This window comes from Pan troglodytes, chromosome 4 (assembly GCF_028858775.2).
Source record: "Pan troglodytes isolate AG18354 chromosome 4, NHGRI_mPanTro3-v2.0_pri, whole genome shotgun sequence".
NCBI lineage: Eukaryota > Metazoa > Chordata > Mammalia > Primates > Hominidae > Pan > Pan troglodytes.
In genome coordinates, this window is record NC_072402.2 from 157,918,454 (window position 1) to 158,034,984 (window position 116,531).

General features: G+C 47.1%; 3 protein-coding genes, 1 long non-coding RNA gene and 1 pseudogene across 7 annotated transcripts; 4 read left to right on the plus strand and 1 right to left on the minus strand.

The window, feature by feature from the left end:
• Positions 1 to 4,053: 4,053 nt before the first annotated feature.
• FABP6 (fatty acid binding protein 6) lies at positions 4,054 to 13,744 on the plus strand. The gene is made up of 4 exons (XM_016954146.3): positions 4,054 to 4,194; positions 6,643 to 6,818; positions 9,368 to 9,457; positions 13,449 to 13,744. The coding sequence occupies exons 1-4, from the start codon at positions 4,128 to 4,130 to the stop codon at positions 13,500 to 13,502; spliced, it is 387 nt and encodes a 128-aa protein (XP_016809635.3). The 5' UTR covers positions 4,054 to 4,127; the 3' UTR covers positions 13,503 to 13,744.
• Positions 13,745 to 26,464: 12,720 nt separating this feature from the next.
• CCNJL (cyclin J like) lies at positions 26,465 to 87,378 on the minus strand. 3 transcript variants are annotated; one of them, XM_001142051.6, is made up of 6 exons: positions 87,150 to 87,378; positions 86,644 to 86,758; positions 55,398 to 55,611; positions 34,311 to 34,613; positions 30,365 to 30,524; positions 26,465 to 28,602 (listed from the first exon to the last, which is right to left on the minus strand). In XM_001142051.6, exons 2-6 carry the CDS (start codon positions 86,707 to 86,709, stop codon positions 28,182 to 28,184), a joined length of 1,164 nt encoding a protein of 387 aa, XP_001142051.2. In that variant the 5' UTR covers positions 86,710 to 86,758; positions 87,150 to 87,378; the 3' UTR covers positions 26,465 to 28,181. The 3 variants fall into 3 exon arrangements, with proteins under 3 accessions (XP_001142051.2, XP_063667722.1, XP_009448351.1); XM_063811652.1 differs by lacking the exons at positions 86,644 to 86,758; positions 87,150 to 87,378 and adding an exon at positions 55,726 to 56,430; XM_009450076.5 differs by lacking the exons at positions 55,398 to 55,611; positions 86,644 to 86,758; positions 87,150 to 87,378 and adding an exon at positions 35,923 to 38,182.
• Positions 33,089 to 33,531, plus strand: LOC107974919 (cytochrome b-c1 complex subunit 7-like). The gene has a single exon (XM_054685263.2). It carries the CDS (start codon positions 33,097 to 33,099, stop codon positions 33,430 to 33,432), a length of 336 nt encoding a protein of 111 aa, XP_054541238.1. The 5' UTR covers positions 33,089 to 33,096; the 3' UTR covers positions 33,433 to 33,531.
• Positions 38,392 to 48,518, plus strand: LOC107971467 (uncharacterized). Of its 2 annotated transcripts, none has more exons than XR_008548298.2 (4): positions 38,392 to 38,537; positions 42,930 to 43,193; positions 43,717 to 43,910; positions 45,607 to 48,518. It is a non-coding gene; the product is annotated as an uncharacterized LOC107971467 (long non-coding RNA). The 2 variants fall into 2 exon arrangements; XR_010157398.1 differs by having other exon boundaries at positions 38,424 to 38,537; positions 43,759 to 43,910.
• Positions 87,379 to 101,495: 14,117 nt separating the features above from the next.
• Positions 101,496 to 101,785, plus strand: LOC107974575 (small nuclear ribonucleoprotein E-like; annotated as a pseudogene).
• Positions 101,786 to 116,531: the final 14,746 nt, after the last annotated feature.

Consider the following 116,531-nt stretch of genomic DNA (forward strand, 5'->3'; position numbering starts at 1 on the left):
ATCTCGGCTCACTGCAACTTTTGCCTCCTGGGTTCAAGCGATTCTCCTGCCTCAGCCTCCCAAGTAGCTGGGATTACAGGCACCTGCTACCATGTCCGGCTAATTTTTTTGTATTTTTAGTAGAGATGGGTTTCACCGTTTAGCCAGGATGGTCTCGATCTCCTGATTTTGTGATCCACCTGCCTCAGCCTCCCAAAGTGCTGGGATTACAGGTATGAGCCACTGCACCTGGCCCAACCTGACAGCTTTTCAGAAACATGGGACCGTGTTTACAAACTAATGCTGGGTGAAGAAAAATAGAATACAATATTGTATTTATGTGGCGTGTGGTTATTGTATATCTGTTACAGTTGATAAGAAAGAAAACAATAATGAGGGAGAAGGAGAGAAATAGCAAAAGAGGGAGGAAGAGAGTAGAAAATATAAGGCCGGGCAGGGTGGCTCACACCTGTAATACCCGCATTTTGGGAGGCCGAGGCGAGTGGATCACTTGAGGTCAGGAGTTCGAAACCAGCCTGGCCAACATGGCAAAATCCTGTCTCTATTAAAAACAGAAAAATTAGCCGGGCGTGGTGGTAGGCGCCTATAATCCCAGCTACTTGGGAGGCTGAGGCAGGAGAATGGCTTGAACCTGGGAGGCAGAGGGTGCAGTGAGTTGAGATGTGACACTGCACTCCAGCCTGGGCGATAGAGTGAAACTGTCTCAAATAAATAAATAAATTAATTAATTAATAAAAGCAGTTTGCTTGTATTAGGGTTATGGGATTATAGGGATTTTTTGAAAAAAAGACGTTGAAAGCTATTTTAAGAGTAAATATAGGCCGAGCGCTGTGGCTCATGCCTGTAGTTCCAGCACTTTGGGAGGCCGAGGCGGGCAGATCACGAGGTCAGGAGTTCGAGACCAGCCTGGCCAACATGGAGAAACCCCGTCTCTACTAAAGATACAGAAAATTAGCCGGGCATGATGGTGGGCACCTGTAATCCCAGCTACTCAGGAGGCTGAGGCAGGAGAATTGCTTGAACCTGGGAGGCGGAGGTTGCAGTGAGCCGAGATCGCCCCACGAGACTGTCTCAAAAAAAAAAAAAAAAAAAGTAAATATAAACTATACACCGGGGCTCTGTGACTTTGGCAAGGTATACTTTGTCAAGGTAACACTTCACTGAACCTCTGTTTGCTCCTAGGTGAAATGGGGGCAATAACAGTACATACTTCATAGAGCTGTTCTGAAGATTAAATAAGATCATTCATGTAAAACACTCAGCTGAGTGCCAAATGCATAATAAAGATCCAATAAATGTGAGCTATTCTTGCCATTGTTATTATTATCAGTCATTGTTGTATCATCATTATTATTATCAGTGAGGGGAAATTCTCACATGCTCTAGGCGGGAGTGTAAACTGCTATAGCTTTTCTGAAAGGCAGTAAAGTAATAGATATACAAATTTTAAATACTACAATCCTTTGTTCCAGGAATTTCATGTCTGGGAATTCATCCTTAGCAAGCAATCTTAGCAAATAATCTGACATGTACAGTGAAAGGTGTGAACAAGAATATTTTTATCACTGTTATTTATAATAGGAAAAGATTGGAAACAACCTAAAAATCCAGCAATAGCTAAGTAAGTTATGAGACATACATATGATAGAATACTCTGGAGCTGTTGAACAGGATATGATATACCTTTTTGTAATGATATAGACATGTGCCCATATCATTACATAAACAGGAGGTAACAGAGCAATATAGTCTCATTTATACCAGAAAATAAATATGTGCATTTAAAAGCCTAAAAGGGCTGGGTGTGGTGGCTCAGGCCTCTAATCTCAGCACTTTGGGAGGCCGAGGTGGGCGGATCATCCAAGTTCAGGAGTTTGAGACCAGCCTGGCCAACACAGTGAAACCTTGTCTCTACTAAAAATTAGCTGAGTGTGGTGGCAAGCACCTGTAGTCCCAGCTACTAGGGAGGCTGAGGCAGGAGAATCGCTTAAACCTGGGAGCGGAGGTTGCAGTGAGCCAAGATTGCACCACTGCACTTTGGCCTGGGCAACGGAGGGAGACTTCACTTCAAAAAAAAAAAAAAAAAAAAAAAAAAAAAAAAAAAAAAGGCATGGTGGCATGTACTTGTAGTCCCAGCTGTTTGGGAGGCTGATTTGGGAGGATCACTGGAGCCTGGGAGGTTAAGGCTGCAGTGAGCTGAGATCACACACTGCACTCCAGCCTGGGCGACAAAGAGAGACCCTGTCTCAGGAAAAAAGAAAAGGAAAGAAAAAGCCTAGAAGGAGAGGTACCAAACTACTATCACAGGCCACCTCTGACAGGACTCTTACTTGCTCTGAATTATGTGAAATTTTTATATATATAACTTAAAAAAATCCATGACGTGTGTGTGTGTGTGTGTGTGTGTGTGTGTGTGTGTCTGTCTGTCTGTCTGCCTGTTAGACTAAAGTAAGAGTCCTGGCTGGAGTTAGAAATTCCAAGATTGGAGATTAAAGCCTGGTAAAATGTGGCAGAGTTGGTTTTTCATCAGTTCAGAGACCGCTTAGTCCCAGGTCTGGGAGTCAGCAACTGTATTGAATTCAGCTTTAGATGGAAATGAAGGAGATTCATGGAGAGCAAGCCTGGGAAAAGGAAATAGACGTGCAGAGGTTTCCTGAATTAATAATAATAATCGGCCGGGTGTGGTGGCTCACGTCTGTAATCCCAGCACTTTGGGAGGCTGAGGCAGGTGGATCACTTGAGGTTGGGAGTTTGAGACCAGCCTAAGCAACGTGGAGAAACCCCATCTCTACTAAAAATACAAAATTAGCTGGGTGTGGTGGTGCATGCCTGTAATCCCAGCTACTCTGGAGGCTGAGGCAGGAGAATTGCTTGAACCCGGGAGGCGGAGGTTGCAGTGAGCCCAGATCACACCTTTGCACTCCAGCCTGGGAAACAAGAGTGAAACTCCATCTCAAAAATAAATAAATACATAATAATCACGAGAGCCTTTGCAGAGTGTTTTATACTTTGCACTGTCAATTTTGCCCAATGCAGAGGACATTCTCACAAGATAGGTAGGCTGGAGTGATCACGGAAGAGATAGAGTCCCTGCATGTGAAGTGGTACTGAGAGACACAGCAGGAAATGGAAGTCAAGATTCTGAACCCCTAACCCCTTCCAGCTCTGAAGCTTGAACAAAATAAAACTCATCCAGCTCCCAGCCCAGTGCCTGGTGCACAGGCATCTTCAAGGCACCTGGCACCTTCTCCTCCAGGTGCGCTGCCTAGGCCCATGGGTGGCTGCTTTACTCTGGTTGCATTATCTGCACCCTTAGGAGCATCTGTTCTCCTTCAAGTTTGCTTTGCTCCAGCTAAACTCATTGTTTCCTTTCATCATGGCCCTTTCCATCTTCATCACACTGTTCCCTCGTCCTAGAATATCGTCTCCCTTTGTTCTCAGCCTCCTCCAACCTTCCTGCTTCTCTACACATCCAAGTCCTATTGGTCCTCCAAGACGGGTGCCAAATGCCACCTCCTCCCCAAACATGCACTAGCCCTGCGCTGGACACCATTGCTCCTTCCCCATGCTCCAGGTCAGCCATCTGCTTTTCTCCTGGGGCACATCACATCCTGCTTACACAAGAACTCTCTGCAGGTGTGTGCTTGTCTCTGGACTAAACCAAAGGCTCTTTTGGGAAAGGTGTGTGTCTCGTTCATCTGTGTTTCTTCAGTGCTGGCCCTGCATGCAGCAAGTGCTCAAGTGCTTTGGTTGCAGAGTTAGAGGGTGCAAGAGTGATGAGAGATGGTGAGAGCATGGGTTGAGGGCAGGGCATGCGGGAACAGAGGGAGAGATGGGCAGAGAGGTGATGACTCCTCAAACCCGTTGCCATCCTGACCCTGCTGGCAATGGCAATGGGGTCACAGCACTTCCCCAGGGTGAATAACCTCGGGGCTCTGTCCCTCCAGGTCCTGCCCACATCATAAAACAGCAAGTGCTTCCTCTTCAGGACAGGAGGGAGAAGAAGTGGGGTGACTTAGGGGCTGAGCCTCAGCAACTGGGAGAGTTTATAAGCTGGGATAGCAGACCCCTCAGCACCACCCATTCTCCTCATCCCTCTGCTCTCTGGCCTCCAGCCTCCCAGCAGCATGGCTTTCACCGGCAAGTTCGAGATGGAGAGTGAGAAGAATTATGATGAGTTCATGAAGCTCCTTGGTGAGTGAGCTCCTGGGTATCCCTTCTTCGGGGTTGGTTTGTCACAGCCAGCTCTGGGCCAGGAACCCAAACCCCTAAGGTAGAATGGGACAGGATTTCATCCATTCATTCACTCACTCGCTCATTCATTCATTCACACATTTGTTGAGCAACTGCTTTCTCCCAGGCTCTGAGGATAATAAGAACTAAGACACTCTTTAACTTTATTTTATTTTATTTTATTTATTTTATTTTTGAGACAGAGTCTCACTCTGTCTCCCAGGCTGGAGTGCAGTGGCACCATCTCGGCTCACTGCAACCTTCGGCTCCCAGGTTCAAGCAATTCTCCTGCCTCAGCCTCCCGAGTAGCTGGGATTACAGGTGTGCACCACCACGCCTGGCTAATTTTTTTTTTTTTTTTTTGTATTTTTTTTAGTAAAGATGGGGTTTTACCATGTTGGCCAGGCTGGTCTTGAACTCCTGACCTCAGGTGATCCACCCAGCTTGACCTCCCAAAGTGCTGGAATTACAGGCGTGATCTGCCGCACCCAGCCTAGACACTCTTTGACTTTAAAACACACATAGAATATATTAGTATTTCCACTTTACTGATGGAAAACTTGAGGCCCAGGGAATTAACTAGTCCAAAGTCACACAGCTAGTAATTGGTAAAGTGGAGACTTGGTTGGTGAAGTAGAGATTTGATGTTTATTTAGTCAAACATGTATTTATTTTTATTCATTTATTTTTGAGATGGAGTCTTGCTCTGTCTCCCAGGCTGAAGTGTAGTGGCATGATCTCAGCTCACTGCAACCTCCGTCTCCTGGGTTCCAGCAATTCTCCTACCTCAGCCTCTCGAGTAGCGGGAACTACAGGCATGTGCCACCACATCTGGCTAATTTTTTGTATTTTCAGTAGAGACGGGGTATCACCCTGTTGCTTAGGCTGGTCTTGAACTCCTAACCTCAGGTGATCCACCCACCTCGGCCTCCCAAAATGCTGGGATTACAGACGTGAGCCACTGAGCCCAGCCCATCAAACATTTATTGAACACCAGCTATATGCAAGGCTATCTCAGTGCTACCAATGGGGACTCAGCGTGACTTGCCCAAGTCAGTGGCAGAGGCCATTGGCACCCAGGACCCTGTGATGAGTGGTGTCACCACGTCCTGCCTAGGAGAGGAAACCAAAGGGTTAGCATGGAGACCAGGTTTGACAAGTCACTTCTTCACACAGTCATTCAGCAAACACAGGCCTCTTACTGTGCCAAACACTGTGGGCAGAGAGACCAGTGATTTCATTCCTTCTCTCACTGCTTGACTTGTAACACCAGTCTGTTGTGAGGAACCAATGAGACAGTGGATCCGACAATCTTGTGGAAATCTCAGTATCTCACTATCTAAAAAGTCTCAGGCAGTGTAACTCTCAAGGTTCAGAGGACAGCTCAAGGGGACCCGTGCCCTCCCTCTTGGTGGCCACTTCTTGCCTGCCAGCTGGCTCAGAGCAACCCTGAGACCAGGGCCCTTGTGCCTTGGGGCCTTGAGGAGTCGAGAGTCCCTCTGAGTCATGTATTGGCAGTGGCCCTGAAGGAGCAATGACTTGGCTTCACCTATAACAGCCTCGTGTTGTGGGATGGGAAGTGAGCCCACTTCGGTTCTAGACCTGATTCGGTCATTAAATTTCAGTGAAATACTGGGAAGTCCCTTTCCCATTCTGGGTGCTCACTTCCTTATCTGTAAAATAAAAGTATTAGAAGACACAGTCTTTTTTTGGCAGGGAGGAGGGGACGGAGTCCTGCTCTGTAGCCCAGGCGGAACTGCAGTGGCGCGATCCCAGCTCACTGCAACCTCTGCCTCCAGGGTTTAAGTGATTCTTTTGCCTCAGCCTCTCAAGTAGCCGGTATTACAGGCACCTGCCACCACGTCCAGATAATTTTTTTGTATTTTTAGTAGAGACAGGGTTTTACCATGTTAGCCAGGCTGGTCTCAAACTTCTGACCTTAAACGATCTGCCTGCCTTGGGCTCTCAAGGTGCTGGGATTACAGGCATGAACCACCACACCTGGTCTTGAAAGTCTCATTCATTCCAGAACTTCGCGAGCTTGGCAAGATTCAGTTATATTTATATTACTATCAGAAGCTTGGTTATTATTGATGAGCACCCACTATGAGCCAGGAGCTTCACAAACACACTCACATTGAATATAATTCTTGTAACAGCCTTTTGGGATGGGCCTTATTATCTCCATATTGTGGATGAATAGACTGAAGCTCAGAGAGATAGTGACTTTCCCCAGCCACATGGCTCACAGCACGTATTAGCTGTCTCAGGCACTGTGCTCTTAACCTTCAGGCTAGCCTATCATGCACAAGGGGGTAGGGCGGTGGGGGTGGGCAGGAAAGCTCTTTTCCCAAACCACAGGGTTAAAAGCAGCTCTTATATGGCTACTCTGCTTGTCCCCGGGTCCAGGGATCTCCAGCGATGTAATCGAAAAGGCCCGCAACTTCAAGATCGTCACGGAGGTGCAGCAGGATGGGCAGGACTTCACTTGGTCCCAGCACTACTCCGGGGGCCACACCATGACCAACAAGTTCACTGTTGGCAAGGAAAGCAACATACAGACAATGGGGGGCAAGACGTTCAAGGTGAGAGGCCACTGGCTGTCCCCCTCCTTCCCCAGGCCTCCATCTGACTTCTCCTTCTCAAACATGGCCTCCCCGCTCCCGAGCTGAGGCTTCTTTCTCCAGTTTGGCCTCCAGCATTAGGAGCTTGAGTTACTTGGCAATTTAATGCTCCTGATTTTTAATGGTCAAACATGGGCACTAAAACAATAAGAAAAATAGCTAATACTTGCTGGACACTTATTATAAGCTAGACACTTGCCGAATAGTTTTTCCATCTTAATACAGTTAATCCTATGAAATTGCTACAATTACTCTCTCCAGATTGAGCGGGGAGGCTAAATCATGAGATTAAAAAGCTTGCTGGCCAGGCACAGTGGCTCATGCCTGTAATCCCAGCACTTTGGGAGGCCGAGGTGGGTGGATGGCTCGAGGCCAGGATTTTGAGATTAGCCTGGCCAACATGGTGAAACCCCATCTCTACCAAAAATACAAAAATTAGCTGGACATAGTGGTGCATGCCTGTAATCCTGGCTACTCAGGAGGCTGAGGCAGGGGAATCGCTTGAATCCAGTAGGCAGAGGTTGCAGTGAGCTGAGATCATGCCACTGCACTCCAGCCTGGGCGACAGAGTGAGAGTCCATCACAAAAATAAATAAATAAATAAATAAAAATAAAAAAAACCTTGCCTTAGTTACACAACAGGGGCAGGCCTTTACACCGGGCACTAAAGAGCAAAAGTTTTTTTTTTTTTTTATTCGAGACTCACTCTGTCACCCAGGCTGGAGTGCAGTGGCATGATCTCGGCTCACTGCAACCTCTGCCTCCTGGGTTCAAGTGATTCTCCTGCCTCAGCCTCCTGAGTAGCTGGGATTACAGGCATGCACCACCACATCTGGCTAATTTTTGTATTTTTAGCTGAGATAGGATTTCATCATGTTGACCAGGCTGGTCTCAAACTCCTGACCTTGTGATCCGCCCATCTTGACCTCCTAAAGTGCTGGGATTACAGGTGTGAGCCAACGTGCCCAGCCATAAGTGCTTTTTTTATGCTGCCTCTCTGTGTAGCACAGAGATAAAGACGCTAGGCCCTGGAGTGAGACTTGGCTGGATTTGAAACCATGATTTCCCACCAGCAATTGTAGGGCCTTGGGCAAGTCATTTCACTCCCCTGAGCCTCATATCTCTAGTATGCAAAAGGAGACTACATACAATCTCTGGCTCCAAGAGCTGTGGTGAAGATTAAACAAGACAGTGCATGAAAGCACCTGGCATGTTGCCTGCCACATAGTGAATGCTAGAAGAAAAAATGCAGTCATTTGCTTTTGTTTTAGAAGTGAAGAAACTGGCCAGGCACGGTGGCTCATGCCTGTAATCCCAGCGCTTTGGGAAGCCAAGGCAGGCAGATCACGAGGTTGGGAGTTCAAGACCAGACTGGCCAATATGGTGAAATCCTCTCTCTATGAAAAATACAAAAATTGGCCGGGCGTGGTGGCCGGCGCTTGTAATCCCAGCTTCTCGGGAGGCTGAGGCAGGAGAATCGCTTGAACCCGGGAGGCGGAGGTTACAGTGAGCCGAGATCACACCATTGCACTCCAGCCTGGGCAACAGGGCGAGGCTCCGTCTCAAAAAAAAAAAAAAAAAAAGAAGTGAAGAAACCGAGGCTCAGGGAGACCAAGTAATGTGTGTAAGTCCTTGCCGTTAGAACATGGTGGGACCAGGGATTTGAACCCCAGCTATTTGCCTCTATCATTAGGCCTCTGGTGACCCATGTGGAGTTCTAATTATAGAAAAGGAGTCAGGTTGGCGGCAGCAGGGGAAAGCAAAAAAGGAGAGCAGATAAGCTGTAAGTCTGCCTTTCTTCATGGTCCAGAACACATAGCCCTCCTGTGCAAATAACTCACAATCTTCCTGTGCCCAGCTATCATCACCTCCACTGATAGAAAAATGTAAGTTATCTCACCATAACCTTTGCTTTGTCAGTACTGCACAAAACCCGCTTCAGCACACAGCATAAGCAACAGTCTATAAACTCTCCAGCAAGACTTTGTCTCCTTGCAGTCAGCTCCTCTCTTGCTGTCCTGCCCAGTGCACCCTTGCAACATATTTTCATACTTTCTCTAAGAAATCTGACTTTTTTTTTTTTTTTTTTTTACCTACAACTGTCTTGGTAAATTCTTTTTTTTTTTTTTTTTTTTGAGACAGAGTCTTGCTCTGTTGCCCAGGCTGGAGCACAGTGGCACGATCTCTGCTCACTGCAGCCTCTGCTTCCCGGGTTCAAGTGATTCTTGTGCCTCAGCCTCCCAAGTAGCTGGGATTACAGGCATGAGCCACCACACCGGGCTACTTTTTGTATTTTTAGTAGAGACGGGGTTTCACCACGTTGGCCAGGCTGGTCTCGAACTCCTGACCTCAAGTGATCCGCCTGCCTCAGTCTCCCAAAGTGCTGGGATTATAGGCATAAGCCACCATGCCTGGCCTTGGTAAATTCTTCTTACTGCCCGCGCCACCAGCCCCAGATAGTTGCCAATCACCTGCAACAACCCAGGCTTAATGTTGTGCTTCCATTCCAGGCCACCGTGCAGATGGAGGGCGGGAAGCTGGTGGTGAATTTCCCCAACTATCACCAGACCTCAGAGATCGTGGGTGACAAGCTGGTGGAGGTGAGTGTCCTGCTGGTTCCTGGGATGATTATTGGACATTTGTCTGCCTCCTGGCCACAGCCCCTCAGAAGCAGGCCTCTGGGCAGCTGGCTTTACCAGCACTTCCCTTGTACCAGGCTCTATGCTGAGTGCTGGATGCACATGATGTCATTTGGTCTTCAAAATAACCCTGTTAGGTGGGGATTTTTATCTCCATTTTAGGAGGAGACTGAGGCACAGGGATAAGTGAGGGAGCACACAGCTTTGACGACAGAGCTGGGATTTGATGCTAAGTAGCCTGACTGCAGCACTCACACTCAGCCACTTCTGGGACACAAGACTGGAAGCCCAGAAGATCCTTCCCAGAATATAAATAAAGGAGGTGGTCCAGGTGGGCTCCTCAAAGGACAGCCACCGCTCCATTCCTTTTCCATGAGGGACATCAGGCCCCTTCCACCAGATCTTCTGATTTATCAAGAGAAGTTGGAAATTTGCACTTCCATGTGAAATCTCCACACTATTAAATATTGGCAACTAATTTAAAAAATTCTGTAAATATTGGCAGGTCCAACACACACATCTGTGGACCCACTCCTCCTACACTGGAGGTGGTGCCCTGGGAGGCCCTTCCTCTCACTTCTGTTGCTTTCCTGTGGGTCTCCAAGTTTTCCCCAGGTGAAAGAAATGAACGTGAGGTTAAAAGGGAAAAGAAGGCATTTCCATACTTCATTCCCTCACTGTGAGCCTGTGACCTGGGCCAGAGACCCTCTGGGGTCCCGTGTAGGTCTAGAAAGGGCCCTTCCCTCCTCCCTGAAGCTCTCCAGCAGGGAAGACATGATGAGGGAGGCAGTGTTTGTGTGACCCCCTTGCTTCTCCTTCTTTGATCCTTCTCTCTCTCTCTCTCATTCTCGCTTTCTTGTGCCCACATCTCAAGCCCTGTCAAGAGGAAAGGAGCACACTGCCTCTCTCAGATACTGTGGTGTAAATGATTTACACCACAGACACTTATTTCACACAGCTCTGGAAGCTGGAAAATACAAGATCAGGGTGCCAGCATGGTCAGGGGCTTATGAGGGCCCCCGTCCTGGTTTCTTCACATGGCAGGGAGACGTCACCTCTCTCGTGTCTGTTTTTTTTTTTTTTTTGAAACAGAGTCTTGCTCTGTTGTCCAGGCTGGAGTTCAGTGGCACGATCTTGGCTCACTGCAACCTCCGCCCTCAGGTTCAAGCAATTCTCCTTCCTCAGCCTCCCCAAGTAGCTGGGATTACAGGTGCCCACCATCACACCTGGCTAATTTTTGTATTTTTAGTAGAGACAGGGTTTCACCATGTTGGCCAGGCTGGTCTCGAACTCCTGACCCCATGATCCATCCCCTCTCAGCCTCCCAAAGTGCTGGGATTACAAGGGTGAGCCACTGTGCCTGGCCCTTTTTTTTTTTTGAGATGGAATTTCACTGTGTTGCCCAGGCTGGAGTACAGAGGCACAATCTCAGCTCACTGAAACCTCCACTTCCCCCATTCAAGTGATTCTCATGCCTCAGCCTCCTAAGTAGCTGGGATTACAGGCATGTGCCATCATGACCAGCTAATTTTTGTAATTTTAGTAGAGACAGGGTTTCACCATGTTGGTCAGGCTGGTCTTGAACTCCTGACCTCAAGTGATCTGCCCACCCTGGTCTCCCAAAGTGCTGGGATTACAGGTGTGAGCCACTGCACCAGGCCTTGTGTCTGTTGTTATGAGGGCACTAATCCTTCATGGGGACTCCACTCTCATAACTTAATTACCCCCTAAAGGTCCTATCTCCAAATACCATCACACTGGGGCTTTGACTTTTATCATGTGGGTTTGGTGGGTGGACACACGTGCAGTCCATAAGATGGCCCAAGAGGTTCCGTGCCCTCCCATTATACTTATTTTACAGAGCAGCATTACAAGGCTCAGAGACAGCAAGGGACTTGGCCGTGGCCACACAACTAGTACATGCAGAGGCAGATCTCATCTGCTGACTTCTAGACTAGGCCCCCTGCCTCTTCTGCCCAGGCCCACGAGTCTTTTTATCCCCCTTTAACATTTTTGTTTAAAGAATCTAAAAATTATCTGGGTGTGGTGGCTCAAGCTTCTAATCCCAGCACTTTGGGACGCTGAGGCAAGTGGATCACCTGAGGTCAGAAGTTCAAGACCAACCCGGCCAACATGGTGAAACCTGGTATCTACTAAAAATACAAAAAAAAAAAAAATTAGCCAGGTGTGGTGGCGCACACCTGTAATCCCAGCTACTTAGGAGGCTGAGGCAGGAGAATCGCTTCAATCCAGGAGGCGGAGGTTGCAGTGAGCAAAGAATGAGCCCCCTCCAGCCTGGGCAACAAGAGCAAAACTCTGTCTCAAAAAAAAAAAAAAAAAAAAAAATCTAAAAACTAATAGATATACAGTGTTGAAAAACTGTAAAAAGAACAAAAGTGACTATATCCCTCTTCTCCTGGGTGAAAACTGACATTTTGAAGGATCTGATGAAAGGGCTTTTGACGCATTTTTACATGAAATGTCAGTCAGTAACTCCCAGAAGAAGCAAAGCTCCCCAGCCTGTGAGGTGTGCAGGAAGAGCATAGGGCAGGAGAACTGGAAGCAGGTTTGGGCCTGACAAGAGAATTGATCTTCCCAAGCTGAGCGAACCTGCTTGTCAATTCCCAGAGATTCCTCATCATGGAGCCCATGTGGTGTGGGCAGTGACCAGAGTTCAGGGTCATCATGCACACACACACATGACACAGCCAGGAACACACACATGTATGCACATAGACCCAGGCACGTGCACACTTAAACAAAGTTGCATGACTAGACCCCGAGAGGAGCTGTCTTGATTGCAAATCTCCCATCTCTAGAGGCCCAGAATCATCCTGGCACCTCCCCACTTCTCCACCAATAGACAGTGCATTTTGTAAGCATCCCTCCTGCCTTCCGCCACCAGCACCCCTGCCATGTTCTCATCACCTCTCCCCTACACCAAGCCCCAGCCTCCTCTGATTCCACCTCTCCCCCACCTTCCATCCATCCCATATGCAAATCACACATCACCTCCCACTGCTGCCCTTTGTTATGAATCAGGACCAAACTCCTCCGCTTGACCTTCCACGGCCTTACTGCCCAATTCTACAGGTATGCTCTGCCCAGCCCCTCTGGACCAGCTACTGCTCCTGAGCTGGACAGAGCCATTCCTATCTCCCCTTCTGTGCCATGTGGTTCCTCTGCTCTGAATTCCCTTTCTCCTGTTTGCTTTTCCAAATCCAATTCTTCAGGATTCTGTCCAACAGCCAATTCCCCCTCCTGTTATCTAGTCAGTGGCTCCCTGCCTCTTCTGGTCTCTCCCACAGCTCTCTGTTTGCTACCCGCCCTTTTCATGGAAATGCTGCTTTCTTCTGCTGGGTGTCAGAACCAGCTGATGACACGTGCACATCCAATGGCAGCACAGCTCCACAGCATGGAGCCTGGGGCACCGCACACTGTGGGCCTTCAAAGAACAGCATCCCCCCCGCCTGCCTCTCCCACTAAACCTTAGGCTTCTCGAGAGTAGGGACTGTATCTTCCCATCACCGAGCATGTGACAGGTGCTCACAAACACTGCATGGCGCAGCCATGGCTTGTGGCCTTGGAAGGATTACTTGACTTTTCTAAACTTCAATTTTCTCATCTGTACAATGGGAACAACCTCACAGGGCTGTTGGGAGGATTAAATGGAATCATGCAGGGTAACAGCCTGACCTGGGTAATGGAGAGGAAAAGAGGTGCAGGGTTCCACACCCAGAGCCACATCACCCCTCACAGTTGGTTACCATTCATCACAGGGAGTCTTCACACTGACTCCTGGAACAAATTGGGAAACTGAAGCCCAAAGAAGTGGTGCGCCTGACTCTTATCTACTCAAGGCTGGGATTGGAGGCTCATCTTCCTTCAGCGGTGCCTCCTGGCTACCTTGGGGTGGGGCACTGACTCCCTCTGTCCTGGCTGCTTCTTTCAGGTCTCCACCATCGGAGGCGTGACCTATGAGCGCGTGAGCAAGAGACTGGCCTAAGCAGCCAGGCCCGGCCCAGGGAGCTACAAACCCACCAATAAAACTGATATAAGGACAGACGCTGCTCGCTCCAGAACCTCTTTGTTTTTCTTTTCTGGTGTCTTGGGATGGCCTCTGGCTGGGTGAGGGTGGGAAAGCCCCCAAGGGTGGCCACATGGGCCACACATTGACCCTGAGATCCCTGTGGGATTCATGTCATGGCGGAGGAAGACATGAATGTGGATGACTGCAATGCTCCTGCCCCTGGGTGAGGCTGAAGGTGGCGCACAGGAAGCATGGTGGGCACACTTCTGTGGCCCCTTGCCCCACTCTGCCACCCACTACTCTGTGCTGCTTGAAGCCTCCTTTATGGAGACAAAGTCAGCTGGGAAGGGTAATGCACTGATTCTCGGATGGGCCACAGGCCAGGCATATCAGGACTTGGGGGTTGTGGGGTGGGAGCTGTACCTCTAGGAAGGGCCCCGGCTGCTGGGCTCCAAGGCTCAAAGTGGGGATGGACCAGAGCTCGCCCAGGGAAGCTGTTTCAGCTTGGCCGGGGCTCTGCTGTTATTCACTGTGGAGTCATCCCTTTGGTCCTCAGTTTACCCACTGAGGGGTACAAAGGGGGTCCAGGAGGACCAATGACGGGCTGAGGGGAATCAGTGGTCTATGAGATGGCAAAGGGGCAATGGGGGTGATAGGAGGGACAGGAGGGACTGGAGTGTCCTGGTTTTGACTCATAGGGTTTGGGCGGGGTGCCTGGGAAGAACTTTGAGAGGCTATGGGGGGCTGGGTCACCCAGACATCTGGTGCCTGGTGTCCTGGGTTGAGAAGCATTCTGAGGCAGCATTTGGGTTTGGCAGCTGTCCTGGGACAATCTCTAATCCAGAGTCCTGAAGGGGACTTTTTTCATCCTCCTCTCTCCTTGGAAATGTTACCACATCTGGGTACCACCTTGACTTCTTTTTTACCCAATATTTTTCTTTTTTTTGAGACGGAGTTTTGCCCTTGTTACCCAGGCTGGAGTGCAATGGCACAATCTTGGCTCACTGCAACCTCCGCCTCCTGGGCTCAAGCTATTCTCCTGCCTCAGCCTCCCAAGTAGCTGGGATTACAGGCATGCGCCACCACGCCTGGCTAATTTTGTATTTTTAGTAGAGACAGGGTTTCTCCATGTTGGTCAGCCTGGTCTCAAACTTCTGACCTCAGGTGATCCATCTGCCTCGGCCTCCCAAAGTGTTAGGATTACAGACGTGAGCCACCACGCCCGGCTACCCTATATTTTTCTATAGGACAATTCACTTATTTTTACTATAATGGAAAATCACGTCACTTCCATACATAGACAACCACTGTTATTTGCCATAAGTAGACTAAAACTATTTAAAAAGTCATAGCTGAACAATGTTGACTTCTAGCTAGATTCTGTTGCATGCCCAAGGACCTGGGCCTAAGGCTTCCTTTTGTGAAAAGGGTGAGAGAGGTAAAAGACATAGTGGTATCAAATGGGAAAATTTATCCTTAACTCATCAAAATTCCTGAGAGACTACTGAAAGGAGAATGTACTCACTATAAGAATTGAATTACCGAAGGCAGGTAGTACTTACATTTTTTCGAATGTACAAGTCCCATACGTGACACATAAGGAATAAGGTTTGTCCAGAGCTTTGCACAGGGTATGGCACACAGAAGGGGCCTAATAAGTGCTACCTGACCTAAGGTCCTTCCAGCTCTGTGCAATTTGCAGCCTTTCACTCTTGTGGGCCAGCCTCAACCTGGACAGATGTCACAGCCCAGGTCACAGGCAGCCTTCTCTTGCCTCCTCCCACATTCTGCTCTGAAACCTTGTTTATCTTTCTAAGAACAATACACAGCCTCTCCCCACCCACCCATCCAGCAAGGACCCATGAATTCCACCGTTTTGCCAAGACTTATTACTAATTTAGTGAACTAGGTAAGCATTAAATTAAACTAGCAGTGTTGCTGTTTCCCCTCCAGAATGAATAATTACTCATAATGAGCTTGGATAATAAGCCTCTAAATAACAGAGTTAACTATAATTAGGCTGAAAATTGAGACAAGGGGAGAGAGAGAAAGAGGAAGGAAGAGGAGAGAGAGAGAGAGATGGAGGGAGGGAGAGACAGAAGAGATAAGAGAGAATTTTCACTCCTGTAATTGATTCAAGGACAAATTCAAATTGTTGGCAGGGGAGAAATTCTTTTTTTTTTTTTTTTTTTTTTGAGACAGAGTCTTGTTCTGTCACCAGGCTGGAGTGCAGTAACATGATCTCGGGTCACTGCAACCTCTGACTCCCTGGTTCAAGCGATTCTCCCGCCTCAGCCCCATGAGTACAGGCACGCGCCACCACGCCCAGCTAATTTTTTGTATTTTTAGTAGAGACGGGGTTTCACCATGTTGGTGAGGATGGTCTTGATCTCCTGACCTCGTGATCCCCATGTCTAGGCCTCCCAAAGTGTTGGGATTACAGGCATAAGCCACAGCCCCCAGCCAGGGGAGAAATTCTTAAGCCTGTATTCTTATAAACTCACAGATTCATAGACTATGGAAAAGCAGGACCTCAGCTCTCCACTAGTTTAAACTCTGTATTTCACAGACGTGGAAACTGAGGCTCAGAGAGGAAAAGAAATTCATCCAAAGTCACGCAGCAGAGAGTGAGTGAGTCTCTGAGAGTAGTAATGCAGGTGTGGGCTTCACTCACTGATGGAGCTACAGTTTCTCAGTGTGGGTAAATGGAGTAAGGTGAGCTGGAGAAAAGCACCTACGTCACTGGCATCTTGGCAGGGAGGATTCCTCAGCCAGAAGAGCCGGTGGTTAAGAGCTTTGACTCTGGGCTGGGTGTGGTGGCTCCCACCTGTAATCCCAGTACTTTTGGAGGCCGAGACAGGAGGATCGTTTGAGCCCAGGAGTTCGAGAACATAAGGAGACTTCATCTCTACAAAAAAATTAAAACATTAGTTGGGCATGGTGGCACATGCCTGTGGTCCCAGCTACTTGGGGGGCTGTGGTGGGAGGATAGAATGGGCCTGGGAAAGTCAAGGCTGCAGTGAGACATGATTGCACCACTGCATTCCAGCCTGGGCGACAGAGAGAGACCCGGTCTCAAAAAAAAGAGCTCTGGGGCCAGGCACGGTGGCTCACACCTGTAATCCCAGCACTTTGGGATGCTGAGGCAGGTGGATCACCTGAGGTCAGGAGTTCGAGACCAGCCTGGCCAACACAGTGAAACCCCATCTCTACTAAAAATACAAAAATTAGCCACGTGTGGTAGCGTGTGCCTGTAATCTCAACTACTTGGGAGGCTGAGGCAGGAGAATCACTTGAACCCAGGAGGTGGAGGCTGCAGTGAGCCAAAATGTGCCATCACACTCCAGCCTGGGTGACAGAACGAGACTCCGTCTCAAAAAAAAAAAAAAAAAAAAAAATAGAGCTTTGGTTTTGGAGTCACATTACCAGGATTTGAATCTTTTCTTTATCACCTAGTAGCTGTGTCACCTTGGGGTAAGTTCATCCATTTCTCTGAGCCTCAGTTTCCTCACCTGTAAATGGGAATAACAACTGTACTTACCTAATGGACTTGCTACAAAGTCACTCAATGTTAGCTTCTACCATCACCTCCATCATCACAACCATCACTCTCAGGTGAGTGCAATCAAAGGGTTAGGAGTGCCTCTGTCACTAACTTGTGAGTCACTGGACCTCTCTGAGCCTCATCTTGGTCATGTGTAAAATGAATTAGTAAGACCTTCCCTTCCTTGGTCACAGAGGAGTTACAAGGATAAAGGGTAAAAATCCCTGCTTTGGGAGGCCAAGGCAGGCAGACCATTGAGCCAGAAGTTCAAGACCAGCCTGGGCAACATGGTGAAACCCCATCTCTACAAAAAATACAAAAGTTAGCCGGGCGTGGTAGCACATGCCTTTAGTCCCAGCTACTTGGGAGGATGAGGTGGGACAATCACCTGAGCCCGAGGAGGTCGAGGCTGCAGTGGCCATCATTACACCACTGCATTGTTGCCTGGGTGACAGAGTGAAATCCCGTTTCAAAAACAAATTTTTTTTTTAATTTATCCATGCTCATGACTCCCAGAAAGTTAGACTGGCTTCATTATTTGCTGCACTGTGCAAGATGCTGGAAAGACTCCCCATTCCACAGACCTGGTTCAGGTGCCCTTTACCACAGGCTCTCCATGACCTTCACCCTGACATTTGGGAGTCATCTTTCCCACTGTGCCAGGGCACCTGCCTCCCTCCTGGCAAGCTCCTTTAGTGAACTTGGGAGCTACTCATAGCATCTTTAAAGATCACCACTAGGGCTGGGCGCAGTGGCTTATGCTTGTAATCCAAGCACTTTGGGAGACTGAGGTGGGCAGATCGCTTGAGCTCAGGAGTTTGAGACCAGCCTGGACAACATGGTGAAACCCTGTCTCTACAAAACATGCAAAAAATTTAGCTGGGCTTGGTGGTGGGCATCTTTAGTCCCAGCCACTTGGGAGGCTGAGGTGGGAGGATGGCTTGAGCCCAGGAGGCAGAGGTTGCAGTGTGCTGAGATCGTGCCACTGCACACTCCACTGCACTCCAGCCTGGGGGACAGAGTCAGACAATGTCTTTAAATAAATAAATAAATAAATAAATAAATAAATAAAAGATCACCATTAGGTGGCACTCTGCCACCTGCCTGTCATTCCTTGGATACCTGATGTGTTTGGGGGGAAGGAGCAGTGAAATCTTGAGTGATTGGGCCTTTGTGTGGCTGTGTGTCACCCAGGGTGACATGGCATGGCGAGATCTTCAGCCTCCATGATCCTCAGTATCGTCATCTAGGCAATGGTGATAATCCAACTAGCTCACGGTGGCGTTGTGAGGACAAAAGAGGAGTAAGGATAAGAGCATGAGGAAAGTGCCAAAGACAGGGCCTGCCACATAGTAAGCGTGTACAAAGGAGCTATTAAGGGCTCTTCTTCTTCTTTTTTTTTTTTTTTTTGAGACGGAGATTTGCTGTGTCGCCCAGGCTGGAGTGCAGTGGCACAATCTCGGCTCACTGCAAGCTCCGCCTCCCGGGTTCACGCCATTCTGCTGCCTCAGCCTCCAGCTGGGACAACAGGTGCCCGCCACCACGCCCGGCTTTTATTTTACTTTTTGTATTTTTAGTACAGACAGGGTTTCACCGTGTTAGCCAGGATGGTCTTGATCTCCTGACCTTGTGATCCGTCCGCCTTGGCCTCCCAAAGTGCTGGGATTACAGGCGTGAGCCACTGCGCCCGGCCAGGGCTCTTCTTGAAACGTCTACTGGTGAGAACTGGCACATACAGGGTAGGGCTTCAGAGCAGGGAGCAGTGTCCAAGCCTGGCTGTGCACGAGCCTCTCCTGGGAAACCTCCCATATCAGACCTGCTGGACCTGACTCTAGGTAAGAAGACCATGGACTGCCACTGGGATGTGCTCCCCTGCCAGGTATGACCTGGGAGACCATTCCAGTCCCACCCTCTCATTTACAGATGGAGAAACTGAGCTCTAGAAAAGAGAAATGACCTGCCTAAGTCCACACAGTTGGGAGCAGCAGAAGGCCTGACTTCCCAGATGTCCTGCCTGTGTGTCTCTGATAAGGGCAGGGGCCTAGAACCAGCCAGAGCTGGCCCAACAGAAGCCTGGCCACTTGAATTCTTCCTTTGAAGTGGGAGCTGGGTTGGGGAGAGGTGGAGCTGTCTCACCTGTGCCCTAAAGAAGGGGGGGTCCACTTATTTCCGGTGTTCCTTGTGGAATTCACTGCTGAATGATAATACCATGTGTTCCAGGCTTCCTTACCATACACCTGAACCACAGACTAGGTTGGCACCCTTCCCTTTAAAATGAGGAGACAGAGGTTCAGAATGGAGGGATGGCTATCGTCAAGACCAGACACACTCAGACCTCTCACCTCTCAGGCCCTGCATTCTTGTCTAGATTGCACTTCTTCTTTTTTTTTTTTTTTTTAGATGGAGTTTCACTCTTATTACCCAGGCTGGAGTGCAGTGGCGCCATCTCCACTCACTGCAACCTCTGCCTCCCTGGTTCAAGTGATTCTCCTGCCTCAGCCTCCCAAGTAGCTGGGATTACAGGTGCCTGCCACCATGCCTGGCTAATTTTTTGTATTTTTAGTAGAGAGATGGTTTCATGTTGGCCAGGCTGGTCTCGAACTCCTGATCTCAGGTGATCCACCTGCCTCGGCCTCTCAAAGTGCTGGGATTACAGGTGTGAGCCACTGCACCCAGCCTAGATTCCACTCTAACTTAAAATGTTTTATTGACTTTCTATTTGTTAAAATGTTTTAAATTTAATTTAAAAAATTTTTAAAAATTAATTTCCTAGAAAGCACAGATTCCCAGTTTCTCTGGAAACATGGAGCTTACATCTCTGAAAGATAATACCAGGTAGGGGCTGGGTGTGGTGGCTCACACCTGTAATCCCAGCACTTTGGGAAGCCGAGGCAGGCGGATCACGAGGTCAGGAGATTGAGACCATCCTGGCTAACAAGGTGAAACCCTGTCACTACTAAAATTACAAAAAAATTAGCAGGGCGTGGCAGCCTGCACCTGTAGTCCCAGCTTCTGGGGAGCCTGAGGCAGGAGAATGGCGTGAACCCAGGAGGCGGAGCTTGCAGTGGGCCGAGATTGCGCCGCTGCATTCCAGCCTGGGTGACAGAGCAAGACTCCGTCTCAAAAAAAACAAAAGAAAAAAAAAAAAGAAAGATAATACCAGGTAGGAGCTGAATAGACATCATATCCTTTAGGGAAACACTGGCTTTATAGCTCAACACAGTCCCCACCACCTCGCACTGTCAGTCATCCAGCTGTATTTGCACACTTATGGTACCTACCTGGCCCTGGCGGGCATTTGGACCTGAGACACCTACCAAATGCTTTGGTGTCTTCTGCTGAAATTCGGTTCACAAGGGTCTACTCTGAGGAACAGATCCTGGTTCATGAGGGCTGCTAAGATTCTCTTCCAGGCACCTGGTGCCAGGGATTGCCTCAGAAATACAAGGATGCTGATTGCTGGCAAGGAGGAGGGCAGCTCCTTGGGCTGCTTGACAAGCTGGATGGTGCCTGGAACTGGTCTGAGCCAGCACTGAGGCAGGTCCCCTCCTGGGGGAAGCTCTGGGGAGGCCCCAAGCCTGGTCCCACGTCTTCACCTTCACAGATGGGGCTGGGAGCTCAGGGAGCCCCTCCCAGATCTGAGCATGTTAGAAGCAGACAGATGGAGCCGCAAATCTTGTTAGCCAGTGGCAGATGTGCAAGGAGCTACGGTTCTGTCTCTGCTGGTGAGCATGCTCTGAGAACCCCGGCCATGAATCAGGAGTGTGAACGCCAGGCAACTCTTTGCTTTTATGAACCCACGTCCATTGTTCTGTCCTAGTGGGGTGTTCCCTACCAGGTGAGTGGATGGCCAGCTGGGCCAGCCACGGAGACTTTACCTCTTGCACTCCGAAGCCACTGGGTCAGGAGCACAGGATGCTGGGGCGTGGGGTTGAACTGTGGCTCCTTCACTGCCGCTGCTGTCCTTAGGCAAATAACCTCTCTGTGCCCTTATTTTCTGATCTGTAAAACACAGCTAATAATACTTCCTATTTTGTAGGGTTACTAGGATGGCTGTAAGAAATAATATGAGCAGATGCCTGAAACACAGTAAGTACTTAATAAATGTTAGCTGTGATGACTACTGCCACCACCACCAGGAGCTATTATTATATGGGGTGGTGGGAGGGGAGGTAGTTTAGGCACAGCCATCAAATCAGGTAAACAAATTAATTCGGTCATTTCAGATGGTTTGAATACCATGAAGAAAATCAACAGCTAATGAGAGAATGACTAGGGTTGTTACAGAGGCCTGTTCGGGAGGTAGCACGTGAGCTGAGACCTACGGCAGGGTTTCTTAGCCTCAGCACTATTGCCATTTGGAGCTGGACAGTTTTTTGCCATGAGGGGCTCTCTTGTGCAGTGTAGGATGGTTAGCAACATCCTGGACCTCTACTCGCTATATGCTGGTAGTAGCCCCCCTCAGTTACAACAACCAAATGGGTGTCCAGACATTGCCAAATGTCCCCTGGGGGGCAAAATGACCCCTGTTGAGAATCACTGATATAAAGGGTGAGCAGCAGGCCAGGCACTGTGGCTCACGCCCGTAATCCTAGCACTTTGAAAGGCCAAGGCAGGCGGATCGCCTGAGGTCAGGAGTGTGAGACCAGCCTGGCCAGCATGGTGAAACCTTGTCTCTACTAAAAATACAAAAATTAGTCTGGCATGGCGGCGCTTGCCTGTAATCTCAGCTACCCCAGAGGGTGAGGCAGGATAATTACTTGAACCCAGGAGGTGGAGGCTGCCGTGAGCTGAGATGGTGCCACTGCATTCCAGCCTGGGTGACAGAGCAACTGTGTCTCAGAAAAAAAATAATAATAATAATAATAATAAGGGTGAGGAGCCAGTCCCACAAGGACTAAGGGGAAGAGCAGAAACAGCTTTGGAGAGATGGGCTTTGAACCTGGAGGGCAGAAGGAACTGGAACCCTGACTCTAAGCCAAATCCAGGCATTTAGTCTGCAGTGTTAGTTTGGAAAGAAGCAGATTCTTCTTGGAAAAGAAGTCTGGGTGTCCTAGCCCTTCACTCAGCTAAGCCAGAGAAATGCTGCATAGAACAAAGAAATAATAAGTATAGAACAAAGTTGAGGTCTAGGACTCAAATGGTTGACATTCAGACAGGGATGCTACTTCCTTACTCTCATTTGAGTTTGGGAACCAGTTCCTGCACAGTTAATCCTTCAATGTTTCTTCAAAGAAATCACACAGGCAATCTCTGGGTACCTTTGTGCACGTAAAGATGGGAGAGCAGGTGCCTAAGTCGGTGCTGTTTGTGTGTCTGGGTAACATCTGTTGGTCACCCACTGCAGAAGCAGTTTTCAGATCAAAACATTTCAAAGTCCTGCGTGCAGTGGCTCATGCCTGTAATCCCAGTACTTTGGGAGGCCAAGGCGGGCAGATCACCTGAGGTTAGGAGTTTGAGATCAGCCTGACCAATATGATGAAACCCCGTCTCTACTAAAAATACAAAAATTAGCTGGGCATGGTGGCATATACCTGTAATCCAGCTAAGCGGGAGGCTGAGGCAGGAGAATCGGTTGAACCCGGGAGGTGGAGGTTGCACTGAGTCAAGATTGCGCCACTGCACTCCAGCCTGGGCGACAGAGCGAGACTCTGGCTCAAAAAAAAAAAAAAAAAAAACATTTCAGAGAATTGGAGGGTAGACAGTGTGGTGATGTCTGGGTACGAGATAGGGAATCCCCTGACTACCGAGGGCACAGCTGCATGAAGAGACACAACATTCCCATGAGCCACATTGCCCAGCAGAGATAGGAATAGAAAAAGCAATGAAGTTAAAAACTGCAAAGCTAAAATTGAACTACTTGGGAGCTGTGATCACAAAACCAACTTACTAATGCAGATCCCTATTATGGAAATGGCTGCCTTTTGAGACGGTTTACCAGCAGCGTGTCAGGTGCTGCAGAACGTTCTTGCAGGAAGCCCACCAAGGCTGCTCTGTACCCTGCTGCGGCCAACCTGACTAGACCCCAGCCTTCCGCTCTGCATCTCTCAGTGGGCAAGCTAACCCAGCTCTTTCTTCACTGACTGTTTCTTACCTTAAAAAATAATTGCAGATGGAAATCAGTTGTGTTTGGCAGAAGAATAAAAATAATTGATTCAGACAGTTTCTGGGGTATATTAAGTGTTCTTAGATTAGCTGAACCTCTCACTTTGCCCCAGTTACAAAAATAGTGGAACAAATGACATAAAACAACAAAATAAAACACAGTGGAGTAAAACCTCCCTTGAAGGCCCAGGTCAACACCTAACCCACTAAGACTTAATCGGGTCTGCCTCTTCAGTGGGTTTGATGATGGCTGGATGGAGGACAGGCGCCCTCTGCTCCCTGCACTACCTCCATCTTTTTGCCCTAGGGCTTTTTATAGAGTGACAATAGCCCCGCCCATAGGAGCTCACAGTCCAGAATCGTTTTAATTCACACACACCCACAGTGCACACTTGTATATTTAAAAGATAGGGAAGAGGCTGGGCGGGTGGCTTATGCCTGTAATCCCAGCATTTTGGGAGGCCGAGGCGGGTGGATCACTTGAGGCCAGGAGTTTGAGACCAGCCTGGCCAACAAGGTGAAACCCTGTCTCTGCTAAAAATACAAAAATTAGCTGGGCATGGTGGCACGCACCAGTACTCCCAGCTACCTGAGAAGTTGAGGCAGGAGAATTGCTTGAACCTGGGAAGCAGAGGTTGCAGTGAGCCGAGATCGGACCACTGTACTCCAGCCTGGGCGACAGAGTGAGATCCTGTCTCAAAATTAAAAAGAAAAAGGAAGAAATAAAAGATCTGGAATCAGTCTTTAGCAACTTTAATACTTCTTGATTTTTTGCCTAGTGTATTTCATGAGGAGGTCAGCTGATTTGCTCCCATTTGAACCATGCTGCCTCTGAAACTTAATTACATCCAGAAAGGACACTTGTATGCTAGTTTATCTATGGTCAGTTGTGGAATAGATCTGTTTCTATATGCACATGTAACCCAAATGTCAAATATAAATTGGGTTAGGTGGGAAAAATAATTTTAAAAGGTGGAAAAAGTTCTATTATGTTGACATGCTTAAATATTGGTATATTAAGTATTCTTTCATCAGCATTTCATATTTACTGGCAAATACAGGTAATTTCTGTGTACTTTGAGATAATTCTGTTAAATTCATATAGATGTCAGAAAATACTTTTCAAAACAAACTGGACCAGGCGTAGTGGCTTATACTTGTAATCTCAGCACTTTGGGAGGCCGAGGCAGTCAGATTGCTTGAGCTCAGGAGTCTGAGACCAGCCTGGACAACATGGTGAAACCTCATCTCTACAAAAAATACCAAAATTAGCTGGGTATGGTGACAGGTGCCTGTAGTCCCAGCTACTCAGGAGGCTGAGGTGGGAGGATCACTTGAGCCCAGAAGGTTGAAGCTGCAGTGAGCTGTGACTGTGCCACTGCACTCTAGCCTGGGCCACAGAGTGAGACCCTGTCTCAAAAAAAAAAAAAAATTAAAAATTTAAAAAATCAAAATAAACTGGGGAGTTATAAAAATACAACTGAAATAGAAAAAACAAACAAAGAAATCATATGCCTGAATGACCAAGAAGCTGGCTGAAGTGCAGATTCCAGGTCCCCACCCCTCCTAGAGAAGGCTCCAGGTCATTCTGCAGCTTGCTCAGGCTTGAAAACCTCTGAGTTTAACCTGATGCCAGCCCTGGGAGGAACTTTAAGACTATCTTTGTGCTTTTTAAAGCTTTCATAGCTGAACTCCAGCATGGGAATTAACACAATCTTACATGGGAGTGCCCAAGGGTGGAAGAAATACAAGTGGATCCCTCTGGCTGAAGGCCACAGAGGTCACAGCCTCTGTGGCACAGTCTCCCCCCACCCCAAGAGCTTAGAACCATCCACCAACTTGACCATCTCCATACTAACAGATGGAGAAATGGAAGCCCAAAGAGGGAGGGATTTGTCCAAAGTGAGGTGGGTGCTCTTGGTAAACCCAAGACTTGCCTTGTCTCTGAATCCCCAAAACTTAGAGCTTCCTGCCTCGCCTAGCCTTGCACACAGCGGGTGGTGAGCACTGCCCTCAGCCCCGCCCTTGGCGGTGTCAAACACACTCCTGGGTCTGGGCTGCAGCCTCAGGCCCTGAGCTCATCTTCCCATTCCTCCCCCAATTGTCTAATTGAAGGCATCTGCACTTAGCAAATGTCTCAGCCCCACAGTGACACCGGCTCTCTGGGGTGGTTCTCCTGCTGGAAGCTGGGTAGATAGAGGGCAAGACAGAAGTCTTGAGTGAGACTCCCTTCAAGGAGGAGTACGAATCTGACATTTTTCATAACAGCTGATGCTATATCTCATCAATTCTACATATACATATTTTGACATGTAACGCTTCTGAAATCAGAATGCAACATATAATCAATGGTATCTTGAAAACTGCCTCATGATTTAGTTTTCTAAAAAGTCTTATTAGTGCATAAAATAATAGTGCATCTTACAAAAAGCTGATCTTATGCTTGAAGAAATATAATAATTATCTCCTTTTTTGGAGGTACTGGCCTTGATGTACATTATGTTATTTAATCCTCTTAAGAACCCTGTGAGGCAAGGTCTGTTATCACTCCCATTTTAACAGGTGACAAGATGGAGGTTCAGAGAGAGGTTGGGTCAACTGCCTTCCAACAGCTGGTAAGTGGTGTGATCATTAAGTTTATGTGGCAGCTTGGCTAGGCTACAGTGCCTGTTATCTGGCTAGGTACTAGTCTAGATGTTGCTGTCAAGGTATTTTTAGATGTGATTAACATTTACAATCAGTTGACTTTAAGAAAAGCCTCCATAATGTGGGTGGGCCTCATCCAATTGGTAAAAGGTCGTAAGAGCAAAGATTGAGGTTTCCTGGAGAATAAATTTTGCCTCAAGACTGCTAACACAGAAATCATGCCTGAGTTTCCAGCCTGTGGGCCTGCCCTACAGATTTTGAACTCTACTGCAACATCAGCTCTTACCTGAATTTCCAGCCTGCTGACATGCCCCACAAATTTTAGACCACAGCCTCTGCAATCACATGAGCCAATTCCTTAAAATAAATCTCTCTCCATATATATCCTACTGGTTTCTTTGGAAAAACCCTGAGACGGTGATGGAGCTGGGGTGTCAAGCCTTACACACCCCTCCGCTGGCCTCTATGTGCCCAGGGAGGCCCAGCTCCCACTCAGAGGGCAGGACTCAGCTCCCGAGGTCTTGCTGCTGCCCCCAATATTCCACCCTCTACCATAGGGAGATGCTCACCAGGGCTGATTTGAGAGAGGGAAGGAGGGGCCGGCCCAAGAGGGGATGCCTAGGACAAGAGGCGAGAGACCAAGAGCAGGTGACGTGTTTATTGTGGGACGCCTCTTTCTGGGGGTCGTGCTGGCTGTGAGGGAACCCTCACAATCCCCAGGTCCCAGAACAGACAGATACAAAAACTTGAATCCAAACTGCTTGCACATAAATAGAACAGAGGTTGGCAAAGGAAAAAAAAAAAAAACAACAACAAATGAACGTGCAGCCTCCTATGCTAGTGTGACACGGTGGCAGAGTCTTATCCACACCCCGTCTCTTTTCTTACTGTCTCCACGCTGAGATTTTCAGCTGCTCTGGAAATTCACCACCTTCGGATCTGACTCAGCAGCAGACAGCTGCCTTCCTGGCGGCCCCTGCCACAGTCTCCAGGACTGGCAAGGGGCTAAGGAATCCAAGACAGGTATTCCTCAAACAAAACAAAAATTGCTTCCACGGTCCTTTGCACCTCCCAGTTCTGATGGGTGAACAATGTGTCCCCCAACCCCAAACTAAACCAAAGAACATGCTGAGCACGAGCTGCGAGTCAGAAAAAAAACATATTGCACATGGTTACAAGAGTCTTCCTGAGGGCCCTCTCGCTGCAGATCCCTAAATACTGGCTTTTGATCCAACCAGTCGCTTGCCTATCAATGGTGGTATCAAATGCCCATGTACATCCCACTCCCCAAATACAGGTGGGACTAAGCAAATTTTCCACATTGCTATCCTTCGCTATCAGCCACACTCAAAGCCTAGACTGGGTTAAACTCATGCCCTGTAAGTATGTGGTGGAGAGAGGTGGGAATTGTTTAAATCTTTGTCTTCCTTTCAACGAGCTTCTCCCTCCCTGGGTAGTTATTAAAGTTCTAGTGGTGAAAACAGCCTCCAAGACGTGGAATCTTCCGGAACCGAGAGCTGGGAAAATGGTTCTCTCCAACCATATGCTTTCAAAAAGGAAGCTCTGTGGTTACCTGCAGGTCCATCACAAGTTGGGTTCAAACTTGGGTTCCACCTTAACAGCCCTCATGTGGGACAGGCAGTGTGGCAATTAAATTTGTTTTTTTCTCCAAAGGAATTTTCAAGTATCACCAAATCCCTGATACAGTGTGTAAACAAGACATCTTACGAAACAGAAAGCGAGACCACTTCGGGAAGCAGCAGCACATGACATATCTAAAAGGCTGAAAATGGTTTTAGGTTCGAAAACAAAGGCAAGACAGCCACCCACTGTGCCTCACAAGGCAAACACTCAGGCATACACACCAACTCAGGCCCCTCTGCACAGAGCCAGGGAAAGAAAAGCACCCAATATGGGATCCTCCGGGGGTCCTGAGAACACACCAGGCTGCCCCTCCTTTTTCAGTGGTGTAGCTGCCATCAGCAAAGAATAGAGAAGTCTTTAATGCTAAAAACTGGACATGCTTGAGATCAGTGGTCTGTGTCCAGTTCCCACTCTCCTGGCCTCTTATCAAGTCTTTCTCGATTCACTGGGCCCCTGCGTGGGGGGACGGCCACCAAGCCATCCTCTTGTACCCTAGTCACACGTGGCAGACGTTTCTCAGAGGAATGCTCTCGGGTGAGGTATGTTATTGAATGTTTTGCTCTGGGTCAGTTTTATTTAAAAGGAGCACAGACCCTCCACGTTCCAAGGCTCTTCAGGGATGGCCTCCTGCTGCCTCACTTGGCTGAGCTCTCCTCTTCAGTGTCCTCTTCCTCTGCCCACATCTCCAAGGCTTCCTCGTGAGGTCCGGAGGTGGCCTATCTGTCAAAGCAGCCGGTGGGGAACATGTGGCTCCCACTGAAGTAGCTGCTTCCATAGGTGGTGGCGAGGCAGTGCCTGGGCTCAGCTGCAATGGCCATATGCATGCTAAGGGATGCAGGGACGGGCACGGGACACATATCCAGGGGCTGCAGCGGGGGGTACGGGGTGTGGAGGGATGAGCCTGTACTCCCCGAGAGCAGGCTCCCTGAACGGTGGGCCTGCAAGGAGTCCCGATAGGCCAAGCATAGGTCCTGCACGGGGGTCTGGAACTGTGCCAGGGTGGTCGCTGGCTGGCCGAGGGACGGGTAGGCTGGTGGCTGGAACAGCACTTGAGTGGGGGTGGGGGGTGTGCCAGGCACCATTGCCAAGGCCTGGCTCTTGACGGCTACGGCATCCTTGAGGACATTGTCATACACTCTGAAACGAGAAGACCTGGGTGAGAACTGGAGGCCAAAAGCCACCAGATGCCTGTGTGTGTCTCTACCTGTCTTGCTAAGTGGGACTGGAAGAGATGTGTGTGCCCTGTGTCCACCAGGCCTTACCTGGCTGTGCTCACCGTGTGTGGCACCGCTCCAGCTGTTCACCAACTAGATTCAGGCCTTGGCTCTCAGCTTGGATCTGCTTCCTACAGAAAATTTCTTCTGGCCCCTCCAGACTAGGCTGGCTATCCCCACAGCCCCATGCTGCCCTATCTCCACAGTCAATACCCCAGAGAGTAACCTGCTCCAGAGGGTAACTTCTAGTTACCTGGCTTCCAGGAGGATGGTGCCTGCTTGTGCTCACCAATGCCTTCCCATCCCCTGGCACTGGAGTGTTCCTGGGGCCTGAATGAGCCCAAGCTCTGCTTTCCAGGCAATTCTGGGCCAGCTCCATCCCCAACGGGGTCACTCCTTAGCTAGCTGATATCAACCAAATTGACCCCTGGGGCCTAGGATTTTTCATCTGAAAAGGGGGCTGGAACAGAGATTTTTGCCATCTCAAAAAAAGCTTCCCATATAGCTTTTTGGGAAAACAAAACAATTAGAGGCTTATGTAAGGCATGCACCGACACTCAGACCAGGCTTTGGGGACCTTCTCAAAAACACAAATTTTAAAATAAGGCCTACGGAGTAGGACTGACTTTTCAGAGGAATGAGATAAAGACAGCTGCCAGCAAAGCTTCCCACATCGGGGAGGGCTCTCTTCACGGGTCTAAGGGCTTCCGCTTTGCCCACACAGCCCACCAGTCAGTCAGGCCAGCACCCAGGATACGCGGTGCCTGGCAGGTGGAAGGGGAACTGGACAGTGTGAGCCTACTGGGAATGGCTCTGTCCTGTCTGCCTTGCTCCCTGCAGTAACGATGGGGCACATTTACCTCCAGTGTCAGTTTCAGGGTGTTTGGCTCACGATGCCTTTAAGGATCTTCTCTGACACACTGAACATTTCCTCCCCAAGATTCCCAGGGACCCTTGCAGAGGCTGTGGCGCTTAGGGGAGCTTACTGGCTAAGAGGTCAGCTTTGTGACCATGTCTGAGAAAAGTAGCTTATAATGGAAGTCCTTCAATGCGATTATCTATAAGATTACACTGGGACTTAGATCAAATAGCCTAGACATTTAAAGGTGCAAACAGCCCTCTTCTCCCTTGCTGCCTGACTTTAAAGATGTAAACCCGGCCGGGCGCAGTGGCTCACACCTGTAATCCCAGCACTTTGGGAAGCTGAGGTGGGTGGATCATGAGGTCAGGAGTTCAAGACCAGCCTGACCAACATGGTGAAACCCCGTCTCTACTAAAAATACAAAAATCAGCCAAGCGTGGTGGCGCACACCTGTAATCTCAGCTACTTAGGAGGCTGAGGCAAGAGAATCGCTATAACCCGGGAGGCGGAGGTTGCAGTGAGCCGAGATCATGCCATTGCACTCCAGCCTGGGTGACAGAGCGAGACTCTGTCTCAAAAAAAAAAAAAAAAAAAAAATGAAATAAAATAAAAAGCAAACCTGAAGCTATTCAAAATAGGAAGAACTGGTTCTCGAAACCCCACTTCTACCAGGAGTCACCATGGCCCACTTTCCCTGAGACCCTGTAGCTGGAAGAACCACCACAAGTTCCAGACTCCGGAAACTGCCCGTGGCCTGAGGCAGGCCTCAAGGCAAGAGGAACCTCACCATTTCAGAAACACAGGATTCAGGGGAGAAACTTACACCAGCAGGATTTCAATACACGTGCTGAGGTGCTCCAGGGAATAGCTTGAGATCCTCTGCAGGTCTCTGGTCCAGTAGGGAGAAAGCTGCAGGCAAATCCTGGAGGCCCCAACACAGGCCGCAGCGACCACAGAAGGCTGGAATTTGTAGAATATGTGATCTGAAAGAAAGCCACGGAGGGAGTCAGCATTCAAATCCTCCCCTTGGAATCCCAGGCCCACCCTGAGAATGGATGGACAAATGAATCGCTTTCAAGGCTTTTCATTGCTGCCCTACAAATAGGATGGAAAATTAGAAACTGTGAAGTTCCATTTTTGAATCTTAACCTTGGCTCTTGGTCTAGGATTTATTTTTTGTTGAGACAGGGTCTTGCTCTGTTGCCCAGGCTGGAGTGCAGTGGTGAGATCACAGCTCACTGCAGCCTCAACTTCCCAGGCCCAAGAGATCCTACTACCTCAGCCTCTTGAGTAGCTGGGACTATAGGCATGTACAAACACATCTGGCTAATTTTCGTATTTTTTTGAGAGATAGGATTTCAGCATGTAATTCAGGCTGGTATCGAACTCCTGAGCTCAAGCAATCCTCCTGCCTCAGCCTCCCAAAGTGCTGGGATTACAGGTGTGAGCCACCACACTAAGACCAGTCTGAGATTTCTGATAGCAGCCTAGAACAGTGTTTTCAAAATACTGTCCACGGCTCCCAGGGAGCAGCAAGCAGCTTGCTGATGTTCTACAAACAGAACTGCAAAACATTTGTCCTTTCTTTGGTTATTATAAGAGAATGACACACTATTTCAAAGGCTTCCGTTTTGGGGTATGACTAAAAGCTACTTATTAATTGTAACAATGCCTGGCCCATAGTAGGCACTCAGTGAAAATCTACTGAATGAGTGGTTGTAAGACTTTGATATTTATAACTAAAATTGGCACTTAGGTTGACTGAGGAATCTTAATGTCCAACTAAGATATCTGGCCACAAGGAAAAGCTGGTGCTAAATATGTGCAAAGGCAAACAGTTGAAATTTCTGCAGTTTTCCTGAATGCCACTGGATTTTCAGTTTATTACTCTGTTGTCTTAAATTGTTCATGATTTTTGCTGGGCGCAGTGGCTCACATCTGTAATCCCAGCACTTTGGGAGGCCAAGGCAGGTGGATCACGAGGTCAGGAGTTCGAGACCAGCCTGGCTAACATGTGAAACCCCCATCTCTACTAAAGATACAAAAAATTAGCCACGCGTGGTGGCGGGCGCCTGTAATCCCAGCTACTTTGGAGGCTGAGGCAGGAGAATCGCTTGAACCCGGGAGGCGGAGGTTGCAGTGAGCTGAGATCGAGCCATTGCACTCCAGCCTGGGCGACAGGGCAAGACTTCATCTCAAAAAAAAAAAAAATTTTTTTTTCATGATTTTCAATTACTTCCACTTTTGCCTTTTAAAGATCAGTTCATAGGGCAGCTAAACAACAACAACAAATTTAAAAAATAAAGTATCAGTCAGGGTGGTAATAGGGTGATACAAACGATCATTCAGTCAGACTCCCAAGGTTCAAATCCTAGCAATGAGCAGGGCATGGTAGCTCTCACCTGTAATCCCAGGAGTTTGAGACGAGCCTGAGCAACATGGCGAGACCCCATCTCTAAAAAAATTTAAAAAATTGGCCGGGCGCAGTGGTTCACACCTGTAATCCCAGCACTTTGGGAGGCCGAGAGGGGCAGATCACGAGGTCAGGAGATCGAGACCATCCTGGCTGACACGGTGAAACCCCAACTCTACTAAAAATACAAAAAATTAGCCAGGCATGGTGGCGGGCACCTGTAATCCCAGCTACTCGGGAGGCTGAGGCAGGAGAATCGCTTGAACCTGGGAGGCGGAGCTTGCAGTGAGCCAAGATCGTGCCACTGCACTCCAGCCTGGGTGACAGAGCAAGACTCCGTCTCAAAAAATAAAAATAAAAAATAAAATAAAATCCTAGCAATAACCTTGGGTAAGTTACAGCTGGGCATGGTGGCTCACGCCTGTAATCCCAGCTCTCAGGGAGGTAGAGGCGGGAGGATAGCTTGAGCCCAGGAGTTCGAGACCTACCTGGGCAATATAGCGAGACCCCGTTCTCCACAAAAAGGAAAAAAAAATAAGCGCAACCTTGGGTAAGTTACAGCATCATTTTCCTCTTTTGTAAAATATGATTAATGGAGGTGATTTTGGTGTGGGGTTGCTGTGAGGTTCACATGAGATAATGGATGCAAAGCACTGAAGCGAGACACTTGGCATGCAGTAAATGCTCAGTTAATGCTTGGGATCACAATCACTGATTTTTTTTTTTTTTTTTTTTTTTTTTTTTTTTTTTTTAGATGGAGTCTTGTTCTTGTTGCCCAAGCTGGAGCTCAATGGCACGATCTCGGCTCACTGCAACCTCTGCCTCCCAGGTTCAAGCAATTCTCCTGCCTCAGCCTCCCAACTAGCTGAGACTATAGATGCCCACCACCACACCTGGCTAATTTTCCTATTTTAGTAGAGATGGGGTTTCACTATGTTGGCCAGGCTGGTCTTGAACTCCTGACCTCAGGTGATCTGCCCACCTCAGCCTCCCAAAGTGCTGGAATTATAAGCATAAGCCACCACACCCAGTCCAATCATTGATCTGGATACTCATGCCCATTTTAGTTTGTGGTAGGTTATGGGATGGTTGTATCAACAGTATTTTTTTTTTTTTTTTAAGACGGAGTCTCGCTGGTCAAAATGGCTGGCAAGAAGGCTGTTGCAGCATCAGGCAAGTGGCTGGATGGTATTCGAAAATGGTATTACAATGCCTCAGGATTCAATAAACTGGGGTTAATGAGAGATAATACAATATATGAGAATGAAGATGTGAAAGAAGCCATAAGAAGGCTTCCTGAGAACCTTTATAATAACAGGATGTTTCACATGAAGAGGGCACTGGACCTGTCCATGAAGCATCAGATCTTGCCTAAAGAGCAGTGGACCAAATATGAAGAGGAAAATTTCTACCTTGAACCGTATCTGAAAGAGGTTATTCGGGAAAGAAAAGGAAGAGAAGAATGGGCAAAGAGGTAATCATGTAGTTGAAGTCTGTGGATGCAGCTGTTACGAAGATGGTTAAACCTGAAACAAACAATCTTACGAATTATTTGGTCTGCAGCTGTTTTACTTTAAATAAATATCTATTGTAAAAAACAAACAAAAAAAAAGACAGAGTCTCGCTCTGTCGCCAGGCTGGAGTGCAGTGGCGCAATCTCCGCTCACTGCAATCTCCGCCACCTGAGTTCAAGCAATTCCCCTGCCTCAGCCTCCCATATAGCTGGGACTACAGGCATGCACCACCACACCCGGTTAATTTTTTGTATTTTAGTAGAGACAGGGTTTCCCCATGTTTGCCAGGATGGTCTCGATCTCCTGACCTCGTGATCTGTCTGCCTTGGCCTCCCATTACAGGCGTGAGCTATCGCGCCCGCCCGTATCAGCAGTATTTTTGACCCAGTTAACATCTAGATTTTAAAACACTGGGAAGACTGAGTTTCAAGTAAGTTTCAAGTAACAGGGTAACTTTTATTGCTAAAACAGATGTAAACATAATTCCCTCTCCCTATACTATCTGTATGATGGCAGCTATTTGAGAATAACCGATCTGCAAATCTGTGCTATTTAATTCATTTGCAATGTTTCAGGTTACTGTAAGAAAAATTACCAGTTGATCTGTAAGTTTCTAGGTTTCCGGCTGCCTGCATATAAGTTGCTATTTCTCTTTTACATGTTACTGGGCAAATCCTTGCCCTTTCTTTGCTTACTGCCTGCAAAGTTAAGAGTGATCTGGGTGCACAGGCCCCAGTGAGAAAGCCTGATCTGGATGGACATGCCTTTTAGAGCCGCCTGACCCCGACCCCTGGGTGGTGGGGAAGGGGTGGGAGGTCCTGCCATCGGGTCCCAGCTGTCACCTTGCAGGGTGACCTCTAGGAAGTAATGGGCATACTCCTTGAGGCACTCTTTGGTCTTGCGGGGGCAGGTGGTGGGCCACGTGTGGCAGTGGTGGTCCTTCTGGCTGACGGAGGCCAAGAGGTAGTAGTCCAGGAAGTGGGCAGGCGTGGGCAGGCAGAGGTTCCAGCTGAAGGCCTCCAGGAGCAGCAGCTCTGTGCTCAGCAGCTCCTTCTTGGTGAGGGTGAAGTTCTGGCTGCTCAGGATCCTCGTGCTGTTTATTTGCTCCAACTTGGGGACGTGGTCTTCCCGATCCTCGAACTTACCTGTCGGGGAGCAGGGGAAGCAGGGGTTACTGGAAGACATTTACCTGAACCCAGGAAGCTAACGGCCCACCTTACAGTGACTGGACATTGCTGGCAAAGAAGACAGAAAGCAGACAGGCCAGACTGCGGAGGAATAGGAGCACACATTCCAGATCTGTCAAACCTAGGCTTGAATCCACAAGCCATCACTTCCCACTGGGGGATCATGGCTAGGTGTCTCAACCTCTCTGTGACTCAGTTTCCTTATCTGTAAGATGGAACCTATACTTCATAAGGCTTTTGTTAGAGTCAATGGGAAAATGCAAACCAAATGCTCAGACCAGCCTCTGGAACACAAAGCAGCCGATAGCGGTCAGCAGCAGCAGCCAGGGGCTGGGGAATAAGGTGCCCTCCCTACTCTCCATCTCGCCCTAACCAATCCAACCTCCTGGCTAGAGTCAGCATGGCCACGCAAACCTGGCCCTGTCCCTCCATGTGTAGAAAAGCTCTTCAATGGCTTCCCGCTATCCTGGCTATTGAGTTCAAACTGTGTAAACGGGGTCTTAGTGTGGGTTCCCTCTGGTTTCCAGGTCTTGGAAGGTAAGCCCAGGAAAGATCGGTAGGTGGGGGACGAGAACAGGAAAGGGAAGAAAGCCCAAAAGGACACAAGCGAGTCACCACTGTGGACAACCCGAGCTTAATCCTACCGAGGAATTCTGAGAAACAGCCTAAGACAGGCCTCAGGTTATCCTACCCACGGGTTAAAGAGCAGAGGCATTTACACAGCAACCCCGGCAGTCATCAGTTGTGGATGCTCTCAGGGAACAATGGGAGGTCCTTGTGCCCTGAGGGTCAAGAGTCAGGGGCTGGTGGGGGGGCATGACAGCTTCCACTGCGTGAGGCTCTGCAGACTGTGGGCCTCTCCAGCCTCACTGTTCCTCACTCTGGGAAAACCACCCCACAGGTGGCTGTGGACCCTGTCCTTGGCAGTTCTTGCCTATAAGCCTTCATTGACACAGCCCCCTAGGCCTGGAGCACCCTTCCCCATCCCCTCCTCACTCAGCCAACCCTGACATGTCCTTCACCTGGAGTCCCTGCCTCTCAGAAGTCGCCCTCCACACCAGCCCCCTGTACTGTACGACTCCCACATCAGGTGGTGAGGCCTTCAAGGGCCTGGCCTCGGTCTATTCACCCGTGACCCCAAGGCCAGCCTCATGGGGTGTGGAGCTGCCACTAAGTAAATGCCAAAAGAGGCAGTGGGGCGGCCCAGCTGACCTCAAAGCACACATCAGTGCTCACGAAGGGAAGGGCAAACAATACATGCACGCACCTGCTCCCAGCTGCAAGTGCCTCTGACCCAGTTCCCATCTCTCATGCTGCTTAGGGGAGATAAGGAAGTAACCACCACAGGCTGCTCCACAGTAGATACAACACATTCCTGAGGACGGCTCAAAAGACGTCACTGCAGAATGAATCAACCACGTCTCAGCAAGCCAGGGTTGCTCTCTTCTCGGCAAGCCTTGCAGCAGCCCACTTGGTGGGTAACGACGACCTGACACAGAGCTCTGTTCTTTGATGCAGAGGAGTCTAGTGATTGGAAATGTACAAGACAGTGAAGGGCAGAGGCACTACCAGCCCCGCACCATGCAGTTTACAGCAAGCACACATTCCATCCCTTTCCGGAGCCCAGTCGCTCAGCCTGCAACGGTGCTGTGTCTGAAGTACACACTTTCTTGTCTTGCACACAAGAACAACTCAGGCAGGCCAACGCGAGGTCAAAGCTGCCCAAAGAGGAAGAGCCTCCTGCATGGCTGGAAATCCCAGGGTTGAGGCTCTGGCCGACTGGCTCTATTGGCTTTGGCAGCTCCCCCCATACTCCCCGCAACACTCCCTCTTCAAGCACAGGATCCAGCCACGTGGGACTCCAACCCCTCCCCGGGCTGGGAATGCTCTTCCCCTCACGCCCCTTATCGGTGTCCTCCAGAGCTCAGTTTAGAGACCTCCAGATATTAAACGGACTTCCTACACTTAGATTACTTGCTTAACATCAAGTATTAATATTAATGGCTGGCATCTGACTCTAAGCCTTGTAAGAATAGGAACTGAGTCCAACCCATTCGCTGCTGTGCCACCAGTTCCCAGCACATGCCTGGCACATAGTAGGTACCCAATAAATATTTGTTAAATGAAAGAATAGTCCTCTCAGGAAACAGATATTTTAGGCCATTTGAATTTTTCATTCCCCAGTTTTTTCTCCAATGATCATGTATTCTTTGTGCAGTTTTTAAAAGGAAGAATTTTATTTATTTATTTTTTCCAAAGTTGCCCCGGCTCCCCTGAATCTTGTGCTGAGCCAGCCTTGGTTGCATGCACTCAGCAGAAACGAGCTCTCTTTCCCTCCCCAGAGCAGGAGGTGGCGAGGTGAAGGTGCACTGTACTGGGGTGGCACTAAGACCCTTGCACAGCACTGCTGGCAGCCAGCAATCTCTTAGAACTGGCAGATGTGCTCAATCAGATTAGTTTCCTCCTCCCCTCCTCGCTTTTCAAACCTTTCAGAGCTCTGCTACCAGGCCCAAGAGGATTATCCTCCAATGGAAGGCACCAGGGATTACTGCGGAATCTGATTTCACCTGCTCCCTCCGCTTCCTGGGAACGCACACGGCAGGCCACAGCCAGGCAGTGCTGGGTCTGAATCCTCAGGAGTTTGCCCTGGACCTACGAGCACTAAACCCTACAGGCTGTTTATTTGCTTATGATGTAGGACCATGTCCCACGTGAAGATAAAATGGTGTGCAGAATGGAAAGTGCTTCACAAGCCCCCAGCACACAGAATGGGCTGTGCTTCGAGCTGGTCATGCACTTGCTTGTGGCAGGAACCTTCTAGGTAGGTTCTTTACAGTCCTCAGAGGCTCAGAGAAAAAGCTGATGGGAGAACTCAGCTTCTACACCCAGAAGCAGACTTCAGAGTTAACCTGGGCTTGGCCTGGCCAGCAGTTAAAAAGCAGCCAGAAAAGATTTTATGAGTTTCCTGATGCTGCACGTGCCTGGCAGACATTTCCTCCCTTCCTCCTGGGACTGTGAGTGGGGCTGGCCCCTTGTCCCCAGCGCTGCCACCACCAAGCACCGTTACTCAGCTGCTTCCTCCTTATCGACAAACTGCACAGGCAACAGATGCCTAGAAGACTTTAGGCGAGTCCCCTGGGAGAGGCTGGGAACAGAATTCTGAGTCCTTCCAAGCCAGACAATAGCCATGGAATCTCCGACTTCTTTGATGCACTTTTGATTTCGAAAATTTTCAAATCAGAGAAAAGATGAAAGACAACAATGAACACATAGGACCCTTCACCAGATTCTGCCCTTGCTGACCCTGATCCATGTGTGCTCTGTCTAGGTGTATTCTGTCTGTAAATACTGGTTTTGTTGGACCATTTCTAGTCAAGTTGCAGACGTGACATGCCACCCCGAACACTTCAGCATCCGTTCCTGAGGTCATTTTCCTACAAATTGTAATGTTATTAGCATTTCTAAGACATGAACATTAATGCAATCACATTTTCTAATATTCAGTCCACATCTGACTTTCTCCAGGGGTCCTAAAAATGCCTTTTATAACCTTTGTTTTGTGTTTTTGGATCCAGAATCCAAACTAGGTTCACACACGGAGTCTATTACCGCTGAAGTCCCCTTGTTTCGTTTGCTTTTCATGACACTGACTCTGGGAGAATCTAGGCCAGTTGTCTTGTAAAATGCTCCACATTCTGGATCTGCCTGATTGTTTCCTCACAATTAGATGCAGGTCAAACAGTACAGGCAAGCAAATGACAGAAGCTGTTCTGTCCTTCTCACCCACTGGACCATAGCAGGAGTCCTAGGCAACGTCACTTTGTCCTGGCCTATGTTAGATCACTTGATTAAGGTGGTGACACGAGACTGCTCCAGTTCAAGGTACCAGCTTCCCTGGGAAATTAATAAGTAATCTGGGAGGGCACACTTTGTGAATATCCTGTTTCTCAACAACCTTTAGCTCAATGGCTTTGCATCCATGGATGATCCTTTTCTGAATAAATTATTATACTGGGGGTTGAAAAGGAAGTTTTAAAAATCATATCATTCCAACTACATTTTTCTTTTTTGATGTTCACATTGTCCTAAATTGGAACAGCAGGAGCCCTATCAACCTCTTCTTTTTTTTTTTTTTTTTTTTTTTTTTTGAGATAGGGTCTCACTCCTGTCGCACAAGCTGGAGTGCAAGTAGCTCAATCTCGGCTCACCATATCTTCAACTTCCTGGGTTCAGGTGACCCTCCCACCTCAGCCTCCTGAGTACCTAGGTATATAGGCACACGCCACCACACCTGGCTAATTTTTGTAATTTTAGTAGAGCCCAGGCTGGTCGAAATCCTGGGCTCAAGTGATTTGCCCGCCCCGGCCTCCCAAAGTGTTGGGATTACAGGCATTAGCCACTGTGCCTAGTCACTATCAACATATTTCTAAGATTAAAAAGCATTCTAAACCTAGTGAAGCACTTCTCTGGCTCTCGGAGGCCAGGCAGACGCACGTGTACCCCTAGTGTTGGTGGTGACGGTGGTGCCTGTAAGTGATACCTCTTATGCGCCCTCCTTTCTGCATGTGGCTGGCTGATCCCTAACACCACTTCCTGAGGCTGGCACACAGAGCTCCTGGGCAATTCGTGGCAGGTGAGGATGACCATGCATCCATCCATGTGGCCTACATGCTTAACCACAGATGAGGCCGTGGTGGCAAGATGCTGTGGATCCAGCTTACAGACTGGCTTTTTTTTTTTTTTTAATTAGAAAAAACTTACGACAACACATAATATAAAGTTTATCATTTTTCACTGTACAGTTCAGTGACATTATATGGACACTCACAATGACAGGCAGCCATCACCACCATCCCTCTCCAGAACTCTTTTCATCCTGCTGAAACTCTGTCCCCATTAAACAATAATTCCTAGGTCCCCCCTCTCCCGAGTCCTTGGCAAGCACATTCTACTTTCTTTCTCTATGAAGGTGACCACTCTGAAGACTGGCTTATCTTCTACCTACTGTCCTGGCAATCAAGCCTCAAGGCAGACCAAACAGGATTCCTGACTCTTCTGAATTAGTGCCAAGAGGAGCAGTTATTTTTAATTGCTTAAAAAGCCATTTCATTTTAGAAAATTTTAAATATACGAAAAGAGAGAGAGAAATGTTACTATAATGAACTCCCTTGAATGTTATTACCCAGTGCCAACAGTCATCAGCATTTACACTGCCTTTAAAAAAGCCCGAAAACTTAAAACAAAAAGGTAACCAGCACAGAACAAGGTTCTGTACAAATTCAGCATTGCCTCATTCCTGTTGCCCAGGCTTGAGCGCGGCCCACCCCCAACTAGACAGACCGTGTTCTGCACTGTGCCCCATGAATGCCCCCAAAAGTCCTTCACGCGTGGGAAGATGCCTACTGACGGACCCATTCAGGGCTACCTGCTGCTCTTTCAGGTGCTTAACCCAGGCTCAGAGATGAGGCCAAACTTTCCTGGCTAAAGAGAAACAGGTTTTAAAGCCACAGCTGGCTACTTTTCTTCCCTAAAGAAATGCAATGCCGGCCAGGCGTGGTGGCTCACGCCTGTAATCCCAGCACTTCGGGAGACTGAAGCGGGCGGATCACGAGGTCAGAAGTTCAAGACCAGCCTGTCCAATATAGTGAAACCCTGTCTCTACCAAAAAAATTAAAAAATTACCCAGGTGTGGTAGTGTGCGCCTGTAGTCCCAGCTACTCGGGAGGCTAAGGCAGAATCGCTTGAACCTGGGCAGTGAAGGTTGCAGTGAGCCAAGACCACGCTACTGCACTCCATCCTGGGAAACAGAGTGAGACTCCATCTCAAAAAAAAAAAAAAGGAAATGCAATGCCCCAGCCTGGCCAACATGGTGAAGCCCTGTCTCTACTAAAATACAAAAATCAGCTGGGTGTGGTGGTGCATGCCTGTAATCCCAGCTACTCAGGAGGCTGAGGCAGAATTGCTTGAACCCCAGAGGCAGAGGTTGCCATGAGCCAAGATCGCGGCACTGCACTCTAGCCTGGGCGACAGAGCGAGACTCCGTCTCCAGGGGAAAAAAAAAAAAAAAAGAAATGCAATGCCTTTAAAAACAAGCAAAGCTATTCTTCCACAGGAATGGCCGCTCTCCTATTAAAAAATATCTTCCTCATTTTATCTGAGAATGAGAACCAGACTTTTATCAGAAGTTGAGACCCCATAGCTATCCCCATGCCCCTCCAGCAGCCACCAGCCTACCCTGCAGGTGCTGATGATACAGGAAAGATGGGGCTGGCGGGTCAGAGAGATCAAGGACCGCCCAGTGGTACCCAGGCCTTGCCTTTTCCCAGGTGGGGCCTGACATCTATCTTCCCAGGTGCATGTGGGCAGTGCTATGCAGTCAGGTGGCAGGGACAGAAGAGGAAAGAGAAAGCTCTGGCTGAAAGGGCTTTTTCCCAGCTTTGCAGCCTTTGCTGGCAAGGGAGGCCAGCGTCCCAGGGGTGGAAGCCCACGCAGGGCCAGGCTCAATAGAGACCTTTCTGATGCTAATGCTTTTTTCCCCTCAGATTCTTCCTTCCTGGAGTGGAGAAAAGTAGCCCCAGAAAAGGCAGAACTTCTACCAGCTTTATTTATGGCCTTGGAGCCGGTGTGACCAGGGACAGCCAGGATTCTGGGGGAGGTCCCCACCAGAAACAGGCAGGAATGTCCTGGAGCAGGGGCAGGGCAGGGGCTCAAGTGCCAGTTTCCCATCCTCACTCCTGGTATCATTTGTGTGATCTTGGGCAATCACCTGGAAACCCACACCTCATAGGGCAGTAGGGAGGGTGCAAGGAGTGTCCCAGGTAACATGACGGGCATGTGGGAGGTGCTCTATAAATGGTAGCAGCTGCTGTATTATTTATTGAACACGGTATTCTTTGCACTCCAGACCCAGGATCTTCTCAAGTCCTGTTAGCTAGAAATATTTTCTTACAGGTTCTGAAAAAGGGGCTGAAAAAGGCCCAACAAAAGGCTCCCCTACCCTTACCCGACTCCACAGTCCACGCTGTGCTGGAATGCATGGAGTGGACTGGAGTCGTTACAGCTTCCTTTCCTCAGGACTGTGACCTTGAACTCTGACCTCCTGCTGGTGATTTCAAGGCTCACAGTCAGGGAGGAAGAAAGGGGAGTGAGTGTTGCGTCCAAGGCCTTTCCCAGATGTCCCCCTCCCCCAGGGTGAGACTTTTCCCAGGTAACCCAGTTGGGTTGCAAGAGGCAGAGAATCCACTGGGTAGCAAGAGGCAGAGAATCCACACACCAGGATGTGAGCTCCGGGAGGGCGGGGAGCTTCGTTTGGCATTTGGTTCTCTGCTGCATCCCGAGGCCCAACGCACAGCAGGCATCAAATGTGCTGGCAGACCCTGGACCACACATCTATTTACTGCAGGGTTGGGTGGGCTAGGGGGTCTGTGAACTGTGCTTGCTGTGCCCTTAACAGATGCTCTCAGCTGATTCTGGCAACGACCCTGGGAGGTTGGGGGTGTTTCCCACATGGAAACAGAAGCTCAGAAAGGTTGAGTTACCCCGATCTCCCAGCTGATATAAGGGACAAAGCAGCATTTAAAAGTCTGTCTGCTCCATGAGGGTGGGGAACAAATCTGTCTTGCAGAACACCACAGATCCTGTTCACCTAGCACAGCCTCTAGCATAAAATTAATAATAGCTTTTGTGTATTTTAAAAAATGAATGAATAAATGATTCCAAAGTCCCGAGCTTTTTACATCAAAAGCAGGAAACCTTATATACAGTCACAAGGCCCCCTGCAATCCTGTAAGCTCCATAATAAGTGTATCTATCTGGGTGGAGGAACTTCTATGGATGTGTCAGGCTAGTTTCAGCTTCACCCCATCTAACCACCCTGTTCTCCACAAATACTCTTAATTTTGAAAAATTTTTAAAAAATTGTTTACTTGTTGAAGAGATAGTGTCTCACTATGTTGCCCAGGCTGGTCCTGAACTCCTGGGCTCAAGTGATCTTCCTGCTTCAGCTTCCCAAAGTGCTGGGATTACAGGCATGCACCACCATGCTTGGCCCTTCCACAAATTCTCTTGACTTCAACCTCTCCTTTGCTTATGCTACTTAGCAATTTAATTCCAGAGCCTTTCCACTAAAGAGCTATATGATCAACAGGACTTAGTTTTTTCTTCCAATGATAGCATTTAAGTCAAAGGAGTGGCTAACAGGAAACTTTTTGTACTAAAGGTGCTCCCCAGCCTGACTTTTTTTAAAAAACAGAAACTCTCTTTGACTTCTTGCAGTTATTGAAGGCAAGAAAGGTGCTTCCTACTCTTTGCAAAAAAAGGCACTGCTCATACGCCCAGCAGACAAGCGTCTTTCTGAGGAACCAGGGGAGACAGATTTTGAGCAATTGATGGAGAGGGTGTGAAACTACTCTGAGGGCACCATGCTCTGGCAGGCTGTTTTTACTGTGTAAGGCAGTGCAGCGGGCAGTGCCCACACTCTGATGATGACTGTCCCGGATTCTACGGAGTGGCAGCCACTTACTAGCCATGTGGTCTGGGGTAAGTCACAACTTCTTGGACCTGTGTTTCCTCATCTGTGAAATGGGAAGAAGACAAGTAGATAGAATTGTGGTGAGGGTGACATGATGGCTTAGTGTGCTTAGAACAGCGCCCTTTGTAAACTTGTGCTCAATTCAGAGCCAGCCCTGTAATGACAGTCATAGCTACAATGACAGTGGTTTGGTTTCTGGATGAGATTTGGTGTGGGGGAGAGAGAAAGCCAGGGACAAAGCAAGAAAACCCTTCATCTGTAAGAGGGTGCTTCAGTGGTGCTCAAGGAAGGGAGAAAGCTGAGAGGACCACAGGGGTTGGAGGCCAGGTAGCCTCCCCTTAAGTCCCCTTAAGGACCTGCTGTAGCTGCCTCCAAGATCTCTGGCCCATTTCTGATCCTGTAGTTAGGAAACATCCTGGAGAAACAGGCCTCCAACACCAGCCATTCCTGGGCTTCCAAAGTCCACTGGGTAGACCTGGTGTGAAGGTGGATCTGGGTACCCTGCCTGGCTGAGCTTCCTTTCTCCCTCAGGAAATCAAGAAAAAGCTCTCTTCTTCTCCTTCCTCTCTCAAGAGCAGGGCTGCATCTCCAGTCTCTGGCACAGAGTAGGCCTTGATAAATAATCAACGAATGGATGGAAGGATGGATGGATGAAAGAATGAAAGCAAGCCCATTTCTGACAGGCTGAATCAATTCCTGAGCCCAGTTTTAAAAAGAGACCAGAGGTGAGGTTGTGGGTGGTTGTTTTCTTCAGGAGGAAATTGTGAAAATGCCTTCTAGGTCAGAGGTGGCATTCGGCCAGCTGGGTCACCCACGGGCTTCCCTTCTTGCTGGGAGGACTTCCCTGTGTCAGGAAGGAGAAACTGCTGTGATGACATCACACCGCGGCCTCAGGCAATCCCTGGTTCCTTTGTGCTCCGCTTTACACGTGACCCAAATAAGTGTCACTGACTGAAAGCAGGGCCTGCGGGGTGGGGGCCATTTGTCACCCGAATAGCTGGCATCTGGGGCCTGCATCCCACAAGTGCTTCTGTCCTCGTACGGAGGATAGGAGTTATCTCCTGTCACGAAAGAAGGTTTTGGTGTCACTGCTTTAAAGAAAGCTCACTCCTAACTCACCAGGGGCTGCCTCTGGCCCAGGTCTGATGGGGCTGCTGCGCTGAATGTGTGGGCACTGGGGACCCTGATCCTTTGTTCCGACCCGTGCGGGGAACAGGGAGAAGGAAAAGGAGAGGCCATCTTGGGTACCGCCCTTGTGGTTCAGAGGGGAGATGCTTCCAGATACAAGAGCTGGTCCTAAGGGCTGATGTTTTCATCGGGGTCAGCACAAATGCTGCTCTGCTGGCTCAGAAGGAAGTGTGCCCAGGAGTCTCCCAGCAATCTCTCCGTGTTCTGACCTGAGTCTTCCTGGCACAGCCAAGGAAGGACGTGGTCTGGCTGTACAACTAGGGCCATAGTTGTACAGTGGCTGAGAACCACTGAGTCAACCCCAAGGTGACAACCTGTGTCCCCATTACTAGGCACATCCTAGCTGTATGCTTTTAGGGAAGTGTCCTAACTTACTGGGCCTCGGATTCTTCCTCTGATACTTGCGGAAAATACAACTACAGCCTACCTTATAGAATTGTTTTGAGGATTAAATTAGTAAATCTGTGTAAAAAATTCAGAACACTGTGTGACATATAGGCTGGGCACAGTGACTCATGCCTATAATCCCAGCACTTTGGGAGGCCGAGGCTGGTGGACCGCTTGAGCACACAAGTTAGAGACCAGCCTGGGCAACATGGCAAAACCTTGTCTCTACCGAAAAAAAAAAAAAAAAAAAAAAGTCTGGGCGCAGTGGCTCACGCCTGTAATCCCAGCACTTTGGGAGGCCAGGGCGGGCAGATCACTTGAGGCCAGGAGTTCAAGACCAGCCTGACCAATATGGTGAAACCCTGTCTCTACTAAAAATACAAAAATTAGCTGGGTGAGGTGGTGGGCACCTGTAATCTCAGCTACTCAGGAGGCTGTGGCAGGAGAATCATTTGAACCTGGGAGGCGGAGGTTGCGGTGAGCCGAAATTGCACCACTGCACACCAGCCTGGGTGACAGAGCAAAATGGTGTCTCGAAAAAAAAAAAAAATTAGCAGGGCCTGGTGGTGTGGACGCACCTGTGGTCCCAGGTACTGGGAGGCTGAGGTGCAGGGAGGGGTGATCATGCTACTGTACTCCAGCCTGAGTGACAGAGTGAGATCCTGCCTCAAAAAGATAAATAAAAATAAATAAACACTCAATAAACATTAACGATCCCATCACCACTGAGGCTAGGATTTACCCTCCACCCCCAGGTTCCGATTATAGAAAAGAGAAATGTAGTGAGATTACGAGTGATTTTTATTTTGTTATTTTTATTTTTTCCCATCTTCTGGTTTTCTACAGGAACAAATATTACTCTCCTGCTGATAAAAAACACTTTAAACTCCTCAGAAGGCAAGACCCTGCTGCTGGGAATCTAGAAGCCAGAGCTAGCAGAATAACTGCCAGAGAACATTCCAGAACGTAGGTCTGCTCCAGTCCAAGAATATCTCGGCATGAACCTGTTTTACAAGTACCTACAAGTCGGGAGGCATCAGACTTTCCTAGAAAAGTCCCAGAAACCTCACTATGTCGGTGACAAAGAGAGACTTTTCCTGTCTAGACACCACAATGCTTGTAATTAAAATTAAGATTTAGGAGGTGGAGGGAGGCAACACACACTCCTTGAAGACAATCTCAAAAATCCAGGTAAATGCTCCACACATAAAAATAATCTCTAATCTTGGCACCAAGGGATAGAATAGGCCAACATACCTCCTTCGAGTCTGAAATGGATTTCAAAATCAACCAAAGCTGCCCTGCCAGTGCTAGCTAACACAACCGACAATACTGACAGGTAAGTGCCTGGGTGGTGAGAGGTGGGCTGCTGCGATCAGGGGCTCCTGAACACCGCATGTTCAATTAATTCGTGCAGCTTGAAATACAACCCCCACTCCCGGAAAACAAAAATAAAATTAAAATTAAAAAAAAACCATGCAGAGCCCAGAAAGTTAGGCCCTGGACAAACAGGTCTGGGTGTTAAACTTGCTAAGGCAAATTGAACAATTTAAGAGCTTCCGGCCCAGCCAGCTGTCTGACAGGCAGTTTACACAAAATCCCTCCCCTGAAACAGCTCTAAGCCTGCCAGTCTGCAGAGATGGGAACAGGAAATGGAAAATCACCATGTCCTCTGCTCACTGTGCTGTGACATTCGAGCCCCGTGCCCAGATTTGCTCAGCATGGCCCTCACTAATGTGACAGACCACCTTTTCCAGTTGCCCTGTGCCGCGTGGCCACCACGCAAACGTCACTGATTAGAGAAGCACCATTGATGTCATGGCAGTGTTTTGGAAGAAAGATAAGCAATAGTCACTTTAATTGCACACATCAAATGTAAGACCTGTTCTGATTCCTGAAATGTTCAAACATTGAAAGGCTCAAGCATTTCAAATGCTCTCCACGGCAGGGAGGAAATGGAGTTTCCTCCTGACCACTCTTGCATGAGATGTAGGGAGCTATTAAATTATCTCCTGCAAGGGCGTTGCCACGTTTCCTTGCAGATTTAGGTTTAATTCTATCAATAAATCTCATGTTTTGTCAGAAATACACCCCTGAAAAAGACCACCTGGAAATATTGCCCCATTTGCAGCTGCTGCCTACAATTAGAGCTGTGGAGGCATCTCAAGCATTCCCAGTTTTGGGGAGAGCTGATGTGTTTAACTTCTCCAGGCTAGGAAGCAGCATATTCATTCATCCTTGTCGACCAGAAAGGATTAAGACTGCTTTCAAGTTTCTGAAATCTCCAGTGGGGAGACCCCATCCCGTCCCCTGCCTTGTTGTCAAAGAAGCTGCTTTTCAGAAGCAACAGTTGCCAAGTAATCAAAGCAGGGGTGAGTGGGGGATGGAGGATGCAAAGGGGAGTGATGCTGGTTTACTGGGAGGAAGACAGGCCTCTCCTAGAATCTCCTGAAGCCCCACTGCAGGTACCTGGCAGGCAATAGCTTTTAGTGGTATCTGCCCTAAGACATGAGGCTTAACAGGCACTAAAAGCAATCAGTCTGGAAAGGATTCCTTGTCTGTGCTTCCTGGATAGGGAAAGGCAGAAATGCAGGGCAAAGTCTCTCGTGGCTGGGAGCACAGAAGAGAAGCCTCAAGTGGACACGGGTGAGGGGCCAGGATGGAGAAGAGACATTGCTTGTTCTTTTATAGTTTATTGTTTAGGTAGAGAGTAAGTCAAATAAATGTTTTTCTGGAAGGCAGCTGTGCTCACCACTGTACCACCAATGCTAACAGTTCCAAAGGCTCCCACAAATGAAGTTAAATTTAGGGAAAAACGGGTCTCATCAGCTGTTAGTTGAGTTAAAACTTCCGTAAGGCAATTTGGCACTACTTATCAAAATCTTCAGTGTACCTACCTGTTGACCAAAACAATTCCACCTCCGGGAATTTATCTTACAGACAGACTCATGTAAGTTTGCAAAGATACAGGGAAAAAGCCAGTCACTGTCATATTGTGTACAGCAGTGAAAAAAACAGATGGCAACCTGAATGTCCAAAAATAGAGAAATCATTACATAAATGACAGTGTTTATAAAACAAAGGACTTTGCAGTCAATAAAAAGAGTGAAGTAAATCCACAAGCGCTGATGGAAAAAGAGGTTCCCTAACATACTATGAAGAAAGCACCTTTAGCAGTAACCGAGCTGTGTAAATATATCTGGTCAATTCTTGTTATTCATGTCAGTTATGCTCTATAAAGCCATTGTGAACACTGAATTAGTGAATACTGAACCACTGCTCCTAGGGGAAGGTACAAGGTTAGGTTCCTGCAAGGCTCTGATCACAACATTTCAACAACTGATCAGCCCATAACTTTGTGTTGTGTATTTGTTTAATGCATTAATTCATTAATATTGAACTCATGGCCAACAGCATTATAACTTCTGCCTGAACACAGCTTCTCTAACAGAGGCTTTTTTCTACAAGGCACATCACAGCCTTCTTGACCTTGGGAGCTCTAGACAGCACTTCAGCTCTATTCTTGGAGACCTGTTGACACCAAAATCACCAACAAAAAGCACAAAAATATGAAAAATGTGGCACTAAGTCCACTAAAAACACATTTGTTTATAGTGTGAGAGGTGAAAGAAGAAGGCAGAGTGCTTCTTACTGGGTCTCAGCTTGGAATATGGGTATGGGTCAATCCATATGGGATGCACAGCTCTGTGCGTGTTTGCGAAGCACCACGAAAGTGCCGCCACTTTTTTTTTTTTTTTTTTTTTGAGACAGAGTCTCACTCTGTCATCCAAGCTGTGGTACAGTAGCGCGATCTTGGCTCACTGCAACCTCTGCCTCCCAGGTTCAAGCAATTCTCCTCCCTCAGCCTCCTGAGTAGCTGGGACTACAGGTGCCCACCACCACATCTGGCTAATTTTTTTGTATTTTTAGTAGAGAAGGGGTTTCCCCATGTTGGCCAGGCTGGTCTCGAACTTCTGACCTCAGGTGATCCACCCACCTCGGCCTCCCAAAGTGCTGGGATTACAGGCGTGAGCCACTGCACCCGGCCTACAAAAGAGTTTTAGCAAGTAGGCAAATTCGCAAGAACAGAATCCGTAATGAGAATCAACTGTGTTTGTATATCCATGGAACAATTCCAGAAAAATACACCAGATCAAATTCAGAAGAAACTGTTCCCAGGGGTTACCTGGGATTGGGAAAAGGATTTTTATTTTATTCTTTGGATCTCACTTTACAAGTGAGTATAATAATTGTAATTTTAAAAATCTATAGTAAGGGCCAGGTGTGGTGGCTCACGTTTGTAATCCCAGCACTTTGGGAGGCCGAGGCAGGCAGATCATTTGAGGTCAGGTGTTTGAGACTAGCCTGGCCAACATGGTGAAACCCTGTTTCTACTAAAAATAAAAAAATGAGCTGGATGTGGTGGTGTGTGCCTGTAATCCCAGCTTCTCGGGAGGCTGAAGCACGAGAATCACCTGAACCCAGGAGGCAGAGGTTGCAATGAGCCAAGATCACGCCACTGCACTCCAGCCTAGGTGACAGAGTGAGACCTCGTCTCAAAAAAAAACAATCTGTAGTAAGGAGATGGGCCTTTTCACAGGTAAGCTCAGCACAGCATTACTGACTCACAGAGCTAAGGGACCCTGCTCTGCAGGAGGACCAGAGCCAGAGACCGGGGCTTTCCCACCCCCCTGAAAGAAAGGCCACGCGACCACCTCCTGCCAGACACTTCTCTCTCCTAGGGAGGAGGACAGGGGCCAGCACGAAGGTCAGCACAGGATGTGGCCCCACCTACAGAAACCAGAAGTCAGAACTTTACTGTAAGAGTCAGATCTATCAGCCTCACCTTCCACTGCTTTTCACAGACAACAGGCAGTGGGCCAGGGGCAGGAGGGGCTCAGAGGACAGAGGAAAACCACTCACCAGTGAGAAACCTTGTTTTCTCAGGGACAGGCTCAGGCTCAGGGTCCAGAAGTGACAGTGAAAGAAAACAGAAAAAGTACGATGGAATTGCAATTAGATGGGGAAGAAAAAGGAAGAATGGAAAAGGAAGGAAGAGAGGGAATCTGGCAGTTTTGTTCACTGGGTAGTGTGTAGGGGTGTAATCTATGATTCATTTTCCCCCCCATAAATGAAAATAAATTTTCCCAGTTATGAAAACACATCTAGGTTTGGAAGGATTCGTGTGTTTTTTTTTTTTTTTTTGAGACAGAGTCTTGCCCTGTGGCCTAGGCTGGGGTGCAGTGGTGCAATCTTGGCTCACTGAAACCTCTGCCTCCCGGGTTCAAGCAATTCTTCCACCTCAGCCTCCTGAGTAGGTGGGATTACAGGTGCGTGCCACCATGCCTGGCTAATTTTTGGAATTTTTAGTAGAGAGGGGGTTTCACCATGTTGGCCAGGCTGGTCTTGAACTTCTGATCTCAAGTGATCCGCCCGCCTTGGCCTCCTAAAGTGCTGGGATTACAGGCGTGAGCCACCGCGCCTGGCTGAGGTCTGGAAGGATTCACACAAAACTGTGGGAGTGGGACTGTGAGCAAAGGGGAGAAACTAATTTTTCGCACTAGGTACTTCTGTACCTTTCAGGTTTTTTGTGTTTGTTTGTTTTGAGATAGGGTCTGGCTCTGTGGCCCAGGCTGGAGTGCAGTGTCAAGATCTCAGCTCACTTCAACCTCCACCTCCTGGGCTCAAGAGTTCCTCCCACCTCAGCCTCCCAAGTAGCTGGGACTACAAGCACGTGCCACCACACCTGGCTAAATTCTTTCAGGTTTTTAAAAGTAAAAACGTATCTCACACTTCTTGTGCAAAATAATAAGGTCTTACAGTTAAGGCCTAGCTACCCTAGCAAAAGGTCACCTCTTGCCCTCCTGGCTTTCTCCCCAACCCTCCCTCCCTCCTCAGGCTGGTCCATGCCCTGGGGCCAAAGACTCAACACTGCAGTCATCTCCAGGCAGCAACCACCAAGCAAAAGCAAAACTCCAAGGTGTCTCAAAAAGTCCAACATAAAATTACCACATGACCCATAATCCAACCCATAGGCATATACCCAAAAGAATTAGAAACCAGTGTTCAAATATAACTGGTACCCGAATATTCACTGCAGCGCTGTTCGCAACAGCCAAAAGGTGAAAACAACCTAAACATCCATCAACAGATGACTGGATAAACACACTGTGGGATATACAATGGAATATTATTCAGTCATAAAAAGAAATGAAGGCTGGGCACTGTGGCTCACGCCTGTAACCCCAGCACTTTGCGGGGCCGAGGCGGGTGAATCACCTGAGGTCAGGAGTTCGAGACTAACCTGGCCAACATGGGGAAACCTTGTCTCTACTAAGGATACAAAATTAGCCGGGCATAGTGGGACATACCTGTAGTCTCAGCTACTTGGGGCGGTGTGGGTGGGGGGCGGGGCGCTGAAGCAGGAGAATTGCTTGAACCTGGGAGGTGGAGGTTGCAATGAGCTGAGATCGTGCCATTGCACTTCAGCCTGGGCGATAAGAGCGAAACTCCGTCTCAAAAAAAAAAAAAGAAAAAGAAAAAAAAAAAGAAATGAAGTACTGATACGTGTTGCAACATGGATGATCCTTCAAAATTCTGTATGAAGAGAACAATGCTAGACACAAATGGTCACATATTGTATAATCCCCTTTATATAAAATAGCCAGAATAGACGAATCCATACAGACAGAAAGCAGATTAGTGGCTGCCAGAGCTGGGGGGTAGGAAGAAACGGCAAGTGACTGCTTAATGCATACGAAGTTTCCTTTTAAGGTGATAAAAATGTTCTGGAAGTAGAGAGAGCGTGAAGGTGCTAAACACCACTCAACTGTACACTTGAAAATGGTTAAAATCCTGAATTTTATGTTGTGGCATGAATTTTATCTTTCTCTTTTTTTTTCTTTTTTGAGACAGGGTCTTGTTCTGTCACCCAGGCTGGAGTGCAGTGGCAATGATCTCAGCTCACTGTAACCTTTGCTTCCCAGGCTCAAGCAATTCTCCAGCCTCAGCCTCCCATGTAGCTGAGACTACAGGCATGAGCCACCAACACCCAGCTAATTTTTGTGGGTTTTTCTTTTTAGTAGAGACAGGGTTTCTCCATGTTGGCCAGGCTGGTCTTGAACTGCTGGCCTCAAGGGATCTGTCTGCCTCAGCCTCCCAAAGTGCTGGGATTACAGGTGTGAGCCACCGTGCCTGGTTGTATTTTTCTTTACAAAAACAAACAAACAAACAACAACAAAAAAAAACCCACACACACAACCCCACACTACAAGTTGGGCAAGTTTTGTGGCCTCTCTGAACCTATAAAAGGGGCGGGTGACAGCATGACCGCATAGGCTGGTCGTTAGGATCTGTGTGATGTGTGTAAAGTGCCTGGCATGGGGTCCAGCATGTAGAAAGAACAGTAAGGACGGAAGCCACAGCCGCTGTGATGCCGATGATTCAGGGGCACTGCCAAAGCCAACTCACCTGGAAGTTGTGGGATTTCCACGTTGTCAAATTATCCTTTTAACTAAACAACAGGAAGAACAAAAAGACATTGCAGGAGGGGTGCTGTATAAGATGAAAGATTAAAGAAGAGGGAGGCTCAACTTCATTTACTGTTTAGTGATCTCTATACTATATTTATGGTAGAGTTCTATCCTGTGTTAAGGTAGGAGACGCAAACAATGAACTCTGAGGGAGAGAGGGTGTCTTTGCCACATGTCCACTGTGGAATGACGAAATGCTCTCGCTTCTTCTGCCTCCTCCTGTGGCCCGCAGACATGGGTCCCTGGCTGAGCCCTGTTGGACGGGGCAGAAGGGGCTGTAGGTAGGTGAGAAAATCCCATCTCTGCTTCCTGTCTATCTGTTTGTTTTTTTTTTTTTTTTTGAGATGGAGTTTTGCTCTTGTTGCCCAGCCTGGAGTGCAATGGCGCCATCTTGGCTCACTGCAACCTCCCTGTCCCGGGTTCAAGCAATTCTCCTGCCTCAGCCTCCTGAATAGCTGGGATTACAGGCACCCATCACGCCTGGCTAATTGTTTTTTTTTTTCTGAGATGGGGTTTTGTTCTTGTTGCCCAGGCTGGAATGCAATGGCATGATCTCGGCTCACTGCAACCTCTGCCTCCCGGGTTCAAGCAATTCTGCTGCCTCAGCTTCCTGAGTAGCTGGGATTACAGGCATGCACCACCATGCCCAGCTAATTTTGTATTTTTAGTAGAGATGGGGTTTCTCCATGTTAGTCAGGCTGGTCTCAAACTTCTGACCTCAGGTTATCCGACTGGCCTGGCTAATATTTTTGTATTTTTAGGAGAGACAAGGTTTCATCATGTTGGCTGGGCTGATCTCGAACTCCTGACCCCAGGTGATCCACCTGCCTCTGCCTCCCAAGGTGTTGGGATTATAGGTGTGAGCCACCGCGCCCGGCCTTCCTGTCTATCTGGAAGCAGATTTAAAAACCTGAGATTGACAGGTGGGGGGGCAAGAACCCCAGCTCTTCTTATCTCAGAATAATTTGGTACCAAATTAGCAGATCTCCAAACTTCCCGAGGCAAGGGGATCGCCCTTGTGGCCCACAATGGCCTGGGGAGAGGGGAGGAGGGAAGAATAGGATTTCAGGCTGTCATGGAAACTTTTCTTCCCTCTGGTCTCTGCAGCATATGGCAGGTGTCCTGAAAAACCCGTTCCTGCTGCCCAAGGCTGTGCTGCCCTCAGACACGTGGGTGGGGGCGTCTGCCTCTCCGTCTGAAACGTCCCCTCTCTCCGCCAAGGCGGCAGCAGCACAAAGGAGTCTCCAGTGTGTGCCTCACATCCCAGCTCCCCAGACAGACACTCAGGGAGAGCTTCCATGGCCCCATGGAAATATAAGTCCCCTGCCCCCAGCAGGCCGCGATGCAGCCCATAGATCACAGACAGCAGCAGGCCAAAGGCTGCGGCGCAAATTTCTCCTGTGCTGCTTGAAATACGATGCCCAGTGTGCCCTCCACAGCCGGAGATGTTTCACAAGCCCTGCAGACGAAAGGGGGCTGCACGTTGATTTGGGGTGCTGAGACAGGCTGGACACCCAGCAAGACTGGCTCGCATGTGTAATAAGGGAATCCAGTTGGCCAAAGGTAGAGAAAAATCACCAAATGTGGGGCTATGAGCCTAAAGCAGCTAATGGGATCATGAACAACAGCAGGTAAAAGGTGCCAGCGTGGAAAACGAGACAGAATTCTGAAAACTCTAAATCTGTGCTTCTGGAACTGGGTGATCATGCCCATGGGGTTTATGGAAGCCTGCCAAAAGCAGACAAAGCTACAGAAGAAAGTGGGTGCCATAGTCCTGCAGCACCAAGCAGGATGAAGGATGGAGGGGCAGGGAGGGGAAATGAATAATGAAATAGGACAGAAACATATCTCAGAGGAGAATGTAAAATCTGACTGTCAAGGATAAAATACCAGATGTCAAAGAAATGTCCTAATTGTACCTGGCCACTTTGAGCCTGAGGCCTCTGGGGCATTCCATTCCTCTGCATTAGGGCAACCTATGGAAGTGTAGAGGCCTGGCTCTCAAGGAACCATTAGCTCCATTAGTTTCATTGATCACACAAATTATTTCTGAGGTCTTACTATGTGCCAAGCTCCTTTCCATCCCTGAAACTTGCTATCCATGGGGGGTGGTGGTTGTTCATTCAAAGCACATGACGCTGAGGGTCTGCATACTTGGGAGACCTCACCTGCTGAGGGCAGCGCGGGAAGGTTTTCACCGGGATGTAGAGCCTCGGTGATGTTTACCCAGAACCAGGTGGGCAGCAGGAGGGAGCAAGAAGCAATCCAGGTAGAGGGAACAGCATATGGAAAGCTCTATGACAAGAGGGGGCTTGGCCAGTGTGGCTGGAACCCAGGAAGTGATGAGGAGAAAGGCACAGGGCAAAGAGGCAGGAACTCAAGGGTTGGTCTTTATCCTAAGACTGCCAGTAAACCATGGGGTGATGTTAAGTGGAAGGGTGGCATGGCAGAACTGGGTTTTAAGGAGATCATCCGAGTAGCAGCGAATTAACACAGTAATCTCTACCAAGGCAGACAGACAGATGGTCAAAGCTACGCTGTGTTTTTAGTGAGGCCTGTTTGGAAGGTGCAAACCCCAAGAGGGCTATGCCCAGGCCTGGTGACCACACAATGGGTCCTGCTTAGGTCCAAATCAAGCAGTCACATTTCAAAACACCTTATGAACAGTGGTTGCTAGGGTTCCCCTCCCAGCACGTTCATATCCCCCATACCAGGAAGCAGGAGACAGGAGGTTGAGGGCACAGGTTCTGGCACCAGGCAGTTCTGGGCTCAAATCTTGTCTGCCATATACTACCCAGGGAGCCCAAAACTGGCTTCATCACCTCTCTGTGCCTCTGTAAAGTGGGGTATACTAAGAGTATCTGCCTCCTAGGGCCACTGTGTGGATTGAGACAAGCTGCTAACATCCTTATCACTTGGTCTGGTACATTAAAGATGCTAAAAAATGTTGCATCTAAAAATGTTGATGCTAAAAAACGCTCAGTGAAGGATGAACATATAAGACGTGCAAAGATCGTCAAAATGTAAAGTGATTTGGAAGCAGCCAGGCGCACTGAGCGGGAGGAGACCGCACAAGCGCAGAGGAAGACGTAGGTTTTCGCTTACTTGCAAGCAGGAGGCAGGAGACGGCCACGGTGTAGAGCTGCTTGGAGGTGGTGACGTTGTAGCGATCCATGAAGTGGTCCAGCAGGTAAACGGCCAGGTGCCGGGCTGCAGGGCAGAGCTGGCAGTGGCTGCTCAGCAGGGTCAGGATGTCCACGAAGAACCGGCGGCTCTTCAGGAGTGGGGAGTGGGCTCGGAAGGTGGGCAGCTTCAGTTCCTGGAGGACAGGCGGGGCGGAGGGGTGACGGTCAGGGCTGCCTCCTGAGAGTCTCGGCTGTCCCAGGAAATGGGACCTCAGGGCCTGAATGGGAGGCAACGATTCCCTCCATACCCTTCTTAGTTTTCCTGCAAGTCCCAGGATGGCAGCCCCTCCTGGGCTATCTCCCATCTGCTTTCACTAAGCACAGGCTCATAAAGTATCAGGGACCTAGAGGATGACAGAGGAAGCCAGTCATTCCTTCCCATGGGAAAGGTTTGCTATTTGAGATACACAAGGCCATAAAGGAATAAAGGCATTGGGGTCAGAGGTCTAAGTCCAAATTCTTTTTTTTCCCCTAGGGTCTGGTCTGAAGTAACACATCCAAATTCTGGTTCCACTACTCAGCCAAGTTGTGTGACCCTGGTCACCTGCCATCACCTTTGTTTGCTCCTCGAGAGCTGAGAACTAAATTTAAAATGTATGCAAAATGCCTAGCACACCTGTGACCTCTCAGGATCCACATCTAATTATTTCTGAGGGTAGGATTACGAGAGACGGGTTTTTGAAAAAAATCAACCTAAAAAAGTTGTTGAAATAATAGTACAAGGAACTCCCAAATACCCTTCACCTCAATTCCCTAATTTTTGACATCTGCCTTCTTTCTCTCTACATGCATATACATTTTTTTTCTAAAAGTAAGTTCAGATATCATGATACGTCCCACGCCCCTGGGAGGTGACTAGATGACTTTTACTTCTACTTTGCAATATATATACTGCCACATTACCTTATTTTATTTGTCTAACTCAAGAAAAACCAATAAAAGGTATCAAACCAACAAAGATTTTTACAACATAAAAATGTTCTTATATGCAGTATCTCTCATATTTACCGTTTAATCAAAGAAGATTAGACACTATTTGTTTGTTTGTTTAAGAGAGGAGTCTCCCCCTCTTACCCAGGCTGGAGTGCAGTGGTGCAATCACAGCTCACAGAAGCCTTGAACTTCTGGGCTCAAGCAATCCTCCCACCTTGGCCTCCCAAGTAGGTAGGACTACAGGCATTCATCACTGCACCCAGCTAATTGTTTTTGTATTTTTTGTAGAGACAGGGGTCTCATTGTGTTGCCTGGGGTGGTCTCAAACTCCTGACCTCAAGCGATCCTTCCCACCTTGGCCTCCTAAAGCGCTGGGATTACAGGCCTGAGCCATCAAGCCCAGCCTAGACACTACTTGTTTAGGAAATGTCTTTGCGACATTTTGCCAAAGAAGGAAACTAAAAAGAAGTAAAATTGAAGGAAAACAGGAAATAAGTTGGCAGAAAAGGAATGTGAAAGCTCACTTATGGCAGGCTCACAACGGGATGAGATCGAAACAAACTGGTGCCCCTCTTCTATAGAAAACCTCTCTCTTAACCCTGGGGCTTACTTAACTAGCAGCAGATCCAGGACTAGAAAGGGATATCTGCTCATTCATTCATTCATTCATTCAAGAGCTATTCATTCATTCATTTTACTCAGTAAGTATCAAGTACCTTCTCTACACTGGGCGTTATTCTAGGCACTGGGGATGCAATCTGGAATAAGATAGACACAGACATAAACGTTTAAGACTTACAACTATAAAACTCTTAGAAGAAAACAGGGGGAAATCTTTAATGGCCTTAGATTAGGCAATGGTTTCTTAGATATGACACTAAAACAAGAAGCATCAAGGGAAAAATACATAAGTTGAATTTCAAAACTTAAAACGTTTATGCTTCCAAAGATACCATCCAGAAAGAAAAAAGACAACCTGCAAAATGGAGGAAAATATTTGAAAATCACGTGTTAATAAAAGACTGTATCCAGAACATACAAAGAACTCTTACAGCTCAACAATAAAAAGGCAAACAACCCAATTTAAAAATAGGCAATGAACTGACCAGACAGTTCTCCAAAGAAAGTATAAAAATGACCAACAAACACATGAAAAGGTGTCCAACATTACTAATCATTAGGGAAACGCAAATTAAAACCCTGATAAGATACCACCTCACACTCATTAGAATGGTTGTTGTAAAAAAAATCAATACAAAACTGAAAATGTATATACAAGTGCTGGATAGGGGCAAACTGGAACCCTCATATACTGCTGGTGGGTAAGTAAAATGGTGCAGCCACTGTGGGAAACAGTCTGGAAATTCCTTAAAATGTTAAACGTAGGGTTCTTACGTGACCCAGCCATCCCAGTCCTTGGAATATATATATATATATATATACCTAAGAGAAATGAAAACATATGGCTACACAAAAACTTGTATATGAATACTCACAGCAGCATCATTCATAACAGTTCCCAAGTAGAAACAACTCAAACACTTATCAACTGATGAATGGATAAACAAAATGTAATGTATCCATACAACAGAATATTACACATGTTACAGCAGGGGTGAATCTTGAAAACATTATGTTAAGTGAAAAAAGCTAGTCGTAAATGGCCACATATTATATAATTCCATTTATATGAAATGTCCAGAATAGGCAAATCCATACAAACAGAAAGTAGATTAGTGGTTGCCAGAGGTTAGGGGTAATAGTTAATGGGAAATAACTGCTAATGGGTATGGGGTTTCTTTTTGGAGTTATAAAGCTGTTCTGTCATTAGATAGCGGGTGATGATTGTATAGCTCTGTGAATATACAAACAACTAAACTGCGTATTTTAATTTTTTTACTTTTAATTTTGTGGGTACATAGTAGGTATATAGATTTGTGGGGTACAGGAGACGTTCTGATACAGGTATGCAATGTGAAATAATCACATCGTGGAGAATGGGGTATCCATTCCCGCGAGCATTTATCCTTTGTGTTACAAACAATCTAATCACACTCTTAGTTATTTTGAAATGTACAATTAAGATATTGATTATATTCACCCCGTTGTGCAATAAAATAGTATGTCTTATTCATTCTTTATATATTTTTTGTACCCATTAACCATCCCCACCTCCCCCACAACCCCCACTACCCTTCCCAGCCTTTGGTAACCATCCTTCTACTCTCTATGTCCATGAGTTCAATTGTTTTGATTTTTAGATTCCACAAATAAGTGAGAACATGTGAAGTTTGTCTTTCTGTGCCTGGTTTATTTCACTTAATACAATGATCTCCAGTTCCATCCATGTTGCAAACGACAGGATCTCACTCTTTTTTATGGCTGAATAGTACTCCACTGTGTATATGTAGCACATTTTCTTTATCCGTTTATCTGTTGATGGACATTTAGGTTGCTTGACTGCACGTTAAAAAAGCTAAATTTTGGCTAGGTGCAGTGGCTCACACCTGTAATCCCAGCACTTTGGGAGGCTGAGGCGGGTGGATCGCTTGAGTTTAGGAGTTTGAGACTAGCCTGGGCAACATGGCAAAACCCCATTTCCACAAAAGATAAAAAAATTAGCCTGTTGTGGTGGTGCGTGCCTGTAGTCCCAGTTACTTAGGAGGCTGAGGTGCAAGGATCACTTGAGCACAGGAGGAGGAGGCTGCAGTGACCCGAGATTGTGTCACTGCACTCTAGCCTGGACGACAGAGCCAGACCCTGTCTCAAAAAAAAATTAAAATAAAATAAAAGTGAATTTTATGATATGTGAATTATTATATCTCAATAAAGCTGCTATAAAAAAACAAGACAGACGTTATCACCCACAGTCATGGAGTCCACAGTCCAACAAGGGAGAGAGGTGGCAATCCAGCAATAAGACAGTTGCAGAATTCCAAACTGTGATGAACTAATACTGCAAAAGAAAGCCACAGATGCTCTGGGAGGCCCCATCGTCTCTGAGGGGAGGGAGGGAGGCCTGCCTCCTGAAAGTGAGGCTTGAGTTGAGATTTCACACTGATTACTTCTCCTCTGGCCTGATCCTCCAGAGAGCTCAGAGACCAGGACTCAGCTATTTTTCGCAGTCCTAGAGCTTTGCTCATGGAAGGCTCTCAAAGCCTGAATAAATTACTTCTTCTCCCTTATGTTTATATATGAAGAAATTGAGTTTCAAGAAGTCCCTGAGTCCCTGGGCTTTATCTAACTAGCAAAAGATCTTAATTAGAAGACTTTCAAAGTATCCCTTTTTTCAACTTTTTTTTTTAATTGCTTGGGTTTACCAGAAAACTTTTTTATTTTTATTTTTTTTAAGTCATGGAGCTCGGCTGGGCACGGCGGCTCACACCTGTAATCTCAGCACTTTGGGAGGTCGAGGGGGGTGGATCACTTGAGGTCAGGAGTTCAAGACCTCAGTTCAAGAATTAGCTGGGCATGGTGGCACACTTCTGTAATCCCAGCTACCCAGAAGGCTGAGGGAGGAGAATCACTTGAATCTGGTAGGTGGAGGTTGCAGTGAGCTGAGATCGTGCCACTGCACTCTAGCTTGGGTGACAGAGTGAGACTCCATCTCAAAATCAATCAATCAATCAGTCATGGAGCTCTTTTAGCCCCAGCTTAACTTCTTTAAGGAAAAGACCTGATGTGCTTGTGTATTCTTCATCTTCATGGTTTGATGAATTTATGCAGCCACCATGGAGTTCAAACTCCTTGAGGGCAGGTCTGGGTCTCCTTTGCACATCACTGTTACTTCAGCACCCCAGTGTGAAGAGAACAGGGTTAGGTGCCCAATAACTAATTGCTGAAAGACACAAGGGGTGGGGAGGGAGGGAGAGGCAGTAAAGAAAGCAAGGAAAGAATTGCAGTGGTGGATACAGAAGGTCCTGGCCAACAGAGGGAAGTCGTGACCAACTCTACAGAATAGCCAGTCCGTGGGAACTTCAAAGAAGACAGATTGAGCCAAGTTGTAAAATTTACCTGTTGAAGATGCAGGAAAGGTAAGGATCTCTCACTAGGAGAAACAGCACCTGCAAAGCCACACAAGTGTCCCATCTGGGAAACAGCCAGCCAGGCAGGGTGTGCCTAGACACAGGCTGGAAACGTGGGCAGGGGCCCAGCTTGCGTGCCCTGTTAAGAAAACTGCCTTGCCCTACTCTGAGGGCAATAGAAACTGAAGGGATTAGAGCAGGTCATTGGCCTGGTCTGAGCAGCCTTGCGTAGAGATCTTTTGGCCAGCTTCTTCCTGGGGTAAGGCCAGACAGCTGGTAGCAGCAGCCAGTGTGGGGCGGCAGCTCCTCTCAACAGTGCTCCTACCTTCCAGCAGCCCCTACAAGCTTGCAGACTACGTGGGTATTTCCTCTAAGCACAGGGCTCTAAGTTTAGGGTCATGACAAGCAGCAGCCACAGTCATAGATCCTTGGTGTCTGGTGGGCTGCAGCTGCCGGAAATTAGCCTTAGCCAAGTGACCTTTGGCCGGGCCACGCTGCCTTCATCAGTGCAGTCCAAAGCCCCCAAACACAAGTCAGATAGGCAACGTCTTGACCTCCCTCCCCACTCAACTGGCCAAGCTCAAAGCCTTCTAGATTTTCCCTTGAGCCAAGTGAGAGAAGAGAACTCAAGGCAACACAAAGAATGTCTTTCCTGTACGCGTTCCTGGGAGAAGCGTCCTTTACCTTGAGCAGATTCTCAAAGAAAGACATTGGTGCATAAAAGAAAAAGTTATGGACCAGGTGCAGTGGCTCATGTAATCCAAGCACTGTGGGAGGCCAAGGCGGGCGGATCGCTTGAGGCCAGGAGTTCAAGACCAGCCTGGCCGTCATGGCAAAACCCCGTCTCTACTAAAAATACAAAAATTAGCTAGGCGTGGTGGTGCACACCTGTGGTCCCAGTTACACGGAGGCTGAGGCACGAGAATCACTTGAACCCGGGAAGCAGAGGTTGCAGTGAGCCAATATTGTACCACTGCACTCCAGCCTGGGTGACAGAGTGAGACTCTGTCTCAAAAAAAAAAGCAAAGAAAAGAAAAAAGAAAAAGTTATGGACCACTGGAATGCATAGCAATATATGGCAAGTAGGGGTTAGTAGGTACAGCGTGCTGGAAGGGGCTGGTCTCAAGAGGGCAGGATTTTGAAGCTAGAACACTGGCTCCCTGGGATGCTCTTTCTCCCTGTTTCTGTTTGTCCCTCAAATACTGACTTAAATGTCACTTCCTAAGACTTCTCTGACCTCTCCATCATTCCAAATCAGGTTCCCCTTATTCTCTTGGTAGTCTTCTCTTTGTGGCCGAAAATTTACTTATTTATGTAGCTGGCACAGATGCAGACATTCAATAAATATGTATCGAATAAGAAAGAATAAATACAGAGTCACTCCCTGTACCAACCACCTCACCTCCCGCCCCCACATACCGGGGATTAATTAGCTTGATACCTACAGAGTGTGAGGTCAGGCAGTTCTGGGTCGGAATCTTAGTTCCACTATTTACCAACCTTGGGCATGTGAACTGACCCTCAGTGTCCCTATCTGAGAAATGGGGGTCATGCTGCCGTAAATGTAGAGTATTTGGTGTTAACAGCAGCTCAGCAAGCCTAGTGGCCCTTCCTCTTCCCTCAAGCTGGGGAATCAAGTCTCAGAGAAGTTGAATTGATCTATCTCTGTCAAAGGCTCTTTGGGCTTTCAAAGAAACCTGCTTTGAGAAATGTGCAATGAGGCTTTCTACCTTTGAGCTGAGGCGCCTCTGTCAGTGTGTCCTCTGCAGAGCCCTCAAACCAAGTAGAATTAGCAGCTCTGAGCCTCAGCTTGTTCCCCTCACTGGGAAAAGGGAGATTCTTTGGCATGGAAATAACAATGTAGGACTGCAGCATGCCTATCTTGTTTAGTTTGAGAATCCAGCTCATCACTTCGCTAACCCAATTAGGGGGTGCAGGGAAGGCATTCATTACAAGGGCTTTGCTCTAAGGGACTGCATTCCTCCCCAGGCACTCTTGACCTAAGTCTACTTGAAGGCCGCAGCAGCGCAGTGCAGGAAGCCAGCCCCTCTGCTGAGTGGCCTGGATTCCAGAAACAAAAGAGCAGCCTGCCCTAGGGCGGCTTCTAAAGCTCTCCCCAGATTAGGCAGGCGCTTGGCAGGCATTCAGCAATCAGGCAGGCGCTGGGTGGGCGGGAACCCGGCCAGGCAGGGTGACCTTCCCCTCAGCATGCCTGGCAGGGCCACAGGCGGTGAGAGTGTGGGCAGCAGAAAGGCTGGGGGGAGGCTGGAGAAGAAGGGGGCTGAGGTGGGAGGGGAGGGAAGGGCAGAGGCTTCCTGATCACTCTCCCTCCCCAGCTGTTGGCCCTTGATCACCTGACTCAGGGAAGCCCATCTGCCGCAGGAGTATCTAGAGATGAACAGGTGGAGGCATGGACAGATGGCCATGGTGGAGTTCCGGGAAAAAGAAATCCACCTTACAAAAACCCCTGCTTTTGTCATCACAGTCCTTTATTATTATTATTATTTTTAACATAATAGCTATGGGCTAGAAAAAACTTAGAAAAGATACATCAAAATATTAACAGTGGCTGCGGAGGGGAGGTCGGGATGGGCACTGAGATCTTGCATGATTTTCACGATCATGCTTTTCAACAGCCTGAATTTTTCAAAAATGCTCAATGCATAACCACTTTATTACTTCAGTTACTATGTTTTCAGTTTGGAAACAAACAAAAAGACTAGATACCCACTGTGTTACAAGGCCCAGCTCAAAATTTATCCCCAAGGATTTCCTAGCAACCCCACATCATCCCTTTAACAAAATCTGCCCTGTCATAATAACACCCCATGCCCAGTAAGTATCCCACTTCATCTTCCTACAATGCAAAGCCCCTTCCAGAAGGAATTTTCCATTTTTTTCTTTTCCTTTCTTTTTTTTTTTTACTAATTATAAATTATATGTTCACTGATGAATCTTAAAAAGAATAACCAGCCGGGTGCGGTGGCTCACGCCTGTAATCCCAGCACTTTGGGAGGCTGAGGCGGGCAGATCACGAGGTCAGGAGATCGAGACCATCCTGGCGAACATGGTGAAATCCTGTCTCTACTAAAAATACAAAAAAATTAGAGGCTGAGGCAGGAGAATGGCATGAACCTGGGGGGGCGGAGCTTGCAGTGAATGGACATCGTGCCACTGCACTCCAGCCTGGGCGACAGAGCGAGACTCTGTCTAAAAAAAAAAAAAAAAAAGAATAACATCATTCATAATCCCTCACTTAGAAGGATTCAGACAGAAGTACTACTAGGTTCTACCTGGATTCTTCAGATATTTCTTCGTGCAAACTCTCATAAAATGCCATAGCGATCTACAACTGCTTCCCACTTGCCCCTCAGAGAGCATGGGAAACAATGTCTGCAATGGCTGCCTAGTTTTCCACCATAAGGTTGTGCCATGACGTCATCAAACCCAGATTTTGGGCATGTGGGCTGTTTCTCTTCCTTCAGGTCCCTGTTCAGACCATTCCTCAGAGGCCATCCCTGACCTCCCTCCTACCCAGCAGCCTCCTGTGGGCTTCCCACCGCCAGCAGCTACTGCACATTGAAGCATGTTTAGGAACTGTCCCCTGCCCCTGACAGAAGGGGGTTTCCATGAGGGACGGAGCTGCTTTTCTCTCCTGCCCTTGGCCATACCCTTGGTCCCTGGCACAGAGTAAGTACTAATGAGTAGCTGCTGGCTGAGTGAATGGACGTCTGAATACATGGAGAGTGTTTTGAGGAATCTTCCCTCTGCCTGTGGCCCTCTATGCCCTCCCTTCCCCTCGGGACTCCCTTATCTACCCTGGCTTCCTTCCTTAGGGTAACCCATGGCAGAGGTCACTGCCCCCCAAGTGGGAAACCCCACTGTGACGTGTGAGCCAGCATTTCTGAGACCAGAGGAGCCATTCTGGGGGAAGGAGAGGTGGCTGCCCCTTTAGAAACCACTCTCCTTGCTGCCCAAGAGTTTTACCTGCGGGTTCTCAAGCAGAAAGAGGATTACCTGAGAGGGAAAGTGCCCCGGAAAAGGCCAAGGACTCATGAATCACAGCCCACCTAAAGCCCCAAACTAAGCTACACAGAGAGACAGAGAGGCAGCAGGGCTGCCTGGACAGGTCTCTGAAGATTCCAGGCATGTGTCTGGTCCTCGGCTGCTCTTCCCAAACCCCGTCCCCAGGTGCTGACCTTGGCAGAGTGACAAACACTTCCCATACCTGTGCTGGACTCAGACATGCCCGGGAGTGCAGGTGAGGCCAGGTGAAATGCAGTCACTCAAGACCCTGGGCCCACGGCCAGATGTGCAGGGCAGAGACTGCCCCCAAGAGAACCATACCTATCACTGCTGCATAGCCGGGGAGGGGGAGGAGAAAATTCAGCACGTGCTCTTCACACACAGGCTTTGAAAGCACTTTGAGGCTAACCTCGGAGGGGTTAGAAGGTGACTTGTAATATGAAAGTTCCGCCAGGCACCCTTGGTTTCTTCTATTAGGAGAGGAAGTGAAGTCCTCGGTTTAACTTTTAGTGTCCTGCACTGCATTATTTTCTTCTAATTGCCTTGAGGTTTTACTTCTCATTATTAATCCACTCTTCCTTCAGATCTCAGCTTAAAAGTCACTTCTTTTTTTTTCTATTTATTTAATTTTTTTTTGAGACAGTGTTGCTCTGTTGCCCAGGGTGGAGTACAGTGGCACGATCTCAGCTTACTGCAACCTCCGCCTTCTAGGTTCAAGAGATTCTCCTGCCTCAGCCTCCCGAGTAGCTGGAATTACAGGCGCCCACCACCACACCCGTCTAATTTTTGTAATTTTTAGTAGAGACGGGGTTTTCACCATGTTGGCCAGGCTGGTCTTGAACTCCTGACTTCAAGTGATCTGCCTGCCTCAGCCTCCCTAAGTGCTGGGATTATAGACATGAGCTACCATGTCTGGCCTAAAAGTCACTGCTGAAAAAGGTGTTTCAGGCTCATGCTTCTGTGAGATCCTCCCCAAGCACCTAGGACTTTTTATCTACTCATTCATTCGCTCTTACTGTCCTCCTGCCTGCTAGGCTGTAACCACCATGAGGGCACGGACTGGGCTTGTCTTGTTCAGCTCTGTGACCCCAATACCTGATGCAAAAGGAACACCTGATAATTACAAAAACCTCCATATTTCAGGAATGGCAAATACTTGAACGGGTGAGAAAAAACATTATTTGTTCCTGATCTTAGGTTGTATAAACCTATTTATCATAATAAGCAATTCCCAGTACTCATGAAGACCAGCGAGGAGGCATAAGAAACAGGGCAGGGGCTGGGTGCGGTGACTCACACCAGTAATCGCAACACTTTGGGAGGCTGAGACAGGAGGATCGCTTGATGAGACCAGCCTGGGCAACACAGAAACACCCCGTCTTTACTAAAAAAAAGAAAAGAGAAAAAAAAGAAAAAAGAAAGAAAGAGAGAAAGAAAGAAAGAAAAGAAAGTGAGGGAGCTGGATTCCAGCAGAAAGAGAAAGCTCTTTCCTTGCCCTGGGGTGACATGTGCCTCCGTCTACCCAAGAGCAACAGTGGGTTTCCACGGAGGAAGCGGGTCAGTGTTTATGGAGAAGTGGAAGCTTCAAAAATTATAAACTGTGCACCTAGCAGTCATTTTTCAAAGGCAATGTTTCCTAAAGTGTGTTCTGTGGCACACCAGTCCCAAGATATACTCCCTGAAAAAAAGGGTTCTGTGGGCCACAGTTTGGCGAAACATCGCATACTACATTGCTCCTTAAAGGAAGCCTATATTAGCCCAGTAGAGGTCCTGAAACATTTGTTCGTCAAAAAACTAATATAACTTTGGAAAAGTCTAGGTTGAATTTATCCACAGGACACTCCTCCTGCCCTCCTCCCTCTTGGGGGGCAGAGTAACATCCCAGAAAGCTGACTCTGGGAAAAGGTGCCTGAGGGTGCTGGCTGCGGGGCACCTGGTATGCTGGCGAAAATGAAACTGCAGTGCATCCACAAGGCGAGACTCACAAAAATCCCTGGCATGACGCCTAATAATTCGATGATTCTAAACCTAGAGATTTACTGAAAAGCTTGCCGAGATTAAGAACCACAGCTTTCACCTGCAGAAACGCCCGGGTAAGAACGTCCACATGGCCACGGCATCAGGAGCCTAGGAGAGGCTTACAAAAAGCACATGGCAGCTCACAGAAGCCCCAGGCAGCCAAGTGCTGGGTGTCCTGCCTTGGGACGTCCAGGTGCCCATCTCTTATATATTATGTATATAATATGGTGATTTCCCAGGGGTGGGGAACCACCAGGTTGTTTAAGGAGGGGTGAACTGGCCCGACTTGGAAATGGAGCAGGTCAAAAACCCCCATGCTGATCACTATTGGGATCATACCTCTGAATACGCGCTGCATTCAAGCCTGGGCATCACAGTAAGACCCCGTCTCTTTAAAAAACAAAATAAAACAAAAACACTAAACTGCTTCCTCCTTGGAAACCCTCTCTTGCTACTTGGTAGACCGAGGCACACACCATCCTAGGGCAAGGAAGGACACAGCCTTCTCTTTCCTCCGAAATTTAGCTCCTCCAGCTTCTCATACCTTCCCGCAAGTCTTCATGAGTATTTGGAATTGCTCATTATGATGAATAGTTTTATAAAGCCTTATGAGATATATAGATATCTCTATACATACAGATAGATATACATTAAAAATATTTAACTTGAGGCCAAGCATGGTGGCTCATGCCTATAATTCCAGCACTTTGGGAGATTGAGGTGGGAGGATCACTTGAGGCCAGGAGTTCGAGACCAGTCTGGGCAATTTAGGGAGACCTCATCTCTACAAAAGATAAAAAATTAGCCGGGCATGGTGCTGAGCACCTGTAGTCCTAACTACTTGGGAGGATGAGGTGAAAGGATCATTTAAGCCCAGAAGTTTGAGGCTGCAGTGAGCTACGATTATGCCACTGCACTCTAGCCTGGGTGACAGTGAGACCCTGTCTCTAACGTGTATGTATATGTGTGTGTGTGTATATATATGTAACATGTGTGTGTACATATATATAGTAGTTTTATATATATATAACTTGAAAGTCTGTATGTATGTATATATACAATTTAATATTTTTTTCTATAATTTGGCAGACACTGCATTCCATGCATCTTGTACTCTAATTCTCCAACAGACCCACAAAGATTGGAAGCTTCAAAAATTATAAACTATGCACCTAGCAGTCATTTCAAAGGCAATGTTTCTCAATCCATATTCTGTGTCACACAATCTCAAAATATGCTTCTTACATAAAAGGGTTCTGAGATTACCAGCATCCCTACATTACAGACAAGGATGGCTCAGAGAGACTAAGTAACTTGCTTAAGATCACCCAGTTAATAAATGGTGAATCTGAACCTGGGTCTTCTGACTCTACTGTTTTCTAGACACTATGTTCTCAAAACACTGTGTTTTAACCCTCCATGTGATAGTTTAGGTTTGTCTGTATTTTCCTTTCAAAATAATGTTTTAGGCTGGGCATGGTGGCTCACACCTGTCATCCCAGCATTTTGGGAGGCCGAGGCAGGCAGATTACCTGAGGTCAGGAGTTCAAGACCAGCCTGGCCAACATGGTGAAACCCCGTCTCTACTACAAATACAAAAGGATTAGCTGGGCGTGGTGGTGCACGCCTGTAACCTCAGCCTCAGCTACTTGGGAGGCTGAAATAAGAGAATTGCTTGAACCCGGGAGGGGGAGGTTGCAGTGGGCTGCATTCCAGCCTGGGTGACAGAGCGAGACTCCATCTCAGAAAATGATAATAATAATAATGTTTTATTTAACTGATTATAAAATACTTAATCACTATAGAAATTTTAGAAAATACAGAGGAGCACAAAGAGAACTAAAGTCTCCAGCAATTCCATCAGCACGTAAATACTCGGAGAATGTACACACGTCGGCATGCGCATGTCCGGTCCTGTTTCTCTGTGCGCACGCATGTCCACTTCTCTCTCTCTCATGGGACTATCTCCTCCCTTACAACTAGAACGTAAATGCTATGTGCATTTGCTATCTCCCCACACCCACCCTCCGAGGTGGAACCAGCACTAGCCCTAGTAGCCAGGAAACTGAGGCACAGAAGCATAACTGCCAAGGCCACACTGCAGGTGAGTGGTAAATCTTGGGCTTGGACATCAGAGGAGCGGGCCAGGGCTTGGGGTATGACAATACTTGGAGGGCGACAACCACTTCGTAAACAGCTCAAGGTGCAGTAAAGCAGGGCTGAGCTGCTCTCAAACACCAGCCACCAAGAGAAACCACTCTGCTTTCCTCCTCCAATCTCCCTACCATGCCTATCCGTACTGCTGCCAACAAGAGCCCGGGAATCCACGCCCTGGGTTGAGACAACAGCTAGAGGGGTCTTGTCTAAGAACAAAGAACCGCAGAGAGGTGAAGAAACACCATGTGTAACCAAGGTGACCAACAGGAAGTGGAGACTTGCAAATGTAAAGTGGCAAAGAAAGGGGGAGAAAGGCTGGCTCTTCAGAGGCCTCAGTACACAGCACGACCTGGGAGGCCCAGCAAGGCAGGAGGCTCACCCTCCTTCCTCTCTCTGCCCCGATTGCTTCATAAGGCCCAAGGAAGCATTTTCCGTAAAGCATCAACACCTCTGTGGGAACACTATTTCAACATTCTTGAGAGGGTGGCCCGTGTCACATAAGGCCAACAATGCCCATAACGTCCCCTCCTGCTGAACTCCAGCCTGTAGCTTCCTTCCAGCAGAGTGAAAGGTAACCCAGGCACCACATCCGCAGCCGGCGTCTGTACTACTCCTGGGCAGATGGCAGGCAGGCCAGCTCCAAGCACACCTCCTCATTCCCGGAAGCCAGAGCCACTGCCCTTCTGGGCAAACTCTGTACCAGGCCCAGCCACAGCTGCCAGGGCATCCACAGTGACCACACACATGCGTGCACAACCCTCACTGGTCCCCCATCCAACCCATGGCTCTGGGGCCTCCAAACACCCCCATACACAACATTCATGGCCTTTTTAAAAGACACCACACCCTCCAACTGAATTCTTTACTTCTGCCAGCTTCCTACAGGACCGCATCCCCCATACCTTCTGGAGTGGAGGACTGGGGTGCCCCTCATCCTCCCACGCCCTCTGTTATCCAGGGGAAGAGGTCCTGATGTCCCCCTCCATGCTGGTTCTCTGTCACAGGTCCAATTCTTGGATCTCTCCGCTTTCCTCCTGGATCACTCTGTGGAGTGGCTCCAAAGCTCTTCCCTCCACACCTCCAGCTCCTGTCCCCGATTTCCAGATTCCTTTTGTGGATTCTCCTGGGAGCTTCGACCCTAATGAGAAGCCCAAAATGGGACAGTAGGGTGACTGCACCACTACCCCCTCGCTGCGACTCTACTTCCCTACCCATCTACAGTCCAGAGGTTTCTCAAATGGGTTGCCAGTTGACCACACGCATTCGAATCCCCTGGGGACCTATTTAAAAAGGGGGTTCCCCCCCGTACTGGGACGAATAGTATTTCCCTGACAATTCTTGTCTACTCAAAACCTCAGAATGTGACCTTATTTGAAAATAGTCAGCGGGGCACAGTGGCTCACGCCTGTAATCCCAGCACTTTGGGAGGCCAAGGAGGGCGGTTCACGAGGTCAAGAGATTGAGACCATCCTGTCCAACAGGTGAAACCCTGTCTCTACTAAAAATACAAAAAATTAGCTGGGCATGGTGGTGCACACCCGTAGTCCCAGCTACTCGGGAGGCTGAGGCAGGAGATCTCTTGAACCCAGGCAGTGGAGGTTGTAGTGAGCCGAGATCGCGCCACTGCACTCCAGCCTGGGCGACAGAGTGAGACTCTGTCTCAAATAAATAAATAAATAAGAAAATAGAGTCTTTACAGATGCAATCAAGTTAAAATGAGGTCATATTAGATCAGGATGGGCGCTAATCAGTGTTTTGTGTTCTTATAGGAAGAGTAAACAGAGACAGAGACACAGAGGGAAGACGAGGTGAGGACAGACAAGGAGAAGGCCTTGTGAAGATGGAGGCAGAAACTGGAATGATGCAGCTACAAGCCAAGGAAGACCACGGATAAAATGCCAGCTGCTGCCAAATGACAGAAGAGCAAGGAAGGACCTTCCCCTAGAGCCTTCAGAGGGAACCGTGGTCTGCTGACACCCCGATGTCAGACTTCTGGTCTCCACAACTGTGAGAGAATAAAGCCCCAAGTTTGTGGCACGTTGTCACAGTAGCCCTAGGGACCTAATACACCCTCTATTTCCTGTCTCACCGAATCAGAATTCCTGGGGATGGAGCTGGGCACCTATCTATGCTTTACAAGTTCTCCGCTTGAGCCTGATGCTCAACTATAAGCTCCATGACACAATTTTTGTTCATCCCCAATTGTGTACACAATTTTTGTTCATCCTGTAGGCAGTGGCTAGCACAGTGTGTAGCATGCAGTTGGCTGCTAAAAACAGTGTGTTAAATGCAGGAATAAACATGCACAGATATTCAAGAACCACCAGTGCCTTGGTCAGTACATTTAACTCATCCTTTTTCTTTCTGAAGCAACTTTAATAATCAAGCCAGATAACATACACAAGGCACTTAACAGTTGCTGGCACTCTGCAGGTGCCCAATGAACATCAATTCCCTTCACTCACAGGGCAGAGGGAGTCCTTCAACTGACAGTTTCCAGAAGGGGCCCTCCAAGAATAATGTTCACTATGAAAAAGGCTGAACAAGCTCAGCTAAGGAAAGTTACTTTGTTCCAACTAGCAAGAAACTTGAAATCTTCCACGCTTTTTGTTCGCTGGTCCTTTTGACCCTATCGTCTACAACCTGTCAAATGTCCTCACTTCCTCCCCTAGTTCAGATGCCATCGCTTTGGGGCGGCTGCAATAACTGTAATAACTAGTCTCTGAGGCCAGGGTGCATTTCCAGGGAGCTGGCACTCTCCTCCCCACCCTTCCCATTGTCCTCCATGGGTTCTCAGGATAAGGTTCAAACATCTAGGAAGACCCACATCCTCTAAGCCAGTGTTCCTGGTGCATCTCCTGGTCCTCCCCACAACTGACCAGGCTGCCTCTTGCAGGCCACTAATGCTTGACTCTCCCTAGCTGCCCTGGACCCTGCAGAGAGATGAACTTCACACCTGTCTCTGCCTGGCAAACTTCTACTCATCCTTCAAACCCAAATTAAACAGCACCTCCTCCTTGAAGCTTTTTAAGACTTCCTTGGGCAACTGGACCTGTCTTTGGTATAGCGGTAGGAGTGAGCTTTGGAGCCAGGTTGCCTACTAGCTATGTGGGCTTGGGTAAGGTATGTAACTCTCTAAACTTTGCATGTCCCATCTGTAAAATGGGGATAAGTATAGGACCTACTGGAAGGAGTTGCCTGAGGACTTAGCTAATGGAGGGGATCTCAAGCTCTCAGCACATGGTAAGCACCCATTAAAAGTGGACTATCATTACTAACATTAAATGGCTATTATGGCCATTAACATATGGCTGTAAGTGGTTTGATATGACTATATCTTCAGCTATGCTAAGGGCTTCAGGGCAGGTTTTGGGTCATGGTTTCTCCTGGCAGAGCCTCCCACAGGTCTTGCAGGTTACACATGAGGCTCACTAAATGACCACTGGATAAAGAGGCTGCTTTCGCAGGCACTGTGTGACAACCAAGCCAAGAAGATGGCCCCAGAAAATTAGCCAGAGCTCTGCCTTCCCCACAGTTGAAGCCAGCAAAGCCCACCAGTGACTGCTTGGCTTCCTCCTTCCTAACTAGAATGCTGAATCCCCTCTTCCTGAAACATGGCTCTGGGGAGGTCCTGGGAAGATAGATGTCCCTAGTGATCTGACAAAAATTCCCGCAGAAACCGCTTCAGAGCCCGTCTTAAAAGTAACCATGGCTGGGTGCAGTGGTTCACGCCTGTAAGCCCAACACTTTAAGAAGCCAAGGTGGGAGGATCGCTTAAGCCTAAGAGTTTGAGACCAACCTGGCAACACAGTGAGATCTCGTCTCTATTTACAAAAAAAAAAAAAAAAAAAAAAAAACACCGGAGAAATAAACCCTGAAGTATTAAGGGATAATAGGGCATTATTTTTGCAACTTGGTTGAAGAAAAGAAATATAAACAGAGAAAAAGAATGACAGGACAAATGTGTTAAAATGTTCACAAAATTGCATATTATGCTTGCAACTCTTCTCTAAGTTTGAAATGATTTCAAAACCAAAAGTTAACACAAAAGGAGAGACCGAAGAGAAATTCCAACGCCAAGTCAACAGCTTTGCTCCACCAACCCCCGCCTTCTCACCTAGCTTGGTGGCTGCCCAGGGTGTCAGCTCTGCTTGAGGGGAAGTCCATGTTACACCATCACCAACTTGGAGGCTGCATTGCAAGTCCTCTGCTCTATGTGTGCCTTATCTAAGGTCAGGCGGGGACAGCAGATCCGCAAAACATTAAGGCTTTAACTACCTTGCTTAAAAGGGGGACTCTGGTCAAACACTTAACCCCTCAGACGCCATTTTTCTACTAGTATATGGTGGAGTTACTGGTAGCCATGCTACCTACCCCACAAGACTATGTTGAGGCCGGGCGTGGTGGTGCGCACCTGTAATCCCAGCTACTCAGAAGGCTGAGGCATGAGAATCGCTTGAATCCAGGAGGTGGAGGTTGCAGTGAGCGAGGTTGCGCCACTGCGCTCCAGCGTGGGCAACAGAGAGAGACTCTATTTAACAAAAAAAAAAAAAGACAGTTTCGACAGTGAAGTCCAGGAAGGCAATTTGCAGGCTGCACAGCACAGACTTCAGTCAGATAAGGTGTCAGTGATGAGCAAATCCTGATGGAGGGACTCTTATGCAACACACACTCTGCTGAGAGCTGGAGAGACCCAGCGCCTGCTCCCCTGGGCCTACAGTCTGGGGAGGGAGCTAGCTCTACAACAAATTATTGCAGAAATAGGTGTATAATTACAAATTGTGCTAAGTGCTTAAGGAATCACCAAGGGTGCTCTGAGAACATACAAAAGGCCCAGCCTGTCCTTGTCTGGGAGTCACGGACGGCTTCTCTGAGGAAGCGATGCTTGAGTCTACAGCTAGAAAACAGGTAGGTTAAAGCATATTATAATCCCACAACATTAGCGAAGTGTATAAACCAATCTGTTAACAATGAATTCAAGTTAAATGATAGTATGAGGAGGTAGCAGGTCAAATCCAGAATATAGGACATTTATCAGGACAAATCAAACTGTTTTCTCTGAAAATCAATGGCATGAAAAAAATATTTTCAGGCAGGGTAGGGGACCATTGGAGAGTAAAATGCTTGAGAACACTTATGTATTTTATATTTATTTATTTATTTATTTATTTTTTGAGACAGAGTCTTGGTCTGTCACCCAGGCTACAGTGTAGTGGCATAAACACGGCTCACTGCAGCCCGGACCTCCCGTGCTCAAGCAATCCTCCTACCACAGCCTTCCAAGTAGTTGGGATTACAGGTGTGTGTCACCATGCCTAGCTAATTAAAAAAATTTTTTTTTTTTTTTGAGATGAGTTTCCCTCTTGTTGCCCAGGCTGGAGCGCAATGGCGCGACCTCGGCTCACTGCAACCTCTGTCTCCCGGGTTTAAGCGATTCTCCTGCCTCAGCCTCCCGAGTAGGTGGGATTACACGTGCCTGCCACCAGGCCCGGCTAATTTTTTTGTATTTTTAGTAGAGACAGAGTTTCACTATGTTGTCCAGGCTGGTCTCGAATTCCTGACCTCAGGTGATCCACCCACCTCGGCCTCCCAAAGTGCTGGGATTATAGAAGTGAGCCACCATGCCCAGCTTAAAAGACACTAAAAAAAAATGTAATGCATGGACTTTATCTGGATTATGATGTGAATAACTATAAAAACCATTTCTGAGACAACAGAGGAATGGACAACAGAAGATATTAATGAATTATTGGTAATTATTTTAGGTGTGAAAATGGCATAGCTGTTATGTTAAAAAAAAATAGCCCTTATCTGGTAGTGCCATTTATGGGTAAAATGACACACTGTCTGGGGGAGCAGATGAAACAGGTGAGGAAGCTGGGTGGTGGGTATGTGAGGACTCATTCTACTGTTCTTTCCACATTTGTGTTATCTTTTTAAATTTCCACAATAAAAAGTTAAGGAAAAAACAATGGTTCACTCCAAAGAGTCAGAAGTGCTCTGAATTGCTTGGATTTTTTTTTTTTTTACAATAATCAGAAAAGTCCATTGCACACCAACACTGTCTACCACGTTGCATCTAATGACTGCACCATATTTTCATGCATGGACGGACCGCAGTGTGGCCAATTTCCTTCTGATGCCATTGAAGTTCTCTCCAACTTTCCCTTACAATAACTGAATCTATCCAATTCCCGATGCTTCTGTTCTGAATGACATCCTCTCCTTCCTCCTCGTGTCCCCCCAACCCTTCCACCCAAATCACTTGATGACCACTTCCAGACTTAGCAGCTGGCGGCATGGCGTGGGTATCCATGTCACAAGAATGCCCAGGGCCTGGAACCATCTGCTCCAGGGACCTACAAGGCACTGAGTGCCTCAGGATGATTCAAATTCTGCCTCCAAAGGATCCAGTTACCAGGGGCAGCACACACTGCAATGCGGTGACTAAGAGGGAGCTGGAGGAGTTTTCCAGCCAGGTCACCTTAACAGCCCTCATCCAGCCCTTGATGCAGGTCTCAGGCCAGTTCCGTGCTGCAGATGGGGCTCCATGAAGCCCAGAAAGGATTCAGAGTTCCCTTCCTCTCACCTTGCCATCCTCTAGCACAAGCGTGTCCAACCCACAGACCATGGGCCCCATGCTGCCCAGGACAACTTTAAATGTGGCAAGCACAAATTCATAAACTTTCTTAAAACATTATGAGATTTTTTTGTGATTTTTTTTTTTAGCTCATCAATTATTGTTAGTGTTAGTGTATTCTATGTGTGGCCCAAGGCAATTCTTCTTCCAGTGTGGCCCAAGAAAGCCAAAAGATTGGACACCCCTGCTCTAGTCATTTTCCCACTCGAGGTTCCCACTCTTTTTTTAAAAAAAAGAGATAGGGGTTTCACTCTGGCATAATCATAGCACACTGCAGCCTCATACTCCTGGGCCCAAGTGATCCTCCCATTTCAACTTCTCTAGTAGGTGGGACTACAGGTGCACGCCACCATGCCCGGCTCCTGCTCCTTTTAAACACAGCCATTCAGCACCATTTTTAACCTATCCAAATGGTACTAATTTTTTTTAAGGGTAATATCCAGGGTTAGCAAAGTTGCTGGGAAGCAGGCACTCTTCCATACTACCACTGGAAGTATACTAGCGCAATCTTGTGGGAATGTATTACCTGGTGATATGGAAGGTTCTTAAAATCATACCCTGTGATTAGCGCTTCCATTTTAGGAACTTATTCCTGAGCATACTTACAGATATAAATCAAGGATCACCACAGCAGTGCTATATAAAATCAAATGGTGCACGAGAAGCAACTCAAAAAGGCATTCAGTGGGGAAATGGATGAACAAATTTTTATAGACATAAAACGGAATACTAATCAGCAATAAAAAGAAATAAACTCCTGATAGACACAACGACACGGATGAATCTCAAAAGCATTACATTAAGTAAAAAGGAGCAGGCAGAAAGGAGTACATATATGTAACTCCATTTATATGAAACTCTAGAAAAGACAAATCTAATTTACAAGGACAAAAGGCAGATCAGTGACTGCCTAAGGCTGGGGGCAGGATGGGACCGATGAGGAACTTTTTAGGTTGATGGCAATGTCCTATGTCTTTTTTTTTTTGAGATGGAGTCTCACTCTGTCACCCAGGCTGGAGTACAGTGGCACAGTCTCGGCTCACTGCAACCTCTGCCTCCCGGGTTCAAGCGATTCTTCTGCCTCGGCTTCCTGAATAGCTGTGACTACAGGCGTGTGCCACCACGCCCAGCGATTTTTTTGTTTATTTTTAGTAGAGATGGGATTTCACCATGTTGGCCAGGATGGTCTTGAACTCCTGCCTTTGTGATCCACTTGCCTCGGCCTCCCAAAGTGCTGGGATTACAGGTGTGAGCCATCGCACCCGGTCGTCTTTTTTTTTTTTTTTGAAACAGTCTCTCTTTGTCACCCAGGCTGGAGTGCAGCGGCATGATCTTGGGTCACTGCAACCTCTGCCTCCCGGGTTCAAGCGATTCTCCTGCCTCAGCCTCCCGAGTAGCTGGGATTACAGGCATGTGCCACCACGCCCAGCTAATTTTTGTATTTTTAGTAGAGATGGGGCTTCACCATGTTGGTCAGGCAGGTCTCGAACTCCTGGCCTCATGTGATCCACCCACCTCGGCCTCCCAAAGTGCTGGGATTACAGGCATGAGCCACCGCGCCTGGCCTTATGTCTTGATTATGGTGGTGGTTACATGAGTATATACATTTGTCAAAACTCACCATACACTATAAACGGTATATTCACTTAAGATCTGTATATTGTACTGTATATAAATTATACTTCAATTTTTAAAAAATGAATAAGCAGTCCCCTAAATATCCAACAATGAGATGAGTTAGTGAAATCATGATGTATCCATAAAACATTATGCATTGGATTGCAGAAGGATAGAAAATGACATAGAAGGTTATTTAGCACGTGCAGTTAAGGAAAAAAGTTATGAAACTGTGATATACTTGATAGTATTTTTGTAAAATAAAATGTATATACTTGAAAAGAAAATGACCAAAAGGAAATCTTCTATTCATTTGTTCAATATAAATTTCCTGAGTGCCCACTATATATCATTATTGCTACAATTAGCGAAATATATAAAAAATCCCTTCTATTCATGGTTCCATAAAACTTATTTAGATTATTAAAATCTACACATTAAAATAATGAGGCCAGGCATGGTGGCTCACTCCTGTAATCCCAGCTTTTTGGGAGGCTGAGATGGGCGGATCACTTGAGGTCAGGAGTTTGAGACCAGCCTGGCCAATGTGATGAAACCCCATCTCTACTAAAAATACAAAAATTAGCTGGGCGTCATGGCACATGCCTGTAATTCCAGCTACTCAGGAGGCTGAGGCAGGAGAATCATTTGTCCCCAGGAGGCAGAGGTTGCAGTGAGCCAAGATCATGCCACTGCACTTCAGCCTGGGCAACACAGTGAGACTCTGTCTCAATAAAATAATAATAATAATAATAAAATAAAATAAACATTAAAATAATGAAATGGTAAAGTGTGTAATTCATACTACCTCTCTGTCAAAGCATATGTAATTTATGCTTTCTTATGCACAGAATAGGATTCACGAGAAATTGGGGTCAGTGGTATCTTCTGCGGAGGGAAATTTGGGGACAACGGTGGCAGGAAGCCTTTCCATCATCTACTCTTTTGTATAGCGTGGTTTTTCAAAATCACATTCATGTGTTATCTGTTCTAAACAAACAATTGATTGTTTCTAATTTTTTGCTAGTGTCCAATAATCAGGAATTGGGTGGAGAAGAATGATATGGAAAAATGTATATGGGAAATAGACAAAGTGTTTTACGACAAGGTATTTTCCTTTTCATTTATTTATTTTTTTTGAGATGGAGTTTTGCTCTTGTTGCCCAAGCTGGAGCGCAATGGTGCAATCTCGGCTCACTGCAACCTCCGTCTTCCGGGTTCAAGCGATTCTCCTGCCTCGGCCTCCTCAGTAGCTGGGATTACAGGCACTCATCACCATACCCAGCTAATTTTTGTAGTTTTAGTAGAGACAGGGTTTCTCCACGTTGGCCAGGCTGGTCTCAAACTCCTGATCTCAAGTGAGCCACCTGCCTCAGCCTCCCAAAGTGCTGGGATTACAGGCGTAAGCCACTGCACTCGGCCGGTATTTTCCATTTTTACAAAAAAAAAAAAAAATCCAAAATAAAAATGTATTGTGATGACACGCACAGAAAAGGACACACACCAAAAATGTCAACAGAGATTGTTTCCAAGTGGTAGGATTGTGAGGGGAATTTTACTTTCTTCTGTTTGCTTGTATTCATTTTTGCCATTTCTTAAACAAATCCTCTGTGTGTGTGTGTGTGTGTGTGTGTGTGTAATAACTCAAAAAGAAAAAGAGAGAACAGCAGAGTCGCAGTGTCACCTCTTTCTGCCAGGTGCTCAGATATACTAGAGAACTGCTGGCTGCACTCCCTTTACCCGAGGGACTGTGTGATTTAGGAAGACAAAGAAGAAGTCAATGACAAGGGCACAGGGCCAGCTCCAAGTCTTAAATGTCCTCCCCTCCCTTAGACAGCACAGGCTTCCCCAGCCAACCAGGGTGCCCAGCCAAGTCCCTTGCCCATCTCATGATGTGGAGGCCCTGGAGATTGATGGGGTACACCCACACCCATTTTCTCCCTGGGACACCTGGGTGGCAGGGGGGCAGGGATTGCTGTCGTGATTTTGCAGAGGAAAGGAAGCCTTCAAAGGTAATTTGCTTCTGCCACAGAGAAGGTGCACTGAGACCATGTCTCGACTGGGTATTGTGCACACACTGAGCATTCTGGTATTCTAAGACCTAAAAGACTCAAGTGACAACACCAAGTTCTGGTTCAGTTTTGTCACCAGATTCCTCGAGAATACGGGTGAAGCACTGCAGTCAGTTTCAAAGCTAGACACTATCTTGAGTGGCAGCCCATCTTGTCCCCCAACCTCATTTGCAGTTTTCAATTCTTCCCAGTCCATCTTCCATCCTCTGTATACAGCTTCTAAGACAGCTTGAATCACCTCTGCAGGTTAGACTGCAGGAAATTTCTCCTTATTTTATGAACCCCCACACCTTCATCTCCAGGGGGTCATGAGGGCAGACTGCTTCAGGTCTCACTTGAAGACCGCAAACATAAGATAGCCCTGCCATTAGAGGAGGAAAGAGCTTGTCAAAGCCAGCATTTGAGCTTGAAAGGCCTGAATGACACATTCCTGTAACTAAGCCGGGCAGACACATCCCACTGCCAGAGTTTGGAACACTTTCTTTTTGGTAGATCTGGGGGCATCTTGTGATTTGGGGGGAACTTCCCCTTGAAGGATGCAGAAATCCAAAAGGAGGGGAAGGGAATGGAAAAACCAAGCGGAGGATGACGTACCCAAATCCATGAGCCCTTTGTTGAGTATGGACCTTGGTCACTACTTTTTTTTTTTTTTTTTAAGAGGAAATCTCGCTCTGTCACCAGGCTGGAATGCAGTGGCGCAATCTCAGCTCACTGCAACGTCCGCCTCCCGGGTTCAAGCGATGCTCCTGCCTCAGCTTCGTGAGTAGCCGGGACTACAGGTGCACATTACCACGCCCGGCTAATTTTTTTTTATTTTTAGTAGAGACGGGGTTTCACCTTGTTGGCCAGGATGGTCTGGATCTCTTGACCTCGTGATCCGCCCATCTCGGCCTCCCAAAGTGCTGGGATTACAGGCATGAGCCACCGTGCCTGGCCAGGTCACTGATTTCTATAAGGAGACAGATGTTCAGCCTTGAAGTGGGGAAATTTGAGGAATTTAGGGGAAGGAGTGAGAAAAAAATACTGATGTTGAAAGAGAGAAATAAAAGGGTGTGCAAGCTTCAGAAGTCACTAAAAAAATGATGCAGTTTTGACACAGGGGCTGAGGATGAAGCTGGGATAAATTTCTACCACTACCCAGCTGTCAGAGTTCGGCAAGCGGGGGGGCCCTGAGGTGTCCTTTTCCCTGGCAAGTTAGGGACAGGCAATGGCAGAAGCCAAATCACTTCGAGGGGAGAGGCACCACACACAGGTGAGGCCCAGGCATGGCCACTCACCAGGGCCAAATAAAGGCGACCTTGGCCTAGTCATCAGCCCTTTCCAATGCCCACAGCAAGGCCCACGTCCATAGCGGCTGGCTTCTCAGGATGGTTTAGAGAGAGCACATCCGTTGGAGAGTGCCAGAAAACAAACTAAAACACAAGAGCCTATAGTGTCATGGATGACAGAACCTCAATTTTCCCCTGCTTTATATTTCCACTTTGTGTTAAATTGGATATTTTTAAAATGAATTTACGTTCAAGCTTTGATACAATCCGCGGTTTCATCTCAGACACTTATTCCTGTGAGCCTTGCAGTTTCTTGTCTGTAAACTGGGGTTAATCCTAACACTAGGGCCAAAGTGAGGAGTAAATAAGATAATATATGGGAGCATGCTGGCACACTGCCTGAAATCTAGAAAGTGCTCAATAAACAGTAGCTACTAACATTATCATCACTAAACGAAATGTTTGCTGTTCATGTTTTGGAAGATCTTTGCAAAGATTCAGTCACAAATCAAACATCTTTTATCTGTCCACTGGTTTAAGAAATGTGGCCGGGAACAGTGGCTCACACCTGTGATCCCAGCACTCTGAGAGGCCAAGGCAGGCGGATCACCTGCGGTCAGGAGTTAGAGACCAGCCTGGCCAACATAGTGAAACCCCGCCTCTACTAAAAATACAAAAGTTAGCTGGGTGTGGTGCGCGCCTGTAATCCTAGCTACTCGGGAGGCAGAGGCAGGGGAATCACTTGAACCCAGGAGGCAGTGGTTGCAGTAAGCCAAAATCATGCCACTGCTCTCCAGCTTAGGTGACAGAGCAAGACTCCGTCTCAAAAAAAAAAAAAAAAAAGCGGTCTCACAGAGCTGAAGTCCTCTGAGTGTGCAATGAAGTAAGCTTCAGGAAGAGGGAAAAAATGCATTAGGTGGCTGGTTGCCCTGCAGATCTCAAGTCTGGAGCAGGATGAGAAGACCCCTAAGGTACCACATGACTCCCATCCTGGGAGAAGGTAAACACCCAGTGGACGAGGAGGAGGGAGCCCCTAGCCCCTGGCTCCCTGGAGCCCAGGAAGATAAAGTTACCAGCTCATGTCAAGCAGAGCTTATCAACATGGCTTTGGGAGGGAGATTTTTTTCCCCTAAGAACTCCAGAAATCCCTGTATTCAGAAAGTCTTCTACACACTCAAGAAGCCTTAAGTCACAGTGGTGTGTGTCTTTGCTTACTAACATAACTATTTCCTTCTAATTGGAGAGTGAAGACTATGTGTAAAATGGGCATAAATCAAAAGGAGACGAGTGCAAGTTCTATCTACTTTGCTGCTCAGAAAATTCAGGAAGAAAAACAGGACCTCCTGTTAGAAGTCTGGGAGGAATTATCTACATTTCTGTTATCTGGGCGCAACCTGCAGTTATTTTCCTAAGATCCTTAAGCTGTACTTTGGTCCAGGCCAGTAAATCTGCCCTTGCAGGTAATTGCTTTTCTAACTTCCTGCCCCATGTTACCTGACAGGAGAACATGCAGGTCTGTAGGAAGCTGGGGTGGCATCCTCCATCAACCAGATCCTGTGCTGGGCACCACAGTCAATGCTGTGCCCACACACACAAAGACTGTCCTGGCAGATGCCGAAGACGAGATGAAGGATTCCCAGGAAGCATCCCTGCACACAAGCATTCATTCAACATTTCCCAGAAGAGTCCATTTGGGGCTGTCTCACTCTTTTGTGCACTCCCAATGCCTGTGCCTGCATCAGGTAAGGTGGGGGACACCCTGAGGTCCCTGACTCAGACACTGGTCTGGGAATGCCAAGGTAACAAGGCACACCTCATACCTCCAAGGAGCTCACAGTCTAGTGGGTAGGACAAGTCACTATGCAGGGTGACAAAGACGGTCAAAGAAGCAAGGATGAGGGTGGGGCCAGGACACATGACAAAGGAGAGGCTTAAGGGACAAGGAACGTGGCCCTGAAGCTGCGTACCATCCAATGCTCTCCTTCCATCATGTGTAACCAGCACTCACCAAAATCTGTTAGTTCTTGGATTCAACACCCTATTAATTTTAAACTTAGGTGGATGCATCTTTCAAGAAAAAAACAAATGGCCCCGAGTTTTAATCTGGACAGACCTGGCACAGACTTGGTTACCAGAAAAACATCACTAGCAGCCTCCTCACTGGTGACGCCAGCCTGGTGACAATCTACTCCTCCTTTTGGTTCAGGGAAGAAGGTCAAAGGGCACACATGTAGCAGGCAAGAAACCCCACATCCCTGTACTGGCTGGCACTCCCACCCCCAGCAGAAAGGTCAGAGGAGAGGAGCTAAGGGAGCGGGGTCCTAGGTGGGCTTCTGCAGATGCAGCAGGGACAGGAAGAAGGATCCAAGGAGGAATTTAAGGGCTGAGCATGGGATAAAGGTGGCCTACAGGAAGGGGAGGGAGAGATTTCTCCAGAGCAATTTGGGCTGGAGGAGGGTTCAACTCCCCACATTCACCCATCGGGATGCCAGGCTGCTTAGAGGGTCTTACCAATGGGGTCTCACTCCTGGGTCCCAGCCCTCAGTAGATACATGACTTTTGGTGAACTAGTCCCTTTCCTGACTTCAACACCATCATAGGACCAATGGTCCAAGTGGCTAACAGTGCCTTTCTTACAAGGATTACCCATCACATCTGTGGACCCCTTGGAGGGTGGTCACAAACCCTAAGCCTTACTCTGAGCAGCACTATGTGAATGGGCCATCATTGTCTTGCAGCAACCCTAAGTGGAGAGGTGCAATGCCTGCCAAGTACCCACCATGCACCTCACACTGTTCTTAAGTTATCTCACTTAATCTTAACATTGCTGTAAAACGTTTCTCCCAGCTTACAGAAGAGGAAAGCGAAGACTGACTTATTCATTCTCCTTGTCATTCCATACACATTGGGAAGCTGTGTTCATGGCACTGAGGCCCCCGCAAGGAAGAAGACAGACACAGGCCTCTTCTCGTGTAGCATGTATTCTAGTATGGGAAGAAAGGCAGCAAACAAACGAAAAATAACTTCAGGCCAGGCACGGTGGCTCACGCCTGTAATCCCAGGACTTTGGGAGGCCGAGGCTGGCGGATAACAAGGTCAGGGGTTCTTCGAGACCAGCCTGACCAACAGGTGAAACCCCGTCTCTACTAAAAATACAAAAATTAGCAGGGTATGGTGGCACATGCCTGTAATCCCAGCTACTCAGGAGGCTGAGGCAGGAGAATGGTGTGAACCCGGGAGGCGGAGGTTGCACTGAGCTGACAGTGCCACTGCACTCTAGCCTGTGCGACAGAGTGAGACTCCATCTCAAAGAAACCAACCAAACAAACAAACAAACAAAAAAACAGAAAAACACTTCAGATCCTGGTAAATGCTAGAAAGAAAAAGCAAGGTGATTTAATAGAGTGACATGGAGAGGCAGCAATAGATTAAGGGAGACAAGCAACCATGTGAGAGTCTGAGAAACACAGAATCCAAATAGAGGAAAGAGCCAGTGCAAAGGCCCTGAGACATGAACAAGCTTGACTTGTTCCAGGAACAGAAAGGAGGTCAGTGTGGCTTAAGAGCAATGGCATGGAGGGTAGGGAAGGGGTAGGAGACAAGGTCAGAGAGCAGGCCAGAGCCAGGCTATGCTGGGTATTCCACGCAGTGGTAAGGACTGGGAATTTTAAGTGCAGTGAGATGACATTGGAGGTCTTTAAGCAGAGAATGACACAATCTAAATTCTGGCTATTCTGGGAAGAATGGATGATAGGGGCCAGATTTAGAGAGGTTAAATGAGCAGATCAGGGTTTCACTTCCATCACTAGCGTGCATGCAGTACCAAGACTTGTTTCCATGGTGTCAAGTTTTTGATACCCTGTAGTATGATGCCAGACTGGAATCTCATATTTGACAAAGTGGGGCTCCCAACGTCTCAGTGATCTCAACTTCGCCTCCTGTGTCGGTCAGGTGAGGATAACTGCTTGTGGTTGTATGGAAACAGTTACACAGCATATATGTAAACATGCTTTGTATTCATCAGGCAACATTCAACTAAGAGTGTCTACTGTGTGCCAGGCACTTGTAAAGTTGTTCTACAGTGTTAGAAACATATTATCAGAGTAGACATTTGAGAAAAACAATTACCCTGTCTGAGAAAAACAAAATGCCAGCCCTCATTCCTCAAGAAAGGCGAGGCTAGTATGGCTACTAGGTTCCCCTATTCTTCACTCTTCTTGCCAAACTCCATGAAGCCAAATTTTTGAAGAAGCATTTTCTTCTTTGAAGTGGGAGAGGAAATAAAGTAAAGGAGAACAATAGCAGTATTTTGAGGAGGTGGGACATTATAACCAAAGGAACTTGGGATTTGTCCTAATAAGGCCAGCTTTAAGTCAAGGTTGACCTTGGCCATCAGTCCTTGGGTGAGCTTTCTATTTCTAACCTGCAAAACTGGGACAAACTCATCGTCTCTCCGAGGTGGGCAGCCCAATAGTAAACTCATATGGCACTATGACATGGCTATAGCAGTTCATGGAGCCTTTCTTGCTTCTTTGAGCAGCTGAAGGAACATTTAGGACATCCTCCCTTATGTATAAAAGGTTGGGCATTCTCAGGTAACTAAACAAATGGCATTTATTGCTCTTAGAAATCCTTCCCTCTAGAAAGGGGCAAATCAGGTAGAAGTCGTTCCTCCTAAGCTATGAGCAGAAATGACAACCACTTGAGTCTATGATAAACAAGGAAGCCCAATTTCCACGGCAGTCCTCACTAGCTCCATTCAGCTACCTCCTCCAGAAAAGGGCCCGGACCATACTCCTACCACTTTCCTTACTTTTCAACTGAACCAACAAGACCTGGATTTCTTCTTGTCCAGATGCCTAGAATGTGCCACACGTTGGCCACTCTGTTCTGGGAAGAAGACCAAGGGAACAGATGAAAGCCACAGCCTTGCCAAGCAACGCAGGACAAAGACAGGTCAGCAGGTACAGAAAGAAAAGAAAAAGGCATTAATTGGACAGGAAGACAGCTACTCAATGAGGTAAAAACACTGAGTAGCTGGTGACCCTTTAAGCAGATCTCCTCCAGACACTCGGAGCAAATGCACTGACTGAAACCTGTGTGGGGGCTCAGGTACTGCACTAGAAAGACCTTTTCCTCCCTGTATTGGGCGCAGTAGTGTCCCCCCAAATGTCATGTTAATCTGGAACTTCAGAATGTGGCCTTACTTGGAAATGGAGTCTTTTCAGATGTAATTAAATTATGATGACATCACATTGGATTAGGGTGGGTTCTACTCCAATGATCGGGTATCCTTGTAAGAAGAGAAAACAGACAGACAGAACCATGTGACAGTGGAGGCAGAGACTGGAATGATGTACCTACAAGCCGAGGAATGCCAAGGATGACCAAGCACCAGCAAATTTAAGAAGGAAGAAGGAAAGATCCTTCTCTAGAGCCTTTTGAGAGTCATGGCCCTGCTAACACCTTGATCTGGGATCTTCAGCTTCCACAGCTGAAATAAATTTCTGTTGCTTTAAGCCCTCCAGTTTGTGTGGTCCTTTGTAATGGCAGCCCTAGGAAACCAATCCATTCACTACTTCACACCTGTTCCCCAAGCCACCCCTTGCCAATCTCAGCCCAGGGACTGGAGGCAAGACACACAGGCCATGCCTCCAGCCCACCTGGACTCTTCCACCTTCCCAATGCCCCTCAGCCCTTCTCTCCTTGAGCGGAGGGGTGTGCAGGGATCACATTTCAGCTGCTCCCACCCACCTTCTGCCACAGGAGGCAAACCGGCAGGGGAGTTTTTGTTTTCTTCCCTCAGCCTCCCGGTTTTGTAGCCTCTTTCAATTATACAGGTGTTCCTTAAATTTCATTCGGTCCCATTCTAGATATACACATAGATACATGTATTTGGCCATAACCATGTATTCCCTGTACTACCACTTATCTTTATATAGAGTTACTACTTTTACTTAAATTTGTTTTAAAATAAACTGAGACATCATTATTACAATAAATGGAAAATCGCAAACGCAGAGCTTGCTAGATACATACACATTCTTAAATTACACATTAGAATGAATACACAATATTTTTTAAAGACCCCTTCACGTACGGTTTAAAATAACCTAGGGTGGCAATACTATACGAAACACTGCCTTAGAGGTACAGTGGCTGTCTCTGACTAGTTGGCCCAGAGTTCTGAGCTCCTTATCAGAAAAACCAACTTCAATCTCTCCCATCTCCAGTCTCTAACCCCCGCCCCCCAATTCCGCTCAGACACTCCGGGAGAAGGTAAAGGGTAAGAGGAAAAAAAGGCACCCGGGAGTTCTGAGTTCCCACGCAGGCGACCTGAGAACACGAAGTTGAGACCGAAGGAGACTGTACCCAGTCTTGAGAGTGACAAGGGCAGGGAGGGACTGACCTTCTCGCGCAGGGTGCAGTGGACGTCCGAGGCGACGCGCCCTTCCCACCACGGCTCATCCATCATCGCGTACGCAGCGCCGCTATCCGAGGCTACCCGGCTCTCAGGGCGCACCCTGCGTGGACACGGGCAACTTCAGCGGCCAGAGCGTACCCCGGGCTCCGACCCCCGGTGTCCCTATCCTCTCTCGCCCCTGGCCCCGGGCCCCGGCGGGCGCCCCCTCCTGCGCCGCTCAGAGGAGCTGGCGGTCGCCTCTGGTCCGCGGAAGGCTGCGGTGCCCCCTCCCCTCTGCTCGCCGGACACGGGGCGATATGGAGCTGTGCAACAACTTGCAGAATTTTTATCTTCCCTTTTGCAAAAGTTGCAGAGAAAGTTGTCAACTCCGCTAGCTCGCTCGAGGCTGGGGCTCTGGCGGCGGCCACAGGCTCGCCGCCCCCAACTCCTCCCCCGCCGCCCAGCCTTTGTCCTGCTCCCACATCCTGCCCTCGAGCCGGGGCGAAACTCACGCATCCTCTCTGGGCGTGGGGGGCTGCGAGCGCCGGGCCCCTCCCAGTGCCGAGCCAGCCGTGCCCTCTGGTGCCTGCCGGCGGTTGGACCCTCGTCCGAGGCGCTCCGCACTCCCGACGGCCGCCTCCGCAGCCCGACTAGCCCCGGCCGTCGCCGCGCCCCTGCGTGCGCTCGGGTCCCGCCGCGGCTCGCAGGCTCCCGGCCGCCGGGGGCCTCCCTCCCTCGCTGGGGGAATTGGGGGCCGGGCCTCGCGCATGCGCTGCCGGCGCCCCCGCGCCCCGCGGGGCGGGGGGCTGGGAATTGGAGCCTTTCTTTGCCAGCTCTGGCTCCGCTTCCTGCCCGCCCTCCTCCCTCGCTTCGGCGGAAAGCTTCTCTCTCACCTTCGCTGAGGCTAGTGGTAGCCTTCTGGGCACCCCTCCGGCTTGCGCAGGGAGCAAAGGGACCGCGGCGCCACCTGCGCGCACCACGCGTGAAACGTGCGGACAGGACGCCCCCAGAAAGTTCTGCCTTCCGCGCGCACTGCTCTAGCCATCCTTACGTCGGTTCCACCTGTTTTTCTTTCTCTCTCTCTTTTTTTTTTTCCTGTTTTTGTTTTTTGTTTGTTCTCCTCTTCTTTGAAACCTGCCCTGCCATGGGGAGGTAGATTTCCAAACGGACAATTCCAGTGAAAGCTGCAGAAAAACCACCCTTGTTCACCCACGAGTCCCTAATTCTAAAGGAGCCTAAGTCACGGTATTATTGTGCTCCTGCAGAATATTTCTCTACGCCTCACATTGGAGGAAAACCAGTCTTTTTTGCCGGGTCCGGTGGATGGAAAACATTGTCTTTTTAATTCAATTGCTTGCTTTTGGAAAGTCATTCTTTTGAGTCAGCCCATCTGATGGCATAGCATTGGGCTATCCTTCTTGGCTGATTGATTTTTGTGATAGTTTTGGAGATTCACAAATTTGGGATCAAATCCACTTACCAACTGGGTGATTTTTGTCAAGTTCCTCAAACTCAGAGCCTCGTGTGTAAAATGGAAATAAAAGTTAAACCAACCTGCTGAAAATTAAAGGAGATAATGCCTGTAAAGGGATAATCACTACACCAGGTATTAAGTGAACACTCAGTAAACAACTGTGACTGAAGAGCCTTTAGTTTCTGACTGCTTTCCTGCACATAAAGACACACCTGGGAAAAAAAATTAAATCAGCTTTGATAAGCTTCAATTGGACCTTGAAGAGCAGTTTTAATGTAAAACAAACAAAAAGAACCATTTTAAAAGTGTAAGATACCTAAAAATAAACTGAATAAATGTGCAGGCTCTTAATGAAGACATTACAAAGGTTGAAACATAATAAAGAAGGCTTGAAGGAATAGAGGCACAAACACCAACTTAACCCAAATTACTCTATTTAATAAAATTTTAATGGTTGTGGGTAGATTGGAGGAGGGGGCACTTAACATGTTTTCTAACATTCAAATGGGAGAATATCTGCGAGAAAAGCTAAGAAATTTATATTTTAAAAATGGGGGGATGGCGGGGCGCGGTGGCTCACGCCTGTAATCCCAACACTTTGGGAGGCCAAGGGCAGGCAGATCACCTGAGGTCAGGAGTTTGAGACCAAACTGGCTAACATGGTGAAACCCTGTTTCTACTAAAAATACAAAAAATTAGCCGAGTGTGGTGGTGCACGCCTGTAATCCCAGCTACTTGGTAGGCTGAGGCAGGAGAATCACTTGCATCGGGGAGGCGGAGGTTGCAGTGAGCCGAGATCGTGCCACTGCACTCCAGCTTGGGCAACAAGAGTGAAACTCCGTCTCAACAAACAAACGAACAAAAAAACTGGGGGGACAGACCTGTATTATCAAATCTTAAAGCATATTGCAACACTATAGTTAAAACAGTGTAGTGTTCACACAAGAATGGATGGATTAAGCATCAGTGGAATAACTGAAAGTCTAGGAAAATTTAATATATTTAAAAATTCACTGTATGATAAATGCGGCATTTCGCTTTGTTGGGACAAGTATAAATGGCTAAATTATTTAATAAATTATGTTGGGGGAAAAAAGTAAAACTAAGGACTTGTTTAAATATCACCAAAATAAATATAAGAACTCAGAGAACTACAAACAAGCAAATCACAAGAGGATAAGAAGAAAACATACACGAATTATACGGAGGGGAAGGCCTAGATACTAAGACATGGGAAGAAACCAAAGGCAAGGTGAGTAGACAAATTTGAATAAATATGCAGGATCTAGATACATCAATTATCATTGCCAAAAAGGCAAACGACAAATTTGAGAAAATATTTTTAACAAATGTGACAAAAGGTTGATGCTACTTTCTAGACCTCTGATAAATCGGTATGTAAAACATTAACACCCTACGTGCAGAAATGGATGCAAGACATGAGTAGGTATGCCGTCAGAGAAGGAATTCATATGGATAGATGTTATTTTTAAAATGCTCATACTCCCTAGCATGCAAATTAAAAGCTTTTTTAAAAAAAATAGTGGGGTACTTTTTTGTTAAGGAATTTTGGTAAATACGCAGTGTTGTTGGGAATATAAATTAAGACCATCTTTCTGAAAGACAACATAAATCAAAACATTTTAAACTGTATTATTTGATCCAACTCTTCCACCTGTAGAAATTTATTCTTTTAAAAAAAGCAGATTTATTTCAAAGGTGTTTCATCAAAAATGCTTTTTCATCATAGTGAACCATTAGAACAGGGAACTGGTTTAATAATTATTTGTCTCTTAAAAGCATTTTTTAAAGGATGCATAATGAATTGGAGAAAATGTTTATAATTTATTAAATAAAAAGGATAAACTGGGCTGGGCATGGTGGCTCATGCCTGTAATCCTAGCACACTGGGAGGCTGAGGTGGGAGAATTGCATGAGGCCAGGAGTTCAAGACCAGCTTGGGCAACATAGCAAGATCCTGCCCCCGCCCCCCAACACACACACACACACACACACACACACACACACACACACACTAGCCAGGTGTGGTGGTATACACCTGTAGTCTTAGCTGCTCGGAAAGCTGAAATAGAAGAATCACTTGAGCACCAAAGGTTGAGGCAGCAGTGAGCCGTGATTGTGCCACTGCACTCCAGCCTGGGCAACAGAGCGAGACACTGCCTCTGAAAACAAAAACAAAAACAAGAGAAAGAATAAGCTGTCTTTAAGGGGATGAATAAAAACAAAAAAAGGTTAGAGTACGATCCCAGTTAAACTACATTCATGCACACACACATATGCAAAAATATTAACTGTGTAATCAGAGTGGTAGGATTACGGTAAATTTTAATTTACCTTTTTTCCTAATATTTCTGTATTTTCTAAATTTTCAACAAGAAATATGCATTATTTCATAACCAGAAAAAAAGAGTGAATGTTACTTTAAAATAATCACATGACATATCAATATGTACTAGAGGGTTCTTCCATTCAACAACAATGAACAGCATTGTTGTTTTGTTTTGTTTTTCATAGCAGTATTATTTATTTCCCAGTCTTTCTATGCTGGGTACATTGAAAGAAGATAGGCCTTTATTATTCACTAATATGTACTGCCCTTTTCCTAAACTTCAGCTATCAATTATCAGGAGTTTGGATAACTAAGAGGGAAAGCAGAAGCTTTGGGCTTTTCTCCAGGGGCTATTTCAGTAGGATTCTAAGCATACTCATTCCACACCCCTTTGTGTATCATTCTCCAGAGTCCCTCATTTTCTCAGTATTTCTGAAGAGTAAATATACATTGCACCAATAAACAGATGGTTTTGTGCTGAGTCACTGTCCACAGGTGCCCTTAGCAGAGAAGGCTTCCTGTGCCGGGCAGCAGGAAGTACCAATGCAACTGGAATCACTTCTCCCATCCACCCCCAACCAAGACAAGAAGAAGCATTCATTAAGCCATTCAAAAACTAAACTTTCATTAAGTGCTTACCATGAGTCAGTTACCATCCCTCCACCCTCAACCTCTGAAGCTCACAGGTGGGGAACAACAGATTTAGAGCAAGTGCATTCTACTTATCTTCAGCTTTCTTATATATCCCTAAAAAAAAAAATCTGCCCTTTTCAATCTTCCTTAGAGGACAAATTGATCTAATATTTTCACTGTGATATTATCAACTGCCCAGTTTGCACTGAACTTTCCTTTTGCTTTTCATATGATACAAACTCTCAAACATGGAAAAATGTACACGTTCTCCCTCTGGTCCCAGGCCTTGTTCTCCTCCTCCCCAATGATAACCAGAGTCTTATGTTTCCTTCGGAAGTGATTTATGCATTCAACAACGTAGACATTCATGCCTTTTTCTCCTTTTACATGAATGGTAGCATACTCTACACATCCTTGTGTGCCTTACTGTTTTGTGTTTTGTTGTTTCATGGCAGTGCCCAAAGAACTGCATGGCATCCCGTAGTTCCATAGTATGGATCCATCATGATGTATGGACATTTAGCCTGGGAATGTCCATACATTTCTAGCCTTCTGCTTCCATATAACCACACTGCAGTGAATATTTGCTTCCATGTAACCGTAGTGCAGTGAATATCCTGACAGGGTCAAGCATATAAATTCCTCAAATACTCAACTGTCCAGGGGAAGTTGAGGCATATACTTTGAATAGTGTTTCCTCATGGTGTTAATGGTTGGCACTGCTCCATTCAGGACCAAAAGCATGAAGCCTGGCTCAGTTTATAGAGACAGACGGAAGACATCTGCCTTATTACCACTTTGATCTTTAACCAAAAACCAATCCAATGCCTTTAAACGATTTTTAATCGTGTGCTCTACTTAGTCAAGAGAACATTTGCCAAATCCTTTATGATCCTTGACTACAAGTTCTTGAGATATGAGTCAGCAGATTAGGTCTGAGAACAAGGCAGGAAGAATAAAAAAGCAGCATTTTGCAAACAGAACTCAAAGCCTAGGACATTCATAAAGCTGGTCCACATTACTTTTTTAAATTTAAAAAGGCACAGAAGGAATAAGTGAAAAATAAACCTCCCTCTCACCCAGGGCCAGCTCCATCCATATAGAAAATTTTATCATTGAACCTGTGTTTTGTAAATGAAGTCCTTCAGGACAGTGAAGCATGCAGGGAGCAGAGGAGACACATGATAAGTGTCTGCTGTTCCGTTCTCTCTGTTTGTATGTACTATATCCCATGCCTCATGAGCATAGAATTCCAGTGGACCTGCGATGCATGCAGTTTGGTGACATTCGAAGGGAGCAGAAGGTCAGTGGATCATGTGTACAAGTGGGCATGGGGCGGGGGGAGTACCTGAGAGGCTGTGCTTTCTATTTGAACTAGAACTTGCTTTGGAACACGGAAAGAAGGTGTTATCAGTTTCTGGGGCTGCCATAACAAAGTACAACAATGGGATGGCTTGAAACAAGAGAACTTTCCTCTCTCACGATTCTGGGTACTAGAAGTCCCAAATCAGGGCATCAGTAGGGCCACACTCCCTCTGAAAACTCTAAGGAAAAATTCTTTTTTACTCTTCCTGGTTTTTGGGGGTGGCCAGGTATTACAACTGGAGTCCTTTGTTCTTCCTTGGCTTGTAGCTACAGCACTCCAGACCCTGCCTGTGTCTTCACACGGGCTTCTTCTCTTTCTCTTCACGTAGTCTTCTTTGTCTTCTTCTTTTTTTATTTTTATTTTTTGAGATGGAGTCTCACTCTGTTGCCAGGCTGGAGTGCAGTAGCACAATCTCGGCTCACTGCAACCCCTGCCTCCAGGGTTCAAGCAATTCTCCTGCCTCAGCCTCCCCAGTAGCTGGGATTACAGGCACGCACCACCATGCCTGGCTAATTTTTGTATTTTTAGTACAGACAGGGTTTCACCATGTTGACCAGGCTGGTGTTGAACTCCTGACCTTAGGTGATCTACCCACCTTGGCCTCCCAAAGTGCTGGAATTACAGGCATGAGCCACCACGCCGGGCCATGTCTTCTTACAAGGACACCGGTCATATTGGACTAAGGGCCCACCCTACTCAATATGATGTCATCTGAACTAATGACATCTGCAATGAACCTATTTCCTAATAAGGTCACATTGTGAGCTACTGAGGGTTAAGACTTCAGCTTATCTTTTGTGGAGGTACACCATTCAATCCATAACAGAAGGCGATAGTATTCTAGGAAACATGAATGACCGGGGAACCCTATCATATGCTTTCTTAGGGGTGTTGTGTCCCTGTGTTAGGCAACCATGTATTATGACATAAATAGAAAGGGAAAAATGGGGCAACCCATAGTTCCTCTTCCTTCAGCTCTTCCTTACTCATTGGTATTATGCCTAAGGTAGAGAGTGTTGATTGGATGTGCATGTATCAAGAGTGAAATAAAAATAGTTAACTTAATTTTGTGGAGTGTTTTCACCATTACGGAAAGAATGAAATATATATGCATGTTCAGGCTACAAAATAGAATTTGTGTAATTTCAGTGATTTTGCATGTGAGCTGTGTTCTTATTTTTGCATTTAAAACTGGCATTGCATAATATAAATGATAAAAACTCTTGCTAATACTTTGCATTTTGAATTCTTCTTTGCTGAAAATGACATTAAATAGCATATTTTAAAAATATCTCAATAAAAAATTTTTAAAAAGAACTCACAACAAGTTGAGAGAGGGCTCCGTAAACTGTCCAAAAACTATCTCACACTGCTCCCACTCTGTCCCACCTGACTGCCATCCCAGAAGAAATTCATTTATGTTTCCTTCCAAAGATATTCTCTCTTTCTCTTTTGTTTTAAGAGATGGAGTTTTGCTCTGTCATCCAGGCTGGAGTGCAGTGGTATGATCATAGCTCACTGCGGCCTAGAACTCCTGGGTTCAACAAGGGATCCTCCTGCCTCAGCCTTCTGAGTAGCTGGGACTACAAGCAAGGGTCACCTCGCCCAGCCCATGTTGTTTTTAACCTGAAGTCACCCATCCCCTTTGTGAGCAATCCTTGTGGCAAAGTTTTCCCCCTTGCTAGTAAGGTATTTTTGTGGATAAATATGAGAAAATTTATCATTTGTGGCATGCTTAGTATATGCCAGCACTGTGACACATGTCCAAGCAATCACTGAGAGCAGGCTTCCCTACTTCCCAAATAATTATCCATTGCCTTTCTTTCTGTTCTCCCACACCTGCATCTATCCACCCCACACACTTCAGGTTCCTCGAAGACAAGACCTGTATCTTTTCCGTATTTGTATCCCCAACATCTAGCCCAGTGCCTGCAGTAAAGGATGTCGTCAATATAGGTTTACTGAAATAATAAACAACAGGTCAGGCACAGTGACTCAAGTCTGGAATCCCAGTACGTTGGGAGGCTGAGGTGGAAGGATCACCTGAGTCCAGTAGCTTAAGACGAGCCTAGGAAACATAGTGAGACTGTTTCTACAGTTTTTTTTTGTTTTTTAATTTAGCCAGGTGTGGTGGTGTGCGAGCCTGTTAGTGCCAGCTACTTGGGAGGTTGAGGTGGGGAGATCGTGGCTTCAGTAAGCCCCGATCTCTCCACTGCAGTCCAGCCCAAGCAACAGAGCAAGACCCTGTCTCAATAAATAAATAAATAAATAAATAAATAAATAAATAAATAAACGATGGATAACATGGATAGTGGAGCTAACGGGGACCTATGGGAATCACCTGGCCCAGACTTCAGACTGGTCAGGAGTTACTGTCCTCATTTTTCAAATGAGATCTAGAAAGTGTGTGACCCTCTATGGGCCACTTATGCTCTTTGGACCTCCTTGTTCATATTAGTAAAATGAGAAAACTACTCTTTCCTTAAAGGACTGTTGTATGACATGAAGAATCATGAGGTATAAATTGCTCTCTAATATTATTTTGTCATCCATAATAATAACAGAGCAGGCTAGAACCTTCCGATGACATTGCTCTTTGGAGCCTGAAGCAAGCTCTGTGAACACATGGTGAGGCTTGAGTGAGTAGCCTTCCTTCCATGGGCCTCAGTTTCTCCTTCTGTGAAAGGAGGGGGGTGGGATTCGATCCCAGAGGACACAATCCGGGGGGATAAGAGGGTCAGGAAGACAACATAACGAGAAGATGACTTACGGCCTTCCTGGTCTAACTTCCCCCACTCCCCAACCTTTGGAAGAAACTTGGAGGGAGAGAAGTATTCCTCTTTACGAGGAAAAAACAGCCTGAGTTTGACAGTCAATGTCCACACCAGCCACAGTGCCAGGAAGCAGTGTGGAGCGATGAGGACTGTGGTTGACCAGTGGGTGCGTGCTGCATCCAGGGTGGGGAGCCCCTTCTGCATACCCTCAAATTGTGAAAGCTTGGGAATTGGTGCCCACTATTGCCAGATTCTTTGACTTCAAAAGAAAGAGGAAATTGAGATATTTCCTGATTTTAAAATACTGGCTTGACTTTGCCTCTTTCTTTTCTTTTCTTTTCTTTTCTTTTCTTTCTTTCTTTCTTTTCTTTCTTTCTTTTCTTTCTTTCCTTCTTTCTTTCTTTTTCTTTCTTTCTTCCCTCCCTCCCTCCATCCCTTCCTTCCTTCCTTCTTTCCTTCCTTCTCTCCTCTCTTTCTCTCCCTCCCTCTCTCTCTCTTTCTTTCTCTTTCTTTTTCTTTCTTCCCTCCCTCCCTCTGTCCCTTCCTTCCTTCCTTCTTTCCTTCCTTCCTTCCCTCCTCTCTTTCTCTCCCTCCCCTCTCTCTTTCTTTCTTTCTTTCTCTCTCTCTCTTTCTTTCTTTCTCTCTCTCTCTTTTTTTTCCACCATGTGGGCGACACACCACATCAGCCCTGGCTTGGGAACCCTGGCATAGGTGTGTGATAGGAGCCCTCCAGCCTGACAGGGATTCTGCAGGGAACAATGGGATAAGAGCTTTCCAGACTCCAGGAGGAGGAAATAAAAGGCACCATTAACTTCAACCCCCCTGAGCCTGCCAGCCCTGCTCCTCCAACAGACAATAAACAGGAAGGAGACTGAGACTGGACAGTGAAAGGTGACCAGACAAGCCTGCCGGGGGACCCTCATGCCTAGAAGTTCCTCACTGCCAGCAGCAGGGTGCTGCTTTCCTTGGGCCACCTGGATGCCACAAAGCCACCTTCTATGAAGGGCTTCCATAGCTTCCAGGGCTGCAAAGACCCAAAGTTCAAGAGCCAAGGATTACGGTCGCAGCTGCTCAGCTGAGGGGACTCAGGCTTGGGGTGGAGAAGGGTTGGGAAATCTATGAAAAAATTTCTTGATTACGCAAGTATCATTCTCCTTGTACCACTATTAAAGCACGATTAAAATATTATTAAGATCCTGGCCAGGCGCAGTGGCTCACGCCTGTAATCCCAGCACTTTGGGAGGCAGAGGCAGGTAGATCAGTAGTTCAAGACCAGCCTTGCCAACGTGGTGAAACCCTGTCTCCACTAAAAAAATACAACAAAAAAATTAGTTGGGTGTGGAGCCGAGATGGTGCCACTGCACTCCAGCCTGGGCGACAGAGTGAGACTCCGTCTCAAAAAATATATATATTATTAAGATCCTGAACAACACCTCCCCCAACCCTGCCCCCTACCAGCAGGTAACCACTGTGATATTGATGGAATGGTCTTTGGCCAGGCACATAGGCAGTGGGGGTGAAGGAAGGCAGACCAGGTCAGAGCCTACTGTAATAATCCAGCTGAGAGATGGGGCTGGCTTGGGTAGGGGGAAGAGGTGAAGGGAGTGAGGAGGGGCCAGATCCTGAGCATAGTTAGAAACAGGAGCCTATAGGATCTGCTGATGGACTAGATGTGAGGTGTAAGAGAAAGAAATCAGATGACCCCAGGTTTTAGCTCTGAGCACCTAAAGGGTGAAGTTCCCATTTACTTAGATGTGGGAACTTAATCACGTCTCTAAGGACATTTTTGATGTATTGCCCTCTTCCCTCATTTCCCAACCCAGCCTGCTTCCACCAGCTCAGTATTACAGCTAAGGCTCTAAGACTGCCCCAGACTTCAATGTTGGCTTTGATTTTTTTCTAGTTAATGATCTCAAGCAAGTTAGCTAACCCCAGATTCCTTCTTTCCAAAATGGGGATAATAATAGTACTGCCTTTATGGGGTTATATGAAGGTCAAATGATATGATGCCTGGTATATAAAGGGTGTTGAATAAGTGCGAGCCAAAATTACTGTGTAATCATTACGTTGTAATTGTATGCATACATAGTTTCCTAGCCTGCTACTTCTAAGCCCAAAATGATCTCACGAGCATTTTTCATGAGATACCTTTAAAAATGTCCCTCGGCTGGGCGCGGTGGCTCACGCCTGTAATCCCAGCACCTTGGGAGGCTGAGGCGGGTGGATCACAAGGTCAGGAGCTTGAGACCAGCCTGGCCAATATGGTGAAACCCCATCTCTACTAAAGCTACAAAAATTAGCCGGGCGTGGTTACACAGCGCACCTGTAGTCCCAGCTACTTGGGAGGCTGAGGCAGAGGAATCGCTTGAAACAGGCAGGCAGAGGGAGGGCGCAGTGAGCCGAGATTGCGCTACTGCACTCCAGCCTGGGAGACAGAGCAACACTCCATCTCAAAAAAAATTAAAAAAAAAAAATAATAATAAAAATGTCCCTCAAGGCCAGGCGCGGTGGCTCACGACTGTAATCCCAGCCCTTTGGGAGGCTGAGGCGGGTGGATCACAAGATCAGGAGCTTGAGACCAGCCTGGCCAATATGGTGAAACCCCGTCTTTACTAAAAACATACAAAAATTAGCTGGGTGTGGTGGCAGGTGCCTGTAGTCCCAGGTACTCGGGAGGCCAAGGCAAGAGAATTGCTTGAACCCGGGAGGCGGAGGTTGCAGTGAGCTGAGATCGTGACACTGCACTCCAGCCTGGGCAACAGAGCGAGACTCCATCTCAAAAAGAAAAAAAAAGTCCCTCAAAAATTTGTTTGTTTAGAAGCAGTGTCTCACTATGTTGCCCAAGCTGGTCTTGAACTCCTGGCCTCTAGCAAACCTCCCACCTCAGCCTCTTAAGTAGCTGGAATTATGGGTGTGAGCCACCATGCCTGGCTCAAAAATATTTTTACTAGCTACATAATATTCTATCATATAGGCAATTCATTTATTTAACCAGTCTTTCATTTTAGGTATTTTAAATATGACTAAGAGCTATTGGCAACTCATGCTGTTTCTGGCTTTTCTCTGTGCATTGTAAACAACACTGAGATAAAAATCCTAAAAACATCCTTTCTTTATGCTTCTCCAATATCCTGAGGATACACTCCTAGAAGTGAAATTGTTGTGACAAAAGGTGTGACAGTTAATTTTGTGCCCCCACTTGACTGGGCCAGGGGGTGCCCACATAATTAGTTAAACGCTGATCTGGGTATGTCTGTGGGGGTTTCTACAGTCATATTTGAATTGGTGGACTGAGGGAAGCTGACTGCCCTCCCCAGTGTGGTGGGCTTCATCTAGTCAGTTGAAGACCTGAATAAAATAAAAAGGCTGAGTAAAAGAGAATTTCTTTTTCTGTCTGTCTTTGAGTTGGGACATTGATTTTTCCCACCTTTGGACTCAGATTGAAACATTGGCTCTTCTTGGGTTTCAAGCTCACCTGCATTCCGACGGGGACTATCCCCAAGACTCTTCTGGTGCTCAGGCCTGTGGGCTTGGGCTGGAACTACACCCTCAGACCTCATGGGTCTCCAGCTTGCCAACTACAGATCTTGGGACTTGTCAGCCTCCATGAACATATTAATCAATTCCTTATAATCCATCAATCCATTCGTCTTCTACTGGTTCTGGTTCTCTAGAGAAACTTGACTTATACAAAGGGTATGAATAGTTTTAAGACTTCTGAAATAGATTATGAATTGACCTCCAGGAAGGCTATACTAAAACACATCCTCATCAACAATGTTAAAAAGTGGATTCTCACCAAGACTAAGTCATTGTTAAATCTATCTATCTGGCCAGGCGTGGTGGCTCATGCCTGTAATCCCAGCACTTTGGGAGGCCAAGGCAGGCGGATCACCTGAGGTCAGGAGTTCTAGACCAGCCTGGCCAACATAGTGAAATGCTGTCTCTATTAAAAATACAAAAATTAGCCAGGCATGGTGGCGGGCACCTGTAATCCCAGCTACTCATGAGGCTGAGGCAGGAGAATTGCTTGAACCCAGGAGGTGAAAGTTGCAGAGAGCTGAAATCGTGCCATTGTACTCCAGCCTGGGCAACAAGAGCAAAACTCGGTCTCCAAAAAACAAAAACAAAAAGCAAAAACACAAAAACACACACAAAAAACTGTCTATCTATCTATCTATCTATCTATCTATCTATCTATCATCTATCTATCTATCATCTATCTATAATAAATATATATTTAGAATCAGTGTTTCCTCAAATTGATTATGAAATTGAATATATCACTGTAGTTCACATTTCTTTGCTCTCCAGCAAGACTGGTGTTTTCTGAATGTGAATATCTGTCATATGTATTTCTTCTTCTACAAACTGTCCTTTACCAATCTTTCTGTTGGTGTCTTAGAGTTTTGCTAAAGGAAGAATTAGTTATGCATTAAAAGTGAATTTGTTACACACGTTTTTCCTGCTGTCTTTAAATTTTGTGTTGGGCTTTTATGACCTACACTATAGAATACGAGCAGCCAAACCTTTTCTCCCTTTGCAAGGGTATATGCTTCCAAGGTACTTGGTGTGTGTGCTCATGGGAACTGGGTTCCAGGCCTGCCTCTGCCCTAGCTTGCTCTGTGGCCGTGGGCAAGTGACATCTCTCAGATCACAGCTTCCCCATCTGTCAGTGGGGGCAGAGGTGGTTAGACCTCTGAGCTTCCTCCTAGCTCTGGCATCCTATGATTTTAGTTCTTGAGCTAGAAATTGGGCATGTTGGCTCTGAGTTAAGAGCTCATTTTAAGAAACAGTTACTGCCTAGTACAGCAGTCTGTTAACTAGTCTTTCCATTTTTGATTGTTCCATGCCCCAATTGTTAATGGGCATTGCTAACACCAGCTTCCCTACAGTGCAGTTTTGAGCAGTCCATAAACCAGATTCCAGCCCCCTCAGCAGTCATTGGTCTCCCTTCCTGCTTGCCCAATCTTATCGCCTGTTGCTCCCTGTCAAAATGAATATTTCTGGTTCCTCAGATATTTTTGCTAATACTATTGCTTTTGCTGGGAATGTTACCACATCTTAAATTTCGTATGGAAAAACTTTACCTAACTGTTAAATCCCAGCTGAGCACCGTCTCCTCCATTAAGCCATTAGTGACTATTGCCTGTTCCAGGGGAATTTGTCACTCTTTTGAACTACAGTATTTTCCACATGCCATGGGTATTATGGTTGTTGATATTTATGTCCTATTTACTGAACAAAAATATACACATATTTGAGGCAATATAAGCAAGCAAACTGGCAGCCCACACTGTATTTTCGGAATTGGGATTTTTTTAAACATAAAAATCCTGATTTTCATCTTCTCTTGAAAGGTCAGAAGATCTAGCTTACATCCTCAAAGACAGGTCAGCAAGCCACAGCCTGTGGGCCAAATCTGACCTGGACTCTGTTTTTAGAAATAAAGTTTGATTGGAACACAGCCCCACCCATTTGTTTATATATTCACAGTGGATGCTTTCCTTTTACTGTGGCAGAGGTGAGTAGTTGAGACAGAGACTCTATGGCCTAGAAAGCCTATTTGCTATCCAGCCCTTTACAGAAAAGTTTGCCAACTCCTGCTACAAGGCATCAACTGTGGAGCGTGCACGTACTCCAGGGCCTCTTCCTACTCCATATCAGACCTGGCCAGTTGCAAGTATTTATCCTGTCTTCCAAGGCCTTTGAAATACTAGAGTTTTTCATTCTTCTTAATCCTCTTGATCATATCCTAACACAATATGAAAGCCATTATGCCGGGTGGGGTGTGGTAGGACAAGCCTGTAATCCAAACACTTTAGGAGGCTGAGGCACGTGGATCACCTGAGGTCAAGAGTTTGAGACCAGCCTGGCCAATATGGTGAAACCCTGTCTCTACTAAAAATACAAAAATTAGCCAGGCATGGTGGCACGCATCTGTAACCCTAGCTACTTGGGTGGCTGAGGCAGGACAATCGCTTGAACCCGGGAGGTGAAGGTTGCAGTGAGCAAAGATTGTACCACTGCATTCCAGCCTGGGCGACAGAGCTAGACTCTGTCTCCAAAAAAAAAAAAAAAAAAAAAGCTATTATGCCATAAAGGCAAGGCAATCTCTAAAATAAATATTCAAAACGATTACACTGCCAATATAAATTAAATGATCAACTCCAATCATAGTCCTCAGTAACTACAGCTACTGATAAAGTAGGTTCTTAGAGTTAAAAGCTTGAAATCAGCGGGTGGGTGTGCTCTTTGTGAAATTCCACCACGGCATACCATGGCCAGGGCCAGAAAGTGCAGAAGGTTATGGTGCAGCCCATCAATCTCATCTTCAGATAAACTTACAAAATCGATCGCAGATTCAGGTGTGGCTCTATGAGCAAGTGAATATGCGGATAGAAGGCTATATCATTAGTTTTGATGAGTGTATGAACCTTGTATTAGATGATGCAGAAGAGATTCATTCTAAAACAAAGTCATGAATACGACTGAGTCGGATCATGCTAAAAGGACATAATATTACTCTGCTATGAAGTTTCTCCAACTAGAAATGATCAATGAAGTGAGAAATTGTTGAGATGGATACAGTTTGTTTTTAGATGTCTTTTGTCCAATATGAACATTTATTCATATTGTTTTGATTACCCTTATGTTATTACAAGATGGCAATAAATGCTATGGGATTGTTTGTATTTAAAAAAAAAAAAAGCTCAAAGTCTAAAGTCAGATTGCCTGGACTCATACTGCAGCTGTGCCACCTATGTGAGCTGGGTGAGTCTTTGTTTCCTCATCTGAATATAATGAGGATAACAGCAGTGCCTACCCTTGGATTGATGAAAGGAGTCCATTCAACTAATATTTAGTGATAGCTACTTTGTGTCAGGCACTGTGCTAGGCTCTTGGGAGCATCAGTGAGCAAAACAGCCACATTTCCACTTAGGAAGAGCTTAACTTAGGAAGATGTTGGGGGAAATGGAGCAGGCAGCAGACACCACTGATACCTGTTGCACAGCCACCTGGGCCACCACTGAGTTCAGCCACAGCCATAGGGGAAAGTTTTGACTCTTCTCTGGCTGCCAAAGCCTTCTCCAATGCAGCGATGTAGCTGGAACCAGTTTGGTTCTCAGGCAAGCACAACCTGGAAGGGAGGAATTAATGCCCAGAGGCAGCCCCCAACAAGGTGGGCCAGGAGTTGGCGATAGAGGATATGGCCCCTGTCCTTCAGAAGAACAACTCTGGGAGGCATTCTGTATGACCCTTGTCAGAGGTCCTGGCAGGATAAAGCTCCAGAGTAAGGAGAGATGCTAGTAACACCCTCACATTGACTTTGCACTTTTCCTGTCTCACCTTCCCTGCTTTCTGGCAACATTATCCAAATAAACTCTCTGTATCCAAACCTGTTTCAGTGTCTGCTTTGGAGGAAATCCAAAGTAGAACAAATTGTAAACAAACAAAAACAAAAAAACAATACAAAAGAGTAGTAAGTGCCATGCAGAGAATGAAAACAGGTGTGAACAAAGTGAGTGATCAGAGACCCCCTGACACTGGGGCCATGGAATGCCTCCATTGAGAGCTGAGTGACAGGAGGAATCCAGCCATGCCCCGGCTAGAGGATGAATACTCTGCAGAGGGAACAGTTGGTACAGAGGCTCACGGCAGGAGTGTGCGTGGCATGTTAAAGAAGAGAAAGGGCAGCGAACCTGGAATTTAGTGGCTGAGGAAATGAGGTGAAGAGGAAGGCCAGATTGTGAGGGACTTTCCTGTAACCCAGGTATATTGATTTGGGACTTTATTCTAAATGCCATGGATGAGAAGTCATGGGAAGATTTTAAACATGGGAGGAACAGGGATTAATCTTCAGTTTCAAAATGTCACCCTGGCTGCAGCATGAGAGTGAGTTAGAGTAGGCGGTGAGTAGAAACAGGACACCCGTTAAGGACACTACTGCAGAACTCCTGGCAAGTGATGCCGATGCCGGTGGCTTGGACTGGTGTTGGAATAACGCGGATGAAGAGAAATAGATGATTTGGGATATGTTTTGTAAAGAATAATGGCGGGCTGGGCATAGTGGCTCAAGCCTATAATCCCAGCACTTTGGGAGGTCAAGGCAGTAAGATCGTTTGAGCTCAGGAGTTCAAGACCAGCCTGGGCAACACAGCAAGATCCTGTCTCTTAAAAAAAAAAATAAAAGACTGGGCTTATTGGCTTACTCCTGTAATCCCAGCTCTTTGGGATCACGAGGTCAGGAGTTCAAGACCAGCCTGACCAATATGGTGAAACCCCGTCTCTATTAAAACCAAAAAAAAAAAAAAAATTAGCCGTGCATGGTGGTAGGTGCCTGTAGTCCCAGCTACTCAGGAGGCTGAGGGAGAAGAATCTCTTGAACCCAGGAGGCGGAGGTTGCAGTGAGCCGAGAGCATGCCACTGCACTCCAGCCTGGGCAACAGAGCGAGACTCTGTCTCAAAAAAAAAAAAAAAAAGAAAAAGAAAAAATGAATAATGGCAACACACTAGGCCCTACTATATGCACAGAAAGATTGAGTAACTTATCCAAGGTTAGCCAGGGCAGAGATTTGAACCAAGACCATCTGGTTCCACAGTCTGTACTCTAACCACTAGGCTCCCCTGCCTCACCAGAACCCATGCCTTGGCTGAGGAATCCGACATGGAGGTAAAGGGAAGAGGAAGCTAGGAGCCAAGCCACAGTCCTGGAGGTCTAGGTGTTAAAAACAATTTATGAGACAAAAAAACATTGTTTTGGACTGAGCCTCTCTACTAGGCCCCAGCAGACCAGATCAAACCAGAATGGAGTCCCTCATGCTAGGTGCTATGTAGTCAAATTAAACTTAGAAACAGGAGAGTTTCTTGAAAAACAAGAGATTCACAGCAACCAACCCAAAGGGGCTCATCAACCTGAGCCAGTATGATAAGGAAGTCTTCTCTTCTTTTTTTTTTTTTGAGACAGAGTCTCGCTCTGTTGCCCAGGCTGGAGTGCAGCGGCATGATCTCGGCTCACTGCAAGCTCCACCTCCCGGGTTCACGCCATTCTCCCACCTCAGCCTCCGGAGTAGCTGGCACTACAGGCGCCCGCCACCACGCCGGCTAATTTTTTGTATTTTTAGTAGAGATGGGGTTTCACCGTGTTAGCCAGGATGATCTCGATCTCCTGACCTCGTGATCCACCCACCTTGGCCTCCCAAAGTGCTGGGATTACAGGTGTGAGCCACTACGCCCAGCCTCTTCTTTAACCCTCCAAGGAAAGTAACTTGGAAATGACCCATCTGCTTTTTGATCCTTGTTTCTACTTTCTTCAGCCTTTTTCTGCCTATAAAGCCCACCACCTCTGCTCAGCTCATTGGAACACCTTTCTATTTTGCAGATGGGATCTGTCCAATTCATGAATTGCTAATAAAAGCCAATTAAATCTTTGAAACTCAATTTGTTGACATTTCATTCTTTGAGACAGGTATTGTTAGGACACCCCTCCGCTGTCCTCCACATCACCACTGTGGTTATGGAGAGAGACCACCACCCTCTCTTTGCTCCTGGCAAGGCCCCCACCCCTGCCTCTTTCCAACACAGACTCATCACCATGACCTGCCTTGAGACCACAGTGAGGCACCTGAGCCTTCTTCATGTCTGTTACTATAGAAGCTCAGGTCTCCCCTTGCTCCTTCAGATTTGAATCCTCATGTCCCGCCTTGCCATTGTCCCCAATTCTGACCCTGTCTCCTGAAACCTGCCACTCTGTTCTGGACCCTGGTCCAAATCTCTCAGGGTCCCCTTGATCTTCTTACTCTCATTCCTGGGCTGCGCATTCATATCACCTCAAGGGCTTAAAAACATCCTGAAGTCCAGGCTCCTCACCAGACCAATTAAATAAAATTTCAGATTGTGGCATCCAGGTATTGGCATGTTCTCAAAACTCCCCAGGTGTTTCTAATTTGTGGCTGGGTCAAGAACCACAGATGGAACAGACCCTGGCTCTCCCTGAGAGCTCAGCTGCCTTAAGTGGTGGCTGTGTTCACTTCCTGCCGCCTCCGCACCATGGGCCTAAAGGTGTCGTGGGCTCCTCTCTCCTCTCGGCTCCCCCTTGTCACTGCCACTCTCTTCTCCATCATTGTTCCTGTAAAACCTTCAGGCTTTAAACCTCATGTCTTCAAAGTACACCTCCTGGCCACCAGGTCACCCCTGATTGCTTGAGGATTTTAGCTCCTAGCTCACTATCACTCTCTCTAACACTGCTCCTGTCTTTTCTTTTCTTTTCTTTTTTTTTTTTTTTGAGACAGAGTCTCCCTCTGCTACCCAGGCTAGAGTGCAGCGGTGCGGTCTCAGCTAACTGCAACCTCCTCCTCCTGGGTTCAAGCAGTTCTCCTGCCTCAGCCTCCCAAGTAGCTGGGATTACAGGCATGCGCCATCATGCCTGGCTAATTTTTGTATTTTTAGTAGAAATGGGGTTTCACCATGTTGTCCGGGCTAGTCTCGAACTCTGATCTGCCCACCTTGGCCTCCCAAAGTGCTGGGATTATAGGCGTGAGCCACTGTGCCCGGCCCACTGCTCCTGTCTTAATTCTCAGTGTTTTCAATATCCAAACAGATAGAGGGACCTTCTGAGAGTCTGATCCCCTGTCCTCTAATCCCCTGTCTTCCATCTCACCTCAGCTGTTCCTTGTGATGGTCTCGCACCATCCATGGTCTCAGCGTCCAATAACTCCTCGACCACTCACCACTTATCACTTGCCATCTTTCCAGCTCACCCTCACTAGGACCCAGACCCCAGTTATCCTTGAAGCCCTGAATCTTTTCTTTTCTTTTTTTTTTTTTTTTTTTTGTGAGATGGAGTCTTGCTCTGTCACCCAGGCTGGAGTGCGGTGGCGCGATCTTGGCTCACTGCAAGCTCCGCCTCCCAGGTTCACACCATTCTCCTGCCTCAGCCTCCCAAGTAGCTGGGACTACAGGTGCCCGCCACCACGCCTGGCTAATTTTTTTGTATTTTTAGTAGAGACAGGGTTTCACTGTGTTAGCCAGGATGGTCTTGATCTCCTGATCTCATGATCTGCCTGCCTCTGCCTCCCAAAGTCCTGGGATTACAGGCGTGAGCCACCGTGCCCAGCCCGAAGCCCTGGATCTTATCTCCTCTCTGCTGTCTCACCTCCTCTCTTCTCACCTTTTCCAGATTCCATTCCAAAGTCAATCAGTGGAATCAATCATTTGCATCTACCCTTAACCCTCTTGACTTTCTCATAACTTGCAGCATCCACTCGGTCAACCTTCAACCCAGGTTCAATACAGCTGCCTGTTCTGCACCAGATCCTGTGCACTGACCGTGATGGGACAGAAACACAGCCATACTAATGGCCTTCCAGTGAAGTCACCATCATTAAGCACAAATGGGTTTTCCATTTGGCTGAGCAAGCCTATTATATTTCTCTTGTCTGGTGGGTCTCAAGGATGGTCCCTGAACCAGCAGCATCAGCATCATCTGGGAACTTGTTAGAAATGCAAATTCTCAGACCCCATGTTAGACCTACTCAATCATAATACTCTGGGGGTGGGCCCAGCACTCTACTTTAACCAAGCCTCTGGTGAGTCTGATGCATGGGCCCCAGTATATACCATTGCTAGAATCTGTTTCCCCTCCCTCTCTCCAAGATGAATATTTCATGCCATCTCTTCTCCCTGCTGATGTCTAATACTTCCTCACCCCTCCTCACATTCAGCTAGCTTCCTTATACACTAAGAAAATAGGAAAAATCAGAGGAACTTCCACAAGCTCCCACACCACACCTCTGCCTCCTCTTACTGCACCTGTACCCACACATGCTGCCTGCTTTCTTTTATTGAGGACACGCTGGCCATCTGGCCTTAAAACCAGGCCCCACGACTTCCCTGGTCCAAGCTGCCACCAACTCTCCACTGGATAGTGGCAAAAGCTCCCTAACCAGTCGCCTTACATCTGCCCTTGCCCCTCTCCCCAACTTTGCCCAGCCAGAATGACTCCATCAAAATGCAATTCACATTCTTCCTTTGCCCAAAACCCCTCAATGATTCTTCATCTCACTCAGAGTAAAGGCCTATACCTACAGGGCCCTGTGTGATCTGCCTACACCTTTGTTACCCTGTCTGACCTCATCTTCTCCCACGGTCCCCACCCTGTCCACCTGCTCCCACCACACTGGCCTCTTGCTTGTCCTCAGACATTCTGCGCATGCTCCCACCTCAGGGCCTCCACACTTGCCGTTCCTCCCAGCCCCACATATCTGTACAGCCAGCTCTCCAATATCCTTCAAGTTTTTACTCCATGTCATCTTAGCAGGGGGGCTTTTCCCAGCCACCTATTATAGTTTCAACTACTGACCCTTCCATATGTCTTCTCTGCTTTTTTTTTTCTCCTAGTCCTTAGCACTATCTAATAGACTACATATTTGGCTTTTAAAATCTTGTTTACTCTCTGTCTCCTGGGTGGAGCATAAAGTCCATGATGGCAGAAATATCTTACACTTTTCTTCTCCATCGCAGTGCCCAGCTGAGTGCCAGGCATAGAAGTGGATCAGTGAATTAAGACCATCAACCTCATCAATGATTCTCTTCCTCCGCTGGGCATGGTGGCTCACACCTGTAATCCCAGCACTTTGGTATGCCAAAACAGCAGGATTGCTTGAGTTCAGGAGTTTGAGACTGGCCTGGCCAACATACGACTACCCAGTCTCTACAAATTTTTTTTTTTTTTTTTTTTTTGAGCGCTCTGTCGCCCAGGCTGGAGTGCAGTGGCACGCTCTCGGCTCATTGCAAGCTCCGCCTCCCAGGTTCATGCCATTCTCCTGCCTCCGCCTCCCGAGTAGCTAGGACTACAGGCACCCGCCACCACGCCCGGCTAATTTTTTTGTATATTTTAGTAGAGATGGGGTTTCACCGTGTTAGCCTGGATGGTCTTGATCTCCTGACCTCGTTATCTACCCACTTCAGCCTCCCAAAGTGCTGGGATTACAGGCATGAGCCACCGTGCCCAGCCCAAAATTTTTTTTAAAAAGTAGCCAGGCATGGCAGTGTGCACCTGTAGTCCCAGCTACTCAGAAGGCTGAGGTAGAAGGATTGTTTGAGCCTAGGAGGTCAAGGCTGCAGTCACCCATGATCACGACACTGCACTCCAGCCTGGGTAACAGAGTGAGACCCTGTCTCCAAAAAAAAAAAAAAAAAAAAAAAAATCCCTTTCTGTTTTCCCTCTAGCTAAGAGAACAAGCTTCCACTATAATCCCCTTAGGTGGAGTTGTTTTCTGTCCCTCTCCCCTTGTACCAAGAGGACCAAGCGGAAGCTGGTGACCCCTGCTCCCCATCACCACACCCAAGCCACTCTCCTTCCCTTCTCTACGCCCCCTAGCTTAGCTATTCACATCATCAGACTAGTCCATCTTGCCCCTGTCTCCTGTGGACCCCCAGGGTTTTCCCCTCACTCCTAGAAGAGCTGAGTTGGTGCCTTGCTGTTGCAATTCCAACATTGCTTCATCAGAATTCTTGGTGATTTTGCTGTCTTGGTAGATGATTCATCCAAGACCCAGGTTTTTCAGTTCCTTAAAGTCCTCTCCAACAATCGTATTCTCCACCCTAACTCAGCCACTTACTCTGTAGCCAAAACTCAGACTCTGTTGCTACGAATAATTGCAAACCATCCATTTCAGGAATCGCATGCTGTGACCAACAACCCTGTCTTGCCAGCTCACCCCTCAGGCACCCAGACTTCAGCCACCACCCTACTCCATTGGGTCCTCCATCCATTGATCCCTCCACCTTTTCACTGCCTCGCCTACCGCTGTCATGCCCGTGCTACACACAGTGCAGATTCCATGGCTCACCATTAAATCCTTTGGTTGTACACAATCTCCACTAGGCTGCCTACTCTCGATTCATGATTTTTACCCAGCAAAAACCCAGTCCTTATCAAAGGCAACATTCCACCTACTCAGCACCTGCGCAACCAGAGGGCACAATAAAATGATACAAATCCATGCCGATGGCCTCACTTTAAATCAATCACAATAGCTATTCTCATAGTGCTCTCCATGGGCAAGGTACCATTATAGGTGCTTGACATACAGTAAGTCATTTAATCCTCACGACAACCTTATGAGATACTACTATTATCATCCTCATTTCAAGATGAGAAAACTGAAGCACAGAAAGGTTAAGAGACTTGTCCAAGATCACACAGCTGGGTGGAGGAATTAGAACAGAACCGGCAATTCAGCCCCAGAATTGATACTCAGGACCACTACACTGGCCTCTCGAGATCCATGAACTTCACACACCGCTGTTGTCGAGCATTTCTCCCACAATTCCTTTGGCCAGCCTTCTCACATGAGACCTGGCATCAGATCCACCTGGAGGGTTTGTTAAGAACAGGTGGCTGGACCCCATTCTCTGGGCTTCCAAATCCATGACAAGAAAATGTGGGCTGATGATGAGCCTTTCCAACAACTGCCCAGGCGGTGCTGCTGTACAGTTCAGTGACATTAATTACATTCACACTGTTGTGCAACCATCACCACTGTGTCCTAATGTTTTATATATAGATTATACATTTTGGCCGGGCACAGTGGCTCACGCCTCTAATCCCAGTACTTTGGGAGGCCAAGGTGGGCAGATCACTTGAGGTCAGAAGTTCGAGACCAGCCTGGCCAACATGGTGAAATCCCATCTCTACTAAAAATACAGCAATTAGTCAGGTGTGGTGGCATGCGCCTGTAATCCCAGCTACTGGGGAGGCTGAGGCAGGAGAATCACTTGAACCTGGCAGGCAGAGGTTGCAGTGAGCAGAGATCATGCCACTGTACTCCAGCCTGGGCAAGAGAGTGAGACTCCATCTAAAAGAAAAATTACATTTTAATATATCTGTTTATATATAATATAGACTATATAGTTTATGATCTATTTATATATCTATATTTTTATATACCTGGATATATAGAATTTATATATTTTTATATACAGAAAATCCCAAAGAATCCACAAGAAAGTTGCTAGAGTACAGCTTCCTATTGTCTCTTGCCTGGGCATGTTTTGCCTCCATTCCTCCACCCAAAATGCTCTTTCAAGGTCTCTGATCTCATCTTGCTAAAGCCAATGGTCAACACTTAGTCTGCATCATCTGATATGGTTGATCATTCCTTCGTCTTTCTTTCTTTCTCTTTTTTTTGAGATGGGGTCTCTGTTGCCCAAGCTGGAGTGCAGTGGCGTGATCATAGCTCGCTGCAGCCTTTGAACTCCTGGGCTCAAGAGATCCTCCTGCCTCAGCCTCTCAGATAGCTGGGACTATAGACAAATGCCATCATGTCTAATTTTTTTTTTTGAATTTTTTTTTTTTTTTGTAGAAACAATGTTTTGCTTTGTTGTCCAAGCCATTCTCAAATTCCTGGCTTCAAGTGATCCTCCCGCTTCAGCTTCCCAAAGTGCTAGAACTACTTTGTAACAGTATCTTTGGTTTCCAGCGTCACAGTCTCTTGATTCTCTTCTAGCTCTGTAGCAACCACTTACTTTTCAGTCCTCCTCATCGTCCACAATCCAAATACCAGAGTGTCCCAGGGCTCAGTCTTCAGACTCTCCCCTTCTTTATTTGAATTCTTCCCCCTTGTGATCTCTCTAGAACCATGGCTTAAAAGCCATCTATAGACTGAGGACTTCTAAATTTATATCGTCAGTCCAGAACTCTTCTCTGAACTCCAGACTCATACATTCAACTACCCATTTGCCATCTCAACTTAGTTGTTGATGACAGTGCTCAAAAGAATATGTCTACATCAAATGTCTGGAACCTGTGAATGTGGCCTTATTTGGAAAAAGGGTCTTTGCAGATGTAATTAAGGATCTTGAGGTGAGAAGATCTCTAAGAGGGTCCCTAAGTCAAATAGAAGTGTTCTTATAAGACGCAAAGAGAGGAGAACCACTCAGAAGAGGAGAAGGCTGTGTGACCAAGGAGGCAGAGACTGCAGCAATGCAGCCTCAAGTCAAGGAATGCTGATGGCCACCAGAAGCTGGAAGAGGCAAGGAACAGAGTCCAACCAAGATCCTTCAGAGTAAGGGCAGCCCTGCTGCTGACATGTAGATGTCAGACTCTGGGTTCCAGAACTGTGGGAGAATCCATTTCTGTTGTTTTAAGCCACAGTTTGTGGTAATCTGTTATGGCAGCTCTAGGAAATTTACACAGATGTTTTATAGACATCTCTGACACAATGTTTCTCAAAACAAACTCTATTTACTCACCTCCTGCTCCCATCCACAGAGCCTGCTCCTCCCACTCCTCCCAGGAGCAGTGTTTCCCATCCTGGTGAAGGGCAATTCCAGCCTTAAAGTTGCTCAGGCAAAAACCTTTATGTCAGTGTTGACCCTTCACTTTCCGTCACAGCCCACATCCAAATACTCAGAGAAACCTGTTGGCTCTATCTCCAAAGACGGCCAAAATTACATCGTTTCTTACCTCTTTCCTGCAACCACTTGGGGCCAAGATCCCATCATCCCTTGCTGGGATTTTTTTTCCTCCCTCCCTCCCTCCCTCCCTTCCTTCCTTCTTTCTTTTTCTTTTTTTTTTTGACAGGGTCTAGCTCTGTTGCCCAGCTTGGAGAGCAGTGGCACGATCATGGACTACTGCAGCCTCTGCCTCCTGGGCTCAAGCAATCCTCCCACCTCAGCCTTCTGAGTAGCTGGGACTACAGGCACGTACCACCATGCCCGGCAAATTTTTGATTTTTTTTTTTTTTTAGGGTGTAGAGACAGGTTTTCACCACATTGCCCAGGCTGGTCTTGAACTCCTGGGCTGAAAAGATCCTTCCGTCTCGCCTCGGCTCCCAAAGTGCTGGGATTACAGGTGTAAGCCACCGAACTTAGCTGCTGGGATTATTAAACTAATCTCCTGTCTCCCTCTTTTGTCATTGCCCCTCACAGTCTATTCTCAAATAGTAGCTGGAGGAATGCTGTTATAATTGAAACCAGACTTCATCGCGCATCTGCTCAAAGCCCTCCAATTATTTCACATCTCACTCAGCATAAAAGCCAAGTGCTTACCATGTTCTGCAGGGCCCTACATGATCTGGGTGCTTGTAACCTTTCTGAGGTCATCACCTGCCACTCTCTTCCTGTTACTCTGCTCCTTGAGCCAACCATGTTGACTCCCACCTCAGGGACGTTGCATTGAGAATGTCGGGGGTTGGGAAGGAGCTGGTAGAGCTCCTTCCAACAAAATGTTGCCAGGTTACATTTTGTGCCATTGGAGATTTGTAGGCATGAATTGAAAGTAGGCCCAATCAGCACAGTTACGTGTTCTTCTTAATATTTAGTTGGAAATGAGTGAATTGTGAACAAATGTGAACCTGAAAGAACCAATCCTTCAAGATAGATCCTGAGTGGCTAACTGGGCCTAAATTTAAAATAGAGCCAAATGACCATTTGCTGACTACAGATCACACACATACTCTGAGTTCTGCAAACACCCCTCACCTCTGTTTAATTTTGGGACTTTCAGGGCTCACCTCAACCAACCAGAGCTCACCTACTTCAGCCAATCAGGGCTCAGCTGTATCAATCAAGCAGAACTCAGCTGTATCAACAATTCAGAACTAAGCAAGTTTGAATCCTTCATTTGCATAAACATGTTTGATTGGAAACCTATGTGGGAACTTTTTCTATAAAAGCTAAACCTGGCTCACTCCTGTAGTCCCAGCACTTTGGGAGGCCAAGGCGGGTGGGTCATTTGAGCCCAGAAGTTGGAGGCCACCCTGGGTAACATGGTGAAACCCCATCTCTACAAAAAACACAAAAAAAGCTAACTGGGTGTGGTGGCATGGGCCTGTAGTCTCAGCTATTTGGGAGGCTGAGGCGGGAGAATCTTGAGCCCAGAGAAGGTTGCAGTAAGCTGAGATCAGGCCACTGCTCTCCGACCTGGGTGACAGAGTGAGACCCTGTCCCCCCAACTCCCCCACCCCCCAAAAAAAGCCAAACCTTCTCTTTGTCTCTGGAACATATCTTCATTTTACACTAAAGGCTGTGTCCCCTTGGTTTGTAAACTGTTCACTGAAATAAAGCCTGTTTCCTCCAAATTCCTTTTTAGAGAACTTTTATTCACAGAATGAAGAAAGAGAAGGATTGGGTTTGGCTGGATTAAGGTTTTGCTAGGAAAGAATGATGAGAGAAAAGGGCAAGAATGTAAGGGCTATTTGTATAAGGGAATGATTATAATCTTGGCCCATGAGATCTCAGATGGGTAAGAAGGACTTAGGTAATGCGTATAAAGCACTTACCATAGGGCCTGGCACATTTTAAAAGCTCAGTAACTGTATTCATCCTATGTATACTAAAACTACTCTTCTTCTTCTTTTTTTTTGAGACTAAGTCTGGCTCTGTCACCCAGACTGGAGTGCAGTGGCGCAATCTCAGCTCATTGCCACTTCCACCTCCGGGTCCAAGCGATTCTCCTGCCTCAGCCTCCTGAGCAGCTGGGATTATAGGCACCTGCCACCATGCCCGGCGAATTTTTGTATTTAGTAGAGATGGGGTTTCACTCTGTTGGCCAGGCCAGTCTCGAACTCCTGACCTTGTGATCCACCCACCTCAGACTCCCAAAGTGCTGGGATTCCAGGCATGAGCCACCGCACCCAGCCTAAAACTACTCTTAAACCTCAAAAAGACCTGGCAAAATTAACCACAGTGCCATGCTCTAGCCTAGCACTTGCAATTAAACCTCAATCTCTATAAACAAGAGATGGCTTTGAAGATAGAGCAATAAAATCCAAGACATGGATAATACTTAAGAAATGTGCATATATATATAATATATATATATATGGTATAAACAAATCAAATGTATAATTGCCAGAGTGAAAGTGATTATCACTTTGTAACTCTATATAATGAGCAACATGCAAAACAAAAAAAAAACAAAAAAAACGCCAAAACCCCAAAACACATCCAAACACGTTCTTCAATTTAAATACATTAAGATTTACTTACTCCTCCAAGTGTTTGTAATATTTCAGTACCATTTCAGCCTCATAATATTGTGGTTTTCTTTTAGATGTATGCCTCATTTTCCAAATCTTTGTCGACTTGCTTTCAGTTATCCATTAGTGCTGACACAGAAAGTGTTTTTTCATCTGTTACTCATATCTGCCAAGTTGCAAGCTGTGGTTGACTAATTGGAAACACACAACCAAATGGATCAACTTTATCAGCGTGTTCCAGGTACTCAAGGCCACGGCCCATTTTCCTAAAGCTTCAATATGATTCAAAGATTTGGCTGAGAAAAACAATTTATTTTTATGTTCATACAAATAGAGATGTTAATAAGGAGAATGTCAAAATCACATATATTCGAAAGATTAAAACACATCAGCAAAATTCACGAGCTGGGCCATGGATCAAGAAATCAACAGATGGGAGTTATAGTAGGAGGTGCCATCTGCCAATTCAAGGTCCCGCTAATTTAGGACTAAGACAAACCCTCCGTGACAACACTGTGGTGGAGGGAATTATTTCTACATTTTTGAGCCGAGTACCTGGGTGGATGGAGTTGCCAGTTATTAAAATGAGGGAGTTGGGGCTGGAACAGTTTCAGGTTCAAGCCCCTGATGGTTTAATTCCAACTGCAGGAGCCTCAATTTCATTATCTATGAAATGGATGTCCATTTGAAATTTCCTCAATCCTATTATTGATTTTTTGGCATTTCTGCTATTGAGAATGTGTCTTAATTAATAAATTAATCCATTTGAAGGGTCTTTTAACAGACAAATTTTAAAATTGAAAGCATTTCTTTTACATGGTGTTGATTTAAAATGTAACAAAGAAGACAGGACCTGGCTCATGAGGTTGCTGTGAGGATTCAATTTGTTAAAGTGTGGGGTTGTTTGTAAAGCATTTCGGAGTGTCTGGACCCCAGGGCCGATGAGGGAAAGTGAGAAGGGCTGCAGCCTGAGTGAGGATGTTCCACTTCCTACTCCTGTGTGTTGCTAAGATCTCCGCCATCACCTCACCGAACCTGAGCAGAAAAAGCCCAGGAAAAGCATCCCCATCCTACTCTGGGGGATTATTTCTTATTTATAATTTGTTCAGAGATATGCATTTCTCTTGAGCTGTTTCCTACCCTGCCCCCCTTTTCTTGTTACTCACTATGAAGCCTACTTCAGGACAAGGTCAGATTCTGACCCACACAATCAGCATCTCTGCAGGGGGATCTTGAGTTCACATTTATTTCCTGTTTACATGTGAGTGTTTTATTGTACAAGACACTCCAGGGGGCTGGGCGAGGTGGCTCATGCCCTGTAATCCCAGCACTTTGGGAGGCTGAGGCGGGTGGATCACTTGAGGTCTGGAGTTTGAGACCAGCCTGGGCAACATGGCAAAACCCCTTCTCTACAAAAAGGACAAAAATTATCTGGACATGGTGGCGGGTGCCTGTAATCCCAGCTACTCAGGAGGCTGAGGCAGGAGAATTACTTGAACACGGGAGGTGGAGGTTGCAGGGAGCCAAGATCACTGCACTCCAGCCTGGGCGACAGAGCAAGACTCCATCTTAAAAAAAAAAAAAAAAAAAAAAAGACAACAGCAAAACTCCAGGGACCACTGTCAGGTCAATGGTCCATAAATGCCATCCATGATCTCTCTGACCAAGGACTCTAGCCATGGTGGCCTCTTGGCTATTCCTTCAACCCACCAGGCTTACTCTTGCTTCAGGTTCTTGCATTTGATATTTCCACTGCCTGAAATGCTCCCTGCTACCTTCCACCCCTACCCTCATATATTCTCATCTCACTTTCTAAAAGGACTGTACTCAAACGTTGCCTTTGCAGTAACAGCTTCCCTAACCACCCCCATAAAGCTGTAATCCACCCTTAACCGGCACCCCCATTTTCTCCCCTACTTTATTTTCTCTCCGTAGCACTTTGACCATCTAACCCCATTTTATTTTATGTTTACTTGGTTTATTGCCAGTCTCTGTATTAGAATGTAAGTTCCACGAAGGCAGGAATCCTTCTCTGTCTTGTTCACTGCTTTATCTCCAGGGCCCAGAACAGAGCCTGGCATATAAAGGTCCTCAGTAAGTGCTGTTAAATAAAATGTGTAGGAGGCCATTGGTTTAAACTGAACTCCTGCGTTAGGCCCAACTGAATAAACCAAAATGGGATCAGTCATGCTGAAGTTCCATGTCACCCAGCCAAAACTAAGTTGTTTATCTGACCTTCCCAGAAATCAGGAGAGACAATAGCCAAATTTCTAAACAAGCTAGTTTTAGCTGGTATGATAAGGAAGTCCCC

Coding starts and splice junctions, on each gene's coding strand:
- FABP6 (XM_016954146.3), top strand. CDS start 4,128: ATGGCTTTCACCGGCAAGTTCGAGATGGAGAGTGAGAAGAATTATGAT. Junction 4,195..6,642: donor TGAGTTCATGAAGCTCCTTG/GTGAGTGAGCTC, acceptor CCCCGGGTCCAG/GGATCTCCAGCGATGTAATC. Junction 6,819..9,367: donor TGGGGGGCAAGACGTTCAAG/GTGAGAGGCCAC, acceptor CTTCCATTCCAG/GCCACCGTGCAGATGGAGGG.
- LOC107974919 (XM_054685263.2), top strand. CDS start 33,097: ATGGCTGGCAAGAAGGCTGTTGCAGCATCAGGCAAGTGGCTGGATGGT.
- CCNJL (XM_001142051.6), bottom strand. CDS start 86,709: ATGATGGATGAGCCGTGGTGGGAAGGGCGCGTCGCCTCGGACGTCCAC. Junction 55,612..86,643: donor ACTGCACCCTGCGCGAGAAG/GTCAGTCCCTCC, acceptor CCTGTCCTCCAG/GAACTGAAGCTGCCCACCTT. Junction 30,525..34,310: donor CCTAGAGGTCACCCTGCAAG/GTGACAGCTGGG, acceptor GCTTTCTTTCAG/ATCACATATTCTACAAATTC.